At 40.9% G+C, this 144,179-nt stretch overlaps 1 protein-coding gene and 1 long non-coding RNA gene across 14 annotated transcripts; both read left to right on the top strand.

The window, feature by feature from the left end:
- Positions 1-54,848: 54,848 nt before the first annotated feature.
- MYSM1 (Myb like, SWIRM and MPN domains 1) lies at positions 54,849-96,661 on the top strand. Of its 12 annotated transcripts, XM_086390228.1 has the most exons (21): positions 54,849-55,006; positions 59,084-59,159; positions 60,792-60,862; positions 62,821-62,898; positions 62,989-63,012; positions 64,118-64,196; positions 67,033-67,131; positions 69,441-70,207; positions 74,500-74,630; positions 75,748-75,851; positions 77,334-77,411; positions 79,022-79,110; positions 81,578-81,632; positions 81,969-82,019; positions 82,749-82,823; positions 83,622-83,810; positions 84,451-84,583; positions 90,385-90,490; positions 90,668-90,725; positions 91,736-91,899; positions 94,107-94,350. In XM_086390228.1, exons 1-21 carry the CDS (start codon positions 54,942-54,944, stop codon positions 94,216-94,218), a joined length of 2,604 nt encoding a protein of 867 aa, XP_086246354.1. In that variant the 5' UTR covers positions 54,849-54,941; the 3' UTR covers positions 94,219-94,350. The 12 variants fall into 12 exon arrangements, 9 of the variants coding, with proteins under 9 accessions (XP_086246354.1, XP_086246345.1, XP_086246346.1 ...); XR_015160112.1 differs by lacking the exon at positions 81,969-82,019 and adding an exon at positions 82,085-82,221 and having other exon boundaries at positions 91,736-96,661; XM_086390219.1 differs by having other exon boundaries at positions 91,736-96,661.
- Positions 96,662-102,188: 5,527 nt separating this feature from the next.
- Positions 102,189-105,284, top strand: LOC147375444 (uncharacterized). Of its 2 annotated transcripts, XR_015160110.1 has the most exons (3): positions 102,189-102,422; positions 102,640-103,250; positions 105,065-105,284. It is a non-coding gene; the product is annotated as an uncharacterized LOC147375444 (long non-coding RNA). The 2 variants fall into 2 exon arrangements; XR_015160111.1 differs by lacking the exon at positions 105,065-105,284 and having other exon boundaries at positions 102,640-104,713.
- The last annotated feature ends 38,895 nt before the right edge of the window (positions 105,285-144,179 follow it).

The raw sequence follows: 144,179 nt of genomic DNA, 5'->3' as shown, positions 1-144,179 counted from the left end.
CCAGGGAAGCCCAAGAATACTGGAGTGTGTAGCCTATCCCTTCTTCAGCAGATCTTCCTGACCCAGGAATCAAATAGGGGTCTCCTGCATTGCAGGTGAATTCTTTACCAACTGAGCTATCAGGAAAGATCTTGAGCAAGTTGCAAATAACCTGCCACCACTCTCGGGTATCCTGTGAAGCACAGGGAACCACGGGGAGGGTGGAACCAGATCTTGACCTGACTCCATCAGCAACCAGAAGGGGGAAGGACATCCAGGGGGTCACCAGCCCCCTCTGGCCTCCAGTTATTCATTTGTAAAACAGTGGACTTATCCATAAGGACTCTTGCACCTCTGACATGGTTTTATGATTGAGAGGTTGAAATTAGATTATTGTAAAAATCTAATTTTTGTTGTAAGATCCCTATCATCTCAGATTTTTTTCATTGGTGTGGTGATAGACTAAAGATCTTACCTTTATATAAGAGATTGCCCCCTTAGCACGTAACACTTCACAGCTGGGCAGGATTGCCACCTCTCCCTCCTTTTCTGCTTTGTAATTTCATGAAGTCCTGGGTTGTGTCTCCTCCAACTGGGTTAACACACAAAGCAACTCTCACCTGGACCACTCTGATTGCTTCCATTTTTGAATCAAGGCCCATCTCTGATCTTTAAGGAATTACAGCAATATACGCAGGGAATTCTATGGGAATAAAGTCTTTGTCTGTTTGTTATCCAGCTCCTAGCCTGTGTGTAGCAAATGCTACTACTGCTGCTGCTGCTACTACTACTAATAGTAGTAGTAATACTACTATTACTGGCCCAGTGCACGGCAAAGCTGCTACTAATACTACTGCTGCTATACTCCTGTAACTGCTGCTGCTGCCGCCACTACTGGTACTACCCGTTCAGCACATGGCAAGGACTACTGCTATTAACTTCTACTGCTGTTACTACTGCTACTGTTGACCCAGTGTATGGCAAATACTGCTACTACTAGTAGTAATAATAATAACAATAACAACAGCATCAGCAACAGCAGATTTAGAGTTCAAAGCACATTTTAGGCTTCCCAGGTAGCGCTCGTGGTAAAGAACCCACCTCCTAATGCAGGAGACATAAGAAACACAAGTTCAATCCCTGGGTCGGGAAGATCCCCTGGAGGAGGCCATGGTAATCCACTCCAGTATTCTGCCTGGAGAATTCCATGGACAGAAAAGCCTGGAGGGTTATAGTCCATAAGATCACAAAGAGTCAGACACGACAGAAGCAACTTAGCATGCACGCGTGACCACTAGCATACAAGCACATACTAAACGCCAGCCTTTATGCTACTTGCTTTATACGCATCATCTCACATATTTTCCTTCAATAACTCTTGGAGGGAGGTACCATTATCATCCCTGCTTTACAGATGAAGGAATAGAGGTGTAAAAAGGTTAAAATACCTGCTCAGAGTTACACAGCATCAGGTGGCAGAGTTGAGATTCAAACCCAGAGAGCCTGACTCCCAAGCTTGTCCACCTAGCCTCCAAAGACACTGAGCTGCATTTTGAATAAACAAGTGAATGTGGGCAAGGATGGGGGAAGGGTAGGACACGGCTTAGAAGGCATGCAGTCCTGGGGTTTGAACGTCAGCCCTGTTACTTACTGCTGCTGCTGCTAAGTCACTTCAGTCGTGTCCAACTCTGTGCGACCCCATAGACGGCCTCCCACCAGGCTCCTCTGTCCCTGGGATTCTCCAGGCAAGAACACTGGAGTGGGTTGCCATTTCCTTCTCCAATGCATGAAAGTGAAAAGTGAAAGTGAAGTCGCTCAGTTGTGTCCGACTCTTCACGACCCCATGGACTGCAGCCTACCAGGCTCCTCCATCCATGGGATTTTCCAGGCATGAGTACTGGAGTGGGTGCCATCGCCTTCTCCGCTATTACTTACTATAGGACCAAAGTCCAAGCCTCTGTTGCAGCAAACCTTGGAAGCACTTCTCCTTTACCGCAGTTTTTGTTTGAAGTCTCTTTCCAAATCTGCCTCTTCTCAGCTAAAGGCAAGTCTACAAACACGTATGAAATGCCCACCAATGTTGAGTATGTCTCTGGGTCCTGGGGAGAGATGCACAAGTGAATGGAACAGAGTTCTTGCCCTCCAAGAACACAAGCATGCTCAGGTATGAACACGGAAAGAGCCATTCACCAGGCACATGGGACCCGCTGTGCAGGACATGGGTGCAGAGGAAGGGCTGATTAACTCGCAAGACTCCATCTTTGGATCACAGCTGCCTTCTGGAATTACATCTTGGGTCCTTTGGGCTTACATGACATTGTTGGGTGATTTATTATAGAATTTAGAGCAAGAGAATTTTGAGGCCATTCTAATCCAATCTTTCACTTCACAGATGAGAAAACTGAGGCCCAGAGAGGTGAAAGTCATAAGTAGGAAGGGACAGGATCTGGTTCCGACCCAGACCTCTCAACTTGCCTGTTTTGCTAAGTTTCAGCAGTTATGAGATGCCCCAATCTTCCTCTCGTTTATCCTTCCTCCTCCAGTCATACTCTCCAACCTCATTCAACTGGGTGTGATCATGCAGGACAGGGACTGAAATATATATAACATTTCTCAGTGGGATACTTGAAATTAAATAAACATTATTTTTTGGACTTATTTCCAGAAATCTCTCCAGCAAGGATCTTTATTTATCTAGCTGAAGTGCCAAAGACTCAGTTAACATTAAAATCTGCCTCAGATGAATCTTATTTGTAAAATGTAGTAGATGGAATAAGTCCTGATCCAGGATTTGGGAAGCCCAGATTCTAAGGTCAACTCTGCCAGGAGGTGGCCCAAGACCTTAGGCACATTACTCAGCTCCTGGAATCGCCAGCAGTTTAGGAGAAACCTAAACCAATTGGAAGCTCCATGAGGTTGGGGACTTTGTCCATTTTATTGTCTCTCCAGGGCCCAGAGCCATCCCTGGCATATGGTAGGGACTCAACACATACTTCTTTAACATGTGGACTATCTTCAAAGCCTCTAGCTTTCGGTAAATAGGAATCCATAAAATCACTTCCAAAATCTAAAGTTCATCTTTTTGTTTTTTGCTCTCCCACCCCAACCCAGTCTCTTAGCAACAACGGGAAAGAGTTGCTGGTTCTGAAGCAGTTCTCAAGTTGTGTGACCTGGCAGCTGGGAGTGATTCTGTGGACTCATATTATCATATTGGCATCACTCCCCCTCTGCTGTCACTCCCCAGGCTTCCTGCTCAAAACCACCCATTCAGTGCAGGGTGCAAATCCCAAATTTGAAACCGTAAGCATTTCCTTGCATCTTCCATGTGTCAGTTGATTGCACACCAGATTAAACATTTTTTAAAGCAACTAATCATCACAACCATTTACCTAGCACCTACTATGTGTCAAGCAAATTCACTTACTCCTTCCTGCTTAATCTTCTCAACAAGCCTGGAAGCACCCCCTCTTACAATGAGAGAATGGAGGCTCAGAAATGTCATGAACTTCTCAAGATCATACAGTGAGCAAAGGCTGTCACCAATATGGGACCTCAGTCTTCTGTCTGATTCCAACCTTCTAGGTTTTAAAATCTGGGTTAGAAGAATCTGGAAAGTGTTCTAAAAGGCCCACGAGAACAACCCAGTGGAAAAAGAACATAATGGCATTTACAGACCATCCAGTTCTTTCTCCACCCACTTTAGTTCCACTCCTAAAGCTGAAATAACTTGTTTTCTGTCACTCCAGTATCCAGAGCTGACACTAACAGTTGGGAGTTAGGCTCAAGAGAGTTCAACTTGGAATGAACCTTTTAGCCCATTCAGTCTAGCCCCAACATTTTGAACTGTAACCCAAAGAGCTTAAGAAGATCACCCATTTAATCAGGCAGAGTCAGCCTTGTTTCTACCAAATCCTAAGCTTTTTACCTGAAAGGGGGCAATAACACGTGTATATTAAACTGTGACTATGAAGACCAAGTGAGATAATGTCTTCAAAGTGCTCAGCCTGGTGGCTCAGCAGGAAAGAATCCACCTGCCAATCAGGAGACACGGGTTTGACCCCTGGGTCAGGAAGATCCTCTGGAAGAGGAAATGGCAACCCAGGAATATTGCCAACTCCAGTATTCTTGCCTGGGAAGTCCCATGGACAGTGGAACCTGGTGGGCTTCAGTCGATGGAGTCACAAAAGAGTCAGCCACATCTTAGTGACTAAAAACAAACTGCTTAGCGAGGTTGGGGCCTGGCCCTTGGTAAGTCTGGCAAATGGTAGATGCTACTGACCGTGATCCTCTCTGAACCTCAGACTCTTTGTCTGTAACTGGGTCTGGTGAGGGCCCCTAACTCACGTATTAGCTAAGGAAATCCAGAGCTCTTGGATGTGGCAGAACTTTGCTGTGTTTGCTTCACAAATGCTAGCTTCAATCTCCCAGTGCTGTCAGGTAAACGTTTCCTCGTGTTTCTAGATGACATCCCAGGTGGACAACATCAAAGTCAGGTTGGCAGCATCTGCCCCAGCCTCTGATGATTATGGATGATTATGAAACTGGAGAAAGGAAAGACAGGAAAAATCTTAACATTTGTATCCCCATATAAATTTTACCTTCTCACTCTTCTCTTCTTGGCATTGCTTAGATTTCAGCAAAACCCCAGTGGTTGCAATGAAGGCTCTGAACTGGAAAGGCACAGAGGGATTGGCGCTGTCTGGCTAGCACCAGATAGTTTGATAAAAGCTTGATAAAACTTTGATAAAAGCTCCAGATGGCTTGATAAAAGAAGTCAGGTGCTGCCACGTAAAGGGCTCATGATGCGGGAGGGAGCTGTGTGCAAGTGAGTCATGAGCCTAGAGAACTATGAGTTTTGCCCACCACATGAGCTTGGAAAGCAGTGAAGGACAGCAGGCGCCCGGCCACCATAGTATCTATCATCTCCTCCTCTTTCTATACCTTCTGTCTAAGCACTCTTTCAGGATCACCCCTGCCTACCCTTGTGTCTTTTACCTGGCTTCTTCCAGGTTCCCAATATTCATTCAACCTACTTTTTAAAGACTACACCATCAGGAGAAGTGAATGGGAAATGAAGAAGGAGTGATAGGTTGTGTAGACAAATACACTAAGGAGTTTGACTGTGGAAAGATGGAAAGAAAATGAATGGCTCTTGGGGACAGTTGGATTAAAGCTGTGTTCATTTTTAATGAAGTGGTGTTTTTTTCTCAGGTGAAAGAGACAGGAGCCCATTTAAATGTTTTTGGAGAGGAGCCAGTGGAGAGGAAAAGGCTGAAGGGACAGAGGCTACATCGATAGCACAAGGTTCCTGAAAAGAGGGAAAGGGGTTCAGAGCTTAGGGGCAGCCACCAAGGAGAGAGCTCTCTTCCGCGGCAATAGGAAGGGAGGAGGGCAATAGGGAGTAAAGGTGAGGCGCCCTCTCTCCAGACATGCACAGACACACACGGTCCAGGGTTCAGCACAGCCTTCCTTCTCCCTTTGCACAGCTGTGGCCTCCTGCCAGGTGCCACCTCAGGTGCTCTGAGTGCCTGAATTGCCCTCAGAACAATCTGCAAAGTAGGCACTCCTAACCCCCGTTGTATAAATGTGCACGTCAAGTCTCAGAGAGCACATGAAATTGCCTAAAGGCACACAACTAGTATTCTTAACGAAAGCAGTGCTGAGGGGCTTCCCTGGTGGCTCAGTGGTAAAGAATCTACCTGCCAATGCAGGAGACATGGGTTCGATCCCTGATCTGGGAAGATCCCACACGCCATGGAACAACTGAGCCCATGAGCCACAACTACCAAGCCTGTGTCCTAGAGCCCGGGAGACACAGCTACTGAAGACTGACTGCATGCCTAGAGCCCAGGCTCTGCAACAAGAGAAGCCACCACAGTGAGAAGCTCATGCGCCACGTCTAGAGCACAGCCCCACTCTCCCCAGCTAGAAGAAAAGCCCTGCAGCAGTGAAGACCCAGCACAGCCAAAAGTAAACACTTTTTTTTAAATACTGCTGACACCAATGCAGTCCTAGATATGTGTCACACTCTTTTCTAAGTCCTTTATATTCATTAACCTATTTAATCCTATGAAGTAGTTACTATTACTATCCTGATTTACAGATGAATAAATTAAGACACTGGAAGATGAGGGGGTTTTTTGCCCAAAGTCAAACAACTTTAAAAAGCACTGAAGTCCATCCGCCTTCCAGGTCAGTAGTCTGGACCATGTTGATTACGGGACACACAGAAATGGGGATTAAACTCAAACCCTCTTTTGTCTGGCTCCCAAGGCCATACTTTTTTCACTGTGTCAATACATGAGGCTAAGTAAGGGCAATCAGCTTTCTCCTTCTTCTTCTTCTTTTTTTTTTTTCAGTTTGGCCATGATGTGTGGCTTGCAAGGTCTTCGTTTCCTGACCAGGCATTGATTGAATCCATGCTCTTGGCATTGAAAGCACAGAGGCCTAACCACTGGATTGCCAGAAATCAGCCTTTAGAATTGAATGTTCTGTATCGAGAGCCAATTAGGACTCCTGAGGACAACTAAAAGACACATAAGTACCTCCATCAGACTTCCCCCAATTTCTCATTGGCCAAAACTGGGCGATAGGAATCTTTCAAATTCCTTCATAGCTGGGGCTGTCTCTGTGGTGGCAGCAGATGAGTGGGGAAGGTTGAAACTGGCATACCTTTAACCAAGCCAGTGTCTGCCAGAACCATGCAGGGAGATAGGTGTTTTACCTAAGGCTTCATTCATTCATTCAGTTAATCATTGATTAACCATAAATTCTGCACAGCACTGTGCCAGCACTGGGCATACAGAAGGGGGAGCTCCTGGTTCTTGCTTTTTAAGGATCTTAAAGACTCTAAAACTGATACTTAGAGTGGATACATGAGTAGACTCGTCCATCTCATTGTGTGGCAGCATCCTGTAGTGAGCTTTGTGCAAAGGGTCCTGGAAAGGGGCAATACTCTGTCTGTCCAGGGGAGGGAGTAAGAGACAGGCTTCACAAAGAAGACATCATTATTAAGAAAAAAGAAGTTTGCCGGATGAACAAAGGAAGTGAAGGCTTGTGACTCAGGCTGAGGGGACACGTGTGCACAGTCACGGACGCAGGGAGAAGGATGCAAATTCTAGAAGCTTGGAAGGGTGAAGTATGGCTTTGGCAGAGATACCAGCTTTGGGGGAAGGGAGGGTGTGAGGTATAGCTGAAGAGGTAGGCAGGAGCTAGACCATGTCACAATAGGTACTGTATACCACATATAGGAATTTAATCTCTAATTCTTACTACCATCCTGGGAAGCTTGTCTATTCCTACTTCCAACTTCAGATAAGAAAATGTCCTCTGTCCACAATTGATAAGAACCAGGGCCAGGGTTTGAATCAGGCCAGCCTGAAGCAAAGCCCACACTCTTTCCCCTACACCGTAAGGAAAGAGACTTCTAAAGCTATTGCACCCTATTATGTAACCAAAAATAAATAAATAAATAAAAGCCTTTTTTGCTACAGTGGCAGTGGCCATGTCATTCCAGAAACTAAAATTTGTTCTCTTTATAAATGAGGGGTTAGTGTATTTTTTTCCCCTGCTCATTATAAAGGCCTGCTTCCTACCAGAATGAATAATGAGGCTGTAGCTGTCTGCATTCAGCCAAAGGAAGACGCATAATTGTATTTCTTCCCTGATGGAAGAAGCAGCTGTGGCACTAATAAAAATGACTGCTTTTCAATTCTTTCAACAGAGTAAATAAAACTCCCTTGTGATTAACAGCAAATTGGTTTCCTACAGAGTTGTCAAACCTGAAGGGATGTGATAAGGGGGGAGGAAGAAGATGGGGGAACGCTTGGTTAGTGTGCTTTCTTTGAGTACACGTTCCAAAGGTGCTTTGAGTAGGAAAGATACTTTTAACTTCTTTCAGGAAATTCCCGAGCCTGGCAAAATAATGGCATGGGGACCAAAGGGGAAAAGGGGGTCTCAATTGTTAACAACTGCAGTCTCTAAGGTTTTCAAATGTGGGGAACCAACTCTTTCCCCATTCATTTATTCTATTGAATATTTATGAAGTGCTTCCTGGTATTTTATTCAATAACTGAATATTTACTGAGTGTCTACTATGCCCAGGCACAGTGCCGTGCTTCCAGGGAAGAAAGGTAAAGAAAATCCACTTCCTGCCCTCAAGGAGTTCACAGTCTAATGAAGAGAGAGATGTTCATTGATAGGATTCTAGTGATAAGATCTACATACTGGAAATAAAAATAGTGGATTTTTATGGTTTTTTCTGTGCCTTGACAAATAAGGTAAAGAAGCTGTTTTGCCCCCAGCTTCATGTGAAAGAGTTACAAACCAAGGCCAATGAAAGATCAATCAGAAATGAAGATAATATAGCTTTGAAATGGTAACAGAAGGAAATGTGATTCTGTGTGTAAAATACTGGTGGATGAGAACAGTATAATTTGAGGAAGTTAGGAATGAGTGGGATGTAGGAGCCCCATAAGGGCTGTGCAGGTACTACCAGGGCTAGCAGTTGGTATCACCCCAGCTCCTGGTACCACCCCAGGTCCAAAAGAATAAGGGAGGGAATTGACTACGGGGACCTGGAAAGGAAAGAGTTGTGTAGAGAAGATGACCTTGAGAGGAATAGTGACTGACAGTTGAATTTGACTGACAGTCAAATCTAGACTAAGGCAACCAAACCGGGAAAGTGTCAGGGAAATAGACACCTAATCTCATTCTCCTTCATCCCAAGACTTTTTTCAATCTTACAGGTCAGGGAAGGCTTCCTGCAGTGGAGACAGCACTTGAGCTGGATCTGGACAGATGAATGAGAATTCAGTATGTGATGAGCAGAGTGAAAAAAAAATCTCAAGTCAGAAAATATAGTCAGAGTAAAAGTAAAAAATTGGGAGGTAGACTAAAACCAGATCCTGAGAGAGACCTTTATTTTATGGGCAGAAGTTTGACTTTTGTACCCAGAGCATTGGAGAACAATTGAATAATTTCAAACCATGATCATATTTGCATTTATAAAAAAATTCCCTTGGCTGTAGCATGGAAGATGGATTGAAGAAGGGTAAATAGTGGAGAAGAGACAGGCTGGTACAGTAAACAGCAGATAAGAGATGAGAGACTTCGCTGGTGGCCTAGCGGTTAAGACTCTGAACATCCAATGCGGAGGATATGAGTTCGATCCCTGGTCGGGGGACTAAGACAGTAGTCACATATGGATGTGAGAGTTCGGTCATAAAGAAGACTGAGTGCCAAAGAATTGATCCTTTTGAACTGTGGTGTTGGAGAAGACTCTTGAGAGTCCCTTGGATAGCAAGGAGATCAAACCACTCAATCCTAAAGGAAATCTACCCTGAATATTCATCAGAAGGACTAATGCTGAAGCTAAAGCTCCAATACTCTGGCCTCCTAATGCGAAGAGCTGACTCATTGGAAAAGACCCTGATGCTGGGAGACATTGAGGCAGGAGGAGAAGAGGGTGACAGAGGATGAGATGGTTGGATGGCATCACCGGCTTGATGGACATGAGTTTTAGCAAGCTCCAGGAGGTGGTGAAAGACAGGGAAGCCTGGTATGCTGCAGTCCGCGGGGTTTCAAAGAGTCAGAGACAACTGAGCAACTGAGCAACAACAGCAACAAAGGGATGAGAGCCTGGACCAACATCAAACTCATGGAGACAGAGAGAAGGGGATAGTTTTGAAATAAATGAGGAAGTAGAAATGATGGTCGGTTGAATGGGAGAAGCCTATGCAGCAAAGAGAGGCATAAAGATTGACTCTCAGTGTGAGTGGATGGCATGTTTACTTGGGTTAGAAACAAAAGCAGAACAGGTTTGGGGGAGGCAAAAAAATGGCTTTGGTCTAAGACATACAGTTTCACATGCCTGCAGGACACCTAGGTGGAGAAGCCCAAGGTGACTCAAGTTCAGGAGAGGGAGGGAGCTGGGCCCAAGGAGAGACAGAGCCATGTGGGCACTGTGCTGATTAGGCCATAGACATACACAGGAAGAACCTGGAGAGCATGGAGAGACAGAGAGGAGAGGGCCCACAGGCTAGATGACCTCCCACTCTCATCTGTAGGAGGGAAATGAGCGTGCCTCCTTGGATGGGTTGTTGTGACATTGAGAGGGGAGATACATGTGAATGTGCCTTGGGCAGAGCAGAGACTAAATATATTTGCAAAAGCAGAAAAAAGGTACAAATGCTGAGAAATTAGATTTTATACTGTGTTCAGAGAACAAAGCAACAGCTGCTTTACGCTTAATGAACATCACAATATGCTCTCTGTTCTTACTTCCTGACGTTATCTGTCCCTCCTTGCCTCTTGGACAGTGAGGGAAGGGCAGTGAGATCCCAGAGGTGTTTGTATCTCACATTCACCTAAGTATTTGTAAAACAACTAGCACATCATAGGTATCCACTAAATACATAAGTATGGCTGATTGATTGTCTGGCAGGGAAAACAAACAGAAAAAAAGAAAAATGAGAGCGGCCCCAACCTGAATATAGTCCCAATTACCCCAGCACTTCTCCATAACTGATAAACCACTGGCTCTCTGGGTCCTGTCTCTCCCCCACTGGGGACACATGATTAATGTCCTTTCTCTGTTGGAGAGTGGTGGTCCGAAGATTAATGAAGTCAGAAATCCCTTAGAGATACTTGAGTAAGAAATGGAGCATATTGTTGTCGTGTTTTAATTAATTTGAAAATTATCCTATATTGTTCAAATGGCAACTGACTCATCAAAAGTGGGTGTTTGGAAGTGATAAATGGAAAGTCTGAGGATTTTCTCATTAATTAATTTGGCTGTGAAAGTAAGCACTGGCCCACATTCCCAGTGAAATAAAAACAGACCAAAAGGTAACCAAGAAGCCGGGCTAGTGTGGAATGGCATCAATTCTGCCCCGAGGCATAGACTCACACTTTAAGCAGCCAAGAAATAATTTTACATATGTAATATGTAATACATGATTGTTAGTATTTTCCAAATTTTTTGCAATGTGCATATGTCATTTTACAATACAAACTTAATTAAAAACATTGAAATAAAAATATTCATCATACATATATAGCATATAGAATACATATCTCATATGCAATAAGTAAAGTAATATAGAGTAAATTCTACATTTGCTTTTCTTTTTATATATGCTTTGAGACTTTTTTAAAGTTAACACTCCACAGTGTGATTTGGTCCTTTATTCTGTTTACTTTGTTTAGATAAACCAGGAGTCTTTACTCATATGCAACAGAAACTGCATTTGATGGATACATACCAAAAGGCCCTGGAGGGAAGAATGTGAGGGAACTCAACATTTCAAAAGGAAAACGAGGAACTAGGCTTAGAAAGACCGGAAGAGGAAGCAAGCAGTTCCGGGAGTTTGTCAGGATCTACGCACAGGCTCTTCCAGGAGCACCTGTGACAACCAGTTAGCTCAAAACCACTCATGTGACCAATTAGGAAGGGAAGGCCTGGTCAGCTCAGCAAAGACCATGCTTCTGCCTGTGGCTAGAAGAGAGCAGGGCACTTTACTAACTGTCCTAGCCAGCCTGTACTCAAAGGACTTTGATCATGCTCCAAAGTGAATCATAATCCTAGACCCAAATGAAATGGCATCCATATTGGACAAACAAAAACAGATGCCCATCACATTTGTAATAGTTCCCTCTCCCCGTCCCAATTTTTTAAGGTCTAATCTACATAAAAACAATGATAATTCAAATCGAGCACTGCCCCATTGCTGAATAGCTCTGATTGTTAGAAAATCCTTCTGAGGTGTTGACTCCACTGCTGTTTTCCCATATCAGAGAGGAGTCAGGATGGTGGTAAAACTGAAAACTGTCTTGTTTGAGGATCAGTCGAGAAAGCTGGGGGGAGAAGGGAGTTTGGAGGCAACAGAAAGACACGGGTGAAATGAGCTGTCATCACTATGCGGCCAAAGGGCTGGCTGCCATGAAGCAAAAGAGTGAGGGCTATTCTCTCTTTTCCTGAAGACCACAGTTAGAACCAAGAGGTAGAAGCTCAGGGGAGGCAGATGTCATCTCAACAAATGGTTTTAACTTCAGGAATTAGAACGGCCCCTCTCTGGAAGGTAGGAAGCCCATTATCTCAAGAAGTAGGCAAGTAGGAAGTCCAGCCCAGGCTGGGGTTGGGTTATATGATTTCTAAAGGATTCTTTGAACCCTAAGACTCTCTGATCCTTTGTTATTTGCAAACCTAGTGAGTCCTTCTGAAAGGCTTCCTCACCTTTCACAGCTGCTCAGTCATATCCATGCCCCGGGGGGGCCTTGCTTCTCCTTTTCAGTCAGTCTGCTTGCAAACCCGTTTGCGGACGAATTCCCCATGCACGACTCGCTGTGGGGAATGTTGGGATTCTCAACTGGGCATGGCAAGCGGGAGAGGAAAGGGAAAGCACAAATGGTAGATTAGAAGGAACCCTTAGGTTTCAATTTCAGCTCTGCCACTTATATATTATGCGATCTTGGGTAAATCACTGGGCTTTGTGACTCTCATTTTATTCATATGTAAAAAGTGGATGACGATACAACAACAATAATAATAGCCTGCCTTACAGAGCTGATTTTAAAAATAGGTTAACACTTGGTTTTCATAGTATCCTAATGTGCTAGATTATTTAGACACATTGTTCCATGTGTCTAAATAATCTTTAATCCTTCCAACAGTCCCATGATGTGTAGATTCCATTATTCTTACTTCCCAGATGAGAAAACTGAGGTTTAGAGTGTGTAAAGCCTTTCCTTAAATGTTGGAGCTAAAATGAAAATCAACAGGTCTAACTCCGTAGGCTGAGTACTTTGTAATGTCAGCCCACGTTGTCAGAATGACACGAAATAGCACATATCATACTGAACTTGTTAGAGGATCTGTTATCCTGATAAGAAAACCAAGGCTCAGAAGGGTTTAATTAATCTGTCCAGAGTTTGAGGACAGAGGTAGGGCGGTAGGAAGAAAAATGCAAATACAGGGTGGATTTCAAGAAAACAAAAGGCTCAGAACTGTGGCAGGGTGGGAGAAGATTCCAGACCATGGTTTTTCACCTGCGGTGCACGTTGGACTGCCGAAGGTCACTTTAAACAGCACTGATGACTGGATCCCACCCCTCAAATTTCTGTTCACTCAGTCTAGAAGGCAGTCTGGGCATCAGGATTCACAAAAGCACTCCAGGATATTTTAATGTGCAGCCAGTGTAAGAACAACTGATTTAGGACAAGAGCTATTGGAATGTGGAGGGATTGAGGCCACTCCAGGCATAGGTAGCAAAGACCCTATATGTCCTGTTTTCCCTCAATCACGCCATCATCTTTTCAGGATGCTTCATGTTCCAGGCATAACTGTGCCCTCAGCACTGACATCTAGTAGGCAGTCTCAGTGGAACGGGATGCTCTACTCAGAGAATAAATAACTTGCGTGCAACCCCCACCAGGTAATAGTACTTCCATTAGACAGATGGGGAAACAAAGGCCCAGGAATTTTCAGGAGCTAAATGTCTCTGGCTTTGTACTTTCAAGTTCTGTCTATCTGCCAAGATAATCGGGAGTCTGAGAAGTAAAACCGGGGCCTTTCCTCTCTCTCTTTCCTCCCTCCAGAGCATTGCCTTGCCTCTTATTGCTTCAGCCCTTCTGTGGCCCCTCCACCTACTGGCGAACATCAGCCTCCCAAGAGAGAGGAGAAAAGGGCTGAAGCTTCCTGACTGAAGTGTGGGCAGGAGTCAGGACTAATTGCCATTTTTGAGAAACCCTATAACCCTGTAAATTGGGATTCTAGCTTGGTCTCAGAGCCTCACTGTACTGTGAATTTGAGTAAATCACTTCTTATATCCAGGGCCTTTTCTTCTCTGCTGTAACATGAAGAAGGTGGAGCAGAATCTGCAGGTCAAAAACTAAAGTACTTTGGGGTCTAGGTAGATGATGTACACCCATGGGGCAGGCTGGATGGGGACCATGGGGAAGCAGCAAGCATGTGCCTTGTCCGAAGGGGTCAGGATTTATTGAACTCCAGCCAGTTGTCACCACACAGGCATGTAGGCTCAGAGGTGTGAGGTCTGATTTGTTACTAAAGAAATGCTAAGAAATCTTTATTTATGTGCAATCTCCTGCTTAATCTAATGTTAGTCTAATAGTAGTAGTAGTAATGCATAGGAAACAAAACATGAATGTGGATTGAATTTAGCCCACAGACTGCTTCTTTGTGACCTGAGGGTTAAATAGTCTGAAAGACTGTCACGTTCTGTGATCTCTAAACAAGGGGACCTGACCCAATATTACAGAACACAAAAATCGGCATTTCTGCACTAGTTGAAAGTTATGTTTAGGAAGTAAACCCAAATGGCATCCTCCTTATTATTAATTCCTAATACTTTGGCGTGCATTTATTTTTGTGACCCTTGGGAAATTGTTCTCCCTCCAAAATCTGACAACCGTGTTTGAAAGAGAAGGATCACCTGCTTTATAGAGAAACAGTGCCCTCTGCTGGAAGAGTAAAGCAGAAGGCTGTCTTTGGCTCTGAGGTCATCTGATACTTGAAAGATTTGTTTGTTTTCACTTGAGATAGATTTAATGAAGAATAATAAATAAAAATCTAAATGCATATTTATGGATGGTTTGATGTATGTTAGGGAGAAATTGAGCTTTCATGTATCCATTTGGGAGTAATTAGTCTTAATCTATTAAAAAAAAAAAAAAAGTCCAGGATTACAGAAAGGAAGAAAACATTTGTTACATCAACTGACAGCAATCTGGAATGCACAGACAAGGAGAGGAAATTGGAGTCTAGGTCTCCAGACTATGTTCTGGAAAATCAGAGCCTTTACAATAATGTATTGCAAATTTATGGGTTTTCATAGTTACTCTCACCGCAGCCATTTAATAAATCCTCCCAATAACTCTCTAAGGCCAGTATTATTGTCCTCATTCGACAGATAAGGAAAATGAAATACAGAGATTCTGAGTGACCAGCTGGAAACTTTTTATCAATTAAATGATAGAAACAAGCTTAGGTTAGTTGATTAGCCCCTCTAAGCCTCAATTGCCCTATTTGTAAAACACGGATAAAAATACCATCCATATTTGCAACAAAGATTAAATGCAAAACACGGCAAGGCACTGAACACAGTGCTTGTCCCAGAGTTAGCCTGGTGCCCAGCGCTGGCAACTCACTGCAATGATCAGAGGCAAGATCATTTATTTATTTGTTTTTGGCTGTGCTGGGTCTTCATTGCTGCCTGCTGTTGCTGCTAGGTTGCTTCAGTCGTGTCCGACTCTGTGCGACCCCATAGACAGCAGCCCACCAGGCTCCCCCGTCCCTGGGTTTCTCCAGGCAAGAACACTGGAGTGGGGTGCCATTTCCTTCTCCAATGATGAAAGTGAAAAGTGAAAGTGAAGTCGCTCAGTTGTGTCCGACTCCTAGCGACCCCATGGACTGCAGCCTTCCAGGCTCCTCCGTCCGTGGGATTTGCCAGGCAAGAGTGCTGGAGTGGAGTCCATCGCCTTCTCCGCACTGCTGCCTGCAGGCTTTCTCTAGTTGCAGCGAGCAGGGGCTCCTCTCTGGTTGTGGTGCCCAGACTTCTCATTGTAGTGGCTTCTCCTGTTGTGGAGCACCGGCTCCAGAGCCTAGGCTCGGCGGTTGTGGCACACAGGCTGAGTTGCTCTGTGGCATGTGGGATCTTCCCAGACCAGGGATCGAACCTATGTCCCCTACATTGACAGGCAGATTTTTTTTTGTTTTTAAGATAATTCAAATTGTCTTTTTTCCGCTTTTTTTGACTTTTTTTTTTTAATTGGAGGAAATTTGCTTTATAATGTTGTGTTATTTCTGCTGTACAGCAATGCAAAACAATCATAATTATATATATATAAATATATATATATATATCCCCTCCCTCCTTAGCCTCTCTCCCCTCCCCCTACCCCACCCTTCTCAATCATTACAGAGTACCAGGCTGGGTTCCCTGTGTTATATAGCAGTTTCCCAAGAGCTATCTATTTTACACAGTCATAAAGAATGGACTCGGAGAAGGAAATGCGTTGGAGAAGGAAATGGTAACCCACTTCAGTGTTCTTGCCTGGAGAATCCCAGGGACGGTGGAGCCTGATGGGCTGCCGTCTATGGGGTCACACACTTAGCAGCAGCAGCAGCAGAGAATGGACTTGTGGCAGGTGGATTCTTAATCACTGGATCACCGGGGAAGACCCAGAAGCCCAGATCTTTTAACTGCGAGTCCTGTGACTTTGCCACTGCGTTCCACACTGTCCTGTATGGTCAAAATAGTGACCACAGTGCTGCTGAGATCTATAACACTGGCCCCAAACCCTAAAAACATAGCCCAGATTTTTTTTTTTAACATAAATGACTTTGTCAACAGCTATGAAGATCTTTATTTGCATCATAAAGATAGAATATTCTAAGTGAGGGGCGTTATCTTTCCTGTGAATTGTTCTCCTGTGTCCAGTGACTAGTCTGGTAGATTCCTGAGCTCTACATTTGAATAGGAATATTATTATGTTGGACTTCCTAGGTGGTGCTAGTGATTAAGAACCAGCCTGCCAATGCAGGAGACATAAGAGATGCCGGTTTGATCCCTGGGTCAGGAAGATCCCCTGGAGGAGGGCATGGCAACCCACTCCAGTATTCTTGTCTGGAAAATCCCATGGACAGAGGAGCCTGGTGGGCTACAGTCCATGGGGTTGCAAAGACTCAGACACAATTGAAGCAACTGAGCACATTATTATGTTGAAGTTGATGAACATTGCTCAGTTGTGTCCGACTCTTTGTGACCCCATGGACTGTCCATGGAATTTTCCAGCTCAGAATGCTGGGGTGGGTAGCCTTTCCCTTCTCCAGGGGATCTTCCCAACCCAGGGATCGAACCCAGGTCTCCCGCATTGCAGGTGGATTCTTTGCCAGCTCAGCCAGAGGGGAAGGCCATTATCAGGTTGGATGATATCGTGGAGATGTCAACATTGACCAGTGTGTTCTGGAAGAGCTCCCAGGAGCTGCCTCCATAGTGGAGGAGAAAAACAAGGCCCTGAGTCCTTGGACTTTGGCTTTCTCTCCTGAACCTCCATCTTCTTGATGCTTCAGATCTTTCTCGGTCATAGAGAATTCTTCTGAAGTATGTCCCTCAGCAGAGCACAAGGGGTATGTGCTTGCTAAGTCACTTCTGTCGTGTCTAATTCTTTGCAACCCCATGAACTGCAGTCTACAAGGCTCCTCTGTCCATGGGATTGTCTAGGCAAGAACACTGGGGTGGGTTACCATTCCCTCCTCCAGGGGATCTTCCCAACCCATGGATCGAACCTGTGTTTCTGCATTGCAGGTAGATTCTTTTTACCACTGAGCCACTGGGAAAGCCCAAACACAAGGGAATTGGCAACAAAAATCCTTAGTGCAGGACAATGATGTTTCTCAAAAGCCCATAATGGGGCAAATTCATTTTCATTGTTTATTATGATGTAAAATGTAAGCAATAAGAGTGAGAGGGAAAAATCACCCAAAGATAACCATGACTAAGAGGACTTCTATTTTTTCCTTCTGTTTAGTATTCTATTTTTTTTAGATACATAAAAATCACACCAAATCCTGCTTTTTCACTTACCAATATTCAAAAGAACTATTTCTTTAACATTTTTGTAAGTTCTTTTTTATAATCATATATTGAATTGTGTAATTACTATTCTATTATTTTTATTAATATATAATATTATACAGAATAAATATGCCATTATTTACCTATTCATTCTCTTATCATTGGCCACTTCCAATTTTTGACACTATTCTTGTACTATGGTAGAAGTTCATACAGGACACAGATTTGGTGGAATAAAGGAAGAAATTGTATGCTCACTGGAGAGGAAGGAGGTTGGCGTCGGGTGGAGAGTAAGAGAGCCGATAAAAAGAAATGGAGGAAGTGACATAGACTTAAAGATCTGTAGCTGTTTCCCTGTGTAGATGTCCCAGTGAGGGAAGCGAATGTGCAGTCAGGCATACAATGATAAGACATGCTCCTTGGAGATCAGTCCCACACTAATGACCAGCTAGGGACCTCGGGAAAGTAACGCCTCTGAGCCTCACAGTATGGCTGTAAGAATCACAATGAACTGGTAGATACGAGGGTTATATAAAATGAGATAATGTGCAAAGGGCTCAGTGCCATGCCTCGTTCTCAGCATGTGCCCAACAGGGGCCAGTTATGCCAGAGAGTCTCTTGGAGACTCAGAGCCTCTAGTCCTTGTAAGTTCTCCCTTATAACATGGGGGCTGGAAGCCTGGCAACTATGCTTTTCTAAAGTACCTGATCCCCGAGTGTGTTAGTTTGCCAGGGCTGCCATAATAGAGAAGAGCAGACTTAACAACAGAAATGTATCTTCTCACAGTCCTGGAGGCTGGAAGCCTGAAATTAAGAGAGGCCTCTCTCAGAGTGTGAAGAAAAGGGATCCCCTCCCACACTTGGTGTGAATGTAAACTGGTGCAGTCACTATGGAGAACAGTATGGTGGTTCTTTTAAAAACTTAAAGTAGAATTGCCATGTGCTCTAGGAATCCCACTCCTCCTAGACATATATCCAGAAAAGATGAAGACTAATTTGAAAAGATATTTGTGCCCCAAAATTCATTGTACCGCTATTTATGATAGCCAAGACACGGCAGCAACACAAGTGTTCATAAATAGATGAATGGATAAGGAAAATATGACATAGAAATATATACACACACATAATGGAATATTACTCAGCCATAAAAAGAATGAAATAATGCCATTTGTGGAAATATGGGTGGACCTAGAGATGATTTTACCAAGTGAAGTAAATCAGAGAAAAACAAATATATGATATAACTTATATGTGGAATCTAAAAAACAGTACAAATGAACTTATTTGCAAAACAGAAACAGGCTCACAGAAATAGAAACCACACTTATGACTACCGAAGGGGAAGGGGTGGAGGAGGGATAAATTAGGAGTGCAGGATTAACAAGTACACATTACCATATATAACACAGATAAACAATGAGGATTTACTGTATAGCACAGGGAACTATATTCAATATCTTATAATAACCTATAATGGAAAAGAAATGAGAAAAAGAGTATATATACATACACATATGACTGAATCATTTTGCTGTACATCTGAAACTAACACAATATTTGCCTATTGTAAATCAACTATACTTCAGTAAAGAAAAGGGATAACCCCCTCTCCTTGGCTTGCAGTTGGCCACCTTCTCCCTGTGCCTTCACATGATCTTCCTTCAGTGTGTGTCTTCATTTTTTTCCTATAAAAAGACATCAGTCACATTGTTTAAGTTCCACCCATACCTTAAGTATCTCTTTAATGACCTTATCTGCTGTCACTCACATTCTACTGAGGGTTAGGACTGCAACGTATGAATTGGAGTCAGGGGATTCGCAGTTCAGCCTCTAACCCAGAATGTGGGTTAGAAACACAGGTAGTGTTTGAAAGACAGAAGAGAAGCAAATGACATTCTCTTGGTCTTTGGTTGGCATAAGGTTTCTCCAATGTCTGCAGCGTCCAAGAATCTTCTTGAAAATCACCCGTTTTCTGCTGCAGACAGCCCAGGTCATGAGCAGTAGGTTCCTACAGTTTCTGCACCACCGCTATCTTGAACACTGGCGGTGGTTTCTCTAACCTTTATTCCCTAATAGCTTTGCTGCTGCTGCTGCTAAGTCGCTTCAGTCGTGTCCGACTCTGTGTGACCCCATAGACGGCAGCCCACCAGGCTCCCCCATCCCTGAGATTCTCCAGGCAAGAACACTGGAGTGGGTTGCCATTTCCTTCTCCAATGCATGAAAGTGAAAAGTGAAAGTGAAGTCACTTCAGTCGTGTCCGACTCTTAGCGACCCCATGGACTGCAGCCCACCAGGCTCCTCCGTCCATGGGATTTGCCAGGCAAGAGTACTGGAGTGGGGTGCCATTGCCTTCTCTGCCCTAATAGCTTTGGAGGTATCTAATTTCCTATACAAATTCATTTTTATTTGAGATACCTACAGTGATCTTTGATTTATTGACTGAATCTTGAAGGCTACAGTAACTATTATTTTAAATGGGGTGGGATGGTTGGTGAGCAGAGTTTCAAGGAAACCATTAAAAAGAAGACAGTGGCAAGTCAGACATGAATAGATCCTGGAGAAATTGAAGACAGGATGTTTGGAATTCATTCTATGGTCTAGAACATTATAGATTTTTCTGACTATAGCATCCCTAATAGCAGAAAGCATAAGCCCCCATGGATTCTGACAGCAATTGCTACAAGTAAGAAAATTCTTTGAAATCTTTAAAACTCACCCCAATTTTTCATGTGTGTTATAATATGTTCATTTGTTTTAATGTAAAATAATATTTTTAATTATTAACCATCAAATAAAATGAACATTCTAGAGTGATGCTACATTTATTCTATGGTTTTGAATACTGTCCAAACCTGGTCACTAACCACACACAGCTTGAGAGCACAGCCCAAGGCAATATGGAATCACTGAGTGGTTCTAAGGAACAAAGTAAAATAAAGCAGTTGCTTTTGAATGATCTCTGTGCTGCTGTGCGGAGGGTGGCAGAAGGCAAGCAGGGGAGCAGGGAGATATATTAGAGGCTGTTGTAACAATCCAGGTGAATATGATAAGACACCAAAATAAGGCTATGGAGCCAAGGTACCTAAGAGAGCTTGTGCAGGACACCGTCACCTCTGACTTCAGCAGAAAATACAAGCAGGTCAAAACATGTGACAGCCAAGGTCCTTCCCAATCCAAAGGTATTGGGATTTCTTCCTGCTTCTCTTCACCTTGTGCTCACCTCTTAATCCATTATTAATCTGCATAGTTTATTTCATGCAAAGGTCAGCCTCACTGAAAGAGGACTTTTGCTGCTAGTTTGCTAATGAGATGAAAATTTGCAGACTTGTTTGTTTTAAAGCTGAAGAGGAAGTTCTAGACCTAAGAAAAATTGATCTTTTGATAGAGGTGTCTAGTTTCCAATTCTAATCCAACATATAGAATATGCCATACATACCTAGCATATAGGAGGTGCTCAATAAATACCTGTTGAATTACCAAGTGAATGAATAAATGACAAGTTCCAACGCATTCACATGCATCTTATAACAAGTCTTCCCTTATGCTAGTTGTGTACCTTACATTATCTTGGCACTTCATCCCACAGTTTAAGGCCTTGTTCATATATGTGCTGTTCCCTCTGCGTACAATGTCTTTCGCCTCTTAATCCATCTGGAAAATGTCTGCTCACTTGTCATAACTCAGCTTAAATATCACATTGTCAAAGAAGAGAATAGATATGTAAGTTGAACACACACATTTAGAGTCACACAGACCTTGGTTCAGATCCAGGCTTTAAGATATATATAGTGAGAGGGTGTCCCAGTAATCTTTTCTCATAAACTTTTGGTTTCTTAAATTATAAGTAAAATGAGAAAGAAAAATCATTTTGCCAGATCCAACCATCATTTTCCATGGCTGTGAACCATAGTTCTACAGGCAGCCCAACCTGGTAACAGTACCAAGCTTCATGTCTACTTTTGCTGAATGTCTCAAACTTCTACCCACATGGAAACATGGCCATAGGCTGGATAGCAAGCATATCTGATGACACTAAATCTCAGCCATATACTAAAAGCACCAGATCTTTAACTCCATCCTCAATTTCACTTGGGTCGAAAATGTTCCTGATGCTTGTGCACCACTATGCCTGGAGGATCACATGCTTTGGGTTGACCGAGGCTGGTCAGTGCTCCTCAGAAAACTTGAAAACTGCTGTTATTCATATGTGGTTATTCAGGGATTCATGTAGAATTCATGACAAGGAATCAATTGAAAATGTAGAACTCTGTTCTTCCACCAAATCCACACGTTCGCGTTACATCTGAGTCCACCTGGATGACCCACCAAACAGGGCTCATGGTGTGTTTTAACCACTGTCAATCTCTGGGTTTGGGGGCTCACAGGCATGCCTAGTTGCAACCTTTACTCTCAAGCTTGTTTTCCATAAGAAACCCTGAAGTACTTAAACTGTACTTTTGTCATTACCCATCCAGAGGCCTAAACAAAATGAAATGTATTTAGAAGGCAGGAAATCATGGGAAGCTTGAAATAAACTTCAGAGTGATACCAAACCCATTAATATACAACTTGACTTTCACATTGCAAACCTAGCGTCATTATCATCCTTCACAACAAAATAAGTTTTGAGGCTCGCTGGATTTCCACCCTTAGGCAAGTTTCCTAAACTCTCTTAGTTTCAGTTTTCTCACTGTAAATTGTGAGTAATAATTCCCATTGTGAGACCTCAGTACCGTATGTTAACAAGCCTGGCACATAGGAGATGTTTAGTCAACAGCGTCTGTAATTATGTCTCCAAAAACTCTTTCGTTCATGGGATGTGTTTCCTTTCTCAGTACCATGAATACAGAATTTCCTCACCTATTGACTGGGTAAAATAATACCAAAGTTAGGGCTTAAGTAGATAAGACACATAAGATTTACAATCTCATCACAATTCTAATTTGCATTATCCTAAAATTGAACATGCTTCCGCTAGAGTCTTTGAGTGTTTCATGTATGTCTTTGGGAAGGATGGGTGAATAACATGTGTTGGGTGCCTACCACAGGCCAGTTGTGTATAATGCGCTTTTGATACATTATCTCCTTGGATCTACCCCCAGACTCTATAAGGAGAAATTGAATCCCCATCACAAGATGAGAATATAGATGCTATGGAAAAGCTGAGGAACTCACCAGGTGTGATACCATGTTCTTTGCATCATTCTGCAGCATAACTGAGGCCAAAGCAGATGTTCCATAAGTGTCAAAGAATGCTCCCACAGATGATGAGACCCCTCCTCTGAGGCAAAATGTTCACTACAGTTCAGCACTTGAGAGCATCCTGGGGCCAAATTGCCTTAGCTCTTTTGCCTTCCAACACTCTAACTTTGTATACATTCTTAACCACTCTGTGCCTCAGTTTCAATCAATTGTAAAATGGAAATCACAATAGCATCTACCTTATATTAGTGTTTTTTTGAGAATAAATGCAGTAGTGTTTGTAGATTATTTTGCATAGTGCCCAGCGCATAGTAAGTTCTCATTTAATGCCTCTCCTAAATAGATAGGTCTCAGAGCCCTTTGAGGAGCACTGCTGGAATGACTCAAGAAGCCACCCATCAAGCTGTGGTAGGTCTGGGCCTTGGGAGCCTGCAGACACTTGGAAACTGTTGCTGGTAGGAAGCGGGGCCCATTTCCAGCTGTAACAGCCTCACAGTTGACAAAGGGATGGTGTTCATTTCCTTCAAAAGTTGTTTGGCTCTCTTTCCAAGGCTTTAGGGCAACTGCTGTTTCAATAGGAAGCTCTCTGAAGCTGTGAGTCAACAGTCGCTCATCCCGGGAGGTGATTCACACGCCAGAGTGTGCGGTCCGCAAATGGTGTGGGGGTGGTACCTCTGGGGGAGAGATTGACGTGCCCCCAAATGAGTTGTTTGTGATCACAGGCTGCTCATGAGCAGACATGAGAACAGATGCACCAATTAATTTCTTGTCATGTCCCCTCCACACTCCTTCAGGAGGGGCACAAATGTTGCTCAAAAAGATGTCGAACTTGGACATGAGAACAGTCACCCCCCCACCTCGCAGTCCTTTACAAAGTGAGGGCTGGTTAAAGAGTCATAGTGAGGAATGAGAGGTTTGGATGGTTCCAAGGTTTATGTTATTCATTTGGAGGTAAGACGGGTGAATTCCTGAGAAACTGACTGGAGAAGGACTTTGAAGCTGAAGGCAATTTCAGTGGGGTGAGAGTTTTGCCCCTAGTTTTTCACTTGATAATAAAAACTTTAAGATTAAAAAAAAAACAATTAACCCATTACTTATCTGTCAGTTTCTTCCAATAGACTGTGTGCACCCCAGGGGTCCTAATCTTAGATTCAGGACCGAGAGTCCTGTGTTGGCCATGTGCCAATAAACCTGGATCTGAATCTGAGACAAGTTCTAGACAAGTTACTTAACTTCTCAGGGCCTCAGTTTTCTTCTCTATAATATGGAGACTCAGCATAATACAAACCTGGTAGAGCTGTTAAGAACATTCATTGATCTAATACAGTTCTACTCAAAATGGGATCCACGGACCAGAGCTCGTCTATCAACTGTTACCAGTCCTTGGTCAGGTACATACAAAAAGTGAACATAATTGTTTGGGAACACTACAGCAATTGCACATTACAGCTATAGTTTTATTATATTCAGTGAAAGTATCAGCTCATAGTAGATAAAAGTTTAAAAAACAAACTGGCCCTTCATCACATGAGAGCTATTAATAGTTAAACAGTTAAATGTAGATATATTTAAGCATCTCTTTTTTAAAATACATATTGTTTTATTATAAGTATCTTCCTTTTATTTTTTCTTTGTGGTTGTTTTTGAGCTTTATGGGTGGGTGGGTAGTATGGTTTCCATTTCAGGATTTTTAAAGAGATATTTTAAATATTTATTATTAAAAGTGGGTGTCATAGACTTAAGAACACTAATTAAAGAACTTAGTAAGCATAAGGATTTTGGATTTGATTCTAAGATGGTGCAAGAGAGCTGGGGTTCTAAGTGGGAACCCTGAGAGCATAGTAAGGGAGGGGCTTCTGTGAAATCTCATTCTTCAATAGTGTGGTTCACGGTAGACTCTCCTCCTTGGTTCTGCTGTTGGAAAAGCCTTCTTGATGAGCTCTTGATTGACAGCAGTCCTTCCCACCTTCTAGTGAATTCCACAAGGTAGAGGATGAGTTTTGCTTAATATCAACTCATTTAATATTGGACAAGAACAAATATTGGGCCACTATAACATCATAAAAGTGATTCTTTTGAAATCTGCCAGTTCACAGGCATTTAAGGTGCTCTTGATGTTCTTCATAAAAAGAGAGATGAGTGATAGCATTGTTGTTGTTCAGTCACTAAGTCTTGTCTGACGCTCTGTGACCCCATGGACGGCAGCACACCAGGCTCCTCTGTCCTTCACTATTTCCCAGAGCTTGCTCAAATTCATGTCCATTGAGTCAGTTATGCTGTCTAACCATCTCATCCTCTGCCTTCCCCTTCTCTTTTTGCCTTCAGTCTTTCTCAGCATCAGGGTCTTTTCCAATGAGGGCATAATGTAGCAGAAAGAACACAAACTTTGAAATCAGGCATAACTGGGTTTGATTTTTAACTCTGCCACCTAGTGACCAGCAAGTTACCTAATCTCTGGACCTCAGCTGCCTCACTAGTAAAATGGGGATTATAGTCCTAACTATATAGGGTCTTTGTGAGAATCAGCAGTGGTATTTGCAGTATGCTCCTGACATAGAATATTTCAATAATTGTTAGCATGTATCACCCCCATTTTTCCATGAAAAAACTTCCGTGAATAAACTAATTTCAGTTCAGTCCAGTTGCTCAGTCATGTTCAACTCATGCACGTTTCCCTGTCCACCATCTCCCGAAGCTTGCTCAGACTCATGTCCATTGAGTCGGTGATGCCATCCAATCATCTTGTCCTCCATCGTCCCCTTCTCCTGCTGCCTTCAGTCTTTCTCAGCATCAGGGTCTTTTCTAATCAGTTGGCTCTTTGCATCAGGTGGCCAAAGTATTGGAGCTTCAGAGATGGCCACAAATTTTGTACTATTCCTCTCAATGAGAGGCAGAGTTTAATTTGCCTCCCCTCAATCAGAGCTGGGCTCATCTCTTACTTGACTATAGAATGTAACAGAGTCATGTTCTAGGACTTATAAAACTAGGTTGTAAGAAATCTTGCAGTTTTCACCTGGGCCTCTTAAAAAATTTTCAATGCCATCTGCTATGTAAAGTGAAAGTGAAAGTTGCTCAGTCATCTCTGACTCTTTGCAACCCCATGGACTATACAGTCCATGGAATTCTCCAGGCCAGAATACTGGAGTGGGTAAACTTTTCCTTGTCCAGGGGAACTTCCCAACCCAGGTCTCCTGCATTGCAGGTGGATTCTTTACCAGCTGAGCCACAAGGGAAGCCCAAGAATACTGAAATAGGTAGCCTATCCCTTCTCCAGAGGATCTTCCCAACCCAGGAATTGAACTGGGATCTCCTACATTGCAAGCAGATTCTTTATCAACTGAGCTATCAGGAAAGCCATCTGCTATGCCAGTATCTAACTACTCTATGTTCTCCATGCTGTGAGGAAGCCCAAGCCAGAAAAGCAGAGGAGGCAGTGGAGGAGAGGTGCCCCATCATTCTCCCACTGGACCACTCCTCCCAGCCCAGGTGAAGTGGAGAATGAGTGAAGAGGTCTTTAGATGACCCCAGCACCAACCACCATCTCTGATGATAACCACATGAAAGACTGTGTGAGAACCACCCAGCTAAGGCTATCAAATGCAGACTTCTAAGAGGAAATCCTGTATTATTGTTTTAGCCACTACACTTCCGGGTGGTGTGTTAAGCAGCAGTAGATAGCCAGAACATTCTGCTAGAGTATAATTTCTGGTCTTTCTGCACCTTACTAACTTATCAGTCAGTGATTGGTGGTTTGTCGATAGTTTAACCTCCATTCGGAGAAGGCAATGGCACCCCACTCAGTCTACAATCCTGTACTGGCCAAGGTTAAGGTATTCAAGGTTGCGGTTCACACATGGCCAGCCCTGTTTCCTTTAATAGCGACCTGTGAGCATTCTCCTCCTTCTCCTCTGTGAGGTGAGTGGCTGTTCCTTGGTGGGGAGGGCTGCTTGCCTTGCTGCTCTTACCTGTGATTTGGCTGGTAAGTAAAGAGGAGTCTATTTGGTTGGCCAAAAATTTCATTTGGGTTTTTTCCATACCATATTATGGAAAAATCTGAACAAACTTTTTTGGCCAACCTAATAATTGAGTCTATTTTCTCCAGTCCAAATCTGATATTTTCTTTGCCTTCTTTTTGACTCAACTGGTTCAGAACCAATAGTAGGGAGTGTTGGGCCTGGCATTGCAGAGGGGCCCCAAGCTCTCTAACAGTACTGACACTCAGAAGAGTAAATGATTAGGTACTAAGCAGGTTCCCTACTTGCCCTGTACTCTTACTGATGTGGAATTCTTGCTCATGTTGCTAATAATGTATTTAATACCCTCAAACTTAGAAACAAGCTAAAGCACTTATAATCACTGTTGGCAAGTTGCTGGTTTTCTCTTGACACATTTGATGGTTTGCTTACATTACTTCTCTCAAAAATCAAGACGACTTTCAGCCAAAGCCAAGCTAATAACAAAACCCTGGAGAATGCCATCATATCCTGTATATGACTCAAACATGACTTCTAATTTCCTTGACCCCTGGGAAGCTGACAGTGTGTATCTGCTTTTTTGAATTTTTGGGGCCTTTGAATTTTTTTTTTATTATTATTTTGGTTACTGTTGTGTTGATTTCAGTTATCCTTGCAGCTCAAGACATAGATTGAGGACATTCTGTTAAGGTGACAAATACAGTGTTTCCCACCTCTTCCCCATGATTATTTTAACTCATTTATACCTCATCCCTCAAGTCATTCATTAAGCATGTCTTTATTGGGAGCCTCTGAATCAGGATCTGTTCTATGTCCTGGACATACAACTATAAATAAAGCACTTTCAGACCCTTGCCTCATAAGCAGTGCATTGAGCGATGGAGCAAAGGAGCAGGCAACTGGAATGTATTGTAGGTGATCCAACGAAGAAATACATAGGGTTCTGAGGAAAGAAAGCAGAGGTTCCAAGGACATAATTTCCTGATAACTGTCTTCAATGAACATTCAAAGGCAAAATTTGAAAAAACTTTATGTCTTAGCTTATGGGTGAATTTTGCCATTGCATTTGGTATTCCTCCATTGCCTTATTAATAAGATCTTAAGCAAAAGAATTGCTGAAGATGGAAAATGAATCTCTAGTAACATGTGTTAATGTTGAATTGCCATATACGTTATCTTAGTTAAGCCCCACCACCTCCCTGTGAAGGGGCCTATCGTCTCTGTTTTACGGAGGAGGAGGCTGAGACTTCTACAGGTTAAATGACTTGCCTAATGTCACACAGCTGGTAAAAGGTAGAGACAAGGTATAAGGAGAGGTCTATGTAAGTCCAGTTTCATCCTCTGACTGCCATATTGCACAGTAGGAAAACATCTAGAGAAATCACACTCACCCTTAATATGTTTCTGTTAATTGCAGACATGTTCCTTTGACATTTGATCTGAATGTTTCTGAGAAATGAGGTTATATCTGTATATTAATTTGTAAATCAAGATTCTGTTCAGAAATCCTACTTGAAGTGGATTAAACCAAAAATCTAGGGGTGGGGATTATTGGCTAAACCACAGAAAGGAGAGGAATGAGTCTGACCACGGAAATGACTGCAGCCACAGATTTAAACCTCATCGGTGCCGTCTCTCTCTGTCCCTCACCCCCATGGGATGACATCGTGTTTTCTGATCAGCATTCTAGGCGGTGCATTCACATTCTAGCAGTTCCACGGCCAGAGGTTGAAAGGCTACTTCCCCAGAGCACATTTGAAAAAGCTCCAGATAAGGACTCTTACTGGTTCAGTTTGGATTGTTCTGACCAAGAGGATGGAATACATAGATTGGTTCTGCTTGTAACTGACATGGATAGTCATTGATGAGCTAGATCAAGAAAAAAAGTCCATTTATAGAGTGCAAATCACTTTTACAAGGAGCTCTAGGACCGGTCACCAGGAACCAAGACAATAGCAAGGAAGAAAAATAAAATGCTATTTGGTTATCAGCCTCAGGGACAAAGCAAGTGAAATGGAAACAATTATATTAATCATGAGAGCACCATAAATACAAACATAACCACAAGGACATAGCCATTAAAGTAGACTTCAGACTTTAAATATTTAGAATAGCAGGGGAAAAAAGCACTGAAAATGACCTAAAATGTCCAACAATATGAAAGCCATTAGGTAAACTCTAGTTTATATTGTCTGTTGATATTATGCAAAAATATGTTTACACAGAATTTTGAATAATAGAGACAAACCTGTACACAAATGTTGAGAGAGGCATCTTTTATAAGAACCAAAGAATGGAAACAATTCAAATGCCCATCACCTGAAGAATGAGTAAACAAACTGAGTAAAATGACTAAAAAATGGAATGTGCGTGTGGCTAGGCAAAAACCCTGGAGTGGGATGCCACGTCCTCTTCCAGGGGATCCTCCCAACCCAGAGATGGAACCCACTTCTCCTGTCTCTTGCATTGGCAGGAGGGTTCTTTACCACTAGCACCACCTAGGAAGCCCATGCAATGAAATACTATTTGACAATAAAAAATAATGAAGTACTGATTCATGCTACAACATGAATGAACCTAGAAAACATTATGCTAAATGAAAGAAGTCAGTTACAAAGGACCACATATTGTACCATTCCATATATGTGAATCCATATATATGAAACACCAAGAACAGACAAATCTGCAGAAACAGAAAGTAGGTTCATGGTAGTCTAGGGCTGCTTCCCAGGCAGTGCAGGAGTAAAGAATCCACCTGCAATGCAGGAGACACAGGAGACGTGGGTTCAATCCCTGGGTCAGGAAGATTCCCTAGAATAAGAAATGGCAACCCACTCCCAATGTTCTTGCTTGGAGAATCCCTTGGACAGAGGAGCCTTGTGGGCTACAATCCATAGGATTGCAAAGAGTTGGACACATCTGAGAACACACACATGCACACACACACACACACACACACATGCAGGTTTGGGAAGAGGAGGCAAATGGTAAGTGATTGCTGCTGGATGTGGGGTTTCTTTTTGAGATGAAGAAAATGTCCTAAAATTAGATAGTGGTATAACCACAAGCAAAAGAATGAAATTTGTCCCTTATTTTCCACCACTCACAAAAATTAACTCAAAATGGATTAAAGAGTTAAGCATAAGACCTCAAAGTGCAGAACTCCTAGAGGAAAACATAGAGAAAATTCCTGGCAGCAATTTCCTGACATGACACTGAAAGTGCAAATAACAAAGGCAAAAATAGATAAGCTGGACTATATCAAATGAAAAGTCTCTGCCCAATAAAAGAAATGATCAACAAAATAAAAATTTATAAGATTAACAAGTTCTGGGGACCTATGATTACAGCCAATAATACTATATTATATTTTTCTTACCACAAAAAAGAAATAGTAGCTTTTTGATGGGGTAGAAGGGTTACTGTGGTGATAATTATTTTGCCATAATGTACCAAAGCATCAAGTTACACACCTTGTATGATATTGTTTATCAATTACATCTCAATGAAGTGAAAAAGGAAAAAAGGAAGAATCCTTACTGGATCTTAAAGCTAAATATACATAAATAAAATCAGTGATGATGGTTACACATTCTATGACTTTGATAAAACACTTTAAAGAGTGAATTTTATTGTATACAAAATATGTCTCAGTGAGATTATCATTTAAATATAGTAAAACTCTTATTGGAGAAACAACGACAAAAAATAATGGGAAGAATGTTAATGGGCTAATAACACTGAGACAAAAGCAGGTGATATGGACCGAATGTTAGTGTCTCCCTTCCCATTTCTTGCTGAAGCCCTAGCTTTCAATGTAATGGCATTTGAGTGGAGCCTTTGAAAAGTGGTTAGGTTTATATTGGGTCCTGAGGGTGGAACCTTCATTATGGGATTGAAAACTGAAGTGAAAGTGAAGTCGCTCAGTCATGTCCAACTCTTCAGGAACCCATGGACTGTAGCCCACCAGGTTCCTCTGACCGTGGAATTCTCCAGGCAAGAATACTGGAGTGGGTTGCCATTTCCTTCTCCAGGGGATCTTCCTGACCCAGGGATCAAACCCAGGTCTCCTGCATTGCAGGCAGACTCTTTATCCTCTGAGCCATTAGGGAAGCCATCATGGGATTAGTGTCTTTATAAAAGGGGTTTCCCAAGTGGCCCTGGTGGTAAAGAATCCATCTGCTAATGCAGGAGATGGGGGTTTGGTCTCTGGTTCAGGAAGATCCCCTGGAGGAGGGCATGGCAACCCATTCCAGTATTCTTGTCTGGAGAATCCCACGGACAGAGGAGCCTCGCGGGCTAGCTTGCAAAGAGTCTGAAGCAACTTAGCACACATGCACACCTTTATAAGAAGAGGAAGAAGCTCCATCTCCCCCTCCAGGAGCAGGCACTGAGGAAAGGCCACATAAGGACACAGTGACAAAATAGCTATCTGCAAGCCAGATAGTGACCCTTACTAGGCACCTTGATCTTGGATTTCTCAGCCTCCAGAACTGTGAAAAATAAATTTCTGTTGTTTATCCAGTTTCTCGTATTTTGTTATAGCATCCCAAGCAGACTAAAACAGCAGAATACAAAATTCAATACAACCATAACTATATGAGACAAATGTACAGAACAGAAAATACATGGGAAAAATATGTTTGCTCTATTCTAAGTGATACTTTTTTCAAATTTTTCTATCTTTTCTAGGATGTTTTGTAAAAAAACTCATTTGAGCTCCAAGTGCTCACAGGCCAACGTTTATTGAGCATTTACTCCATGCCAGGATCCACGATTTTAGTCCGTCTTTATAACAATCTTATGAGGCAGGAACTAGAAATTCCTCCACAGTTGACCCTCTCTATCTATGTTTCACATCTGCAGATTCAACCAACCTCAAATAAAAAATAATTGAAAAAATTTTCAGAAATTTCTAAAATGAAAAACTTGAATTTGCTGCACTCACAACTATTTACATAACATTTACATTGTATTTGCAATTATTTACATTCTTTGTATTAGGCATTATAAGTCATCTAGAGATAATTTAAACCATACTGGAGGATATACATTAATTCTGGGCTTCCTGGGTGGCTCAGACTGTAAAGAATCTGCCTGTAGGGTGGGAGACCAGGTTCGATTCCTGTGTTGGGAAGATCCCCTGGAGGAGAGCAAGGCAACCCACTCCAGTATTCTTGCCTGGAGAATCCCATGGACAGAGGAGCCTAGCGGGTTACATTCCACAGTGTCGCAAAGAGTCAGACAAGACTGAAGCGACTTAACAAATACAGCAGAATGCTATCTTTCCTTTTCCCTCATGTAAAAGGAATTTTAAGGTGTTGCAATAAATGGATTGTTCAACTTATTCAAGAAGCATCTTGCATCAGGTTGCCTTTTACTGAGGGCTTCTTCCTCAACCTGCTCCAGCTCATCTTCACATCTCAGCAGCTAGCACCTGCATCCCTTGCATTGCTCAAGCAGAAAACTTAGGAGTTATTCTTGTTGCCTCCCTCTTCCTCACACCCACAGCCCATCTGTCACCAAATCCTGTTGATTATACTTCCAAAATATATCTCAGTTTCATCTGCTTCTCTCTGTTGCCACTGCTCGTGTCCAAAACAACTATTAGATCTCATCTGGATCCCTGATCTCCCCTACTTTCACAATACTCTCCCCAAAATACACACACACAATCCATTAACCACCCATTACCCAAAGTGGTCTTTTAGAAAAATATGCAAGATCATATCACTTTCCTGCTTAAAAAACCCATAAATGGTTTTTCTATTGTCCTCAGAATATTATTAAAAATCTTCCCTGATGCTGCCACAGCCCTCCTATGATCTGGCCTCTAGCCACCTCTTGGCTCCATCTCACTCCATTCTCCGTGTTATTCATCACATTTCAACCTCAACAGACAGCTTTCAATGTCTGACTATTCTAGGGCTTCCATCAGCTACTAGCCTAGAATGTTCTCCCTGCACTGCCCACCCTCTTTCCTGATCCTAGTTTGACCAGTTCCTATTCATCCTTCAAGTGCCAGCTCAAATGTCACGTTTTCAGGGAAGTCTTCCATGATTTCCTAATCTATATCAGCTCTCTCTGGAGGCCAAGGATGTTTTTTTGCAAAAAAAAAAAAAAAATCTAACTCTAATTGATTTAGTTAAATTTTCTCAGATAAAAATTTTAAATGAATCTGTTGACCTCTAGAACATAGAAGTCTAGCATTGGTCTTGTTTCAGGCACAGTGGATCCAGCACTCAAATACCAGAACTGGGTTCAATTCCATCTCTTCATTCAATCTTATATTCAACAAATATTTATTGCCTATTAAGTACCAGGCACTGTACTAGGTGCTGGAATGTGTCAATTATAAAAATCCTTGTGTTCATGGAGCTGTCTTTGTAGCAAAGCAAGATACACAAGAACAATAAAGATACTAAATAAGTAAAGTTTACCAAATATTAGAAAATGTAGCTAATATGAAAAATATACATAAGGCAAAGTAATAGTACAGAGGAAGGAAATGGGACTTGCAATTTTAAATAGGGTAGTCATGGTAAATCCCTGGGTTTCCCAGGTGGGGCCAGTGGTGAATAAACCTGCCTGCCAATGCAGGAGATGTAAAAAACATGGGTTCAATCCCTGGGTAGGAAAAGATCCCCTGGAGGAGGGCATGGAAATCCACTCCAGTATTCTTGCCTGGAGAATCCCATGGACAGAAGAGCCTGACAGGCTAGGGTCCATAGGGTCACAAAGAGTCAGACAAGACTGAGGCGGCTTAGCATGCATGCACAGTAAACCCTTATGAGAAAGTGACTTTTGAGCATAGTTTTAAAGGAAGTGAGGAAAGAAGCCACATAAATATCTGAGTTAGAGGAACCTCCAGGCTGAAGGAATGGCCAGTAAAAAAGCACCCTACAACAGTGTGTCTGCCAGCTAGAGGACAGCAAGGGAGCAAGGGAGCAAGTGAGGCTGGAGTGGGTGAGGGAAGAGGGGGAAGGTCACAGCTAACAGGAATCTTATCCTGGAGAGTTTCACCAGCCGCTGGAGAGTTTTGAGTAAAGAAGCTAAAAATCTTACTTCTAAAAGAATCATTCTGTGTTGAGTGTAGATTTCAAGGGGGAGGGCAAGAATAGAAGCAGGGAAGCTGGTTAGATGCTGTTGCAGTCATTCAAAGGAGAATGATGGTGGCTTGGTCCATGGTACAAGTAGGGAAAATGGTGAGAAGAGGCTGAATTCTGGACACATCCAACAGATCCGATATGAGGTGGGACAGAGGCCCAGGATAAAGACTTCATTTCCCAGCCTCCCTTGAAATTAGGCAAAGTCATTTTTTTTTTTTTTTTTTTTTAGGCAAAGTCATTTAATTCTAAATTTTGGCTCATGGAACATAAGCAGAAGGAGGTGGGCAACTTATCAAAGGGAAGAGGTGTGCTCTACAATTTGCCCCTTCCCTCTGCCTTGCTGGCTGACATTCGACTATAAGCTGGTAGCTTTCTTGGGTGCTACCATGTTGGATTACCCCAAGAAGGGAAATATCTTAGGAAGCCACTGAGTGACCCGAGGAGGAGGAGTGGCCACATCAGCAAGGTCTGCCACTGCATGGCTTGTTACATGAGAAAGAAAGATACTTCTGCAGTATTTAAGCCTTTTTATTTATGTCTCTGCAGGAGATGTCAAATGTCTATCATACCTAACAAAATGGCCATATGTTCTTTATCCCACAAGTTCCAATGTGATTTTATCCTGCAATCAGTCTAGGTCAACCCAAGGAGATATTTAAATGGCAGAAATTATGTCTTTTAAAAGTATCTAAAATGAAGTTCCAAGTGTTCATATCTGACTTTTCATCATGAACTATTCAGTTCATAAAATACTTAGCATTATTTTATTTAATTCTTGAGATAGCACTGAGTTGAGTATCATTCTCTAGTGTGATCACCAGGGGGTATGGATCGTATTTTAATCATCTTTGTATCCACATCCCCTGTATCTTCAGTTCAGGGCCTGGCATCCAAAGATATTTAGTAGATATCTGATTAAGTTAATTTATAAATGCTTGAATACACGAGAAATACAGTTCCTGTAATTTCAAGATACTTTAAAAAAGATTCAAAGCTGTTAAGTGATTTGCTCCAGGTCACACAGTTCATAACAAGTGAAGACAGAGAGCTATACCCTCTGAGTTGACACTTGGCTTCAGATTTTACTCAAAGAGGGAAAGCAGGAGAAAGATGGTGAAAAGAGGAAAGAAAGTGGAGAGAAAATAAAGAAAGAGGGAAGATAAAGGGTACTAAGCAGAGACCCTCTCCTTTACTGGGATATATTGTTTGAAGGGTAGAAGACAAATGTTCAAAGGAATTTCTTCATTTCCAGGTCCTCGGATGGAGCATTGCAATACAGTAAAATCACATTAAAAGCCCAGCCTCTCTCTGAGGCCAGCGTACAGAGCAGGCCTTTGAGCTCCCAGCCGTCTGAACTCCAGAGCATCTGCCAGTCACTTTCCCTCTGGCGCATTCCTGACCCAGATACTCTCTCTGGGCAACAGCTTCTTCTGTAAGTAAAGATCATTTAAGAAAACCAGACTAGCAAAGCATTAGCTGCTTGTGTTTGCCAAGAACAGAAACGAGTGCGTTTTCTCCCTTAAATCATTCTTGTGTAATTTTAAGCCTTCTTGCTTGCGCAATCTGAAGGGGAATCATCAGACCCCAGATTTTGTGTTTAAATCATTCGATAGCTTTAGAAACAGCTTTAGAGTCTGTCTGTCCTACTCATTTAGCCAGGAGGACGTGGACAGGGCCATATGATCTCAGATATAGTACAGATTGTGATAGTCATCTTAAGCTGCAGCTGATAGCAAAGGGCCGTGATGACCAGGAATCACACAGATCTCCTCCTCGGGCAGGCACCAAAGCCCTGGTCCCTGGTCACATTCTCAACTGCACCTCACAAGCAAGCTAGTATCCATGTGAAGGAGCAACTGTTTTGAACACAGACCTACAGCAGATGTTATGGTCAAAACCAGACACCGTGTGTTTGCAGCACAGCCATCGCCAAGAACAACCGTGGCCTGAGGCCGCATAACATTTGTTAAGTGTCATACCCTGGGCTAAGCCTTTCCTCTTCCATTATCTTTATTTCACTTTGTTGCGTATCATTTCATCCTTCCAATAGCCCTCCAAGGTAGGGATCCTTACCCACCATTACAGATGATGAAACAGACACCCAGAGAGGACAAGGACTTTTCAAATGCACTACACCAATAAATGCAAAGCCAGAATTCCCGCCTGTTCACTTTTCACTCCCTCATTCACTGTTCTTTCTGGCAAACATCACCTTTTCCATTCAGAGAATCCACCTAAGCTCTGAAGTTAGGACAAGCCGTGAGCAGGCAAAATAAAAATAAAGATGAAATCCCTGCAGCAGGAGTTTGAGAGCGGGTGTGTGTCTGTTTGTACTCTCCTGGGAAGCGCTTCAGATGACCGTGCTGTCTTCCCAGGGCATGCGCAGTCTACTCCCTGGGCCGGGAGGGAAGGTGCAGACCACAAGGGCAAGGGGGAAAAGGAGCCCCTGCTCTGGGACTAATGAGGTGTAACCATTGCACCCCAGGCATCAGAGCCTTCCAACATCCCTAGCTCCTTTTATGCCAGGTCCAAATTAAGGCTGAAAAATCCTAGTGGTCATAGTCTATTTTCAAAGGCTTAGTCAGATCAGTCAGAAGAATGCTCCAGAATCTTCACTAATGTGGTGAGGTCTGTTTCCAAGACATGGGGCTTAGATGCCAAGAATCTTACTAAATATCATCTGGGCTGCTTAACAGAGGAAAATCACAGCAAGTCCAAGGTGTCTGTGACTGTGATGGAAATGAGCTTCGGTGAGCATGAAATTAAATCAAATAAAAGCGTGGAAAACCCTTCCTGCCTCAAATGAAAACCACAGAAAGTGTATATGAATAACTCCTTGATGTCCAGTTTTTTTCTAAGTAAATCCTTTCAAAGGGTTAGAATAGTTAAGGACAGCATGTGGCCTTCTGAATCCATCCTCCCATATAAACAATTAACACAATATCTGTACTTTCAAATTAATTTTTACTATCACCTGGGTTGGGAGGATCCCCTGGAGAAGGAAATGGCAAACCACTCCAGTATTCTTGCCTGGAAAATCCCATGGATGGAGAAGCCTGGTAGGCTACAGTCCATGGTGTTGCAAAGAGTCAGACATGACTGAACAGCTTAAAAAAAATTATGTATAAACTGATTTTTTAAAAGAGGGCCTTGGTTTTCTTACAGACATGATAGAATATGATCTGTGACATGGAGACATACACAAAACACACTGTGGAAAATCTTCACACACTTTGACTTCTCAACTCAGTATAAATAAAAAGATGGTAGCATAATATTTTTGTTGATACTGACTAGTAGCAGGTCTATTTTATTACCTTATGCAGAGTTCTGAGATGGATAATGAAATTCTCATCCTAAGAAATGCCCTGGTCTGAGGCAGGACATTAAAAGCTATGTCAACCAGGGTAAATATAGATAGAGATCTGCTCAGATTAATTCAGAAAACATTTGTTGAACATATATCAACTATACACACACGAGGAATTGTACCAGTGAGACAAAATGTCAAAGTGGAACAAGTCGAATTCCCACCTCCCCCAGAGCTCAGTCAGGCAAAGGAAATGAAGTGGCAGGCATCTAATTCAAGTTGCCCATTTCCTCAAATCTCTGAAATCAGGTTGCATCTTACAATTGACAACATGTAATTTGGAGAAGGAAATGGCAGCCCACTCCAGTACTGTTGCCTGGAAAATCCCGTGGACGGAGGAGTCTGGTAGGCTACAGTTGATGGGGTCGCAGAGTAGTCGGACACGACTGAGTGACTCCACTCCACTCCACAATGTAATTGGCAATGCTTTTTCATTCTTAATGGCACATAAAATAAGGAAATAACTCACTATCTGTTATAATGAAGTTAAGATTTGATGAAATGTGGTCATTATTGTATAAATCAGAACATAACACTAAAATAAAGAGGTCCAAAATTCATTTTCAAATGTAAATGTACCACCCTTCCCTGAAGAGTATTTATAGTTGAGGAATTTAAATCCTAATGGGAACATAAAAATAAGTAAGGTAGGAATAATTACACAAAAGCACTTGTAAATCACTTTGTTAATAATAATAAAACAATGAAAATTCACTGCTATTTACCAATTAATAATAATGCATATACACAATTCATTTCCATTTACTTTACCTTCCTGATATTTGTCAGGATCCCCTCTTTTGGTCACAATAAGATGGTTGTAAATTGTTTTACACACCTGTAGATAATATTCACACTAAGAACAGTTTTATTTTCCAGAATTTGGTCTTCCATCCACATATTGAATTTTGTCTTCAACTTTCAGCATGGTTTCCCAGAGATGAAGAGCAATGTAGGTGCTTATGATAAAAAATGAACAACAAATAAAACTTTTCTGGGAGGGACATGCTTTCAGTATTCTCAGCTGAGTATATCTGATAAGTATATCTCAATCAACAAACCTTCCCACTGGTAATTTCTCCCTCATGTCCTGCATACACCCAGGGCTTCAGCCGCAGCTGCTGCTGCTGCTGCTAAATCGCTTCAGTCGTGTCCGACTCTGTGCAACCCCATAGACGGCAGCCCACCAGGCTCCCCAGTCCCTGGGATTCTCCAGGCAAGAACACTGGAGTGGTTGCCATTTCCTCCTCCAATGCATGAAAGTGAAAAGTGAAGGTGAAGTTGCTCAGTCGTATCCAACTCATAGCGATCCTTATGGACTGCAGCCTACCAGGCTCATCCGTCCACGGGATTTTCCAGGCAAGAGTACTGGAGTGGGGTGCCATTGCCTTCTCCGTCAGCCACAGTAGGTTATTGCAAATCCTCAGATGTGCCTTGCCCTGTTTGTGCCTTCTTGTCTTTGCTCCTGCTTTTTCCTTTTGCCTGCAACACACTCTCCCTGTCTCTATACTTGGAAAACTCATGCTTGACTTTCAAAACCCAGGTCTAACAGTGCTGTCTTAGCCTGGACTTCTCCAGGAAAAAAAGACATGAGACCAGAACTTGAAGAGGGTAATTTAACCAAGCACCAAAGGTTATAAATGAGGACTGGAAAGAGTTTAACGATGAAGAAGTCAAAGATAGTCGAAAAGTTTGTTATTGCTTTGTTCCTTTCTGTGGGCAAGTGGGGCTCCATCCTGCAGGGATCATTTGAGAATCTGCACAGGATGCACTTCAGAATTATTACCTGTGGGATGGAACAGAGGGGCATCAGATCCTGCTCCCCATTGGTTATTATTGCCTTATAGGATGTTAACATCCTTGCTTTCTCAGACTGTGCATGCATCAGACAATCCTGGTACAGAAAATGAGATACTAAATAATCTGAAGTGCTATCAGATTATACCTGAATGATGCTCGTTGCCTTGGCAACAGCTGGAGAAAAAGGTGGGCAAAGAGAATGAGGCCATGAAGAAGAGGTCTTGCTTTCCCAACATGTACAGAATTTGTCTTTCCCCATCAGACCTCCATAGTACCAGGCACAGGCCTCTGCCTCGTGGCATTTGTTCTGTTATTTTCTAATGAACAGTTTCTATAGTGGGTATGAACTTCTTATCAGTGCTGGCAAGATGAATACAGCACAGTAGCCAGCATAAACCATATAGACTTAGCCCTCTGCCCCTGATAGAGTCAAAGCACACATGTTATTTTGTTTTACTTACTTTTTTTCTCTTGGGTATTTTATCTTCTAGTTTTATTGAGATATAATTGACATACAACACTGTTAAAGATGTATAACTTCATCATTTGACTCATATACGTAGTTGCTCAGTCTTGTCTCTCTTTGCGTACCTATGGACTGTAGCCAGCCAGGCTCCTCTGTCCATGTGATCTTTCAGGCAAGAATATTGGACAGGGTTGTCATTTCCTACTCAAGATTTGACTCACATACATCATAAAATTACCAGAGTAAGTTTAGAGAACAACCATCATCTCATATAGATACAAAATTAGAAAAAGACATGAAAAATGTTTCCTTGTGATGAGAACTCACAGCATTTACTCTCTTAATTTTCATATATTAACATAACATTAACACAGCAGTGTTACTTATATGTGTCATGCTGTCCATTACATCCCTAGTACTATTCATCTTATAACTGCAAGTTTATACCTTTTCACTACCTTTATTCAAATCCCCCTCTCCCTCAGCACCTCCCTGCCTTCTGGTAACCATGAATCTGATCTCTTCTATGAGTTTAAAACACACAGTTTCTTTTATTTTTTAATTAGTTAACTTATTTTAATTGGAGGATAATTACTTTACAATATAGTGGTGGTTTTTGCCATACGTCAACATGAATCGGCCACAAGTATACGTGTGTCCCCCCCATCCTGAACCCCTCTCCCACCTCCCTCCCCACCCCATTCCTCTGGGTTGTCTGCTTCATGCATCGAACTTGCACCGTTCATCTATTTTACACATGGTAATGTACACGTTTCAATGCTATTCTCTTAAATCATAGCACCCTTACCTTCTCCCACTGAGTCCAAAAGTCTGTTCTTTACATCTGTATCTGCTGCCTTGCATGTAGGATCATCAGTATCATCTTTCTAAATTCCATATATATGCATTAATATACAGTATTTGTCTTTTTCTTTCTGACTTACTTCACCCTGTATAATAAATAAGCTTCAGTTTCACCCACCTCATTAGAACTGACCCACATGCATTCCTTTTTATAGCTGAGTAATAGTCCATTATATACATATACCACAACGCCCTTATCCATTCTTCTGCCAGTGAACATTTAGGTTGCGTCCATGACCTAGCTATTGAAAATAGTGCTGCAATGAAATTTGGGATATATGTGTCTCTTTCAGTTCTGGTTTCCTCAGGGAATATGCCCAACAGTGGGATTACTGGGTTGTGAGGTAATTTTATTCCGAGCTTTTTAAGGAATCTCCACACTGTTCTCCATAGTGCCTGTACCAATTTGCATTTCCACCAACAATGTAAGAGGGTTCCCTTTTCTGTACACCCTCTCCAGCAGTTATTGTTTGTCGACTTTTTATGGTGGCCATTCTGAACAGTGTGAGTTGATATCTCATTGTGGTTTTGATTTGCATTTCTCCAATAATGAGTGATGTAAAACACACATTTGAAATTAATGGGAAATTTTATTGTGGTTAGCCTCTCAAGCAGTTGACATAAGTGCTCAAAAAAGACGTTATGATGTAGTGGGGAAAAAAGTCAGGTGGGCTGAAAACAAAGTCAGCAGAGACAAAAATGTGATGACACATGATCCTGGGAAAAAGGAATCATTTTGACAGAAGTATCAGTTACATTTCATGGGATTTTTTTTCTGAAGAAATATGACATGTGTCATATGATTCTTAAGAAACAAAACATATTTTCAACCACTCAGTAAATAATCTTAAATAAATTTTGGTGAATTCATACTGCTGAAATCTAGCTTTAATCTCATTAGCACCCTGCAATGACTCCCAGATTCACTAAGCATAAGAACTAATGTTCTCCAGTCCAGTTTCGCTGCATGATACAGGATGCTCGGGGCTGGTGCACTGGGATGACCCAGAGGGAGGGTATGGGGAGGGAGGTGGGAGGGGGGTTCAGGATGGGGAACAAGTTCACACATGGCAGAGTCATGTTGATGTATGGCAAAACCAATACAATATTATAAAGTAATTAGCCTTCAATTAAAATACATAAATTTATATTAAAAATAAATTTAAAAAAAGAATTAATGCTCTTATAATGACACCTAAAACTCTACAAAATGTGGTCGTATTTCTAGTCTGGCTTCTTCTCCAAATACTCTCCTGTTTGCTCAGTTTCCTCCATGCTGGACTCTATGAGGCACACTCCCACCTGGAGTCTTTGCACTGGTTCTTTCTCTCACCTGAAGCCTTTCTCCTGACATCAGGGGGGCACCTCCCTCAGCTTTGCAAGACTCTGCTCAAATGCCACCTTTCTAATAAAGCCTACCCGCAGCCCCCTCTAATTCTGCCGCACTCCGCCACTCTGAAGTTTTGAGCCTTTTATCCTGCTCTCCAGTTTTCCTTCTTTCTTAGCATTCAATCACTTCTAACAAATATACAATTAAGTAGTTTGTTTTTTGTTTATTTTCTTTCCCCCTCTGCTAGGATGTGAGTTCCCCCAAGATAGGGAACTTTGTCTTTGTTACTCATTGTCATATCCCAAGCAGTCTAAACAGTGCCAGACTTATAATAGGTGCTCAATAAACACTTTATTGGATTGAACTGAATATCTTGAAGCTCTGGAGATAATATGCTTCCTCATGCAGAAAACATGTCATTGATGAAATTCTCCAAACTTTGACTGTACACTCACTAAGTGCTAGGCGTGGATAACCTAGACATGATCCCCATCCTAAAAAAGGTCCCAGGCTACTGTGGACACAGGTACAGTCACAGACAATTACAGGCCAGAGAGATGGCACCCTGACACAAGTATGCGCATTGGCTGTAGGGTTGCAGAGAAGGGGATGTCTGTATATGAGTGGTCAGGAAGATGTTAAGTGAGGAGACAACACTAAAGCTGACTTTTCACATAGAAATGGAGCTACCATGATGATTAAGGGAAGGACATTGGACTGGACTTTGTGCACATGAATTCTATCGCATGTGAGTTATAGAAATGAGAGTCAGGTGGATGTTGATCTTCAATAGTCCTTTAGGATCAACTCATGGTAAATTATTTTCCTCAGTTTATCTTCTGCCTCCCCTCATTTCCCCCTAAAAGTATAGACTATAAATAAATAGTCAGACTGTAGAACTTCGTGTATCTCTTCCTCAGTAATGAAAAGGGACTTTGGGAATCTGTTTAGGTTTTATAATTTTCCCCTTCTCTATTGGGTTTTGTACTTTTGGTCAGGATCATAATTCAACTGCTATATGTATTTCCCATTTAAAATATCCATTGATTATATATTTACAAAGCTTTTTGTTTCCAATTAAAACAAAACTCTGTCCTTATTCTTTCCACTTGATTCACCCATCTATTCAACAATTTTTAAGTGCCTGCTATGTACAGGCATTGTGCTTGATGTCAGGGAGGAGACCAGAAGCATTTTCCCTTCCCTTAAGAAGACTTTATTAATAGCAGGATAGGCAAATGTGAAGAAAAGAGAAAGAACACTGAAGCCTCACATGTTGTGTGAGAGAAGGATTTAGGGCAATGATCACAGACTGCAGGTCAGATGTAGCCCACCCAAGTGTTTGTTTGGTTCAACAGTGTTGTGGTTTTTTTTTTTTTCCTTCTTAAAACAAAACAAAACCTGAATTGCTTTTCACAAATTAATCTTGATTTCTGGCTGGTCTTAAAAGAAAAATCAGATCTGGCAATTCCAAGCCAGAGCTTCAAAAGGCAACAGAAGGCCAGAGTTCAGGCAGGGCCAGCTCCTTCAGAGGGAGTGGTGAAATGAGGGAGGGAGGGAGAGAAGCAGATTGCCCTTGAGAATGTGGTTGGGCTGGGAATGGGGGAAGAGATGCAGATTTTTAAAAATGGAGGTCATGTTTTGTCTGTGGTCCAGTGAACTATGTATAAACCTATATGAACTCTAACACTGCCATGACAATGTTTAATAAATGTCTGTGAGATGACTAAGAACATAATCAAAGAATTTTATCCTATAAGAGATTATTTCATAGGTCATTTTACAAATGAAGAAGCAGGAGTCTGGAGAGGCTGAGTCATTTACCTGTAGTGGTTCCCAGATTGTATCAAAGGCTGGAGGAAACAGAGGGGAAGTGCAGCATGGAATGGATGGAGGGCATCTGCTGTTTTACCTATCCAGCATCCACTTCTCCTCTCTCTGGATATGGGACCCTTATTTTGCTTGGGGAGCCACCATTTCTCCTATTCCATGTGATGCTGGTGGAACTGAGTCTACCTGGCTTCTGGAATGGCATGTGACTCAAGCCTGGCCAGCCACACTGGAGTTGCTGAGAAAAAGGTGCAGTTTTTCCACAGGGGACTGTTGAGAAGAAAAGATGCAGTTCTGAATGATGCTATGAGTACCCAACCTGAGATAGCTTCCTTGGTGGCTGAGATGATAAAGAATCTGCCTGCAATGCAGGAGACCTGGGTTCGATCCCTGAGTCAGAAAGATCCCCTGGAGGAGGAAAAGGCAACCCCCTCCAGTATCCTTGCCTGGAGAATCTCATGGATGGAGGAGCCTGATGGACTTCAGTCCATGGGGTCACAAAGCGTTTGTCACGACTGAGTAACTAACATTTTGAGATAGCATGATACAATGAAAAGATGATAAGCTATATTTCCTGGATAAATTGATTCACTATTCTAAACCTTAGTTACCACATCTGTAAATGGGAATAACCATTTCCTTACCTCAAAGGGCTGAGAAGAAAGAATGCATGTAAAATGTCTGGCACACAGTAGGAGCTCATTAGTGTTGGCATCTTTTCTTTTCCTTCCGAATAATGTCAGATGGATGTAACACTACTGTAATTAAAGTGGAAGAAGTGCATTGGCAGACTTTCCTTACAACATATTGGGAACAGCTTTTTCAGTAGCTACCTTATGTGATTTCAGGGAATTGGGGAGGGAAAATAAAATAAAATGCAGCCTGCTTTCCTGGAATAATTCAAGTCATATCTAATGCTTGCCAAGTGTAGCCTATAATTCTATGTCTGCATTCATCTATTATCTCACCTCTATTTAGATAAAGTGATTTTCCTCCCCACTAACTGCCCATTTTATTTTTTAAATGGGAGCTCTTTTGAATCCATGGCAATCATTTAGCTGACAGTTTGGATCATAATGTAATAATAACATTAGTGAGCAGTTGTATGACACTTCCCGCTTTTAAAGCACTTTACAAATCTGAGCTAATTAGCATGGATATTAACATGCCAGCTTTTTTTGTGGATTAATATTGCCATTATACTCTGCTTTTTCAATAAAAAATGCAGTGATCTTTTTTCACCAGAAATGAGGGAAAAGGAAATGAATAAGCTGCCTCTCCAATGGACTCAAACACAATGTAGCAGAGATATGAGACAGACACTTCATTGACTGAAAGTTCAGGAGGATTTACAGGTATGGTACCTCTTGCTAATTCTATTTTAGGATCAACAAAGGGAATAGAGTGTATTAATGGGCAACATAAAATTTGTAAACCCAAGACAGGTTTCCGGCCTTCAGAATACACTTTCTACTCATTTCTAGGCCTAAATACCTAAAAGAAGAACCTGATTGTGATTTATTCTTAAACCAAATGAGGAAAATATCAATTCACATAATACTGAAAAATACTCTATTCTTTCTGTTGTAAATGGGAATGTAACAAAGTAAGTGTAGAGTGAGAAAGACTTGGCCTGGAATCCCAGCTCTGGTACTCAGCTATGTAACTGTATCGGAATCTTGGTTTCCTCACCTCTAAAATGAAAGTGATCATACTTATTTTGCAGGATTCCTATGAGGTCTAAAAAAGATCCTGCCTTACACACTCTTAGGGGTATAATAGGTTGTCATGTTAGCTTTGGTTCACTCTCTGTCTGTAACTCATCTTCCTCCCTTGCCCCATTTAAAATTACTTTGACATTCATTCAGTTTATAAGAAAGCAGAGAGTCATGATAAATTAAAATGTTCTTTCCTATATTCATGTTACATATTTTTAAACAAGTAATTAAATTTTAAAGGGACCAGGAATAAATATGAGTTCATTTTAATTGGAAAAATCTAAACATGATTATTTGAAAGCTTGTCTTTTAACATACTATGAAAATGTAGAGATATCTCAGTTAAATTTGGTCATTTCATCCTATGCTCTTTTCTCTCTCTTTCTCCCTCTCTCTTTTTTTTTGGCCATGCTATGAGGCCTCTAGGACATTAATTCCCTGACCAGGGATCAAACCTAGACCCTCTGCAGTGGAAGAGCAGAGTCCTAACCACTGGACCACCAGGGTATTCCCCCAGAGTGTGTTCTTTGTATGAAATTAGTAAAAAGTGATGCAAAGAGGTGTGACAGTAGGAAGGTTGCTTGGGACAGTTTTACCTGTCAAGGCTTCCTTGAGCCAACTTCAATGTCTGACTTATCTTCTCAATGTGCAGAGTGGTCAGACCCGAGAAGCTGACTCACACTACTAGGAAGGCTTGCAAGATTGATGTGGCCACCAGTCTGGTAATTGTTCCTTCCATTGAGCAATTTATAGACTGCTGCTGCTGCTGCTGCTAAGTCACTTCAGTCGTGTCCAACTCTGTGAGACCCCATAGATGGCAGCCCACCAGGCTCCCTCGTCCCTGGGATTCTCCAGGCAAGAATGCTGGAGTGGGTTGCCATTGCCTTCTCCAATGCATCAAAGTGAAAAGTTAAAGTGAAGCCACTCAGTCATGCTCAACCCTCAGCGACCCCATGGACTGCAGCCTTCCAGGCTCCGTCCATGGGGTCTTCCAGGCAAGAGTACTGGAGTGGAGTGCCATTGCCTTCTCCTGCACGTCTATAAATCTCACATCAGCATAATCAATCCAATCTCTTGTTTCTGTGCGAAGATCATTCACAAAATCTGACGGTTGCTATCTGAGAGGAGAGTTAAGTATGTTTTCAATGTAATGGTTTTGTACTATTAGTCATGGCCTTGTGTGACCATTTACTCAACAGAAAATAAATGCCTGTACACCTTTTCTTATTTTAGGGTTTATGCTATACAACCTTAATATGCAACAATGATGAAATATTCAAGTGATATTATATCACTTTATATAATAACTTCACAATAATATACAGACAGATTTCATTCTATTGCACTTTGCAGGCATTTTGTATTTTTTACAAATTGAGGGTTTGTGTCAAGGCTGTGTCAAGCAAATGTATCTGTACCATTTTTCCAATAACATTTGCTCATTTCATTTCTCTCTGTCACATTTTGATAATTCTCACAATATTTCAAACTTTTCAGTATTATTATATATTTATTATAGTGATCTGTGATCAGTGATTTTTGATGTTACTATTGTAATAGGGTGTTTTTTTGTATTTTTAAAATTATGTATTTTTAGACATAAAGCTATTGCACACTTAATAGGCTACCATATGGTATAAACATAACTTACGTGCACTGGAAAACCAAAATATTTGTGTACTTGCTTCATGTAATATTCTCTTTATTGTGGTGGTCTGGTATAGAACATGCAGTATCTTTGAGGTATGCCTGCATTTGTATCGCTCCCTTTTGAGACTTTATATTATTGTTCTCATATATTTCACTCATATATATGCTATTAATCTTGCATAACATTGTAATTACTTTTGTTTAAACAGTCAATTCTCTTTTAAAGAGATATAAATACTGATAGGAACAGACTGAAGGGACAAAAGGGGCAATTAAATAGTTAATCCCACTAGGGGATTATAAGTAGAAAAATACAGGAGATCCCTGTAAGTTAATAATTACTCAAGAAAGCAGATTTGTTTAACCATAAAACCAAGCAGGCTTGCATAACAACAAAACCTTGCAACAGAAGCACAGGACATGCCCCCAAACTATAAAACAACGGTTGCATGAGACCCACATACTGTCCAGTGAGCTCAATACATTAATGATCCCTAGAACATGCTCTCCACACACATAAAAAACAGTAATTTGTGGACCTAGCTTGACCACAAAGGGACAAGAAAACTCCCCTTTTCAACCCGGAGGAGGAGCTGATGATGAAAACATTCAGTTCAGTTCAGTCACTCAGTCATGTCCAACTCTTTGTGACCCCATGGACTGCAGCACACCAGGCCTCACTGTCCATCACCAACTCCCGAAGTTTACTCATCTTATCCTCTGTCATCTCCTTCTCCTCCCGCCTTCAATCTTTCCTGCATCAGGGTCTTTTCAAATGAGTCAGTTCTTCACATCAGGTGGCCAAAGTATTGGAGTTTAAGCTTCAACATCAGTCCTTCCAATGAATGTTCTGGGTTGATATCCTTTAGCATGGACTAGTTGAATCTCCTTGCAGTCCAAGGGACTCTCAAGAGTCTTCTCCAATACCATAGTTCAAAAGCATCAATTCGATGCTCAGCTTTCTTTATAGTCCAACTCTCACCTCCATACATGACTACTGGAAAAACCATAGCCTTGACTAGATGGACCTTTGTTGACAAAGTAATGTCTCTGCTTTTTAATATGTTGTCTAAGTTGGTCATAACTTTTCTTCCAAGGAGTAAGCATCTTTTAATTTCATGGCTGCAGTCACCATCTGCAATGATTTTGGAGCACCCCAAAAAAGAAAGATAAAGAAAGTCGAGAAAGACAAAGAAGGTCCTCTGCCTCTCTTTACCTTTTCTTTGATGGCAAAACTGTAGCCCAGTAGGTTCTCAGAGTGTGGCATTTCTAGCCACCCGTGTGTAAGGTCACAAGCCTCCTGTTCTAGGAAATCATTTTTTATCTACCACTTTGCTCTCACTGAATTCTTCTCTGTGCTGAGACATGAAGACTATGGTATCAGAGCTCTTCAGAGACCCCTGAAATGACACTTAATGGTTTCATACTAAGAAAAAAAATCTTATGCATTTACCATGTCATTACCGTTCCCTGTACTCTTCCTTCTTTTACGTGGATTCAGATTTCCATCTATCATTTCTTTCTGCCATAGCATTTCATTTCTTTATATCATTTCTTTCTTTAACATTTTTTGTAGTAGATAGGTTGATGATATGTTCTCTCAGATTTTGTATCTCGAAAAGGCTTAACATTGCCTTCATTTTTGAAAGATATTTATACTAGATATACAGTTCTCTAAGTTGCCTTTCTCCTTTCAGTAATTTTAAAATGTTGGCTTACTGTCTTCCTGCTTTCATTGTTTCTGACAAGAAATTTATTGTCATTCTTATGTTTTTTCCTTTGTAGGGAATGTGCCTTTATTGTCTGAAAAGTTTGCTTTTCTATCACTGGTTTTGAGCAATTTGATTACAGTGGGCCTTAGTATAGTTTCTTTATGTTTTCTAACACCTAGAATTCTTTGATTTTCTTGGATATGTGAGTTTTATAGTTTTCCTGAAATTTGGAAAATTTTTCCTTTTTTTCCTTCAAATACTTTTCCTGATCCCTACCATCCATTTTTCAGAGCCCCCAACTGAGCATGACGTTATCCTATAGCTCATTGACTTTTCTGCTTATTTAAAAGTGTTTTCATTTCTCTGTATGTTTCATTTTGGATAGTTCTTTGATTATATGCTCAAGTTCACTAATCCTTTATTTTGCAATGTCAAATTGTTACCTGTTTGATATCTAGTAGACTGAAATTGAAGAAAATGGTATGACCTAAATCAAATCCCTTATGACTATACAGTGAACGTGAGAAATAGGTTTAAGGTACTAGATCTGATAGAGTACCTGATGAACTATGGATGGAGGTTCGTGACATTGTACAGGAGACAGGGATTAAGACCATCCCCAAGAAAAAGAAATGCAAAAAAGCAAAATGGCTGTCTGGGGAGGCCTTACAAATAGCTGTGGAAAGAAGAAAAGCAAAAAGCAAAGGAGAAAAGGAAAGATATAAGTATCTGAATGCAGAGTTCCAAAGAATAGCAAGGAGAGATAAGAAAGCCTTCCTCAGCAATCAATGCAAAGAAGTAGAGGAAAACAACAGAATGGGAAAGACTAGAGATCGCTTCAAGAAAATTAGAGATACCAAGGGAACATTTCATGCAAAGATGGGCTCAATAAAGGACAGAAATGCTATGGACCTAACAGAAGCAGAAGATATTAAGAAGAGGTGGCAAGAATACACAGAAGAACTGTACAAAAGAGATCTTCACAACCAAGATAATCACGATGGTGTGATCACTGACCTAGAGCCAGACATCCTGGAATATGAAGTCAAGTGGGCCCTAGAAAGCATCACTACGAACAAAGCTAGTGGAGGTGATAGAATTCCAGTTGAGCTATTTCAAATCCTGAAAGATGACGCTGTGAAAGTGCTGCACTCAATATGCCAGCAAATTGAAAAACTCAGCAGTGGCCACAGGACTGGAAAAGGTGAGTTTTCATTCCAATCCCAAAGAAAAGCAATGCCAAAGAATGCTCAAACTACCACACAATTGCACTCATCTCAACACTAGTAAAGTAATGCTCAAAATTCTCCAAGCCAGGCTTCAGCAATACGTGAACCATGAACTTCCAAATGTTCAAGCTGGTTTTAGAAAAGGCGAGGAACCAGAGATTAAATTGCTAACATCTGCTGGATCATGGAAAAAGCAAGAGAGTTCCAGAAAAACATCTATTTCTGCTTTATTGACTATGCCAAAGCCTTTGACTGTGTGGATCACAATAAACTGTGGAAAGTTCTGAAAGAGATGGGAATACCAGACCACTGGACCTGCCTCTTGAGAAACCTATAGGCAGGTCAGGAAGCAACAGTTAGAACTGGACATGGAACAACAGACTGGTTCCAAATTGGGAAAGGAGTACGTCAAGGCTGTATATTGTCACCCTGCTTATTTAACTTATATGCAGAGTACATTATGAGAAACACTGGGCTGAGGAAGCACACGCTGGAATCAAGATTGCTGGGAGAAATATCAATAACCTCAGATATGCAAATGACACCACCCTTATAGCAGAAAGTGAAGAACTACTAAAGAGCCTCTTGATGAAAGTGAAAGAGGAGAGTGAAAAAGTTGGCTTAAAGCTCAACATTCAGAAAATGAAGATCATGGCATCTGGTCCCATCACTTCATGGGAAATAGATGGGGAAACAGTGGAAACAGCGGCTGACTTTATTTTTCTGGGCTCCATAATCACTGCAGATGGTGATTGCAGCCATGAAATTAAAAGATGCTTAGTCCTTGGAAGGAAACTTATGACCAACCTAGACAGCATATTAAAAAGCAGAGACATTAATTTGCCAACAAAGGTCCATCTAGTCAAGGCTATGGTTTTTCCAGTAGTCATGTATGGAGGTGAGAGTTGGACTATAAAGAAAGCTGAGCGTCAAATTGATGCCTTTGAACTGTGGTGTCGGAGAAGACTCTTGAGAATCCCTTGGACTGCAAGGAGATTCAACCAGTCCATGCTAAAGGATAACAACCCAGAATATTCATTGGAAGGACTGATGTTGAAGCTGAAACTCCAATACTTTGGCCACCTGATGCAAAGAGCTGACTCATTTGAAAAGACCCTGATGCTGAGAAAGATTGAGGGCAGGAGGAGAAGGGGACCACAGAGGATGAGATGGTTGGAGGCCATCACCAACTTGATGACATGGGTTTGGGTGAGCTCCGGGAGTTGGTGATGGACAGGGAAGCCTGGCATGCTGCGATTCATGGGGTCACAAAGAGTCGGACACAACTGAGGGACTGAACTGAACTAAACTGAGTGTGTGTATGCCAACCTCCTAACTTATCCCTCCCCCACCACTCTGATTTGGTAACCATAGTTTGTTTTCTGAGTTTGTCTTTTTCTGTTTTTTAAATAGATTCATTTATATCTTTTTTAAAATTCCACATATAAGTGATATCATATGATATTTGTCTTTGTCTGTCTTATTTAGTTTTGTATTCTTATAAGTACTCTTGAGCTTTTTTGTCGGGGGGAAGGAAGATATAGTTAAATTTACCAGAAACAGTTTCATCCTTTCAGATCCTGTCTTTATGCTCTGTGTGAGTATCAATTTCTTCTAATTTTTTCCCATTGGTTCTTTCTCCACATTAGCACAGTGTCTTCTTTTTTGTACTTCCTAGACCCTAGAACAATACTTTCAAATTTTAACTAATCAATATCTTCAAAAATGTGGTATAGGAGAGTATTTATTCTGGGATAAGTGCCTCCCCCTGTGATCCTAGAAGGCTGGAGAATGTATTAATAGAACTTATCACATCATCTTGAAATTGCATGTTTGATAGATTTTATGAGAGCAATGAATGAGTCCAACTTGTTCAATGTCATTTCTCTGAGTACAGTAGGAATGTAACTATTTGTGAATTCTGAAGTTTTTATTCTAGTTTCAAATGGGTGAGAAAATGGGTCTTTAAACAAGTTGCAGAGTTTTGTTTAGTTTTGTTTTGTTTGCAGAACTCTAGAACAAAGAATTTTAAATAATAGACTGGGCCTCAGGAATCCACTGAGGTTATATGTGGGGTTATAGCTGTATCTTTGCAGGTGCATGCATGAGTGCTAAGTTGCTTCAATTGTGTCTGACTTTTTGCGACCCTATGGACTGTAGCCTGCCAGGCTCCTCCTCTTTAAATGGGATTCTCCAGGCAAGAATATTGGAGTGGGTTGCCATGCCCTTCTCCAGGGGATCTTCTGGTCACATGGACCAAAGTCATGTCTCCTGCAGCTCCTGACTTGCAGGTGGATTCTTTGGGGTTGGGCTAAAGCTTCACAGAGCCTGTTTCACATAAGTCAGCAAAGCAGGAGCATAGCATGGGTTATGTGCGGGGAGGCTTCAGGCTAGTCCCCCTATTTAGGAGGCCTTTACATCTAGAGGCCTTGGGGCATATTTGAGTTCTGTGCAGGACGTCCTTTCCTTCTTTCCACATATATTTTAATACCTACTGATGGTGGCACTGGGCCAGAAAGCCTTCAGTTCCTTGTTGCAAGAGATGCTGTTCTCATGGTGTTCTGTGTCATGGTCTAGTGTCATTTGATACCACAGGTATCCAAGGTTCCCATCTGGCCTGCTATGTAAAGATCAATAAAAGGCATCTATATTCTTTTGATTATCTGGGTATGACCATCTTTCTATCTTACTGCAAATCACATCCAACAAATACCTCAGAATGCCTACTCTGTTACAAGCATCCCAGCTACCACTAGAACTGGTCATTGGATAAGTCCTTTGGCAACAGGTAAAGCATCCTCACATGCAGATGACACAACCCTTATGGCAGAAAGCGAAGAGGAACTAAAGAACCTCTTGAGGAAGGTGGAAGAGGAGAGTGGAAAAAGCTGGCCTAAAACTCAACATTCAAAAAACGAAGATCATGGCATCCGGTTCCATCACTTCATAGCAAATAGAGGGGGACATAATGGAAACAGTGACAGACTTTATTTTCTTGGGCTCCAAAATCACTGCAGATGGTGATGGCAGCCATGAAGTTAAAAGACGCTTGCTCTTTGGAAGAAAAGCCATGACAAATCTAGACAGCACATTAAAAAGCAGAGACATTACTTTTCTGACAAAGGTCCATCTAGTCAAAGGTGTGGTTTTTCCAGTAGTCATGTATGGATGTGAGAGTTGGACATAGAAGGCTGAACACCGAAAAATTCATGCTTTTGAACTGTGGTATTGGAGAAGACTCTTGAGAGTCCCTTGGACTGCAAGGAGATCAGTCAATCCTAAAGGAAATCAACCCTGAATATTCATTGGAAGGACTGATGCTGAAGTTGAAGCTCCAATACTTTGGCCACCTGAGGTGAAGAGTCAGCTCATTAGAAAAGACCCTGACGATGGGAAAGATTGAAGGCAGGAGGAGAAGGGGACAACAGAGGATGAGATGGTTGGATGCATCACTGACTCAATGGACATGAGTTTGTGCAAGCTCCAGGATGTGGTGAAGGACAGGGAAGCCTGGCATGCAAAAGTCCATGAGGTCGCAAAGAGTTGGACATGTCTGAGCGACTGAACAACAACCACAAAGCATCTGCAGGTTGACCTAAGGATGGGGCACTATACAGTTTCTGAGCACTGGACACCGGATCTTCCTCTTTGATAAACTTTCCCTCCATCTTCTGCCATCACATTCATCATACAGCTCAGCTATGGCTTGAGCATAAGCAAAAATGAGATGGAAAAAACTCACAACAGTGTCGGAAGAGGACTCATTCCATGAATTGATTGACTCATTCATCAGTATAATATTTACCGAGCACCTACTGTGTGTCAGACACTTTGTTGAATGATGATAGTATAAGGGCTAGTGAAAAGACTAGCAGATACAGTGCTTGTCCTTAGTGAATTCATCAACCAACAGTGGAGGCAGACAAGTGAATGAACAGCTACAATGGAAGTGATAGACGCCAAGAGAGAATAGTACATAAGGCCAATATCTAATTTCTTGAGAAACCATACATTCTTTGAAAGAAATGGCATTTGTCTTTCACAGTTCCCAACTACATGATGTGTAGAGGGTAAGCACTCAGTAAAGAGTCAAAAGGCCTAGATTCTGGTGCCAGCTGTCTTTGACCAGCTATCTATCCTGTCCGTTAGTTATTTCAGTTTTTGGAGCCTCAGTTTCCTCATCTGTAGAACTGTGACTGATAATATCAGTCCTGATTAACTCACTGTGTAATTGTGAAGATCAATGGTCATGAGAATGATAATTAATTGTAAAGCTCTCTACAAAATAAAATGTAACCATGGTATACCCTTAATTTTTTTTGATAAAACAAGTGTTCAGCACTTCAGTAAGTACTGAATAATTCCTTAAAAAAGAAAAAAAGCAAAGGAAAGAAAACCAGCAGGTAAGGATCACTGTTGCCACCTTCACAGTTCAAAGTAGGTCTAATTTGATATTTTCAGCACTCTAAATAAAAATTTTAGCTCCTCCCTGGTGGCTCAGACGGTAAAGATCCCGTGGAGGAGGACATGGCAACCCACTCCAGTATTCTTGCCTGTGGCCCACCAGGCTCCTCTGTCCATGGGGTCGCAGAGTCGGACGTAACTGAGGGACTAAGCAGCAGCAGATTATTATTATTATCCCCATTTTACAAATCAGAGAAGTGAGGCGCCAAAGAATTTATGCAAGAGCACAATCTCTTCAAAACCCAAGCCTGGGCTGCTTGCCAAGGCTTTTGCTGAAGCTTAGTCTTTATGTTGTGCCTGAGTATTTCGGGTGACCCCATGGACTGCAGCCTGCCAGTTTCCTCTGTCTACGGGATTTCTCAGCAAGAATTCTGAAGTGGGTTGCCATTTCCTACTCCAGAGGATCCAATGTAGAGATCGAACTGGCCTATCGCAACCGGATTCTTTAGCACTGAGCTGCTCCTCAACAAAAGCCAAAATGATCGAACCCCAGAACTGCTTAACACCTTTTCTCTGAAACTCCGCTTCCCCAGCCTGGAAGGAGCTGGCCGAGGCGTCGACTCCACCCTATGACGTACATGGCCCCGCCTTCAGGCCCTCCACCTCTCGCGGGATCTCTCGGGAGGACGGCTGGGGTCAGGTCCCATCATGGCGGCTGAAGAGGCGGATGTGGATATCGAAGGGGACATAGTGCCAGCGGCGGCACAGTCTGGGTGAGCGATAGAGACTGGGCTTGCAGAGACGAGGAGGGACACGGCCGTGAGGAGGTACCTCTAAAGCCCGCGGTTCCGGCAAGGGCCGGGGGAGTGGAAAACCATCCGCTGGGCCAGGGTCTCCTGCCGGCCTGAGGCGCGCCTCGCCCATCCCGTCTGTTGGCTCCTCCTGAACCCAGAGGGCGGGTACCATAGACTAGCGTGGGACAGCCCTTTTACCGGGATCCTGTGAGGGCGCTGACCGCGCCTAGCACATTGCATACTCTTAAGCAATTAGATTGCTTCTTCCCTTACTGCCACCCCAGAACACGCCTCCTTGCCACCGCCCCAAAAATAATTAGAACAGGGGCGGTCCCTGGACAGAACCGAGCTTAGGAATTCTTGTTCCCTCGCTTGCAGGCCGTGTGACCTTGGGCATGTCGTTTTATCTCTACTAGCCTCTGGTTTCCTCTTCCACGTAGGGATAGTTGTGAAAAACTTCCCGACAGGCAGCGTGATCTAAAAGAAAGGGGTGGGACTTAAGAGTTTGACAGCAGTGTATTGACCCAGCTAGTTACTAGCAGTGTGACTTTGGACCTCAGACAACTCATGTGTAAGCTGACTACCACGTTATGTACCTCATAGGGTTATTGTGAAGATCAAATGAAATGATTTGGGGATGTGCTCTAGTATAAGAGAGGTGCTCTGGAAGTGTTGTGTTCTTTACCTTCCCACCACGGATAGTATTTTGAGGACCCAGAGAGAGGTCACCATTTGGTACCAGTTCCTGCAGAGCAGGCCAGTGTGACTTTTAAAAAGCAGCCTCCAGCTTGAGATATCTAGCTGTTTGACTCCTTGCTTGCAGAGAAAGAAATTGATAGATGAGGTTTTAAAGATGTGCTTTCAGAATTGTCTTTTAGTAATAGAAGAGGCTTAGACTCGTCAGGATCAGAAGACCTCAGTTCTCAACTCAGCCAGCTGTGTTGCTTATAACTATGAACAAATTCATTAGAAATCTCTACACTGAGCCAGGTAAAATTGTGAGGCTTAGACCATTTTTGACCTATAAAATAGCAATTTCACATGATCCAACCTAATAATAGCACCTTTGTAAATTGTGAAGAAGAGTACCAACCCTGCCCATGAGGGACTGAAACAGAGCCGTTTAAAGTTTTCCTGAACTTAAAACACTATAAAAATGAGAAGTAACTAAGTCTCCTTCAAATGTTTAGGCAAAACAGTACAAGTCTATACAAATGAACAGAAAGCCTTTGATAATCTTTCACATTTGTGTAGATCAAGTTAATCTTGACCGAGTGCTTTTGCATGCATGGTTTGATTTACTTTCCACAATAAGTGTATGAAATAAGTGTGAGGGATTCTTATCTGAAGTTCAAGAGAGATGAGCTGCCTTTGGAAACTCTAAAGATTATCTGAGAGCACTGACTCTTCCCCTTTTTCCATGGGTTTTTCTTTATTTTTATGATTGTGTTTTATTTCTCTTTTTCTTTCCTTTCTCTTATTATTCTGTTTGAGCCCAAAGTCTACTGGTGGCACTTATAGTCACATTAGTCTCATGAAACCAGTAACCGGTTGTTGGTTCCTGATGGTCATCGTCATTGTCTCACACAATTCTGTAGAGCATCATGAACATTACAGTCTAGTGACAGTTGTTCCCTAGTGTTGGTACTCTTATCAGGTGGAATTTGGTGTGAGTAAACACTTAGGTCCCCCTCTGAATTGTTCAGTTATAGCTGATCATGACATCTTGAGGATTAATTGAAAACACACTTTTAAGTCCTTGCTAAGTGCTGGTTACCAAGGTTAGAAGATGCATTGAAATGTTTTGTTTTCCTTCTACCATTCTTTATTATCCTCTGTTTCTTGTACTTGTTCTTTAAATCACAGTATTTCCAAGGAATTTTTGTCATAAGACTTCTTACTAACCATACAGTCCATCTCTCAAGGCTTAAATTTCTGTTAAGTTGGGCCATATGAAATTTTCCCAATGTTCCACCAATTTTGACCCACACAAATGACAGTTAATCTTAAATTCCATCTAATAACAGGCTGATATTGCCCAAATCTGTCACCAACTCAAATCTCTCTCATGATCTTCAGATCCATTTATCCATTTTCCTGAATCTATTTGCCCTTGGGTGAGCCACAAGCTCCTCAGTCTCACTTTATAGAAACTTTCCTTACCCAACCTGCCTCTTCAAGTTCCCTAGTTCAGTAAGTGGCACCATCCACCCACTCATGCAGGGAAGAGACCTAGATTTTAACCTTTTTCCTTTCCTCTCTCGTATCAGAGAGTCTGTTGATTCTGAGTATTCTCTCAGATGTGTTCACTTCTTCCTATTCACATTGCTTGTGCTTTAGGTCTAAGGTACTGTCACTTCTCTCTAGTATCTGTGTAATCACTCCCTCTTAACTGCTTCCTGTCTCTTTGACCCTCTTCTAGTCTTTTCTGAAGTTAGAGTAGTCTTTTCTTATATCCAGATCTGATGATGGTACTCCCAACTCCCTAGAGACCTGTCTGATCCATACCCCACCTACCTGTTCATTCAATCATTCAACAAATATTGATTATCATTTATATGCCTAGCTCTGGGTTTATAGCACTCATCCAAACTAAGTCCTTGCTCTTATGGAACTCATATTCTTATTGGATGAGACAGAAAATAAACTTTATATTATAGCAGTTTCTAAGAGGTATAGCAGTTTCTAAGAAGTATAGACTGGGAAAAGTCACTAACTAGGAAACTTTTATAACTTCAAAACATATATTTTTTGTTATATATATTAACATATATATTTGTTAAAAACAAATTTTAAATTATATCACAGATTGGGCCTCCTCATATGAAGTGAACAGTGTGACTTTCAGTTCAGTTCAGTCGCTCAGTCGAATCTGACTCTTTGTGACCCCATGGACTGTAGCACCCCAGGATTCCCTGTCACCAACTCCTGGAACTTACTCAAACTCATGTCCATCGAGTCAATAACGCCATCCAACCGTCTCATCCTCTGTCATCCCCTTCTCCTGCCTTCAATCTTTCCCAGCAACAGGGTCTTTTCCAATGAGTCAGCTCTTCGCATCAGGTGGCCAGAGTATTGGAGTTTTGGCTTCAGCATCCGTCCTTCCAATGAATATTCAGGACTGATTGCTTTAGGATGGACTGGTTGGATCTCCTTGCAGTGCAAGGGACTCTCAAGAGTTTTCTCCAATACCGCAGTTCAAAAGCATCAATTCTTCGGCGCTCCGCTTTCTTCATAGTCCAACTCTCACATCCATACATGACTACTGGAAAAATCATAGCTTTGACTAGATGGACCTTTGTTGGCAAAGTAATGTCTCTGCTTTTTAATATGCTGTCTAGGTTGGTCATAGCTTTTCTTCCAAGGAGCAAGCGTCTTTTAATTTCATGGCTGGAGTCACAATCTGCAGTGATTTTGGAGCCCCCCAAAATTAATCTCTCACTGTTCCCATTGTTTCCCCATTTAACAGTGGAAGTAACTATGACTCTCTTAAGTGTGACTTTAGAGAGTTCTAATTAGTTAAAAGGCTGAGAATTAACAAAGTTGAATCCCTCATGGACATAGAAAAGCCCCCAGATAACTCAAGTTAATTTTTGTTATGTGAGTTAAAACATCAGATTTCTTAGATCTCTTCACTGTACTGTCCTCCTTCAAGTATTTTCTTTTGTTTCTTCTATTTTGTCTTATGTTTTCTTCCATTTTGAGAGTGGTACTATTAATGGATGGCTTTTATGCTTTAGATATAACCAAAAGAGTCATAATGTTGAACTTCTGTATAAATGTGTGTATTCATCAAAAGAAATCTGAAGCGTTGGTTCATAGCCACAGAATATGTTGTGTGTGGTTGCTGTTTGGAGGTAGTTTTTTCCTCATGGAGTTGTTTATTCTTGGGAAACAGAGGAGTAAACAAACTTGATATTTGGCAGTTGAAATAGGATGGAGAAAGGAACTAAATATTTGTTTAACATATGAAACCTGTCAGTCACTGTGCTGTGTAAATTATATTCATTAAGTGGTATAATTTCACTTTCATACCTATTTTCTCAATTATTACAGAAGTGATGAAAATACAGCATCTGTTTTACAAGATCATTATCTTGATTCATCATGGAGAACTGAGAATGGTCTTATTGTAAGTATTTTATGGAAATATCAGGTATATTAAGCTATTACTCAGTGCCCAGAGTATCTCTCTTTTTTTTTTTTAACTTGGTGCTAGTTCTCAGTGGTCACAGACGTAATATAGTGAAACCTTTTTCTTAACTTAAAAATAGAAGGTATTCTTTTTTCTTTTGACTGAAAAAATGGACTTCTGGGAAACAACTTTGTTGCCAGCTAGATTTAGGTACAAATTGGTGCTCTACCACTTATCAGATTTAGGAACTGCAGTTTCTTCATCTAAAATATGGGGATTGTTACGTGGTTCACTTCTTCATTTAACAGTTATTTATCGAGTACTTGGGCTTCCCTGGTGACTCAGTAAAGAACCCCCTGCCATTGTAGAAGATGTGGGTTCGATCCCTCAGCAGGAAGATCCCCTGGAGGAGGAAATGGTGACCCACTCCAGTATTCTTGCTTGGGAAAGCCTATGGACAGAGGAGCCCGGTGGGCTGCAGTCCATGGGTTCACAAAAGAGTCACATACAACTTAGTGACTGAACAACAGCTATTGAGTACTTACTATGTGCCACACACCAGGCCAGATTTTGGGGAATACAACCATAATCAAGACAGATATGGTGAGGGAAACTGAGAAGGTGACATTTAAGTTAAAAATAGGAGTAGGAGTGTGAAGAGTAGAGGAAAAATACTATATGCAGAAAGAACAGCAGCACGAAGGCTGTTGTTGAAATCCAGTATCTAGAATATAGTAGGGAAAGGGGAGAGGTGACAGCTGTGACAGGTTGGGGAGGCAAATGATGGCCCTGCCACACCAGCAGGAGGCAGGGAGAAAATGAGAAAGACTAGTTAGGAAACGTTTCTAGGGACCTAAGCACGATTTGGTGATGGCTTGGCCTCAGGTTGTGGCAGAATTTGACAGATTTGAATTATGTTTTGGTGGTAGAAATGCTTGTTACATTGGGTTTGGGGATTGGGGGAAAAGGAAAGAATCCAGGATGATTCCTGGGTTTCAGGTTGGAACAGCTTGGTGACTAGTAATGCTGCTTAGAAAATTGGGAGGGCAGGAGAGAAACTGGTGAAGGTTATGCTTTGGTAAATTTTGTTTTGAATATGTAAAGTTTAAGAAGCCAATTAGGTATCCAAGTGGAAATTTTGAGCGGGTAGTTAGTTATAACAGTCTAAATAGAGCTTGGAAAAGAGACTTGGCTGCAAATGTTTACGTTTTAAGAGTTAAAAAGAAGTATGCAGAGATTGTGGCTTAAAAGGAAAAAAGGAATTGTGGTGAGTTTTGGAAATATTAATAGGTGAGGTATCTAGCAAAATCTTAATAGTATCTTAATAGATGCTCATACAGGATAACCATTATTACTTTATCATGACTAGGAGCCAGAGCCTAGGAATCTTAAGGCTCAAGTCTCTTCTTTCCCGCTTGAAGCGTTAGTGAGTGCTTCTATGAATGCATCTGTGAAGTAGTGATGCCTGTCTCAGCATTATCATGGGAGTCCAGAGATATGTCTGTGTGCTCAGTAAATGGTAGCTTTATTATTTGTAATCATATTATTGTGTATTTTCATTTAACAAAACAGTAGTTGGTTTCAAAAAGCAGTAAATAAAAAAAATTATTCTTCCTTTTTTTTTAATAGCCTTGGACTCTGGATAGCACCATCAGTGAAGAGAACAGAGCTGTCATTGAGAAAATGTTGTTGGAAGAAGAGTATCCTTTATTGACTATGAGGAAAGTAAAGATTTCAGGGTTAAAAATCCATTAATGCAAAACTTACAAAAGAGACCACCGTTAGTTGCTGGATATAATGCTAGTATATAATGTTACCTACCTATTCTGTTTTACCACTAAGTCTGAGATCTGACCCAATACTTCTGAGTTTCTGTTGTCAACCAACTCTTTTAATTACCTTAATATGGAACAGAAATTATAGAGTTTTTGTTGTTGTTGTTGTTTTGTTTTTATTTTATTATCTTTTTGCCATGCCACATGGCATGTGGGATCTTAGTTCCCAGACCAGGGATTGAACCTATTCCCCCTTTAGGGGAAGTGTGAAGTCCTAACCATGGACCAGCAGGGAGTTCCCTATAGAGTGTTTTAAATCAGCTAGAATCCTTAGTTTAAGTCCAAATTTTCTAGTCCAGACCTCCATTTTCAGTTGTATGAGATATTAATTCGTCCAAAGACACAGAATTAGAATATGTAAAAGTTCTCACTTCTTATTCTACCAATTTATAGGTGTTATTGGGAGCAATCTAAGTAAAAAGCACAAAACTATAGAATGAAGATTTTTTCCTCCCAGAAGTTGTAGGTCCTTATTCACAGTTCAGCCACTGGCTTCTTGCCCTGTTTCTTTCATCCATTTGTGATATTTGCAACTTAAATTTTGGGGAACTCATATATTTTTTTACATGTAAAATAAAAGGATTGAATAAAAAGTTTTCTGATTTGTAAAGATTATTAATGTAACTAATTAAAGTAGTGAGTGGTTTGTTTTCAACTCATCTGTGTTTCATGGATTTTTATCTCCTTTTTAAGACAGAATTTCTGTTCCTTTTACTCCCAGTTATTGCTGTGTTGTTTTCGGGGTGTCTGTGTACCTTTAATTCTCATAGGTAAACCCCTTTTAGGCTTTCTTACTCTCCAGCTGTCCCCAAACGTTACAGCTATAGCCTGGATCATCGCTTTTCAGTAGAAAATAGTGCAAGTCACATATGTCCTTTACAGTTTTCTAATAGCCATGTTTAAAACGGAAAATTAATTATAATAACATTTTATTTGACCCAGTATATTTAAAATATATTTCAATATTTAATATGTAAACATTGAGATGTTTTGCATTCTTTGGTTTATACTCTTTGAAACCCAGTGTGCATTTTATATACTTACAGTACATCTCAGTTTGTGCTAACCACATTTCAGGTATTCACTAGCTACACATGTGGCTATTGGCCAATGTCTCATTCTAGATTAATGAATATTTAGGTAGTCAGTGGTTCACTTCCAGACTTGGGAACAAAATAATGATAGTAAAAGCTATGTGAGCTCTTGGATAAACGAGGATAATGTTTTCTTCCATCCTTGTCTTCAGCACCTCATATCTGCCATGATGCCTCATGTACATGATACATAGTCAATATCTGTTAAGTGAAGAATCTAAAAGTATAACAGTATAGGCTAGGTTTAATCAGTCTGAGAGGTAGATTTGACCCAAGCGTTCGTTATATTTGTTAGGGTAGAGAGCAACCCTAAACTCTTCTCTGTTACCTTCAGAAACATGAAAGCAGATACTCCTGAATTATCCTGGATGACCAATCAGATTCATCTGTTAGTTCTCCATATGTGTTAGGAAAAAAAGATTTAAATAAAACATTGAGGATATATCTTTTCTTAGCCACTTCTAATAAGGAAGAAAGAGAAACTAGCATTTAGGTAGTTTGTGCAGATACTGTGTATGTGTGACTTCACATGTAATATTTAATCCAGACAGAAACCCTGTAAGATACAAACATTTTTGTTATTATACACCTGGAAAATTTTTTGAGAAGAATTGGTTTCACTTGAATTTAAGTGTGACTTTCAGGATATGTGAGTGCCTACTTTATACAAATTGCATAAGAATTTATAGGACTTTATTATTGTTAAAAGTTTCTTTAATAATTATACAGGTATTACTTATCCAATAAGTCACTTCCAGGAAAATTCTGGCTTGATCAAAAGGAAGATGATAAAAAATACTTGAAGAGGTAAAATCAATTTATAATACTTTTAAAAGCCTGAATTGTATTTTTAAAAACTTCACAAACTTCCTTATTTTCTTTTTTCATGTGGTGCAGTCTGCAGAAAACAGCAAAAATCATGTATGTACTTATGTTTATACTTTAAACTGTTTTTGATTAGTTAAAAATTATGGGAAAATTAAACAAGTTATAATTGGCCTATGGAAAAATCCTCTTGACCTTTGGTTTACACAAATATAAAATCAAAATTTCTTGTACAAATGTTGGAATGTTACAAGATAATTTTATTATATTATTTATTTGTCAGAATCTTTATGGCCCTACATAGGCAATTTTATTAAACTATGGAAAAGGTGGTTTTCTAGGGGTTTGTGGGGAAATTTTTTTAAGCTGCCCTGTAATATATTATGAAATGACTTGATTTCTGTTGCCCTGTCAGTTAATTTTCAGTTGTTTCAAATAAAACTTTAATATAAATTTGTAGTTTTTAAAAGTTATCTAGAGAAGTTAAGTATTAACTGTTTTATAAACATCCTTTCCCTGTAATTGAAGAAGGTTTGATGTTATTCAGTGTTTCTAAGCTTGCATGTTTATAATCCCTTAGAGGGTAGACTTGTAATTACCAAGAGTTTGAGCACTGAACAGACTTTGGCTTTTGCATTTTGCTGAACAAGCAACAACAACTAAAAAATGAAGTTAAAGGAAAGATTAATGGTTCACGTCAATCAAATTAGCTGGCTTCATCTCAATTTTATTTTTAATTTCTTAATGTCCTGCATTTCAAAAGCAATAATTACAATGTCATAGTACTTTTACCTCTTTTCCAGCTTGATATTTACATAGAAGAATCAGATGATATTTCTAGAGCCAGTTTTATCTCTGACAAGCCTCTCAGGTTTTGGAGACGTGTTAACATTTGCTACTTTGTGTCCAATCTAAGGAAGCCTATTTGTTATTTCCTTTAATGTCTTTCAGTGTTATCTTCACTCAGACCCAAGGATTATTATGTCTTTGGGGGCTCCTGTCCTGAGCTAGAGAAGTATATAAGACAGGGTAAATCTGGTCCCCCAGGTGGAGGCTGCGGCCTGCTTTTTCTTCTCTTCTTTTTAATTCTTAGACTCAAAAAGTATTAAGTTTAGCCCATGGCTATCTATAACCTTTAGCTGCATAAATATGGAATGTTCCATTTCAGAAATTTTTTTGCAATTCCTCTTTTTCCCTTCAGGGTACACACTCCTACAAAACCAGCCAGTTACTCAGTAAAGTGGACGATAGAAGAAAAAGAGCTGTTTGAACAAGGGCTGGTAAATAGAGCAATTTTTAATTTATAGTGAAATAATTCTAGAAGCAAATATTGATAGAATTATAAGCTTAAATTAATTTATAGAGACCGAAAATTTCATTTTAATTATAGTAATCACATTTATAGTTTTTCTGTAGTTAAATGATGTAGTTAGTTAGAATGATTATGTTTGTAGTGTAGTATGAGAGAATTCCTTTTAACTCGTACTTAAGTTACTAAAATATTAAAATATTGATAGATTTGACTCAATATTTTAGGTAGTTTTTCACCCCTTTTTTGGTACTAATAAAACCCAAGAAATTGTATTGTATCTTTATACGTTTTACCAACCACCTGTATTGAAAGGCAAACTTATTTTATTACCTGATCTTTTCTCTTGGGGAAAAACTTATGTATTTGGAACAGTCAGGGTGATCAGCTGAGTTTTTTTTCAATTCCGATTTTGGCATTTGTGCACACAATCTAAATATTTTAGTGGATATAGTTAAAGACCAGAAACATTCCTTTTGCATGAATGTTTCACTGAGATCTATTTAAATGTCCATAGTTGCATAATGGAAAAAAAAAATGTACACAAGTTTCTAATTATGAGAAAGTGCCTTAATATAATGAAACTTAAAATATTTGCAGGAATTTTTTTTAATTGTCTATAGTAGATTATATTTTTTCCTTTAAGGTACATATTACTCAATATTAATTAATTTTGAAATTATATATATTTATGTATTATATATGTAGAATATTTATGTAATATTATGTAGGATTCATGAATGCAAATTGAAACATAGTTAACATAACTACAGAAACTATTTTGAGGGTTATATCTCCTCCTGAGATTTTTCTCCTTTACTTTTGATGCTTTTTATACTGATATTTTAGTCTGTCATGTGATTATCATTTATATAATCTAATTAACCAGTCGTATATTTAAGATTGCTGACAACTTTGGTGTTTTGTCCATTACCAAAGATCAGAATGTACACACAAATGGATTGTGAATTTTGGGGTTGTTATTGTTGCCATTGGTGGTAGTTATAGAGGCTCAGCTCCATGGTTCAGAACTCAGATGGCACCTAAAGTTGTAGAGTGTTAAGTCTCCTTCTGACTCCTTTCTCAACCTTTAGTTTTCTTTGCCTGTCACCTGTTCTTGTGAAACCTTCCAGAGATAATTTGTCCCTATAAAAGCAAGTGTCTTTATTTAGGTACATATGTAGATATCTATATCTATCTGTGTGTATATAAAGAGATATTTTCCCACAAAAATACATGGAACCATTGGTTGTATTCTCAGCCTGTATAACCCATTAGTATCATTTGCTTATAATCTGAATTCTCTCAGGCTTGAGAGTAGGAAATTACATGGTACTGAATAATGGAAGATTTTTTCCTTCTTGTCCCTTTGCTCTATTTTTAAATTGGTGAATGTTTTCTTTGCTTCTCTTGTTAGTGTCCCCTCTCCAATTTTCATAGAGCCCAAGCCCCTAGAATCTTAACTAGTCACATTTATCCAGATCTTCCCTGTTTCCAAAAGTGCTCCATGCTACCAGATTACATATTTGCCTTCATTACTCAGCTGTGTCCGACTCTTTGCCACCCTATGGACTGTAACCAGCCAAGCTTCTCTGTCCATGGGATTTTTCAGGCAACAGTACTGGAGCAGGTTGCCGTTTCCTACTCCAGGAGCTCTTCCTAACCCAGGGATCAAATCTTCTTCTCTTGTACCTCCTGCATTGGCAAGCAGATTGTTTACCGCTGCGCCACCTTGGGAAGCCCTTAGCACATAATGCAGATAATTAAATCTTCAGGAAGTTGATCTCAGGTATTAGTTAAGAACTATCATAAGTTATTAATTTATACTTACTGATTTTCTCAGAAGTACTTTCAGTTTTAATAAATTGTCCATATGTCAGATTTTCTATTGAAAACCAGAAATAAGTATGTAAGTTAAGATTTATCATTTAGGTCAGGATAATTTATTGTCATTAGTCATGACTCTCTGGCATGTAAATCTGGCCCTGAGATCAACTTCTCTGAGTTGTTGTATTTTGTTTTTTTTTACTTTAAATAGTTTTAGAAAATCTAAAAAAGGATTGTTGAGCTTCTTTGGGAAATGGAGAGTATCTTGTGTTAGAGATAATGTAGGAGATTTATGTATCAAATGATAGATTTGATAATTAAAAATACTGTTTAGCTTTAAAATTATACTGCATTCATGTCTGTACTTGAAAACACACCAGAGCTCCTTCAAGTTCTCAGTTTTTCCCTTCACAGCTTCGATGTTAGTAGGTACACGGCCTTTGACAATGAAGGGAGGTGTTGGTTGGAGGTCACTTTATTTGTGATTCAATCTTTTAAGTCAGTTTACTGTGATATCTGAACAGTGTAAAAGTTTGAATATGTAATGGATGTTTTAATATGGAATTTGAGTAAGAAAATTTTTTTGAAATTAGTGTTGGAACATAGTCAATTGATTCTATAATTGGAAAATAGAAAATACAACCCACCTCCCTTTCAATGCACTTTTTTGTTGAGTTATCCTTAATTTTGGAACATCATAATGTATAATACTAATACATACTGTAGGAGTACATAGAAGTGATGGATCTTCATTTAGGTAGCTATAAAAAGAAATTTCTAAATCATCTTGGTCTGCTTTCAGAAGTCAAGATTCAAAGAGAAGATTGTGGGCTTTGATTTTAAGAGTCTTAACTATATATGAGACTTGTGTGTTTTAGAAAACAAAAATAGATCATTTTAGTTTTTTTTTAATATGGCAGTAATTTGGAATGTTAATTAAGCTAATCAAAAACCATTTCTTTTCCATTTTGATAACACAGGCTAAATTTGGCCGAAGGTGGACCAAAATTGCAAAGCTAATTGAAAGTCGCACTGTTTTACAAGTGAAGAGTTATGCGAGACAGTACTTTAAAAATAAGGTAAGCAGGATATAAATATCCTAGTGATCGTATTTAAAATAAATAAAATTAATAAGCTTAAATAGTTCTTTAATTCAGGCATGCTTGCATACATGCTAAGTCTCTTCAGTCATGTCCAACTCTTTGTGACCCTATAAACTGTAGTCCGCCAGGCTCCTCTGTGGGGATTCTCCAGGCAAGAATACTGGAGTGGGTTCCTCCAGGGGATCTTCCCAACCCAGGGATTGAAGCCATGTTTCTTACATCTCCTGCGTTGGCAGGAGAGTTCTTTTCCACTGGTGCCACCTGGCATTAAAGTCTTAATGTTCAGAGTGTTTATAGTGAAAATATTTTATACCCATAAAGTACCCTATAAATGTTTGTCTTCAAAAATCTCAAAGCATATCTTCAATGTATTGAGTATTGCTGTTAAATTGGCATTATTATGTTACTCCACTTAATTTCATGCAGTTAAATAGGGCAAATTATTAGTTGCTCAAAAACATCCTATAAAGCAAATAGTATATCAAAGAGAAAACCTTAGAGGTCATTGCTTCCTGGAAAATTTTTTTCCTTTTTAAATATTTGCATTAAACTTTTAAGAATTATTAGAGCTTAGGGGCCAAAAATGCTAACATGATTCTAAAATCTTTTTAATAGCAATGAAATTTGTACAATTATTGTGAAGAACTGTCTGAAAACTCTAATAAATTGCAGTGTTCAAAAATGTACAGTTATGGTCTAGTTCCTTAGTCTTGAAAGTAATTTGTGTTGTATTCAACCATGTAGTTCTGATATTTAGAATTTTTCTAATATATTCTGCTTGAGTACTGGAAGCATAATTATATAGAATTTGAAAGTGTCTTAAGTGAAATTTGGTGCTTTCTTTTCATGTAAATTGGGTTGACCCTTGAACAAAACAGGCTTGAACTGAGCTGATCCACTTATATGGGGATTTTTTTCAATAGTCAGTAATACAGCACTGCACAATCCACTGAGGTGCAATTGCAGATGTGGAACTGCAGATGCTAAGGAACCGCATAAAGGGAAGGCCAGCTTTAAGTTATATGCAGATTTTCAACTGTATGGAGGGTTGGTGCTCCTAACCCCCTGTTGTTCAAGGGTTTACCCTGTGTACAAGACTTATCTAATTTAGTGTCATTTGGTCATAGGAAGTAAGTAATGGAATGAATTCATTGTAAATCAATCAGTCTGCTCCCTCTTTTAATCATCAAAAGCATTTTCCAGACAGCCTACTAAGGTCAAGGTATTACGAGGCAGAATAAGCCTCATTTAGTTATTCTTACCCATGCTTCTCAGGCTGGTGTGTGCAGGACTTCTTGCAATGTCAGTTTTACGCAGAGGCTTGAGATGAAAGGGTACATTTTAATATTAAAAAAAAATTAATATATAATGAAATACAGTGCAAAATTTTGTCAGAAATTTTAAGCTAAAAACGAGAGACTTCAAATAAATAGATTGTTAAAGGCCATTTCAAGCTAAATGTCCAAATTTCATTTTCCCTCCTGCTACCCTTTCCTTTTCCTCTACATAGTAAGCCGGTTAACTACAATGCAGTATTCTCGGAGTCTGTTGTGATAAAGGATCTATACATAATCTCTTTTCAGGAGCTGTTATGTCTTGGATATGTCAGTCATTTGCAAGATTTTTCAAAATTATATGTAACAAAGATTTTATTTCAAATCATATATACTCGTTAGCATTCATTTTCTTTTCCTATTGCATTACAACATATTTATGTTTATAACAGCAGATATGATAGTTTCATGTCTTAAATTATAGCTACATTAAATGAACGTGCAAAAGCCAGTTTGTTTCTCTTGTCTTTATATTTAAATGAAAGATGATTTTAATTTACTCAGTAAATATATGTGAGATAGACTCCTTTAACTAAAAGGAGTTTTTAGCATTATAAAAAATGATCTGCTGAGCTATCAGATATTCTGAGAAATAAGCCTTCACAATATCTTAAAAATACCTTGTATGATGGTTTTTGGTTAATTCTCTATGGTTGATCTGAGCCAGATTCCCATTTTAAGCTTCGTACTGAAAATTAAATAGTAGGTCATAATTATTTGATTAATAAAAGTCACCAGACCATGAATGAGTCAAATATACTTATGGAAATTTGAAGTGATGATCTTTTACATTTAAAATGTAGTTGTAAACCCTTCAGAAAAAGCACAGTAAAGAAATACCATTGACATGTACTCAGTTTAATAACTTTGTATCTTATTTTTGTGTGTGTGCCAATGATTGCATTTTTAAAATGTTAATATTATGGAGATTTTGTCTTGATTTTTAATAAGGTAAAATTAGATGGTCCAGAAAAGGAAACACCAAATCAGAAGAATAGCAGTGGCTTCCAGATGAAAAATGAAGATGAAGGGACAAAGGCATGGACACCATCAGGTTTAAGGGGACGTGCTGATCCTAACCTGAATGCTGTAAAAATTGAAAAGTTATCCGATGATGAAGAAGTAGACATCACAGATGAGACTGATGAGTTGACTTCTCAAGTTCCCCAAAAGGATCTTAGCAGTGTTCTCTTGTTAGACATCTCTAATAATAAAAGACCTGAAACCATTAAAGCAGTAGTTTCTGACAGCCAAGAAGATCCCATTTCTAAATCTTCCAAGGAGTATCTTCAGAATATAAAGCAAGGTGAGATGGAAGCACTTTCAAGCTCAGGAATTAGACTTTGGACTGAAAATTACAATACCAGTGACCAAAAATTAGTTGAATTAAATGATCAGAAATGTGATAAGCTGATGAAGAACTGTGATAAACATCATGGGAATGGAATAACAGATGATGCCAGACAGTTGCCTTCTCCAGAGCCTTGTGAAGTTCAGAAAGACTTGAGTGATAATGAATTGCTTTTTCATTCCTCCTGCCAAATGGAGGAGGAGAGCCAAGAGGAAGAAGAGCTTAAGCCACCAGAACAAGAAATAGAAGTTGATAGAAATATCATTCAAGAAGAAGAAAAACAAGCAATTCCTGAGTTTTTTGAGGGGCGCCAAGCTAAAACACCAGAACGCTATTTGAAAATTAGAAATTATATTTTGGATCAGTGGTAAGGAAAAATTGTATTTTAGATGCTATTTTAAAGCTTATGCTACTCTAAAGTATGTATGTGTGCCTATGCAGAATTTAGTGTTTTACAGTCCTAGTGTTCCAGAGAGCTTTAACATATTAATACATTTCAGTAGGCAAGACTTGGTTTCTCATAGTGAAACAGTTTGAAAGTTTTGGGAAGTGTTGTCATGTATAGCTGTCTTAACCCATCTGTCTGTTACTTTATTAGAGTTTGTGGTCCTAAAAGGAAAGGGATAAATCATTACCTCAAAAAGCAGTTTTGTAGGACAATGTTAGGAAGATATAGAAAACACTACTGAACTGGAAGAGGGGAAGAATGTCTATCTTAGTTTATGGTGTACTTTGAAGTACAAAGAGAAAACTTTGGTGACAAGGATAGTATCATTTAATGTGGCTTGATTTCAGAAGCTATTCTAAAAATCTGCCTTAAGTGCTTTTGACTTTGAACTTGTGACATAATGTGTTAATAATTCCTTTATCAGAATATAGGAATTTTTTTTATATATTCAGTTTATCCTCTAAGTTGTCAGTACCTTTTATTTGAATTACTTAGTGAGGGATGGGGAACAAGCCAAAAAACTTCCCACCTTATTAGCTTAAGTGCTGTGAAAGTGATTTGCATTTTCCGTAATAGTTTAATTAAGACATCATCAAATATTCATGATTGTTACTGCTTCAGGAGCTATAAAATTGTGTAGAGCCATTTTTACAGAGGGCTTCTGTTCTGACCTAGGAAGATTATCAAAGGAAAAAACCAGGCTTGTTAAATCAGTAACTTTCATTTTACCCACATAATATTAAGCATTTTGACATCTAAAGAAAGCCCTATTCAAAAAGAAAAAAAAATTTTTTTTTCTCGCTCTTAACTCTTGGTTATTTTGCAAATGATTGAGGTTGGGAAAATGCTAAGTGAGGGTGGTATCAAAGTAAAAGAATACCTATAAGGAACTACTTCTGACATTTACATAGTGTTTTATTGTTTACAGAGAGCTTTTCTCTATCTGATTGCTCCGAACAATCCTGTAACCTAGGCAGGTGGTATTTTCTCTCTTTGATAGAATGAGCTTGAGGTCACGAGAGGTTTAGGGAGCAGCCTTGGATTATACAGACCAGTTGTTGACAAATGAAGGACTTCAACACAAGTCTCAACTCTGTAAATCACTCTTGCCATTATTCTACATTGCCTAGTTCACACTTAAAACACAAATTAAATTAAATCTCCCTTGGTATCTAATTTTGTTTTTGGAAATAAGAGCATGAATGGCCAAATTGAAGTACTTCAAAATAATGACTAAATCAAAAGTGTCTATGTAAATTATCAAAGACAATTTAATGTTACTTTAATCAAATTTCATTTGTTACTTTGAATTTTAGATTTACAGGCAGAATAATTTATATGGGTAGCATAAATTATATGGCAATAGTTTCCTAATATCATAGCCTTAGTTCATAAAACCAGTTAAATATTGCTGTTTCAGTATGATGATTTAGCCGAACAGTATGAAAGCAAAAAGAAATGTTTTGAACAGGAACTCAAACCTATTCTCTTCAGAAATAGAACAGAGTATTTAGAGACTGGAGGCGGTGTTAAAAAAAAGGAAGAGTTCAAGTTTTAAAGATAAAAAAACCCTGCTAGATTTGTTTGTAGCTAGAAGATCCTTTCCATAAAAGCACATGCAGTTGACTCCCTGTTTAGGGGGCTATTTTATTAAAATAGTAACCAGTATCATTGAATATGTACTAAATGCCCCACATTGTATTTATCTCTAGTCCTCTTTGACAGCCTTGTCCTCATTTTACAGATGAGAGAAATGAGGTTGAGAGAGGGAACAGAGCTGGTTCCAGGTCACATTAGGTGGAGGCGATTCCAGAGAATGCAGTCTTGACCCGTTACTTTCACACTTACCACTCTGGGCCTTGACTGATTTTTCACACTGCCTTGAATGCTTTTCCCCACTGGATTTTGGTGAATCTTACTTCCTCTTCTTTTTCAGTTCTGCTCAAGGGAGATTAGACGCCTTCTTTCTCTACCCTGTCTACAATAGCTTACATATCTCCTCCCTCTCATTCTCTTACCCTGTATTTTATATATCTTATAGAACTTTTTACCACTGAAAATACTATATTTTATTTGTGTTTTGTCTCCCCTCTCCCCACCCCAATGATAAATATAGGCTCCATGTTCATTGTTAATTGTTTTGTCCCTCCTGCTTAGAACATTGCTTGGAATACAGAGACAGATTGAAAGAATGAGTCATCATTATATCATAAACAGATATTTCTAGAGGCCTTACCATTTGTTCAGTGCTATACTAATACTAAGCTCTTTGTTTAAAGCCTTCTGATTTGTGTAATCTTTAATTAGACCAATACAGTTTATAGTTTCATAGTTTTTTGGTAGCTGGGTATACCCTGCCCATTCCAGCTGTCCTGCCTTCATTTGTGTAGTGTGTGTACTTTCCACGCAAGCGACACTGAAATCCCACTGTTATAATGGAACTTCTGATATCCTCCCACATCCCAGATTATCAATACTTTTTACCCTCACTGACCTTCAGAATTTATGATTTTAAATTTGGTTTCTGGTTAGGTCTTCCCTGAACACCCTGTCTAAAATAGTCTGTGCCTCTCTGCCCTGCTGTATCCCCTTATCCTTCTTACTCTGTCTTCCTAATGCTATTGCTACCTGACAATACACTATTTATTCATTCATTTATTGACTTACTAGAATGTAAGGTCTGAAACTTCAGGAACTTCAGATTCATCTCTGTATCTGTGCCTAGAACAGTGCCTGATATGTAGGACACAAAATATATATTTGTAGTATAAAGATTAAGGAATTCCTATGTTATGTAATATATCTGAACACTCAGTTTATAAAGTCTATGTTTGAATCCTGTCACTTCCTTAACAAAGTGCTTTAATTTCTCTTACCTTGTTTCTTCATCTCAAAAGTAAGAATAATAAAATCCACTTTGTAAAATTGTATATAACCCTTAGTGTGGCATCTGTTATAAGTACTCAGTAATTGTTTGCTACTCTTACCAAGTTCCACTACTAAGACTTAATGTTATACCATCTAGCGTGGTATGTTAAGTATATTTAGTTGTCGTTGTTCAGTCGCTCAGTCATGTCCAACTCTTTGCAACCCCGTGGACTGCAGCATGCTAGGCTTCCCTGTCCTTCACCATCTCCCAGAGCTTGCTCAAACTCAATGTCCATTGAGTCGGTCATGCCATCCACCCATCTCGTCCTTTGTCCCCTTCTCCTGCCTTCAGTCTTTCCCAGCATCAGTGAGAAAAGTGAAAGTGAAAAATCACTCAGTCGAATCCAACTCTTTGTGACTCCATGGACTGTATACTGTATACAGGCCAGGATACTGGAGTGGGTAGCCTTTCTCTTCTCCAAGGGATCTTCCCAACCCAGGGATCGAACCCAGGTCTCCTGCATTGCAGGCAGATTCTTTACCAGCTGAGCCACAAGGGAAGCCCAAGAATACTGGAGTGGGTAGCCTAACCCTTCTCCAGTGGATCGTCCCAACCCAGAAATCAAACCAGGGTCTCATGCATTGCAGGCGGATTCTTTACCAACTGAGCTATCAGGGAAGCCCTCCCAGCATCAGGGTCTTTTCTAATAAGTCACCTCTTCATATCAGGTGACCAAAGTATTTAGTAATTGTTTTATTTTGTAAACCTCTTCTTTCTTTCAGTCTTTGGGTGTTTCTTGATTCTTTAGCATGTAATATAGTATCTGTTTTCCACTGAGAGCACTTAATGTTACTGGCATAATGATTAAAACTAATGTATAACTTTTAAGCATTTATAAGGTAGCTTGTAATTAAAAGATGCTGTCCAGCAAAGTTAAAGTAGATGAACCTAAGCAATGTATTAAAAATTGGAATGTCTGATACTAAGCATTTTCAACATATTATGAATGTGCCCTTTTTATTCAAAGACTGAGGCTTGCATTTGGGTCTGTAGATAAATATGCTTCTAACTTCAAAGTTCTGGGATCTATGGAGTTTAATGTTGGGAAAGAAATGATACTTATAAAAGTCACACTGTACTTGTTAATGAGTGTATCATTGAAAAATATTTCATTTCAGAAAAAAAGTACACTTGGGTATTATGTATTAGCATTGTATTTACTACACATTTACATATTGAGAAGGGGGTACATTTAAAAAATATTTCAAGTATTAAAAGTTTCCCCCAGAAGTCTTCTTTTATGTTTTTATTTATCCAAAATAATTGTACTTCCGTCTCTTAGGGAGATATGCAAACCGAAATACTTAAATAAGACCTCAGTACGTCCTGGCCTGAAGAACTGTGGGGATGTTAATTGTATTGGACGGATTCATACATACCTCGAGTTGATAGGAGCAATCAATTTTGGATGTGGTAAAAATAAAAACCCAACAACATCTTTTAACCAACGTTTTTTATCCTTACAGCACCCATTAATTTCTTTGATAGTCAGAATTCAAGGAGATTTAGTATTGATAGAGAAAGGTGATTGATACAGAAAGGTGCTCTAATGTTATAGAATAAATGTATTGATATTTTGTTTTAAAACAGATTTCTGTTGATAAACTATATTTCCTTTTAACCTGCAGTCAAAATTGGTGCTTTTAAAGGAAAAAATATTAAGTAGTAGAAATGATTTAAGGATGCAGTTCTTTATCAAGTAAACGTAAATTTTATGAAAAGTCCAGTCAAGGCCCATTTAATTTGGAAATACTGTATTAATGCTAGACATATTATCTAGCAGTATTTAAATAAAATAATTTATGAGCCTTTATACTTAAATGTAATAAAAGTGCCAAAATATTTTTTGTGGTAGAAAGTTTCTTTCACCCTGGTTTTTCTCAAATGTAAAGTCATGCATATTTTTAATGTATTCTGCCCTTTTATTGAATTAACATGACATAATTTTGAAGAAAGATAATAGTTATAATAGTTGGAAAGCGATAAGTTAATTAGAATGATGTAATCCATGGTTTGAGTGGAGTATATTCTGTGTTCTGTGTCTATGAAAAGATAACCAGAAAACTTCCTACCAGAGATTATTTCATTTCATGTAGAGATAGATAGAATTTAGTCTAACCTGGGATCTATCCTTCATTTTAGTGTCTTTTCTTGCCCAAAGCAAGGTACCAAGAATGGCTTTATAGGAAAACTAAGATGCCATAGCCACGCAAAGAAAAGTGAAATCATGTTTACTGTATTAGAATACCAAAATTAGCAAAGTGGGCTTAGCACTCATTTAATCAGAAATTAAACAAATGAGCCATTTCCTAAATGTTTCATTTTATTGAGATTTCCTTATGAAAACAGCATTACTTTCATGTGAGACCTACCAGGTAGCGCATCAGATGTGTATTGTGGAATAAGATAGAAACACTGATACATAAAAAAAAAACTTAGAAATTGGCTTATAATTGTAGATATGTCTTCCTATTGGACAAATAATTCTACAAAATAATAGATTGTTTTGTTTTTTTCTGGATTCCAATAGAACAGGCTGTATATAACAGGCCACAACCAGTTGACAAAGTACGAATCAGAGACAGAAAAGACACAGTAGAAGCATACCAGCTTGCCCAGCGCCTGCAGTCTATGGTAAGCTGCCCCGTGGCTCACTGAATGATGGGTGTTCTTTGCTCTGTTGAGTAGGCTGTGCCTACTTCTCTTCACCTGTTTAACAAATGGCTATCTAGTAGAAGAAGATGCTTTCTTTCACCCAAGCCATTCACTTTTCTCTTTCCATTCAGTTTAATGTTAATTTATAGGCAAAAAACAAACCCCCCGAATCTAAAAATCATTCACAAACTTTACACAGAAGCATGATGTTTTGCTTACAGTGGTCTTAGACTGCTTCATTTTGATATCCGTATCTAACATATCTTTTAAAAACCAAACATTTAAGCTCTTTTTTGTTTCCATTTTCTTTTTGTTTGTTTAAAAATTCTTGCCATAAGATTTAGCTTTTTTGAGAGCTGTTCAAAATATTTTAGTCTTTTTTAATTCTTGAGGTTAATGAGTTTTACAAGCTTCCATAGTTTTACATGGCTCAGTGGTAAAGAACTCGCCTGCCATTGCAGGAGCCGTGGATTCAATGCCTAGATCAGGAAGATCCCCTGGAGAAGGAAATGGCAACCCACTCCAGCATTCTTGCCTGGGAAATCCCATGGACAGAGAAGCCTGGTGGGCTGCAGTCTGTGAGGTTGCAGAAAAGTCAGACATGACTGAGCAACTAAATAGCAACGAGTTTTACAGTGTTTTACAATGCATGCATCTTATTTTAAAAATAGGTGATCCAGCAAGTCTCCCAAAAGGCAGAGTCATGCTGTGGTCTTGTTGGCTTTTACTAATTGTTGCTGTTGATTAGTTGGTAAGTCGTCTCTGAGTCTTCTGTGATCCAGTGGACTCTAACCCACCAGGCTTCTCTGTGGGATTTCCCAGGCAGGAATACTGGAGTGGGTTGCCATTTCCTTCTCCAGGGCTTTACTAATAAAATAGGTGAAATTGGTAATGGGTAAGGTAAATAGAAAAGAATAGAAAATGAAAGAGCAGGTTTTTTTCCTCGGAGTATTTAGGCTATAAAACATGTCTACCCTAGTTTTTTTGTTTTTCTTTTTAAGGAGAGAATGTTTTCATGTGCAGTTGCTGGAGTTGGTGCTAGTCATACATATTCATAAGTCTGAGATACAATTATTTTGCTTCTAGTTTTCCTTATTATACCTCTGGCTGTGTGCTGTTTCTAGTTTTCTACCATGAAGTCATTTTGGTGGTGGTTCTTCTTGGCCCTAAAAAATACTCTTTTCCTACAGTTGTAACTCCCATATGGTGAAAGGAAATGAAAATTAAAGGAGAAATCAGAATAAAATTTCAAAGATCATTACTTACTTATTTTTGAGCCAAATGCTAACTATTGAACATAAATTAATAAAATATAGTCAGGCATTGCCAATCAGGGATGACAGTAATTTAATGGAGAAATTGATGTTTAGGAAATTATCATTTTGGTTTTATATATTAATGTGCTGTGATTTCTCCAAGCTAATCTTGTTACCTTTTGCTTTATTTTTAATTTCATAACAGCGCACAAGGAGACGCAGAGTCCGAGACCCTTGGGGAAATTGGTGTGATGCAAGAGATTTGGAAGGGCAGACATTTGAGGTAACTTTGATCCTTTCAGATAACTCAGAAGTAACAATTGTTTTGTCAGTATACATTTGTGTATCTTTAATGTCACATATATTATACTTGTTTTATATGTCTGCATGTATAGATCTCTTTCCTGTGTTAATTTATTTGTCTAAAAGTCATCAATAAACAACAAAGAAAAAGATATTGAGGATGCAGTTAACTAGAAGTTCGACTGATTTTCAGAACTGTAATTATCTGTCCCAATATTCTGGTCTTTAGCCCCAGAATATCTGTCAACGTGCCAGGGAGTTGTGCCCTGTTCATTTCAGTAAACAGTTCTTGAATGATGTTCTGATATACCAATTAAAATGTTGTTCTGAGCATTAGACATAAATTGAATTACAAATATTGAAGTATTATTTCTACTAACAAAAATTACGGTTCTATAAAGAAACATAGGCAGTGAATTAAGTATACACATGCGTGCACACACACATACACCTTCTATGACTATATAATCTGTTTGTGAACAACCAGTGCTGTTAAATGGGAAGAATGTATGTGTACTACTGGCTTTGTTACATTGGGTAACTGTATCGAATCTCAGGGTTTTATTTATAATCCCCTCAAAGGTTGAATTAAATGAAATAAAATGTATGAAGGTCCTAATACTCGGTACTCAGTAAGTCTTGCATATACCAGATATTCAGTAAATGTTAGTTCTCTTCTTTCTCTCTTCCCCATTCCCTGCCCCCAGCCTCACACCTGAGCATTATTCTAGGCACAGCAATTAGTGACACATGGTCCCTGCCTTGAAGGAATTTACATTTCTAGTAGGAAAGATAACACCTTTGGTGAGTTCCATCAAATTGATTCCAAGAAATAAAAGACTGACCTAACAGGTATAATCAGGGTAGGTTTCACAGAAGATGTGATGTTTCATCTGTGACTTAAAGGATGAGCAAGAGAATCTCACAATGTGGAAATGTAGATGAGGGACTCTCGGCTGAGAGACATATAAATAAAGGTACAGACATGTACCAGACATGGGAAAATACCAGGTATAGTCTGGAAAAGGTGTGTAGTTCATATGGGCTGGAGTATAAGACTGATACGTGAGTGTGTGCTTAGTCGCTTCAGTCGTGTCTGACTTTGCGACCCCATGGACTGTAGCCTACCAGGCTCCTCTGTCCATGGGTTGCCATGACCTGCTCCAGGGATCTTCCCAACCCAGGGATCAAACCCATGACTCTCATCTCCTGCATTGGTGGGCGGGTTCTGTACCACTAGTGCGACCTGGGAAACCCAATAAGACTGGTAGTAGAGTTATTTTATTTTATATTTATGTAGGATTTACTACGTTAGACACTACTGTCAGTATTTCACAAACATTAATTCATTTAGTCTTCACAGTAACATCGTAGCATTGTTATTATTATTGTTCCCATTTTAAAGATGAGGAAAACAAACACAGAAAGCTTCAGTGACTTGGCCAGAGTCACCCAGCTAGTCTGAGGCAGAGCCAGGCATTGTCTCTGTGGAATCTGTGCATGGTAGCTTTATGCTGTGATGTCTCTGTATTAATTCTCCCTTCAGTGGTTGATGGATGCTTTGATCAAATGGTGGGGTTTTTTTTTTAGCATCTCTCTGCTGAGGAGTTGGCAAGAAGAAGAGAAGAGGAAAAATGCAAACTTAGTAAACCTTCAAAAGTACCAAGACCAACAAAAAGGTATAATGTGACATTATGCAAGTGTGATTTTGTTAATAATCATAAATGATTAGAAAATGTATAGAAGGAATATCTGATGTTGTAGCATTGTTGTTCACTTATTAAGTTTAAAAATACTGCTGAAAGTTAAATTTTTTTTTATTTCACTGATTGTTAATTTGGGAGACCGTAAGCAAAAGTTTTAATTTGTTCATGTTCAATAAACATAGGATCCAATATATGTTGTGAGGGCCTTGTTTATGACAGGTGGTTATTTAACTCCTTAGACATTACAAACCAGTAACCTCATGAAATGACTAGTTCCCTCTTTGCTTGGTGGTGAATGTTAGTGAGGCTCTCTCTTTTTTTTTTTTTAATAATATAAAATATTTAGCTTGTAACATTAAGGGTCACTGTATAAATTAAATGCCTTGATTTTCTAGACCCTCACTTCCTGCAGATGACCCATGAAATAGACTGTAGTTTTGTCAAGTGTCCCTTTTAAAACAAGATATCCAGGAACACCTCTTGGTTATTTTCAGTGGAAAGAGCCCTAACACTAAGCAGTTAGATGTTCCTGGGTAAGTTACATAATGCTTTTATAAGCCTTAGGTCCTCATTTATAAAATAATAACTTTAACAGCACTGTTAGCTGTTTTAAGCATATCATATATATTAACTCATTTAATCCTCATAACAACCCTATGAAGTAGTTAATATAATCATTCCCATTTTATAAATGAGGAGACTGAGAGGCACAAAGAGGTTATATAACTTGGCCATGCTTGTTAATGGTGGTGGTGTCATTTAACCCAGGCATTAAGGCTTAAGAATCCGTGCTCCTAATCATTACATTATATATCACCTCTCTAAAAATTAAAGTCAAACTTTAGAATTGTTGTGAGAATAAATTAAATGAGATAAGCTACAGTCATCCATAAACTAGGACTCCTCATCTCATGTCCAGACATTTGATTTTCTGAATCTAAGTGTGAAACATACTGTAATTTTCCAGTCATTCTTCCAGGTAGAATCTTTTTGAATCCAGATCCACTTTTTTCATATTAGTCCTCGTAGCTTTGAATCATCAACATTTCAATAAGCTTGCCTTTTCCACCATTGGTCACTGATTAAAATGTTAAACTGAAATAATGTGAACCTCAGACATCATTGTTGAATCAGCTATGTATTACCACAATTAACCCAGTTAACCCACTCTTCATCTTATGCAGAAGAATAATCATAGCAGATGTCTTGCTTACATTTAATAACTATATTTGAGTCTTTATGAGTCTGCTAGTTTCTAGCATATCTGCTATCAAAAGTGAAATTTAGGTGTATCTATCATGACTTATATTTTCATGAACCCATTATTCTTAGTCACCTCTTCACTTGCTAAAGGCTTGCAAAGCAGTTGTTAAATAACCCTTTCTAGAATTTTCCTCTGCTGCTTTTTTGGTGTTTTGAAAACAGGCCCAGTAATTGCCTATTCCTAGTCCTCCAGTAATTTTCCATTCTCTACAGTGCCTCAAAAAGTGTTGATGGTGGTTTCACATGATGGTTCTTCAAAGTGCTCTGGGATGTAAATGCTTTGTTTCTATTTCCTTAACTCTCTTGACTTTTTTTTTTTTTTTCCATTTTATTTGCATTGATTAAGCACTTTCTAATTTGAACATCTTCCTCACTCAGCAAACCCTTTTTAAATGCCTACTGTTCTCAGTGTTTGGAATACAGTATTCAGCAAAACAAAGTGTCTCATCTCCTAGCACTAAGTCTCTGGTAGAATAGGAACTAAATAGTTCTGCTCTTTCCCAGTTAACATGAACATATTCCTTGTTTATTTGCTTTCTCTGGATGTAGCCTAACAGTTTTTATTTTTCTCAAACCTCAATTCTTTATTGGTCAAAGCCTTTCTAATATTTCTCTCATATTTATACATGTTTTTGTGTCTAGCTTTGGTTAGGTGGCCCTCTTTCCGTCTTTTATACTTCATTTTAAAAGATGAGTCTACCATAGAACTTTGTATATACATTAATTTCTTTAACAGAATTGTTTGTCATTTATTCATTCAGCAAAGATTTACTGAGTGCTTCCTTTATCCTGAACACATTGTACTGACAGAGATGTTTCTGAGAAACGTCTATCTTGAACTTCCTTTCCTATCTTATGTCAGAGTTAGGTTTCCATTGAAACCTGCTTTCAGTGTAGGACACGTCTGGCCATTTATAATGTTCTCTTTGGGTGTTGAAAGAAATTAAGACAACAAAATTACTTTCTCAAAGGTCCTATTGTTTCTCAAATTTTTAGTCAAGTCCGAAAGAACTGTGCTTCTTTCCAAAGGGTTATATCATAAATTCTCCTAGTTTATTGTTTTTCCACTTGGACAGAATTTAGGTTTAGATTATTGATGTACATTTTCAAATTTGTGAATAAATTATGTTATTGAAATTATATTAGGAATGATTTTCTTTTCTTTTTCCTTTTCCAGCTCATTTGATCCCTTCCAACTGATACCTTGTAATTTTTTCAGTGAAGAAAAGCAGGTATTATTCATTCATCACAGAATGACCATAAATAATACCCTCCTCTCTGGCATGAAATATTCTTTTTCTATGTATGCAAGGCATGTGTATATGAAAGGTTGGATAAGGCAGGGTACACTAAGGGTCAGATGAGTGATACACACGGAAAATGAGAAAGAATTTCTCCATGCTAGGGCTTTGAATTATACATGTATTTCTTTAAAAGTCTGATTTGTGCTGAGCCTTGGTTGGTAGTGAGAACTTAGTGTGATAGATAAAGGAGAAAAGGGTGGACATTCCAGTTAGAATAAAATCTCTATTTTTATGCTCCCCCATTTTTTTTTTTTTATATTTCAGGAGCCATTTCAGGTGAAAGTAGCTTCAGAAGCACTTTTAATAATGGATTTGGTAAGGATATTATATTGTGTTTACTTAGTTATTCTGATTTCCATTCTTGTGTATTTTTATTGCAGGCATAAGAGAGAGTATGGAAGACGTGTATTTTGGATCTTAACTATCCTCTTTTACAAGGAATCTAAAAATAAGTCTTTTCTTTTGGAGAAAAGCCAAACAATTGCATGTTTCCATATTTTAGAGAAAATAAATTAATGTGAGTTTTTGCAGACTGTTTCTCATCATTAACCCTATTTTAATTTCCTAGTATCCTTGTCTGCTGCCTTCTAGATAACTGCAACAAAGCACAACTCTTAAAATTTGGAGGCTCCTTGTTTTGCACTAAACTACTGAGATCTCCAATAGTTGTGTGTGTGTTCATGGTATTTTTCTATAGGAGGACCCAGAGTGGTTTTGTGGTTTTACTTTGTATCCTTATGATACCTTTCCTGTGTAGGGAGAGCAAAACAGTATCTTCATTTTGCAAATGTAAAAAAATGGCATCTTGGAGTGTTTAAATGTTTGGTTCAGTTTCTTAGCCAGCAGTAAAGATAGGTCTTAAATCCTAAGTCTGTGTATGCTGAGCCTAGCATCTGGTTCCTCTCCTGTGTTAATTCGTTTTAGAAAAGTATAATTATCATACTTGTAAATGACTCTCCTATGATAAGTGAGATTTGTTCTGGTATTTTGGCAGATGGATTTGGTTTGTATGTTTGGACTAAATCTATCTTGTATTTCTTTTAGCATGCTCATGTTTCTATGGCAGAAGTGATTGGTCTGTTAGGAGGAAGATATTCAGAAGCTGATAAAATAGTTGAGGTAAGTTTTCTCTTAAAATCTTAAAAATTATTTAGTCTTGCTGCTATACCAAGTGTTTTTATAGATTTCAGTGGATATAATTAACATATAAACTTTATGATATAAATGAGAATATGCGAATGTAGAAAGTTATTTTTTCCCTGGGACTTCCCTGGTGATCCAGTGGTTAAGAATCTGACTTGCCATGCAGGGGATGCAGGTTTGATCCCTGGCCTGGAAACTGAGATCCCGCATGCTGCGGGGCAACTAAGCCTATGCTCTGCGTCATGCACAGCCATGAAAGAGCCTGTATGCCACAGCTAAGACCCGATGCAGCCAAATAAGTAAATATTTTTTTTAAAAGGAGAAACAAAGTTATGTGTTCCTGGAGGTTTCTGAACATTCCATGTATTGAACACCTGTTTTCCTTATCCACTGAGAAGGAGGGAACATTGCCAGGCCTTGGTTCCATATTGCCTTCACCAGTAAAAGCTTCAACTCCTAAAAGGTCACCTTATGATTGAAACTCGGTATGCATCATTTGCTAGAAATTACCATAAATAATAGGGGTCATTCAATGACTTTTTACAAACGTTAATATGGGCTGACCAACACTTCACTTGTCTGAATAGAAAAACAGATTTTGAGTTCCTAGCATACGGTCACACTTTTGGAGAGTACTTCATTTGCACATTAAAGGCTGCCTGTGATAGAGACAAATAAAAGACTTGGCTTTAAAAAGTTTCTGTTCCTGTGTATGAATTCTGTGTAGAATTAACAGGATTTCAGTATAATCATTTAAGGATTAATCCTTTATAGGTCTGTGCAGCAGAACCATGTAACAGTCTGAGTACAGGACTGCAGTGTGAGATGGATCCTGTCTCACAGACACAAGCCTCGGAAACCTTGGCTGTCAGGGGCTATAGTGTTATTGGATGGTATCATTCTCACCCTGCCTTTGACCCTAATCCATCCTTACGAGATATTGACACTCAAGCCAAATACCAGGTGTGTTTATAGGTCTTTGTGTATATAGTCTGTAAATAATTGCACATTCTCTCCCCTCTCATTGTTTTCTATTAATTAAATATGCTTAGAAATAACATTTCTAGCAAAGTCATTACAAGAGTAATATATGTATATTGTTTAATACAGGCAAGCCATTACAGTACGGTGATAATTCTTCCCAGAGCCTTTAAAAATGATGGGCTGACTAGGACAGAGACTGGGTACAACTGAAATAATTGGAAATATCATGTATTTTGCATCTCTGGAAAAAAGTTTTGTTTTATTCTGCAGTTTTATGTTTGATATCTGGATGTTTTCACTATTGGCAACTGATTGTAACTTATTACCATATTGGTAAAGATTACAGCTGAAGGGTAGTGAATAAAATTTGTAAATGTATTCATGGAAAATGTAGATTATGTAGGCCAGGTGATCTTTTCAGGTTGGGTTGGACATATTTTGGCCTGAAGAGTTTAGGGTATGGAATAAATTTAATCTAGTTGCTGTTTGGAAGTGAAGTTTCTAACACACCTTTGCATTCCCTTTTCCTCTATTAGGTGTATAAAATGTTGGTATGGTTAAATACTGACTTTTAAGTTTATGTAGTTGAACTAATTTTACTTTTTTTTTTTAATTGTAGAGTTACTTCTCCAGAGGCGGTGCAAAGTTCATTGGGATGATTGTTAGTCCTTATAATCGAAATAATCCTTTACCTTATTCTCAGATTACCTGCCTGGTTATAAGTGATGAAATTAGCCCAGATGGCTCTTATCGTAAGTTTTCAACAAAAACAGTTCTACTTTTACTTTCATTTTTTTGAATCTTACAAATCACAGAATTTATACCTAGGCAGAGCAATTTGATGGAAAAGTCTGTGTCCTCAACTATGGAGTCACTGTTCGCATACCATGTAGTACAGCCACCCTCTTTCCTTTTATGATTTCCTCCTACAGTGAAGCCCCCACTGTTACCACGGCCACTGGGCGAAAACATTACAATGCAGTGATAACTTACAGCCAGCTAGTGTGTACATGAGGTCCTGGAGACACTGCAGGAAGCAGAACAGGCAAAACCTCTTCTGTTTTCTTGAACATTTTTTGGTAAATGCAGTTTCACTTTCTCTGCAATGGCATTCAAATGAATAAAAAGATAAAAAGAACAGTGACCACCCTACCACATGCTCTCCATGACCTCCCAGCTTAGGCTCAACGGTGCTTATTTTTATATCTATCTCAAGAAAGAATTTGGGTTGGTTTAGCCCATCATGACTCAGTTCCTTTGGGACTTGTGTCCCCTGCTGTTCCAATCAGCTCTAGCTGGATAAGGAATTAGACTAAGAAAAGTAGGGATGTTTAAGATGGGAATGCAGATAGAAGTGAAAGATTAGAGGAAACAGCTAACATCTCTAGGATATTTTCTTTTCATCCTAATACCACTGCTCTATGGTATTAGGTATTAGGTATAGACTGACTCTACTGTCTCTGGATGCTGTCACTCTACATTATATTCTTTCCATTAGCTCATGAGCCCCTTGAACGTAGATACTATATTGTACTCATTTATTCTACTCTCAGTTTCTAGCCCAGCGCATGGTGTAATGTAGATTTAACAAATTAATTTCTTCATTCTTAATGATGTCACTCGGATGCCCTGTCTGTGGTGAAGACCCCAGCACCACTACCCTCCATCTCATTTACTGTTAGTTTCTGTTCTTTGTGCACCTGCAACATTTGTTTCCTGCCTTCATGGTTATTTTCATCTTTTAATATAATTTATTTAGCCTGTCTCACTAAACTGTGAGCCCCAAAGAGCAGGAACTACATCTTTGTATCTCCTGTAGCACCTAATCAGTTGCCTTACATGTAAGAAGTGGTCAGTGCTCTATATAGTTTTATTGAATGAGTAGTAGTGACATTAACTTTTCCAAAATGCCCATTTTGAGCATATCACACACACATACATACATATATGTGTGTGTGTGTATGTATCATTCTTTACCCCAGTATAATTTTACAAAAAGTTACAAAAGGAAGAGTCACAGTAAAATTGTTCTCAGTTTGAATCTGTCTTAATATCACATACTGCTAGATTTTGTGAGTGAACCTCTACTGTGCTGTTTATACATTCACCTGTGGCTACATATGATGGCTTAAATTAATTAGAATTAAATGAAATGTAAAATTTAGTTCGTAGAATCCTACTTCTGGTCAAAATGAAGTAACAAGGACCTGTCTGATACAACCGAAAAACTGGACAAAAGAAAACAATGGTATTTATAACATCAAGCAGTGAAGGATATGATTGTTTAGAGATGGGAAGCATAAAAGCGAGCCCAAGTTACCCTGGCTTATTAACTTTAAAAGAACTTCCAGGTATGGCACAAGGAGGAGAAACCCACCCAGAATCTAGCTGACTCTGAGTTGACATGATGGAGATAAGACCAAGGAGACCAGGGCAACTAAATTTGCAGGACACAGTACCAGAGAGCAGAATGCCACTTGGAGAAACTCCAGAGATGTATAGAAGGTGCAGATTTAGTGTTTAGCAAGATATAGACCAATGCTTGTGTGTGAAGAAACTACCCCAAATGAGAAGGAATCACCCAAAAGATGAGCAGGCCCAGTGCTGGAGGCTCACGTAAGCTGTCAGACAGCACACAAGTGTCCATGTGAACAGCACTGCAGAAAGTTCTCTTGAGTAGAGCTGCCTCTTCCATTGTTAACACTGCTTATTAGGTCTTAATCCTTGGTCCTTTGCTCCTCTTGGAAACCTTCTGGTTCAAGAATTAATTAAAATTTCTCACAAGCCATGTGATACCTTGTATTACAGTACTTTGAACTGGGTGCTTGACATATTTATTTGTGTGTTCATTTATTCATTAATTTATGTCTGATGGCTAATCATTTCTCTACTTGTAATAGGCAGGAAATATACTTAGTGATTAGTTTTATTCTGACACTTAAGTGGATAAAAATAATCAGTGCATATATGTGTAATTGAATCATTTTGCTGTATACTTGAAAATAGCATATTATCAATTAATTATACCTCAATTTTAAAAAATAATAAGCCTATCAAAAGTAATCAGTACAAAAGGAAATTTTTACTGGTTTAGTACCTTTTTTTAACTTATAAAATACTCATTACCAAATAGAGATGTATAATATGTGTGTGTGTGTGTGTGTGTATTTTCTTTTTTATGAGCACAGACTGCAAATGCATTTATTTATTTACTTCTATTTTGGTCTCATTTTTTACTTCCATTAAGAATAGGAGTTGCTTACCTGGACTCAGATCCCAGCTCTGACATGCTTTGTTATTTTACCTAGGGCAGGTTACTTAATATCGCTCATTCTTTGCCACATCTGTAAAATGAAAAAAAATGATTACCTTGCTTATGGGGCATTGTAGAGACTGTCAGTAATGCATATAAGTGCTTAGTAAATAATAGGTCTAAAGTAGGTAGTTACAATTATAGCTATAGCCTGTGCTTGGTAATCAAAACATATCAAGTAAATGATTGTTATCACAAAAGGAGTTTGTGTAGTAGCTTATGTATTATAATGTGTCACTCAAGTTCTTGGAGGGGGAAAACAAAATGGAAGAGAATTGAGAAATGAAAAAAATCAGCTATCATCATGCTGTTTGTTCCCTTCTCTCCTTCCATACACCTGAAAAAAAATGGGGAGAAAAAGCCTTTTTAGAGCATATTGACAAATTATGTTTGCATTGTATGGAAGTATAGTTATGATTCTTTTTTTTCCCCTAGTACCTTCTGATTTGCTGGCATTTTATTTACTTGAAAAGCTTTATGATGGCAAAAATGCAAGTTGAGAGGCAGTATGATGTAAAGGTTAAGAACATAATCTTGAGCCAAACTGCCTGACTTGAAATCCTGGCTCTCTCTCTTGCTAGTTATGTATGAATAAGTCCAAGAGCAGATTATTTAATATAGCCTTTCTGTGGCTCAGTGTCATAAAAAAAGAAAAGGGAATAATACTGGTTGCTAGTTCATGTGGTGTTAGCGTTAGTCGCTCAGTCATGCCCGACTCTTTGCAATCCCATTGACTGTAGCTCCTCTGTCCATGGATTCTCCAGACAAGAATACTGGAGTGGGTTGCCATTCCCTTCTCCAAGCTAGTTCATGTAAGTGGCCTTTATTGTTGTTATTCAGTCGCTAAGTCAAGTCTGGCTCTTTGTGACCCTGTGGACTGTAGCACACCAGGCTCCTCTGTCCTCCATTGTCTCTCAGAGTTTGCTCAGATTCCTGTCCATTGAGTCAGTAATGCTATCTAACCTTCTCATACTCTGCCACCCCCTTCTCCTATTGCCTTCAGTCCTTCCCAGCATCAGGGTCTTTTCCAGTGAGTCAGTTCTTCGCATCAGGTGGCCGAAGTATTGGAGCTTCAGCTTCAGCTCAGTCCTTCCAATGAATATTCAGGACTTCCTTTACTGGTTGGATTTCTTTAACTGGTTGGGTCTCCTTGCAGTCCAAGGGACTCTCAAGAGTCTCTTCCAACACCACAATTCGAAAGCGTCAGTTCTGTGGTGCTCAACCTTCTTTATGGTCCAGCTCTCATTTCCATACATGACTACTGGAAAAACCATAGCTTTGACTAGACGGACCTTTTTTGGCAAAGTGATGTCTCTATTTTTGAATACGCTGTCTAGGTTTGTCATAGCTTTCCTTGCAAGGAGCAGGCATCTTCTGATTTCATGGCTGCAGTCACCATCTGTAGTGATCTGGGAGCCCAAGAAAAGGAAATCTGTTACTGCTTTCACTTTTCCCTCTTCTACTTGCCATGATTTTCGTTTGAATGTCAAGTTTAAATCCAGGTTTTTCACTCTCCTCTTTCACCTTCATCAAGAGGCTCTTTAGTTCCTCTTCACTTTCTGCCATTAGTATGGTATCATCTGCATTTCTGAGGTTGTTGAAATTTCTCCCAGCAGTCTTGATTCCAGCTTGTGATTTATCCTGCCCAGCATTTCGCATGATGTACTCTGCATATAAGTAAAATAAGCAGGGTGACAGTATTCAGCCTTGTCATACTCCTTTTCCAGTTTGTAACCAGTCCATTGTTCCATGTCCAGTTTTAACTGTCCCTTCTTGACCCACGTAAAAGTGTCTCTGGAGTCAGGTACCGGTGGTCTGGTACTCCCATCTCTTTAAGAATTTTCCACAATTTGTTGTGATCCACACAGTCAAAGACTTTAGTGTAGTCATTGAAGCAGATGTTTTTCTGAAACTCCCTTGCTTTCTCCATGATCCAGTGCATGTTGGCAATTTGATCTCTTGTTCTCTGCCTCTTGAAACCCAGTTTATATATCTGGAAGTTCTCGGTTTCTGTACTGCTAAAGTCTAGCTTGAAGGATTTTGAGCATAACCTTGCTAGCATGTGAAATGGGCACAATTGTACAGTTGTTTAGACATTCTTTGGCATTGCCTTTCTTTGGGATTGGAATGAAAACTGACCTTTTCTAGTCCTGTAGCTACTGCTGTGTAAGTGGCCTTACATCCATACAAAGTCCATACAGAAGTCCCCTCTAGGGGCTTTTCTGGTGGTCCACTGGCTAGGACTCCATGCTCCCAATGGAGGGGGCTCAGTTCCAACCCCTTGTCAGGGAACTGTATCCTGGATGCCATAGCTAAGACCCCGTACAGCCAAATTAATTAATTAAAGAAAAATACTTTTATATAAAGCCTGGCACATAGTAAGCATTATACCAGTGTTACTATTATTGTATTGGCCTTTGGTAATGAATCACCTGAGCTTTTTAAATATACCACAAATATAACTACATGGGGATTTTGAAGGATATATGAGAAATTACTAAGTAGGCTCATCTTTTGGTATTTTTGCCTTTCTAACTTATGTAAGTGATATCTACCCTTTGGACTTGTTTCCTCCAGAGTTTATGTGACTCAAGTGATGTTACTGCCTCTCCAGAATTAAATCTAGTCCCTCCCTGCCTAGTCTTACGTCAGCACACAGAGGGAGGTGGAATGAATGTAGGCTTAGAAGTCAGACAAGACTGCTGGAGTGTGAAATCCAAGCTCTTCGCTTTACTAGTGGAAACAGCTTGTTCAACCCGTCTCAGCCTCAGTTTTATGTGTTAAATAGGAATAATGCTACCTATCTTATAGCACTGTGTTGATAATCTGTGTTTTAAAAAAAGTCATTGAGATGGAACATAGCTTGGTTTGCCTAAATCAATCCCTGTTTAAGCCTATGGTTCTGGCAAGTACATCTAAGTGCCCACTTTCACTCCAGAAGCCTCTTGCTTTGGATGATGATTTATATGATCATCTTACCTGTCACAGTTCTTTGCATAGAATTGTCATGCAAATGGCACTGTTCCTTTTCTTTATTAATTGCTTGGCATTAATAGGCTTAATGGACCAAGTTCAACCAGGCAATGCATAATTAATGAATGCCTCATATGTTTAAAGTGCTGCTTAGCTGGTCTGCCAAGTTGCAATTGTGAAAACAGTGATGGGAATTGTAAGTAATTAAAAGGAGATTGGAGATTCAAGAAATAGTTGGTAAAAATGTGCTTCTTTATGCTGTTCTAGGTTTACCTTATAAATTTGAAGTACAACAGATGTTAGAAGAACCTCGTTGGGAGTTAGTGTTTGAAAAGACAAGATGGATAATAGAAAAATACAGGCTATCCCGGAGGTATGTGCTGTGGTTTGAGAGGGTTGCACATCTGCAGTGTTCTCATTAAACTATGTTTTAGGGAAAACCCAAGTTAAATATAAAATTGTGATGTATGGCATCAGTGATAGTTTATTACAAAACTAATGTGTTTATAGTATTTGTTTCATTGGTTTGTTTTCATATTTCTTCCAACAGCAGTGTCCCCATGGATAAAATCTTTCGCCGAGATTCTGACCTGACTTGTTTGCAGAAAGTAAGCTTCCTTCAGTTTAATTGGTTTCATTGTTCATAGATTCTAAAGCTGTTCATCTTGATGTGTTTTCCCATGATGCCTGATGCTTTGTGGATACATTTTCTGTGTGTTTCTTTTATTGCTTTTTCCTTTCTAAATTTAATTTCTAGGAGATAATTAGTAATGTGTTTTGTTGCCCACGCTTGCATATAGAAATAATATTGTTTTAGAACAAAATTTGTCAATGTTGGCTGATTACTATTGTACACAATGGAGAGCATTTTTCTTATTTAATTAAATTCAAAAGCACCATGTTCCCATTTAACTTTAACAATTGATCATTTTTAAAAGTGATAGTATAAATCTGACAAATTTAAATGGTCATTTTACTTAACTTCTGGTAGAAAATAAGAGTCTTGAATTATTTTATTTCATTTCTAGTTTTGTTTCTATGAGTGTATTGAGAGATTGGCAAGATTGGTCTTTCTTTTTTTCTTTTAGTAACAGTTTGGAAATAGAAAATTTTAACTTACTAAGTTTCTTCTTTAATATTTTTTACCCCCTCCTATTGTAGTCACTTTCTCTTTGTTCTATTGGAAGATTAATATACACATTTCCCAGGAACTAGACTCTGGCATCCTATATTTGAAATGGTAGAATCTTGTATTTTAATGTACATAGATTTTTATCCCATAGGATTCTTTGCTTTGTAAATAAAACTACTTAAAGCAAATCCACAAGTTCGTAGAAAGCATGATACATACAGTCTCAAGATTATCTCTTTATATAAAATCAGAACTAACCTAAGCATTCCTCAACAATGGTTTCCTATACTTCAGCTGTATGATTATTAAACACAAATTTATCCTCAACCTCCTCAACCTCCTAAGAGAGTGTTTCTAATTTAAGCACTAGAATTTTTCTAAGTTAAGCACTATAAAATAGATTTGCAAAGGGATAAAATGATAGTAATGCAAACCCTCTTCTTGTACTTTTATGTATTTCAATATAAAACTTTTCTTTTCAACTAGCTTTTGGAGTGTCTGAGGAAAACTCTGAGCAAAGTGACCAATTGCTTCATTGCTGAAGAATTCTTGACTCAAATAGAAAATTTATTCCTTTCCAGTTACCAAAGCAATCCAGAGAATGGAGTGGCTGAAGAGAACTGTACTGTGGGGCAAAAGGAATTGTTAATGTAATTATCTTAAAGTAAGATATTTTAATCTTGACACGGTAGATCTTACTTTGAGAGTTATAACCTTGAAATTATTGTTTAACTGTGGTACAGCTTTGACTTTTTTTTGCTAGTTCATGAAATCCAAACTTCACCACATACACCATCTGGCAAGAAAGAGAGCTGGACTTGTTTTCATATGTGGTACTCAGAGTGTTGTGTGAAGTGGGGTCGGCCTGCAGGCGCAGTCTTCCACGGCCAGTCAGGGCGTGAACTGGAGGGTGGCCTCCCTGCTGTCTTCAGGTTGATGAATGGATTGTGTCTCGAATTTTTGCTTCCCCTGAACTAGTCATTCCAGTTTTGCTGTCTCGTGTCTCATTAGGAGCACCTCTGTTCTCTTCATGTGTTTTTTTGAGGCTTGTTTATGGTTGCAGATGAGATGCGGGTGGGTGGTCACTGAAATAATGAACATGGTTGAGAACTGCTGGTTTAATGAATCTAACAGCATGCTATGCGAGGCCAGGGGAGGCCTGGAGAAGAGACCTAAAGGAGAGAATCAAATGACCGGCTGTTTAATTACAGATATTTGCTTCCATTTTACTTTATAACTGCACTGCTATAGGATGTGCCATTTTATCAGCTGTAGCATTTTGTCAGGCTTTGAGATACATAATATAAGGAGCTTCAGCTATAGGTGCCACTTAACTAGTGTTTGTGATAAAACTCAGTTAACTAGAACACAGGTAATCATAACAAACTAGATTTTTTATTTTTCCTCCTCCTACCTGCTATGAGGAGAAAGAGGCAAATTACAATAAAGCTTAAATAAATCAGATTTGATTTTAAAAACAAAAAATCCTTCCAGGACATATTATGTATTGAGCCCAGTTCTGTATACTTGCTGAATCCAGAACAGGGGTCAGTGGACCTTTTATGTAAAGGGGAAGTTAATAACTTAGGCTTGGCAGACTGCATACCATCTCTGTTGATCATTCTTCTTTATATTTTTTAACAGCTCTTTCAAAATGTAAAACCATTTTTAATTCATGAGCCTCATAAAAGACAGGTTGCTGGCTGTTGTCTTCCAAACCCTGCTCCAGAGGATTGCAAATATTTAGAATTTATTTTCAAGTGCATGAGCCTGAGCCACTGAAAGGTCTTGCATCATCTTCATCAGTTCTATTGCATCTAATCTGTGTATGATCTGTAATTTTACCTTTTTTTGGTTTAATGAATATCCAAGGAAAATAAGTCAGTGTTGGAAGGAGCAGTGAGCCAGTTTTAGATGATCTGGGTCTTGACTCAGTCTTGTGAATTGGGGGAATATAGTCTACCTTCTCTGGGCCTAAATTCATGTTTAACTGAGGTCTACATTATCTTCCCTGTGTCCTACGAGGTCTAAAATCTTGTAATTCACTCTAATCGTTGGACTTATTCACCTGGAGGTTATATTTTGAGATGGTACAGTCCCAAAGTTAATTTTAAGTGTTTTTTAAGGAAAGTGGCAGTATTTTCCGTTTTTCTACATTCATTTAGGATAAACAGTGAAACATAACTTACAAAGCAGTTACTGTGGGGACCAGGGATATTAGAACTGTAGACCAAAAATAGGAAACCTGAGTTCTTACCCGAATTCTCTTACCAGCTTTGTTATGTGACAATCACATAACCTTCTGTATGTCAGGCTCCTCACCTGTAATTCAAGGGCAGAAAGTGTGCTTCTGTAAAAGGTAGTGGTTCATTCCTTTGTACTCTTCCTTCTGACATGTTTTCTTCATTATACCTCAGGAACAGACCCTAGAAAGTGGTATTAATTAGCTTTCTTAATTGACATTTCCCTGTTATATTGATGGATTGGGGTTGGAAGATAGTGAAAATTAAGAATTCTTTTCTCAGTCTGGGTCTTCTGCCTGCTTGTGGGTTACTACATTTAGTAACCTAAGCCATACTATGAGGAGCTCAAACATGGTACTGTTCAGAGTTTAGTGCTTTGGGAGCATAGTTTTTTTAAGTAATACTTCCTGACTTTTTTTTTTGATAATAGAGTACATTTATCCTTTTAGAAGATAATTTTTAAAAAACAGAAACCATATTTAACATTGTAGTATAAACCTTTCATTTTTTTTAACATCATGTAATTTTGAATACAGTCTGTGATATTTTCCTCCCCTCCTCCCTCATTCATTCCTTTATATTTTTCTTATGATAGTCTTAAAACATTTTTGCAGCTCTTGGTGCCCACATTCCTATCACTGCCAACCTTGGCCTGCCGAGGGCAGTAGGAATCAAGCCTTGAGAAGCACGGGAAGTCTCGGACTGAGTGGCAGTGTGGGAGTTTAAGAGGCAGGGTCTCAGAGGGAAGCCTACCTCTAGCAATGTTTACAGAGTGGAGATAGGACCTGAAAACATCAGAGTCTCTTCGTCCTGATTTGGTCCTTACTTTTGTGCAATGACAATAAAATAAGGAGCTTCGTTTTGTTTTATTTTTTTTCTTTTTCCAGCTTGCCTACTGGAAATGGACATTATGATTACTTCACTAGTATTAGCTCTCTTTTAGTCTCATCCCAAAGTAATATTCAAAAAAAGAAAAATCAGTGGAATAAGATCCACAAGACCAGAGGCTGCCCCTGGGTCATTTCAGCCTTGGCCCATCGGCCCTCAGTGCTGCACTGTAGCTTCCGTGGGCCTTAGACACTTTGGCCTTTTTGACCCTCTTCTTCCACAGAAAAACTACTGAAAATCAATGTTACAACTGCATTTGTATAAAATGAATTTAATATTGTGTATGCATACATCCTCCCATCTGAAAGTGTTTTTTGTGTTATAAATTTAAAAGAAATTAAAACATTTGGGAGGGCCTCTAAATGTATTATAAACATGAGACCTGGTGCCTAATAGCTCAGTTGGCCCTGCCTATATTCTGTTACCCCTCCCCTATAAACTGACCTCACAAACCCTAGCGGAGCTTTGCCACACAGCCAAAAACACTGCAGTTCCTGTGGCTTTAGATCCATAGACATGAGCTTTGGTCTTGACTGACTCCACCAGCATTCAGGACTTAGTTGGAACCATTCATCCCCCAAAGAAAGATGGGCTGAAGTGGCTAATTTTAGTTTTCAGGTGGGTATTTTGTTCTGACTCTTATTACGAGTCACGGCTCCTGCCACCCTTTCTTCCTGCATTTCCCTCAAGCTCTTTTTTCATCCCCACTCCCTCAGTTGTCACCTGTCGGTGTGTAGCTATGAGATCCGCCATTGTCACGTGTTGAAAGCAAGGCCTGGAGAATGGAGTTGAACAGAAGCATTCTTGTTTCCCAGAAGCTGACTAATGCTGCCCCAGCCTTCTCTCCGTAACTTTCCTCCCCCCCAGGAGTGGGGCAAGGGCTGTGACGCACAGGTTGTTTGGGCAGCGAGGAGACTGTGGGCTCGGCATGCCACCCTGAGTGGGCCTCCTGCTCTTCAGTTCACCTTCTTCCTGTTTATCTTGCTGGGTCCTCATGAGCTGAGCTGGAGAACCTGGAGAAGCCGGTACAGGCAGGAGGCCCTAGGACTGATGCTCTGTCGCGTCCCTACACCACCCGGAAGGTAGCTACCGTCTCAGGACACACCCAGCTGGTGTTACCTATACTCTTCTCTACCCAGAGCCAGAGGCTCAATCTAGAGTCACACATTATGACATTTAGGAAAACTTACTTCACACAAGCACAAAGATAAAAAGACATACATTTGTGTCATCATCTGTTCCATCAGAGGTAATACAGCATTTAACAAAGAAATGTGATCATTTCCAGTTTACAGTAGTTTAATAGCTTTCTTACAAATTAATATCATATTTTGCAATATTTCCAGAAAACCACTGTGGAGAATAATGTAATATGCTTTAGCATAATTCCTTACCTTTTCTTAAAGGTTTTTTCATTTAACCTGTAATTTGGGCTTTCTGGTATTTTCTAAATCTTTTCTTTTAAGCTTCCTTAAATCCTTTCTAGAGCAAGGCAAAGAGTAAGTATGTTATCCCAGCTAAGTCAGGAGAAAGTCAAATATCCCAGAGAAGCTGTGATTATGCCAGGGGCTCTATACCAAACTAAATTTGAGAAGGTAAAATTAATTCATGATATGTGGGTTGTTTTATTCCTTTGACTATATTTATTAATATATTCATAAGAACTCTTAATTTCTGCCAAAAAAAAAAAAAAGCCTGATCTGCCATCTTTGAGGTTTCCTGGAGTACTCTCTTAGGAATTAAGAAACATGTTAACTGTGATCTTACAGTTTGTATTCCTGTTTCATAGGTTACCACAGAACATTTGTTTCAGATGAATCATAAAATAATATTTAGATTCTAGCATGAATTAAATAGATGAGTCAAATATATCTTTAAATTTGTGGATCTGATGTGTGAATTGTGTATTATGTACAAGTTTACCATGATTATTGATAAGCCTGTTGCTGTTGTTTTCCCCAAATGTTATTAATATCAGTGTTTATGGAATTTCTTTTATTAGTTTGAATCTTGGAATGTTCTGTACTAAAATATAATTTAAACCATTTTGTACAATTAAATATGATGCCATGTTGTGTATATCTGTATTAAAGAATATTGTAAATATTAATGTTTGTACAATTATGAAAGCTTTTCCTCAAAATAAGTGAATTCTCCTCCTAGTACTTAAATTGTGACATAAAATAACTGGTTTTAAACTTTGGGGTTTTATCTTATAAGAATTTAAGGGAAACATTCTAAAGATTCTATATAAATAAAATTTTGAAAATAAAGTGGTGAATCATTTGGTCTCTGTCTAAATTATTAGCAGCATACACGCTGATTACAAACAATGCCCCCATTAATTCAGCAAATATTTGCTGAGCATTTTAGGCACACAAAGGTGAATAAGGTCTTGGTTCCTTTCCACAAGAATCCTACTCCTTAATCCTACTACCTGATAAATGAGAAGCATATAGAACTGACATGGGTAGGTAAGACACTAAGATAAAAACAGGAACTGATTATAAATGCCTGTAAGACTGCAAGGGTAAGAGGTGTGTAGATAGATAAATGAGAACTCTTTAGAATGTAAGCAGTGAGATTGATTGCCTGAAAGATCACCTTTAAACCTTAATGATATTTGGGGACGATGTTCCAGATAGAAGATATTTCAGAGATAAGTGACCTTGGAGCATAGACATGGAGGTATAGAACGAGCGAGTTAGAGAATGATGAGTCTTGGGTTTAAGAGAAAATTCTCATGCGGAATTAACTCATTAACTAGTCCTTAACTTCCCAGTTCTTACTTTCTGCAAAACCTATCAATTTGAAAAACTGAACAACAGGGTCAGGCTTGTGTATATTCAATACATATAGATCTTCACTGTCTGTCCTTTTATTGAGGACTTCTTTGCATTCAGCACATAAACATCTACTCATTCTTTGCAAACAGTGCGTAGCACTCTATAGTACAAATTTGCCATTGTCAGCTTTGAACTGATGAACTTCAGATGATCCATTTTTCTATGAAAAGTTATTTTTGTTTGCACACTTCTAAAACTTCTCTGAATAGGTTCCTAGATACTTATGCTAGATGAAGATCTGTGTATAAATATAAATAGATTTATATTTTGTTAGTAATAGAAAATTTTCCATTTCTACAAGTGAATTTTTCTCTCAGTAGTACAGTTCATTATCTTGTTTACAAAACCAATTTGAATTCAGGCTCCTAAATGAAAATAATTTAGGTGGCAAAGTATAATCTTAGGAGTTCTAATTCCATGAGGCATTTATTTCATCGGACGTTCATTCCTGTGTACAGCTGTTATGGATTCCTGCTAATCAAGCATTTGCTATAATTTTGATTGGCCGGCATCATAGTCTGTGTGTGGCTCCAGACCAGGATTGTCCACAGACCTATTTGTACTGTAATAATGGTTTTTCTCACTGTTGCTGATGTGTTTCTACATCACTGATTCCCAATTATCTTCCCATAGAATGCTAGGTTAAAAGAAAATAGTATTTGCAGCAGCTGCTGCTGCTAAGTCACTTCAGCTGTGTCAGACCATGCGACCCCATAGACGGCAGCCCACCAGGCTCCCCCATCCCTGGGATTCTCCAGGCAAGAACACTGGAGTGGGTTGTCATTTCCTCCTCCAATGCATGAAAACGAAAAGTGAAAGTGAAGTCGCTCAGTCGTGTCTGACTCTTAGCGACCCCATGGACTGCAGCCCACCAGGCTCCTCCGTCCATGGGATTTTCCAGGCAAGAGTACTGGAGTGGGGTGCTATTGCCTTCTAGTATTTGCAGAGTTATAGCTAAATTTAAAAACCTGCTTTTATCGTCTGTATTTTTTCTGCTATCAAAAACAAGCTTTACCAGTTAATAACTCTGATACTTGTTACCAGGTATAATCAAGGATTCCTTGCCCACCTTCCTCCATTAACAAGTTAACCTCAAAATGTGGAATTGGATAGTTCTGAAAGCAAGTTAACTGCTTAGATTATTTTACCCAGATTAGTGATTACTGAACTTTCTTGTGTTTCAAAACATCTGTTAGATAGAACTCAACAGTAATTATGGTATCTTTAACCGTCAATAGGCTTCCCTGGTGGCTCAGATGGTAAAGAATCTGCCTGCAATGTGGGAGACTGGGGTTCGATCCCTGGGTTGAGAAGATCCCCTAGAGAAGGAAATGGCAACCCACTCTAGTCCTCTTGCCTGGAAACGTCTATGGACAGAGGCTACAGTCCATGGGGTCGCAAAGACTGAGCTTGGAACCATCAGTAACTAGGAGATTATCCACATCAGGCTCCCTTTGTGTAGCAAAATACTTTAAAGGAAATCTTGAACAGAATTATCTTCCTAATCACAAAAAATGAGTGGACTAATCTTCCCTGCCTCTCCTCAAACACACACCCTCCCCTAGAGAGAGTTTCCTTTTGTGCAAAATCGAATTGGATTGTAACACCATAGAGTTGGAGGGTATGTTAGGAAAATTAAACTAGCTGTTGTAACACCCTCCCCCCTAGTTTTCAATGTCTTAACAGTAGGTTTATTTCTCACACTGCAGGTTCTCTGCCTGGCACCCCTGGGCAGCTCCCCTCCCATGGGTAATTCGGGTAACCAGATTCTTTCACATGTGGCTCTGTCCTGTGACTGTAAGTAGCCCAGGTGTCTTCCATTTGGGGACAAGTGGATAAGAAAGAGAATCAGACACGATAATTTACCTTGGCTTGGAGTATACACATCATTTTTGATTTCAGTTTTTTGATAAGAACTAGTCATATGGTCCCACCCTGACACCAAGAGGGGCTGCTCAGTAGAGTCCTGACTATGCAGCTGCTTCCCAAAATTCGACACTGTGGAAGGAGAACACAAAACTTTGTTAGTGACTAGCCATTTCTGTTACACATGGCTAGGGTTGGTTTTTTTAAAACATTATGAATCCATCTTCAAATGGGCTTTAAATTACTGTGCCAGAGCCCTAATATTAAAGTAGAGGGCATTACCTGGTGGTCCAATGGTTAGGGTTCTGGGCTTCCACTGCAAGGACCGTGGGTTTGATCCCCAGTCAGGCAACTATGATCCCACAAGCTGTGTGACATGGCCCAAAAATAGAGAGGGAGGAAGGAAGGAAGAAAAGAAATGGATGACTTTCCCCCCTCAAATCAAAGAGTCTTAAAAGTTAGAAAGGACCTTGGAAATGTTTGGGCTTAGATTCCTATCTTCTAATATGAATAAACCAAAGTTCACAGAAATGAAGCAACGTGTCCAGTCACATAGGTCAAGTTTGTAGCAAGGTTATTTCTAGAAAAACTCCAATTTTGCTATTGCACCATCCTTTTGAGTGATTCCAAATTATTTTTAACTTCACAGCAAAAAGTACTACTTTGAATATTTTACGTGCAATTCAAATGTCAAATATAATTTATGTTTTACTTTAAAATATAATTTTGTCTTTTAGAACTGCCAGGTCTAATAAACTCCCAGAATGTGAATTTTATGGAAAAGTTGACTGAAGAATTACTATTAGAAGTGATATAATTAATGGCACTTTATTGGCTTTATGTAAGATTAGCTTTATTAACTTTATCTAAGATTAAAGAACACCAAATTTTGTGCTTGCTTATTTGCTTATAAGCTATTTGCTTATAATCCACAAAGCTACATTTGTTCCATCATTTTAATGAAAATGTTAACATATAAAGCCACTAGAGGGCGCTCCATCACAGTCTATGAACTCGAAGATCTCGGTCCTGTAGTGTTGATTGGCTTTGCAAAGTCAGGGAAAGTTGCACATCTGGCTAAACTTAACAAACACTGTAAAACATTCACTTGTCTAGTACCTTGGGCCTGTGTGATCTTGGGGTGAGTGTCCTTGTTTCTTGGTATCTCTAGGTAGCCATTTTCATTTTTGAAGTTTTCATTTTGAAGGGATTACAGTAACAGCATGCATCCTTCTAAATGCTGTACATATAATATCACATTTATTCCCCACAACATCCCTGCAAGAAGTTTTATTATTCCCATTTTAAACTTTAGGGAATTCTCTGGTGGTCCAGTGGTTAGATGGAGAAGGAAATGGTGACCCACTCCAGTATTCTTGCCTGAAAAATCCCATGGACAGAGGAGCCTGGTGGGCTACTACAGTCTATGGGGTCACAAAGAGTCGGACATGACTGAGCACACATGCATGCCAGTGGTTACGACTTGGCGCTTTGACGGTCAAAGGCCTGGGTTCAATCCCTGGGCAGGGAGCTAAAATCCCACAAGCTGCATAGCACAGCCAAAAATAAACAAACAATAAACTTAGCTTTAGAATGTTTAAGTAACTTATGCAAGGTCTTGCAGTAAGAAGTAGCAAAAACAGAATTCAAACTGTTCAAAATCAGCTCACCAAACTATCATGTTACTGGTTTCCAAGCTGCAAGAAACCTAAAAAACAATTTGGTTCTTAATGAAGAACTGAATTTAGTTCTTTAGTTTTAGATGAGAGAAATAGTACCCGAAGATGAGGAGTGACTTGTTCAAGTCACAGATTCAGTCAAGGCCAGACTGAGAAATCAAGGTCTTCCCATTGTCAGGGTTCCTGGATCACATTGCATGGGAATCCCTACCTTCTCTAGGGCAGTCAAAGAAATCCTGTGCTCACAGACGCTGCACCATGCTGCACCCTAACATGGCAGATGAAGTCATTGGATTATACATAGAATTGTCTGTTGCCTAGACAATAGGGCTTCCCAGGTGGCTAATGAATCCGCCTGCAATGCAGGAGTCTCGAGTTTGATCCCTGGGTTGAGAAGCTCCCCTGGAGAAGGAAAAAGAAACCCCCTCCAGTATTCTTGCCTAGAGAATCCTATGGACAGAGGAGCCTGGCAGGCTATAGTCCATGGGGTCGCAAAAGACACGACTTAGCAGCTAAACAACAACCTAGACGAAAGAAATGGCCTCACAGATAGAAATCTGCTCAAGCGTGGTTCCCTGTCTTTCCTATTGCAGCCAAGTCTGGAAGAAGCAAATTCATAAAAATACCTTGCATTTTCAAAAGTAATTAATCTCTCTGCCTCCAATAGGTCCCCCTACCTCCTCCACACTCCAGAAGGATTTTCTTTTTTATGAAGCACGAATCTGAAGCATGTCCTTTCTCTGCTGAAAATTCCCCAATGGCTTACCAAGCTTTCTGCACCAAGTCCAGCTCAGAAGACCCTTATCCGTCTCACCTCTTAGCAGTCCTCCTGCCCTTCCAGTCCAACACACACACACACACACACACACACACACACACACACACACACACACTTGCACTCTTTGCTCTAGTCTCATGGAACTATTGGATAAATCCATACACGCGCCAGCTTCCCCTGCAGCCTGCCCATGCAGCTCCCCCTGCATGGGACACCTGCCCCTGGTCCCACTGTTGTCTTACTTCTGTGAAAACTTCAAACTCAGACACCACTCCTGCCTAGACTCCTGTTCTTCACTCTTCTACTCTTCCCTCCAGAGTGGGCTGATCCCACTCCCTGAGCCCCTCTGACATCCTGTTCTTACCCAGGCACGCTGAATCTCACTTGTCTCTCTACTTTTCTGCCACCTTCGCTGGCCTGTGAGCTTCTGAATAGCACGGACCTTAACTTTTAAAACATTTTATCTATCCCCAGTGCCTATTATGATGCCTAACACGGATTAACAAGGCACTGAGTGGCAGTCTGATGAATAAATGAGTGAATGAATAAAAGAAAACAGAAAGCAAAAGAGGAAGGCAGATCTCTTGGTCGGGGGTGGAGGGGGAATCAGTTCTTTTAACTCAGATACCAGCTGTTTTTGTTTCCCACTATAAGGAGGGGAAAGAACAGGCAGGGCTGTTTGTTCTGAAAAATGAGCCCCAGAATGGGGTTGGGGGTGGGGTGGGGGGAGGAGCTGAGGGCCCGGGAGAAGCAGCATGTCTTCATTAGCCTAAGTGGCTGAGAGCTTCTGGAGACAAGAATCAACTGATTAGCGAGGGCCGCTTGCTCCAGAAGACGTATCCTCCTGCAATTTCCTCAGAAACACAAAGACAGGTGAGATTATAATGCTATAAACATAATTGCATTTTCTAATCAAAAGTGCAACAGAACTCGGGTAATTATGAGCCTTCAGTAACTTAACCATTTTACATGCTGGGTATTTTCATCACTGAGAGCTGCTGGAGTGGGGTCGGGGGAGGTGGGATGGTGCTCGAGCATTTTGATCCATTGCTCTGTGTTCTTTTCTGCGGCATCTCCATGGAGGAAACAGCTCGCAGTGGAAGAGCAAGCAATGAGGTAGCAGCCATTTCAAGACGACAACAGCGCCTGGGTAACTTGAGGCCAGGCAGTGAAGTTGCTGCATGTTCTGGGGGCAACTGGTGTTTGGGCAAATGGGGACCATCAGGACGTCATCTCAGGCCGTCTGAGTGGAGCAGGAGGGGCAGCGCCAGCTAACAGCCACGCCCTTTCTCCGCCCTGACGCAAGCCCGTGAACTGCACTGTCTTCTCAGCCAGGGACTCAGCACAGCCCTGGCAACAAATGGAGGGTGGAGTGTGCTCTGGGCAGACCCAGAGCGGACTGATCTCTCCTCTGCTGGAGAGAGAAGAGCGACAACAAAACCCAGAAAAACAAAAACACAAACCAGGCCTTTGTGGAACTGGAGGGCTCTTTTTATGGCTGTAGAAGGAAAAGAAAAGCATCCTGCTGAACTTTGCTGGTGGTCCAGTGGTTACGACTCCATGCTGCCACTGCAGGGGGCATCGGTTCGATCCCTGGTCTGGCAACTAAGAGTCCATGTGCTGTGTGGTGTGGCCAAAAGATCTTTTAAAAAGAAGAAGGAAAGGATCCTGCCAAGCCCAACTCCTCTCCCCAAAGTTTAGGTATGCAACAGCACTTCTTCCTGGCCCTCAGACGCAGGACCCAGCTGTGAGTCTTGCAAGGTTCCGCATAGCAGGCATTTTTTTTGGTTTTGCAGATAGGCAGGGCCACATGGAGGGAGCCCTGTAATTCCAATGAGATTTCTCTGTAAAACAGAGCACAGTCAGAGAAAGCCAGAAGGTACTGGGGCAGCAGTGACGTGGTGATAAGAGAAGACAGTGCCATGTGGGGTGACGTGATGGCTCCACGCAGTTGGTACACACAGTATGTAGGGCCATGACCCAAGATATGGAAACGGGGTCATGCCTTGAGGTTGTCAGGTGCCGTCCTAGAGAGAGGTGTATCTGTGATCCTCATGAGAAAAGATTCAGGTCGTCAACAGTCACCATCTTCAAATCCCAAAATGAAAGGGTTCCACTAAATCAGTAGCGTTCAGGCTTTTTTTTTTAGGTGGAGATCTTAAAATTTTAAGGCTTTCCAGGTGACTCAGACCCCACTCCAGTACTCTTGCCTGGAAAATCCCATGGACGGAGGAGCCTGGTAGGCTGCAGTCCATGAGGTCGCCAAGAGTTGGACGCTACTGAGCGACTTCACTTTCACTTTTCACTTTCATGCATTGGAGAAGGAAATGGCAACCCACTCCAGTGTTCTTGCCTGGAGAATCCCAGGGACAGGGGAGCCTGGTGGGCTGCTGTCTATGGGGTCGCACAGAATCGGACATGACTGAAGTGACTTAGCAGCAGCAGCAGCAGCCAATGCAGGAGATACAGGTTCGATCCCCAAGTCAGGAAGATCCTCTGGAGAATGAAACAGCAACCCACTCCAGTATTCTTGCCTGAAGAATTCCATGGACAGAGGAGCCTGGCAGGCTACAGTCCATGGGGTCACAAAGGTGGACACGACTGAGGCAGTGAGCACACGCACATTGTAAAGCTTACATAAAAACCGAGCTCTTGTGACAGATGATAAAACAAGTATTATGCATAAAACAGATAACAGCTCAAAAGTAGAAATAATCAATTGGCCATCAACTGGAAAATGGATAAACAAAATGTGGTCAATCCATACAATGAAATGATATTCAGCCATAAAAAGGAACAAGATACCAATAGACAGTAAAACAGAGATAAGCCTTGAGAACATTGTGTTCAGTGGAAGAAGCCCGTCACATTCATGCATGTGAAGTGTCCAGAAAAGGTCAATAACAGAAAGAGAAAGTAGATTGATGGTTGCTAGGGGCTCCAGGGAGGAAGGAATGGGGAGTAGCTGTAATGGATACAGGGTTTCTTTCTGGAGTAATGAAAATGTTCTGGAATTAGGTGGTGATGATGATGATGATGGTTGAACAACCCTGTGAATTTACTAAGAACCACTGAATGTACTAAAACCGTTACTTTAAAATGGTGAATTGTATGGTATGTGAATTTTTGTCTCAAAACCAAAATAAAACAAAAACCAGATAAAACAGGACTTGATGTGGGAGGAGGAGGACAGCCTGTAGCCTTCACAGCTGCTTTGACCATTTTGTGTCTCTGCCCATCTTCCATCTAGAGCTTTCTAGCCTGGCTTTCAGCGCCCTGGGGAGCGAAGTAGCGGGGAAAGTGGAACTTGTAAAATTGAGAAAGTAAACTTTCACTTAATTTTCCTGTTTTCCCCCCAATCCAAAAAAGTTCTGCTTTCCTAGTCTGCTTTCTCCAGATGCCAAACAGGCAGTGACCTAGTAGGGTTGGGGAGGGTCAGTTGCCCACTGAGGAGGGAGCAGGAAAGCACCAAGGAGTAACTCTTCTTAAGTTGCTTGTTTTTTGTTTTTTTTAAGCTGGAGTGGATTGCCATTTCCTCCTCCAGGGGATCTTCCTGACCCAGGGAACGAATCCCTGTCTCCTGCATCTCCTGCGTCTCCTGCATCTTTACCACTGAGCCACCTGGGAAGCCCCCTTAAACTGCTTCTTGAACTTCTCTGGTACTACCTCCCTTCTCTGCTTACCAGTCCTCACCCTTTTAGCCCCAGCTCCATCCCCAATTCCAGCTGCCCTGAATGCTGCAGATTCCTGACCCTTGAGGGGTTAGAGAAGTTCTACAGGTAGATGGGTTACTTCTTGCCTTTCTCTGACTTTCCCTGGTCTGCTGAGTCAGGCCTGTCCTGTTTCTCTTCTACGTCACACCCGTCAGTACAAACCAACCACTGCCGCTTTGCTGTGTTTTTCTGATGTTCCAGGAGAGATCAGAGGTTAACTGTGCATAGTCAGTCTTTCATCTTTAACCCAGAGTTAAAGCCATGGCTTTCCATATTTCTTAAATTCCCTTCAATTAGCACACAATTTTATAGTTGAGAAAAGAGAGAGAAGGAGAAAGGTGAACATTTTGGAGGTCGATTTGAAAGCACTTGGAAACTGCAAACAGATTTGAAAGTGAGGCAGGAGTCCAGAGAGACGGGAGGGCAGAGGTGCCATTGGCAGAGATGTGGAGTCAGATTCCAGAAGCAGGTTCGATGTGATGAGTCAGTTATGTTTCTCTGTTCTTCAGGGAGGGATCCAATTTTGAGCTATGACCACAGGACACATGGGGAAAGACCAGCTTTCCAGAATGAGCACTTGGGTGCGCAGTGTCACCAGGGTCTGACCCAGTGCCCCAGCTGCCCTTGACCTTGGAAGTTGGAGCCATGTGACACCCTATAACCCTGAACCCAGGCTCATCCCTTCCCTATATTCTGGAACTATCTAGCTCTAGTGGGGGTGGGTGAGACACAGGCCATCCTGGGCTCTGGAGCGTTTAGCATCCAGGAAGCCCAACCACAAATTCCCCTCCAACTCATACCTCAACTCTAATAACCATCCAGTGGAAAAGGCTCCAGCTTACAGCCCAGTTCTAGCACCAGCCTACCCAAACATACTTCCAAATCCATATGATCTGGGCCTGCTATCAAGGCCTAAAATCAAAGCCAGAACACACACTCCGTAGCTAGATCCTTGTTAACCTGCAGTCAGTTGTGTTTGACACACCCTTTGATGATTCTCAAGACCTCCTACCCAGCTCCCATCCAGAACCAAATGCTGCTTCACCCAGGCACGTTCATGATCAGTAAGGCAGTTAAAGTAGCCAACATCATTTTCACCCCTGGAGCCTTGAGGTCAAGACTCAGGAGTAAGAGAAAGAAGCAAGTCTCATCTCAGTCAGCTGCTCCAGGCTTACCCTCAAGTGGATCTCAACCCCTGGGCTAAGTCCAGACCTGGCCTGTCTTTCCAGAGCTTTCTGGAGCACTTAAAAGCTTCATGATGAAAAGAAGCTCATTATTAGAGAAATGCAAATCAAAACAACAATGAAGTATCACCTCACACTGGTCAGAATGGTCATCAGCAAAAAATCTACAAACAATAAATGCTAGAGAGGGTGTGGAGAAAAGGGAACCCTCCTACACTGTTGATGAAAATGCAAATTGATACAACTCTGCAGAGCAGTGTGAAGTTTCCTTAAAACCTAAAAATAAAACTACCATAAGACACAGCAATCCCACTGCTGGTCACATACCCTGAGAAAACCATCACTGAAAAAGACACACGTATCCCCAATGTTCATTGCAGCACTATTTACAATAGCCAGGACATGGAAGCAACGTGGATGTTCACTGACTGATGAGTGAATGAATGAAGAAGTTGTGATACATATATAGAATGGAATATTACTCCATCATAAGAAAGAAAGAATTTGAGTCAGTTCTAGTGAGGTAGATGAAGCTAGAGCCTGTTATACACAGTGAAGTGAATCAGAAAGAGAAACAAATATCATGTATTAACGCATGTATATGGGATCTAGAAAACTGGTACTGATGAACCTATTTGCAGGGCAGGAAGAGAGGTGCAGACGTAGAGAGAAGGGACTTAGGGACACGAGGGGGAGTGGGAGGGTGGGACGAGTTGAGAGAGTGGCACTGACATGTATACACTACCATGTGAGAAGTAGATGGCCAGTGGGAAGCCGCCCCACAGCACACGAGGCTCAGCTCAGTGCTCCGTGAGGGCCTAGAGGGGTGGGCTGGGGCTGTATGAGGAAGGCTCAAGGGGGGGACTTGGGTACACGCAGCTGATTCATGATGCAGTACAGCAGCAACTGACACAACATAGCAAAGCAATTATATTGCAATTAAAAAAAAAAACAGATTCAATAGATAAAAAAAAAAAAAAAGAAAAAAAAGCCTCACAATTTCTTCCCGAAGACAATAGATACATTTTCCTGTTCCCCAGTTCAGACCTGGGAAGGTCCCATCTAGAGCCTGCTCAGCCAGTTTTGCAATGTAAATTCAGGGGAAGGACTACACGGGAACCATAATAATAAGATTGCATTTTCTATTGTAATCGGATCTTGCTGGTTCTCCACTCATAATTACAATAAGTGCTTTTTAAATGGTTAAAGCCAGTGAGGGGTCAGGGAGTCCTGGGATCAAGTGGAAGAAACAGACAAGATATATAAGAAAGACATCTTCCTGGCTGTTGTTATTTTTGTGGCAGTGTACAGGTTTAAATCCATGCCATCACTCACTAGGTGTGTGACCTTGGACAATTATTCTGCATCTCAGTCACCCATACTGCCTGACTCATATGGTTGTTGCAAGGAAGAAATGAATTAATACATGCAAAACACTTAGAACAATTCCTAGGATGAGGCAGGCAGGAGCTCCATAAATATTGGTGATCATCATTATTGATTTTATCATTCATATTATGATTATAAATGATGTTGGTATTATTTAAATACAATTATTTCTTTATTGTGTGTGCTAAGTCACTTCAGTCACGTCTGTCTCTGCAACCCCATGGACTGTAGCCCACCTGTCTCCTCTGTCCATAGGATTCTCCAGGCAAGAATACCGGAGTGAGTTGCCATGCCCTCCTCCAGGGCATCTTCTTGATCTAGGGATTAAACTTGCCTCTTTTATGTCTCCTGCAGTGGCAGGTGGCTTCTTGACCACTAGTGCCACCATTGTGAAAGTGAAATCACTCAGTCGTGTCCAACTCTCTGTGACCCCGTGGACTGTAGCCTACCAGGCTCCTCAATCCATGGAATTTTCCAGGCAAGAGTACTGAGGTGGGTTGCCATTTCCTTCTCCAGGGGATCTTCCCAACCCAGGGATTGAACCCAGGTCTCCTGCATTGCAGGCAGATGCCTTACTGTTTGAGCCACCAGGGAAGCCCACCATTACTATTATTTAAATCACTCAAGTTTCAGTGTGGGAAACAGAAACCACTGTAGGTGTTTTATGCAAGAGGGAATTTAACACAGGAAATTAGATGCTTACAAAACCACTGGAAAAGAGCTGAAGGTGTGGGCTACAGTCAAGGCCTCCCCTGGAGCCTGCTGGAATTAAAATCCCACCACCTCTGCTTCCATTGTCTCTGAGTGCTGGGAGGTCATGTCAGTCACCACCCAGAGGATAGGACCCTGGTGAAGGAGTCCGTCAGCAACCGACGGACAGATAGATGGTAGATGCACAGAAAACTCTCATCTCCACACTTGGAGCAAAAACATCCCAAAGACGCAGGAAGATGGCTTTCCCCTCACATCTGCCTGCCAGGTCTCCTGAAAGAACATCCAAACAACAGGACCCAATTAGCATGTGGAGCTCTAAGGGTCTGGAAGTGAGGTTGTTTGTTTTCCAATTGTTCTAATGAGAGGAAACAGGAACAGAGGTAGGGAGAGACATCCAGGCAGGCAGACAAATGAGAAGAACGTCCTAAGCCGAAGGCACCCCTCTGTCCAGAAAGTGGGCCTCACCTGAAGGGGGAGGCCATTCCTAGCATCCGTCCATCAAGCCAGATGGGGAGGGAGTCCTGCGGCAGTCCAGGGGTTAAGACTCCCCACTTCCACTGTAGCGGGGACGGGTTTGATCCCTGGTTGGGGCACTGAGATCCCACATGCCATGCAGCATGGCCAAAATTTAAAAAAAAAAAAGGGGAACCCTCTTACACTGTTGGTGGGAATGCAAACTAGTACAGCCACTATGGAGAACAGTGTGGAGATTCCTTAAAAAATTGGAGATAGAACTTCCATATGACCCAGCAATCCCACTGCTGGGCATACATACTGAGGAAATCAGAATTGAAAGAGATCTATGTACCCCAATGTTCATTTGAGCAGTGTTTACAATAGCTAGATGGCCATTGGCAGATAAATGGATAAGAAATATTCCATTGTGTACATATACACAATGGAATATTACTCAGCAATTAAAAAGAATGCATTTGAATCAGTTCTAATGAGGTGGATGAAACTGGAGCCTATTATACAGGGTGAAGTAAGTCAGAAAGAAAACCACCAATACAGTATATTAATGGATGAAAGTGAAAGTGAAGTCGCTCAGTTGTGTCCAACTCTTTGCAACCCCATGGACTGTAGCCCACCAGGCTCCTCCATCCATGGGATTCTCCAGGCAAGAGTACTGGAGTGGGGTGCCATTGCCTTCTCCAGGGGATCTGCCTGACCCAGGGATCAAACCCAGGTCCCCCACATTGTAAGCAGACATTTTACCATCTGAGCCACCAGGGAAGTCCTATTAATGCATATTTATGGAATTTAAAAAGATGGTAATGATGACCCTATATGTGAGACAGCAAAAGAGACACAGATGTAAAGAACAGATTTTGGACTCTTTGGGAGAAGACGAGGGTGCAATGATTTGAGAGAATAGCATTGAAACATGTACATTCAGTTCAGTTCAGTTCAGTTGCTCAGTTGTGTCCGACTCTTTGCGACCCCATGAATCGCAGCATGCCAGGCCTCCCTGTCCATCACCAACTCCCGGAGTTCACTCAGACTCACATCCATTGAGCCGGTGATGCCATCCAGCCATCTCATCCTCTGTCGTCCCCTTCTCCTCCTGACCCCAATCCCTCCCAGCATCAGAGTCTTTTCCAATGAGTCAACTCTTCACATGAGGTGGCCAAAGTACTGGAGTTTCAGCTTTAGCATCATTCCTTCCAAAGAAATCCCAGGGCTGATCTCCTTCAGAATGGACTGGTTGGATCTCCTTGCAGTCCAAGGGACTCTCAAGAGTCTTCTCCAACACCACAGTTCAAAAGCATCAATTCTTCGGCGCTCAGCTTTCTTCACAGTCCAACTCTCACATCCATACGTGATCACTGGAAAAACCATAGCCTTGACTAGATGGACTTTGTTGGCAAAGTAATGTCTCTGCTTTCCAATATACTATCTAGGTTGGTCATAACTTTCCTTCCAAGGAGTAAGCGTCTTTTAATTTCATGGCTGCAGTCACCATCTGCAGTGATTTTAGAGCCCCCCAAAATAATATGTTAAATAGATCACCAGTCCAGGTTTGATGCATAAAACAGGGTGCTCAGGGCTGGTGCACTGGGATGACCCTGAGGGATGGGATGGGGAGGGAGGTGGGAGGGGGGTTCAGGATGGGGAACACATGTACACCTGTGGCTGATTCATGTCAATGTATGGCAAAAACCACCACAATATTGTAAAGTAATTAGCCTCCAATTAAAATAAATAAATTAATTTTTAAAAAGACACATACATTAAAAAACAAAACAGATGAGGACAGAGAAAGCATGTAGGTATGAACAGAGAGGGTCTCAGTCTCCTGGCCTTTACCATGAAGTTGGGTCTGTCATGAGTAGAAATATTATCACCCAAGAAAACACAGGAGAATGTTCTTGGAACACTTGCCTTTCAGGCAAAGCACAAAATTCAGAAACCACAAGAAAAAAGACTGACCTATTCAACCAAAGAAAAAAACCTAAAATAGAAAGACAAGTGAAAGTTTTAGGGGAAATATTTACAATTCAAATAATCAGTTAATATCCACACTATATCAAGAGCTCCCATAAGACAATAGGATTCAAAAATTTGGCTGGAGCAGGTCACCGAAAAGCTTTTCATAGGCTGGTGGGTTGTGTAGGCTGTGTCCTCTGTCAAGAGTGTCTTTTCCCCTACCCACCTAGAAGAATCTCTATTAATATTCAGACACTAATAATACCCCCTCTCCTTGACTTATTACCTGACTTCCCCTCTGAGGTGGATACCATGGTGCACAGCCAGATTCCCTTCAGAATGGGGGCATCGTCATCCTCAGCTACAAGATAGCTGAGTCTTGTACAGGAATTGCTCTTGGCGAAAAGAAGTTGCCCTCCCAAGTCCACATCACTTGCCTGGGGGCAGCCTGTATCCAAGTTGGTGGATACAAGAGTACACATATCCAGAGCCCTTGGACAGCCAAGACAAGCGGTAGAGCCATGTGAGCTCCAGAGATGCCCACAGGGAAAGCTAAGGCTTCTGTTCCTATTTCTGTGTCCAACCAACTCTGCCTCACTCACCCCTCACAAGTATTGGCCCAGAGAGCACTTCCCAATAAATCTCTCGCACACAAATCTAAGAGTATTGGGATGTTTTCCTGGGAATCTGAACTATGACAATCTCCTATTGATGGCTTATGGATTTTTCCATAGTGATACGTGTTGATTTACTTTAATCCATCTTAATGGGATTTTATTTTACAAACATACCACGGTTTAGTTATTCTTCTCTTTTTATGGATATGTAGTTCATTTCCATTTTTTTGCTGTACATGCAGTGCTTTAATATCGTTTTACATATCTCCATGATCACTTGCAAGTGTCTCTGGGATGCACACCTGGAGAAGTGGAGCTGTAAAATCAGAGATATATGAAGTTCCAAGTTATCACCAAGTTCTCTGCAAAGTTGTAATATCCACTGACACTCCTACCAGCCTTGCATCAGAGCTCCTACGTCTCCACACCTACCCAGGTGTTGTCAGACTTTTACATGGTTGCCAGTCAAATGGGAGGGAAAGGGCATTTCATTGTTGCTTGAATTATAATTTCCTTGTGACTAGTGAGCTGGAACATCTTTCTGCGGAGGGTGGTGGCATATTCCTCTCTAGGAATTACTTGTTCATACCTTTGACCTGTTTTCATATGAAGTTGTTTGGTTTTCTTACTGATTCTTTAAGAGTTGTTGAATACTTAGGCTAAATAGGGACCATTTGTTGGTCAAATGCATGACAAAGTTACCTCCTTCTCTAGATTCTCCATTAATTTCTTAGGCCTTTTCACATATATAATTTTTTCCAATCCAAACTGCTCTTCTGCACTCCAGGCCCTGTTCCAGACATCTGGCATGACCCACAAGCCTTCCAAACATCCTGTCTCCAGAAAGGAACTCACTGATCTCCCATTCCCCATTGATCCAAATCAGGACCTGCTCATCCTCCAGAATTGCCCATCTCAGTTCATGGCACCACCACCTACCTAGTCAGCTAGGCAGAAACTTGCATGGCAGGCTGCACTCCTTTCCCTCCTTCCCACATACCTTCTGTCTATCTAGTTTCCTTTCAATGCCATATCTCTCAGATCCTCTTCTCCAAACCTCTTCTTGCTGTGTTAAGTCAGGCCCTCATCACATCTCCTGGGCTAATGTGTTAGCATGGGTGCTATTTCGACCTCCTGTCTTCTCAATCAGACTCCTACCCTGTCCCAGCTATAGTTCTCCTCCCTTCTAGACTACACACTGGTCTCTATACACACCAGTTTAATGGTATCCCTGTTCTCCTTTAAACCATTCAATGTCTCATTATTATAAGGACACATTCTAAATTCCTTTAGCTTATCTTGACTCCTATTTTCAACTCTGCTCTCGTAACTTGCAGGCTTGATCCCAATCTTACTCAGCTATTCGTGGCTCACTAATGTGCCCCATCTCTCAAGATTCCATTCTTATTGCTATTTTGTTCTTTATGCCTGAAATGTTGTTCCTGCTTTTTCTACCTGATTTAGCATCATCTTCTCCACCAAGTTTCACCTGTTTTCCCTGGTCCCAACACAGGACCAAGACCCATAGCACATTTGACTGAGTTCCAGTGTTTACTACTCAGATATGAATTGTGGTTTTGTCTCTTTTCCACTAGAGGGTTTGTTCCTTGGTGGTTGAAATTGCTCACCCCCATCTCTAGGGTCTAGTAGAGTGGTTGGGTAGATGGGTGGATGGAGGGATGGATGAATAGGTCCCCTGTTCAAGATGGCATAGTCAGCAGATAAAATAATAAAGCCCAAACCAAATCTTTTCATATTCTTACTTCTGTACTGCCTATCTTTAAAACCTGTTCATCAACTTCCCAGTTTTCCCAAATTACACCTTCCATTGCAGGCTGCTGCAAATGACGATGACATGCCCTGAGAGCTCCAGTTGTTCAGACGAAGCGCTCTGTGCCCAGTGAGTACAAGGTGATAATTTGTCCAATGGGCTTCTGATGTACTGGACTGAATGTTGAAGAACCAGCTAATGAAATCTACATTGTAATTAGGCAAAATATTCCTGCAGCAGGTTGGAGAGATAATTACTGCCTAATTGTATTTTCCCCCAGTATTTTAGCCCAATGGTCTAGAAAAAATAATTTAGAATCATGATTTTTATAATTGTCTTTTTTGAGAGGTCTGTCCAGAACTGTAATTAGCTTTCAACAGGTTTGAGAGCTAGCTATGGTTTAGGCACTAAAGGCCTGTCTAGTCAAAGCTATGGTTTTTCTAGTAGTCATGTATGGATGTGAGAGTTGGACTGTAAAGAAAGGTGAGTGCCAAAGAATTGATGTTTTTGAACTGTGGTGTTGGAGAAGACTCTAGAGACCCTTGGACGGCAAGGAGATAAAATCAGTCAACCCTAAAGGAAATCAGTCCTAAATGTTCATTGGAAGGACTGATGCTGAAGCTGAAACTCCAATACTTCGGCCACCTGATGCAAAGAACTGACTCACTGGAAAAGAACCTAATGCTGGGAAAGATTGAAGGCAGGGGGAGAAAGGGACGACAGAGGGTGAGATGGTTGGATGGCTGTCACTAACTTGGTAGACATGAGATTGAGCAAGCTCCAGGAGTTGGTGATGGACATGGAAGCCTGGTGTGCTGCAGTCCGTGGGGTTGCAAAGTGTCGGACATGACTGAGTGACTAAACTGACCTGAACTGAACTAAGGGTTTTATATGTATTGCCTCATTTGATTATCTCTAAATCTCCAATGGGTAGGTCCTATTTGCCTTATTTTATAGACGAGAAATTTGAGATTAATTGTTTGCTGCCAAAGAACATGATCTTATCCACTTCTCTCTGCTGCCTCCACAGTTCCCAAATAATGCCTTTATTGAATTAATTTAGAAATTGTTTATCATTAAACAGTGGCAGGTCCTGTTTTAGGTGCTAGAGATACAATAGGGAGCAAAACAAAGTCTGTAGTTACATGGAGCATATGCTCTAGGGACAGAGGAAGGCAAATAATGAATAAATAAATGTATGGTATATTATATATTGGTAAATGCTATGTAAAAAGGTAAAGAGAGAATGTGTAGGGAGAACCGTTTAAAGAATGGATGTCGGGCTTCCTGGTGGACCAGTGGTTAAGAATCTGCCTGCCAATGCAGGGGACAAGGGTTTGATCCCTGGTCCCAGAAGATCCTGCATGCCACAGGGCAACTAAGCCCATGCGCCACAACTACTGAAGCCCATGTTCCCTAAAGCCCATGTTCCACAGCAAGAAAAGTCACCAAAATAAGAAGCCTGCACATTGCAGCGAAGAGTAACCCCCACTTACCACAACTAGAGAAAGCCCATGCATAGCAAGGAAGACCCTGTGAAACACAAATAAAAACATAAAAAGTGGGGGAAAAGTGAGAAAAAGAAAAAGAATGCATGCATCTGAATTCCAAATAAGTAATGTTATCAGAACTTAGTCCAAGTTCCCTAGAGACACACTCCAAGCCTGAGCTGCCCTGCAAAAGATTGACTGGGACGTGCTCTCAGGAAATGTACCTATGAGGGAATGAGGACAGCCAGATTGGGTGGGGGGAGAAGCTGAGCCAAGATGTGATTGCATCTGAGCTCTCAGTAGATGCTACAGAAAACCTGACATTGTGGGAATTTTTCAGGGTTGTCTAAGTCAAGGCACAGGGAGCTGGGTCTTTGTGTCTCCACATCACCAGGCATTGACCCCTGTTATCGCTAGGGGGAAGTGAAGCCTCTCCCTGTGGCCAAGGGCAAAGCCCAGTGAGAGGCATTTTCTGGATTCCTGGGTGTTGTTCCTAGATAGTGTTTTTTTTCCATCAAGTCTTTCTTGTAGGGTTATTGGCTGGTGCCAGAGAATTTTTTGCCCGAGTCTTCATCCTTCATCTCTACAAGAAAGGATAATAATATCTCTATCAGAAAGGTGGCTGTAATGATTAGAATGATAAAATGATGATAAATGACCCTACAGAAATATAATAAAGATGAGATGAATTAAGGTCCTCTATACTGTAAAATGGGTGCTTCCCAGATGGCAATAGTGGTAAAGAACCTGCTTGCCAATGCAGGAGACATGTTAGACGCAGGATCCCTGGATTGAGAAGATCCCCTGGAGGAGGGCATGGCAATTCACTCCAGTATTCTTGCCTGGAGAATCCCATGAACAGAGGAGACTGGAGGGCTATGGTCCACAGCGTCACAAACAGTCAGACACGACTGAAGCAACTTAGCATGCTCTCACACACTGTGAAGTAGTAAAGATCACATGTAGGGGAAAAAAACCAACACAGTACCATGAGGATTCTAATGAAACACAGCAAGCCCTTGTCCATCCTTGGTTCCACGTTCCAAAGGTAACCTCATTTAACTCATTAAGCTATCCCACCAGTTACTTCTGTATTTCTAAACAGTATGGTTATTTTACTGTTTCCTGTTTTATCGAGTTTAGACAGTATCTGTTGTCTTTCTATTATGATCCAAACACTTAGCATTCTTGTACCACTCTCCTATCCCCCATCTGTCCCATAGCCTAAGTAAAGTTGAATATTAGGGTTTATATTATAACTGTGTAAATGGTTCTTTAGTTTTCTAAAAACTCTTCATCAGATCTCCCAGCTACCTACTCTTTGATTCTTGTTTTACAAACATTCTCATATTGAATACTCTATTTGCCATTTACCGTATCACCTCCTCTTTCTGTTTCCGCGTGGGGGCATCTCTCTGGGGGCTTCCGTCCTGCACTAGACAAGTCATTCTCAAGGTCCATCACACAGCAGCCATCTGGGGGAGCCTCCTGTTGCTCTCCTGGGTAGAATCCTCTATTGCCTGGATTTCCTATTTTTCTCCCCAGTTTTGCTGGAACACATCCTTTAAAAAAGGAACTTTGCAGGAAGGGGTTTAAGTTTCCTCTTTAATCATCCTCTGGATTTGCACTTGGCCAGAAGCAGGAAGGTGTTGTCCCTAGCAAGGTACTTCACACACCTGAGATTAAACAAGTATAAACACAGTGTCACACACTACTCCATTTATTTAACAAATATGGACTTGGATCCTGCCCAAGGATCTAAAATCAATAAGACAGGAACTCTGCTCTCAAGATGTTTTTTCATTGAGGAAAATAAATAAACAGGCAATGACTTAATGGGGTCAAAATTATAGTAGACACTTCATACGGTGCTAAAATAGCACTCCACCCTCACCCAAAATGGACTTAACTTAGGGAATTCTTAGAAGACTTCTTAGAATTGAAACTACCTAAATTGAGCCTAAAAAATGAGAATGTATTTTTATGTATTGAGTTTATGGCTAAAAATGTGTAAGATATTTTGCAAAATGTTTATAACTGCTCAGGTATACTTCAATGTAGGCTTCCCAGGTGGTACTAGTGGTTAAAGAACCCACCTCCCAATGCAGGAGACATAAGAGAAGTGGGTTGGACCCTTAGGTCAGGAAGATCTCCTAGAGGAGGGCATGGCAACCCACTAAAGTATTCTTGCCTGGAGTATCTCATGGACAGAGGAGCCTGGTGGGCTATGATCCAGGGGTTGCAAAGAGTAGGACATGATGGAAGTGACAGCATGCACGCACAGAGTGAAATTCTTCCAGGTACCACAACTGTGCTTCAATCTCCCTGGCCTGAGTTTCAACATTTTGCTCAGTGACTTGAATACTGCCTGGTACATGATATATAGTTATTGAATGAATGGATGTCCAATGTGACATTATAAATAAGTGGAAGAAGCAAGTTCTTTTAAAAAGAACCTTTAATAAATGGTTCTGGGACAGCTTACTATTAACTCACACAAGAAAATAATGAAATTAGTTCCTTGCTTTTCCTTATTTACAAAAACTTCAGATGGACTAAAGATAAAATTTTTTTCAATGTTTTGAGGACAGTACAAAATAATATCTATATGACAAAAGAGTAGGGAAAGATTAATTAAATAGGACACAAGGCATAAATCAGAACATTCAGATTGAAAAGATGGAACCAAAAGACACTTATCACAGACTAATGTCAAACTTGTCTCTTCCCCTGGACTTCAAAGTTCACATTTGTCAGTCCAATAGACTTTGACTCTAAATGTGACCTTGCTGTTTACTAGCTGTGTGAGCTTGCTCAAATAACTTAACTTCAGGTTGCCTCTCCTGAAAAGAGAGATATCATTTTGGAACATTAAGTGATAAGACAACTGTGAAGATCTTGGCAGAGTGCATGGTTCATTTTAGGTGTCCAGAGTGCTAGGTGTTGAGGTTTTCGGGATAACTAAGCTGTGATTGCATCCTTCATCCTCAAAGAATTTATAGTCAATTGGGCAATCTAGACAAACACTTAAAAAGTGTCATCACAGTTCTCTTTACGTTGGCCTCTTGTAGATCAAGAAGCCATGGGACCCTAGTCTGGGGTGAGGGGAGCCTCTCTTGGCCTCCTCTGCTGGTCCCATTCCTTAAGACTATTACAGCTCTTGTGTTCTCACCAGGCACTTCTTCCCACATGATCTCATCTACTTCTCTGGCTATGAATGCTTCTTCTGCATTGAAAATTTCAAAAATTGTCTCCAGTCAAGACCTGATACATCCACTTGAATTTCTAATACACATCTCACACTTAGTATGTCAGAAACTAAACTCTCAATCTATGTCTCTAAATAACCTCTATCTGTATACTGCCCAGCTCGACAAATGATCCTCAATCCACTTATTTACTCCCAATACTCATGACAAAAATCTGGGACCTGTCTTGATAACTGCCCCTTGCATATGGCCTAAACCATGTTCCTTCTCCCTTCTAAATACTTTTTAAACCCATCTACTTCCCTCCATCTCAAGTTAACCAACCTGCTCTAAACAATCATCATCTCTTACCTGGATTCCTGATGGAGTACCTAACAAACCTCCCTGAATCCCCTCTTATCCTTCTTCCCTTCCTCATTCGTCATGCAAATAGTTTGAAAATGCAAATTGTGTATTTCCCTACATGAAGTCCTCAGTTGGCTTCCCATCATATATGAATGTCTCAATCTCTTGCCAAGGTCCACAAAGCCATGAACTACCTGCCTTCCACCCACTGCTCCTGCCTTGTCTCACTCCCTTTGTTCATCAGTCTTCCCAGACACTGGTCTTCTTCCAATTTCTTCAACATGCTACACTCTTCCTGCTTCAGGCCATGGGCATGTATTTTCTTTCTGCCTTAAACAATCCCTACCTCCTCCTTGGCCTAGCTAACCCATATCATCTTTTTGGATCGCTTCTTGATTGCCATTTTCTTAAAGGAAATTTCCCTTTTGCCCCTATCAAAATCAGGTATTTTAACTCTAATCATCTCCTTTTATTCCTTCCCTATATTTATTCATTTTAAAATAGCTATTTATTTTTTATATTTATTGAATATGTTCATCTCACTTAAGAGACTAGAGTTTGATAGGGTACAAACTATGTCAGACTTGTTCCCTTACTATTTGCCCTTTGTTATAGCTTATATCCAGCATAGGTAATATACATGGTAGGGATTTGGCTATCATCCTGGCTGAACAGGAGATTTTATAGGGTGTTATTATAGGCTGAATATTTGTGTCTTCCCTCTAAATTTGTATGTTGAATTCTAATCCCCAATGTGATAGTATTTGAGGGTGGGACCCTTGGGAGGTAATTAGGTTTAGATGAGATCATAAGGGTGGGAGCCCCATGATGTGATAAGCATTCCAATCCCAAAGTAAGGCAATGCCAAAGAATGTTCAAATTACCATACAATTGCATTCATTTCATATGCTAGCAAGACTATGCTCAAAATCCTTCAAGCTAGTCTTTAGCAGTACCTGAATTGAGAACTTCCAGATGTACAAGCTGGTATTAGAAAAGGCAGAGGAACCAGAGATCAATTTGCCAACATACACCAGATCATAGAAAAAGCAAGGAAATTCCAAAAAAATTTTGCTTCTGCTTCACTGACTACATTAAAGCCTTGACTGTGTGGATCACAACAAGTTGTGGAATATTAAAGAGATAAGAATATTAGACCACATGCCTCCTGAGAAACCTCTATGCAGGACAAGAAGCAAGAGTTAGAACTGGAGATGGAACAACGAACTGATTAAAACTTGGGAAAGGAGTACGTCAAGGCTGTATATTGTCACCTTGCTTATTTAACTTATATATACAGTACATCATACAAAATGCTGGGCTGGATGACTCACAAGGTGGAATCAAGATTGCCAGGAGAAACATCAACATCATTGCCAATGAATATTCAGGACTGATTTCTTTCAGGACTGATTTTATCTCCTTGCAATCCAAGGGACTCTCAAGAGTCTTCTCCAACACCACAGTTCAAAAGCATCAGTTCTTCGGCACTCAGCTTTATTTATACTCCAACTCTCACATCCATACATGACTACTGGAAAAACCACAGATTTGACTAGATGGACCTTTGCTGGCAAAGTAATGTCTCTGCTTTTTAATAGGTTGGTCATAACTTTTCTTCCAAGGAGAAAGCATCTTTTAATTTTATGGCTGCAGTCACCATCTGCAGTGATTTTGGAGCCCCCTAAAAATAAAGTCTGTTACTGTTTCCACTGTTTCCCCATCTATTTCCCATGAATTGATGGGACCAGATGCCATGATCTTAGTTTTCTGAATGTTGAATTTCAAGCCAACCTTTTCACTCTACTCTTTCACTTTCATCAAGAGGCTCTTTAGTTCCTCTTCTCTTTTTGCCATAAGGGTGATGTCATCTGCATATCTGAGGTTATTGATATTTCTCCCAGCAATCTTGATTCTAGCTTGTGCTTCTTCCAGCCCAGTGTTTCTCATGATGTCCTCTGCATATAAGTTAAATAAGCAGGGTGACAATATACAGCCTTGACATACTCCTTTCCCAATTTGGAACCAGTCTGTTGTTCCATTTCGGGTTCTAACTGTTGCTTTTTGACCTGCATACAGATTTCTCAGGAGGCAGGTAAGGTGGTCTGGTATTCCCATCTCTTTAAGAATTTTCCACAGTCTGCTGGGATCCACGCAGTCAAAGGCTTTGGCATAGTCAATAAAGCAGAAGTTCTTCTGGAACTCTCTTGCTTTTTCTATGATCCAACTGATGTTGGCAATTTGATCTCTGGTCCCTTTGCCTTTTCTAAATCCAGCTTGAACATCTGAAGCTCAACGGTTCACTGTTGAAGCCTGACATGGAGAAGTTTGAGTATTACATTGCTAGTGTGTGAGATGAGTGCAATTGTGCAGTAGTTTGAACATTCTATGGCATTGCCCTTCTTTGGGATTGGAATAAAAACTGACCTTTTCCAGTCCTGTGGCCATTGCTAAGTTTACCAAATTTGCTGACATTTTGGTGCAGCACTTTCATAGCATCATCTTTTAGGATTTGAAATAGTTCAACTGGAATTCCATTCCTTCATTAGCTTTGTTTGTTGTGATACTTCCTAAGGCCCACTTACCTTCACATTCCAGGATGTCTGGCTCTAGGTGAGTGATCACACCATCGTGATTATCTGGGTCGTGATGATCTTTTTTGTATAGTTCTTCTGTATATTCTTGCCACATTTTCTTAGTATTCTCTGATTCTGTTGTTAGGTCCATACCATTTCTGTCCTTTATTGTGCCCATCCCATGTCCAAGGGCAAAGGAAAAGCCCCCAGAAAGATGGTGGGAGGGGCAAAATAGGATTTAGAATCAAACCCCATACTCGCCACAGATGCTCAGAGGGCTCAAGCAAACCTTGTGCACACCAGGACCCAGAGACCCCCCAGAGACTGAGACAGAACAGTGTTTGGGTATCTCCTGAGGAGGTCAGCAGTGGACTGTGGCAGGGACAGGGGCTCTGGGTGCAGCAGACCTGGGTATGGTAGAAGCCCTCTTGGAGGAGGTCATCATTAACCCACCATAGAGCCACCAGAACTTACACAGGACTGGGGAACTGACTCTTGGAGGACACAAACAGAACCTTGTGCACACCAGGACCCAGGAGAAAGGAGCAGGGACCCCACAAGAGACTGACCCAGACTTGCCTGTGAGTGTCCAGGAGTCTCTGGCAGATGCATGGGTCAATGGTGGCCTGCTGCAGGGTTGGGGGCACTGAGTGTGCATGGGACCTTTTGAAGGAGGTCGCCATTATCTTCATTACCTCCACCATAGTTTGACCTCAGGGAGGGAACACAGCCCCGCCCTTCAACAGAAAATTGGATTAAAGATTTTTTGAGCATGGCCCCATCAGAACAAGACTCAGTTTCCCCCTCAGTCAGTCTCTTCCATCAGGAAGCTTCCATAAGCCTCTTATCCTCTCTACCAGAGGTCAGACAGACTGAAAACCACAATCACAGAAAACTAACCAATCTGATCACATGGACCACAGCCTTGTCTAACTCAATGAAACTATGAGCCATGCCATGCAGGGCCCCCAAAGACAGATGGTTTATGGTGAAGGTGAAAGGGGAGAGTGAAAAACCTGGCTTAAAACTCAACATTCAAAAAACTAAGATCATGGCATCCAGTCCTATCACTTCATGTCAAATAGATGGGGAAAAAGTGGAAATAGTGTCAGATTTCATTTTCTTAGGTTGTAAAATCACTACGGACAGTGACTGCAGCCACGAAATTAAAAGACACTTGCTCCTTGGAAAAAAAGCTTTGACAAACCTAGATAGTGTATTAAAAAGCAGAGATATCACTTAGCTGACAAAGGTCTGTAGAGTCAAAGCTATGGTTTTTTCAGTAGTCAAGTATGGGTGTGAGAGTTGGACCATAAAGAAGGCTGAGTGCCGAAGAACTGATGCTTTTGAGCTGTGATGCTGGAGAAGACTCTTGAGACTCCTTTGGATGGTGAGGAGATCAAACCAGTCAATCCTAAAGAAAATCAACCCTGAATATTCATTCATTGGAAGGACCTGATGCAAAGAGTCAACTCATTGGAAAAGACCCTGTTGCTGGGAAAGAGTGAGGGCAGGAGGAGAAGGGGACGACAGAGGATGAGATGGCTGGATGGCATCACCGACTCGGTGGATGTGAGTTTGAACAAACTCAGGGAGATAGTGAAGGACAGGAAGCCTGGTGTGTTGCCGTTCACGGGGTTGCAAAGAGTTGTATACAACTTAGTGACTGAATAACAATAAGAAGAGAAAGACAGATACCTCTCTCACCACATACGTGCACAGAGAAAAGGCCATGTATACTAGGAAGCAGGCTCTCACTAGGAACCAAATCTGCCAGTACCTTGATCTTGGATTTCTCATCCCCAAGAACTATAAGAAATAAAGGTTGTTTAAGCCATGCATTCTATATTATTTTGTTATAGTAGCCCAAGCTAACTAAGATAGGTGTTTAATGAAGATATTTATTCATTGAACATGGCTTCAAAAACATGTTGAATCAAGACTTTTTAGGAAAGGAGCCCAGAAATCTGTATTTTAAACAAACCCCCAAAATGATTCCTACTTAGACAGCCCAGCTCTGATGTTTAGAACCTACCAGTCTAGAGAAAACTGACTAAGATTGGATATCAGAAAATGCAGGTTTGAATTCTGCTCTGTAAATTGTTGTGGGTGACACTTAGGGAAGTGATTTAATATATCTAATCTTCAGTTTCCTTTTCTGTAAATGTGGGATAATAACATCTGCTTCAAAGTGTAGCTGTGAGGCTTCAATGCATGATTTATTTTAAAACATTTTGTAAACTTCATAGTAAAGAAATAAACTTTCTACTTGCTAAGGATCCCTTCTGTGTTGTGCTTAACTTCATTATCTCTGACTACCTGGTGTAACCCACACTTCTCCAGTGAGATAGCATCCCTGTCTTCTTACTTCTGAAGGACTAATAACAGTGATTCACAGGACCTTTTGCTTTTCCAAAGTTTTGGGCCATCATTATTTAGATATACATCATCACACACCCACAGCCTCAATAGCCCATTTGCTTCTGGGGAGGAAGCTGAGATCAGGCAGCAGCAAAGCTGGGAAGAGAAAGCTTGGCCTCACCTATCTGGAGATGGTGAGTGTTGTCTATGGAAGATAACAAGGAAAAGCCACCACCTTTTCCCTTTTTCTTCCTTTTTTTGGGAGATCTCTGAGCAGTGTCTTTTTAAAAAATAATTTTAAAAATTAAGGTGTAAATGCTTTACAATGTTTTGTTAGCTTCTGCTGTACAACCATATGAATCAGCCCTTTGTATACATGTACCCCTGCCTTTTGTGCCTGCCTCCCACCCCCTCATCCCACCCCTGTAGGTCACTACAGGGCACCAAGCTGTGCTCTCCCTATGCTATACAGCAGCAGCCCACTATCTGAGCAGTTCCTTACCTGATATTCACACGCTGAATCCTTTGAAAGCTTATTTTTGGGGATTGATGGCAAATTCAAGAAAACTGGCAGAGGTATAATTTTTAAAAAATGAGCTGTCAACTTTAAGCAATTTGCTGTGTGAATCTAGGAAAATCCTCTCATCAACTTGGCTTTCAGGTATCTTACATGTGGAACAGGTGGTAGACCAGATACACATATAAACGAATGAATGAATCAGCTCCTTTGCCTGCAAGACAGCCTTTTGTTTTAATATGGCACCATGTAAACACTGCTATATTTTAAATGGATAACCAACAAGAACCTACTGTATAGCACAGGAAACTGCTTAATACTCTGTAACAACCTAATTGGGAAAACAATTTGAAAAAGGATAGATACATGTATAAGTACAACTGAATTACTTTGATGGACCCCTGAAGCTAACACAACATTGTTAATCAATTGTACTCCAATGTAAAATAAAAAGTCTTAAAAAAAAAAAAAAAAAAGAATGACTGAAAGAAAAAAGAATATGGCACCAACACCCAGTCATCCAAGTCAGACACGTTTATTTCCTGATTCCTCCCAATCATCTTAATTTCCCTCATCTTCCCTCCCTTCTCCATCCCTGCTACACTGACCTGATCCAGCCCCTAACAGGTTTGCCTTCTTTCATTCATCTCCTTTATTTACCAGTGCATTCATTCATCTGAGAAACACTGACTGAAGTATCTTCTCTGGGCCAGGCATTGCTCCAGGGACGGGGGATCTGATGGTGAACAAGACAAAGTTTCAGCCTTCATGAAGCTTACATTGTCATTAGGAGAAATGACTGGAAAACTAGTTAACAAATACACATGAAATACCATTTGAGGTTGTTCAGTTCACTTCCGTTGCTCAGTCACGTCCGACTCTTTGTGACCCCATGAACTGCAGCACACCAAGCTTCCCTGTCCACCACCAATTCCCAGAGCTTGCTCAAACTCATGTCCATTGAGTTGGTGATGCCATCCAACCATCTCATCCTCTATCGTCCCATCTCCTCCTGCCTTCAACCTTTCCTAACATCAGGGTCTTTTCCAGTGAGTCAGTTCTTCAGATCAGATGGCCAAAGCATTGGAATTTCAGCTTCAGCATCAGTCCTTCCAATGAATATTCAGGACTGATTGCTTTTAGGATTGACTGGTTTGATCTCCTTGCAGTCTACAATTTGAGGTTGTGGAAAGTGTTATTAAAAGAATGGGAAAGTTGGCCGAAGGAATAGAGAATAGCATGGGGGGAGAGATCTATATTTTTTTAGGGGAGTCAGGCAAGAATCCTCTAAGGAGGAAGTGGGGGAATGGGCCATGTGAGATCAGGTAGAATACCATTATAAGCAGGGGAGGAATATGCATAACGATCCTGAGGTATACACAAGCTTGGTGTGTTCTAGGAATTGTGAAAAGACCAGTGTGACTGGAATGGAGTGAGTAAGGTGAATAATCATAGGAGATTGGTTTAAGGGGTAGGCATGGACCAGAATCATGAGAAAAAGAGAGATACTAAAAATGACTACTTGACTTTGGGCTTGAGCAACTGAGAAAACGGTGGTGCCATCTACTGGGTCGGGAAGATGGAAAGAATGTGGACAGGTGCAAAATTTCAATATTCTATAATTTCCACTAGTCTTGATAGGCTTATTAGATAACTAAGTGCACATATCAAGTAAGATGGAAAAATAAGTCTGAAGCTCAAGGAAGAGGTATAAGCAGATGTGAATCTGGACTTATCAGATGTTATTTAAAGCCAGGGCACTACAAAGAGTATAGATTAGATAGAAGACATGGGAGGATTAGCCATGAGAAATTTCAATAATTCAAGAACTGGGGGAAAATATGCATCCAGAGAAGAAGAGTGAGAAGAAGCAGCCAGTGAGGTTGGGGCAACGCCAGGAGAGGGATGTGTGGGAGCCAAGAAAAGAAAGCATTTTAAGAGATAAAAATGGTCTCTGTGTCAAGTATGTCTTCTTTTCTTGGAGGATTTAAATCAATTGCATTTCTTTGAAGACTGAGTTATTTGGCCATCTTTCTTGCATCTTGTTTTTTATTTCTAGTTACCATGCTTTTTTCTTTGCTTCTTCTCTGCTGATAGAAATTCAGTTTGTAACAGGTTTAGAGGGAGTCTTGAATGTCTGGGTATACATATGAAATGAGTTTAGTTTTTCCAAGTGTTGCTTCCTAATGCTGCTATGATGATCCCCTTCTCTCACTGGGTAATGGCTCCCTTAAGGGCATCTTGGCTAGATTACTTCGTTTTCAGCTCAGTTAAGTTCAGTTCAGTCACTCAGTTATGTCCAACTCTTTGTGACTCCATGGAATGCAGCACGTCAGGCTTCCCTGTCCATCACCAACTCCTGGAGCTTGCTAAAATTCATGCCCACTGAGTTGATGATGCCATCCAACCATCTCATCCTCTGACATCCCCTTCTTACCCTGCCTTCAAGGAGGCAGTCTCCTTTGCAGTCCAAGGGACTCTCAAGAGTATTCTCCAACACCACAGTTAAAAAGCATCAATTCTTTGGTGCTCAGCTTTCTTTATATTCCAACTCTCACATCCATACATGACTACTGGAAAAATTATAGCTTTGACTAGACGGACCTTTGTCGGCAAAGTAATGTCTCTGCTTTTTAATATGCTGTCTAGGTTGGTCATAGCTTTTCTTCCAAGGAGGAAGCATCTTTTTATTTCATGGCTGCAGTCACCATCTGCAGTGATTTTGGAGCCCAAGGAAATAAAGTCTCCCACTGTTTCCATTATTTCCCATCTATTTGTCACGAAGTGATGGGACCGGATGCCATGATCTTAGTTTTCTGAATGTTGAGTTTTAAACCAGCTTTTTTACTCTCATTTTCATCAAGAGGCTCTTTAGTTCTTCTTGACTTTCTGCCATAAGGGTGGTGTCATCTGCATATCTGAGGTTATTGATATTTCTCCCGGCAATCTTGATTCCAGCTTGTGCTTCTTCCAGCCCGGCATTTCACATAATGTACTCTGTATATAAGTTAAATAAGCAGGGTGACAATATACAGCCTTGACATACACCTTTCCCAATTTGGAACCAGTCTGTTGTTTCAAGTCCAGTTCTAACTGTTACTTCTTGACCTGCATACAGATTTCTCAGGAGGCAGGTAAGGTGGTCTAGTATTCCCTTCTCTTGTAGAATTTCCCACAGTTTGTTGTGATCTACACAGTCAAAGGCTTTTCTGTAATCAATAAAACAGAAACAGATGTTTTTCTGGAATTCTCTTGCTTTTGCTATGATTCAACAGACATTGGCAATTTGATCTCTGCTTCCTCTGCCTTTTCTAAATCCAGTTTGGACATCCAAAAGTTCACAGTTCACGTACTGTTGAAGCCTGGCTTGGAGAATTTTGAGCATTACTTTACTAGCATGTGAGATGTGTGCATTGTGTGGTAGTTTGACCATTCTTTGGCATTGCCCTTCTTTGGGATTGGAATGAAAACTGAACTTTTCTAGTCCTGTGGCTACTGCTGAGTTTTCCAAATTTGCTGTCATATGAGTGCAGCACTTTCACAGCATCATCTTTCAGGATTTGAAATAGCTCAACTGGAATTCCATCATCTCCACTAGCTTTGTTTGTAGTGATACTTCCTAGAGCCCATTTGACCTTCACGTTCCAGGATGACTGACTCTAGTTGAGTGATCACACCATCATGGTTATCTGGGTCATAAACATCTTTTTTGTATAGTTCTTCTGTGTATTCTTGTCACCTCTTCTTAATATCTTCTGCTTCTGTTAGGTCCTTAATATCTTCTGGTTCTGTTAATTTTCAGTAAATTTTGACTAATAGCACAATCTAATTCTGTCTTTAAAAACACAATTCTGTTACTTAAAAATCAAGTTTTTTTCAATGGAGTACCTTTCATTTGTAAACATTTTAGTGGAAATGTTCAAAAATGTACAAAACCCAGGGAAATTCTATTCATTTAAAGACTCAACCTTCAGTTCAGTTCAGTTCAGTCACTTAGTCATGTCCGACTCTTTGCAACCACATGTATCGCAGCACACCAGGCCTCCCTGTCTATCACCAACTCCTGGAGTTCACTCAGACTCACGTCCATCGAGTCAATGATGCCATCCAGCCATCTCATCCTCTGTCATCCCCTTCTCCTCCTGCCCCCAATCCCTCCCAGCATCAGTCTTTTCCAATGAGTCAGCTTTTCGCATGAGGTGGCCAAAGTACTGGAGTTTCAGCTTTAGCATCATTCCTTCCAAAGAACACCCAGGACTGATCTCCTTCAGAATGGACTGGTTGGATCTCCTTGCAGTCCAAGGGACTCTCAAGAGTCTTCTCCAACACCACAGTTCAAAAGCATCAATTCTTCGGCACTCAGCCTTCTTCACAGTCCAACTCTCACATCCATACATGACCACAGGAAAAACCATAGCCTTGACTAGATGGACCTTTGTTGGCAAAGTAATGTCTCTGCTTTTGAATATGCTATCTAGGTTGGTCATAACTTTCCTTCCAAGGATAAAGCGTCTTTTAATTTCATGGCTGCAGTCACCATATGTAGTGATTTTGGAGCCCCAAAAAATAAAGTCTGACACTGTTTCCACTGTTTCCCCATCTATTTCCCATGAAGTGATGGGACCAGATACCATGATCTTAATTTTCTGAATGTTGAGTTTTAAGCCAACTTGTTCACTCTCCACTTTCACTTTCATCAAGAGGCTTTTTAGTTCCTCTTCACTTTCTGCCATAAAGGTGGCATCATCTGCATATCTGAGGTTATTGATATTTCTCCCAGCAATCTTGATTCCAGCTTGTGCTTCTTCCAGCCCAGCATTTCTCATGATGTACTCCGCATATAAGTTAAATAAGCAGGGTGACAATATACATCCTTGACGTACTCCTTTTCCTATTTGGAACCAGTCTGTTGTTCCATGTCCAGTTCTAACTGTTGCTTCCTGACCTGCATATAGGTTTCTCAAGAGGCAGGTCAGGTGGTCTGGTATTCTCATCTCTTTCAGAATTTTCCACAGTTTATTGTGATCCACACAGTCAAAGGCTTTGGCATAGTCAATAAAGCATAAATAGATGTTTTTCTGGAACTCTCTTGCTTTTTCGATGATCCAGCAGATGTTGGCAACTTGTTCTCTGGTTCCTTTTCCTTTTCTGAAACCAATTTGAACATCTGGAAGTTCATGGTTCATGTATTGCTGAAACCTGGCTTGGAGAATTTTGAGCATTACTTTACTAGTGTGTGAGATGAGTGCAATTGTGCGGTAGTTTGAGCATTCTTTGGCATTGCCTTTCTTTGGGATTGGAATGAAAACTGACCTTTTCCAGTCCTGTGGCCACTGCTGAGCATTCCAAATTTGCTGTCATATTGAGTGCAGCATTTTCACATCGTCATCTTTCAGGATTTGAAATAGCTCAACTGGAATTCCATCACCTCCACTAGCTTTGTTCATAGTGATGCTTTCTAGGGCCCACTTGACTTCACATTCCAGGATTTCTGGCTCATGATTATCTCAATCGTGAAGATCTTTTTTGTATAGTTCTTCTGTGTATTCTTGCCACCTCTTCTTAATATCTTCTGCTTCTGTTAGGTCCATACTATTTCTGTCCTTTATCAAGCCCATCTTTGCATGAAATGTTCCCTTGGTATCTCTAATTTTCTTGAAGAGATCTCTAGTCCTTCCTATTCTGTTGTTTTCCTCTATTTCTTTGCGTTGATAGATGAGGAAGGCTTTCTTATCTCTTCTTGCTATTCTTTGGAACTCTGCATTCAGATGCTTATATCTTTCCTTTTCTCCTTTGCTTTTCACTCTTCTTCTTTTCACAGCTATTTGTAAGGCCTCCCCAGACAGCCATTTCGCTTTTTTGCATTTCTTTCTCATGGGGATGGTCTTGATCCCTGTCAGGGGCAGCGGCCAAGAGGAGCTACCCCACTTCCGAGGAGCGGTGGCTATGCGGGTGCAGGAGGGCCGAGAGGAACTACTCCACATTCAAGGTCAGGAGGGGTGGTGGTGAGGAGATACCCCTTGTCCAAGGAAAGGAGCTTTGCTGGAGCAGCCATGAAGAGATACCCCACGTCCAGGGTAAGAGAAATCCAAGTAAGATGATAGGTGTTGTGAGAGGGCATCAGAGGGCAGACACACTGAAACCATAATCACAGAAAACTAGTCAATCTAATCACACCAGGACCACAGCCTTGTCTAACTCAATGAAACTAAGCCATGCCCTGTGGGGCCACCCAAGACGTGCGGGTCATGGTGGAGAGGTCTGCCAGAATGTGGTCCACTGGAGAAGGGAATGGCAAACCACTTAGTATTCTTGCCTTGAGAACCCCATGAACAGTATGAAAAGGCAAAATGATAGGATACTGAAAGAGGAACTCCCCAGGTCGGTAGGTACCCAATATGGTACTGGAGATCAGTGGAGAAATAACTCCAGAAAGAATGAAGGGATGGAGCCAAAGCAAAAACAATACCCAGGTGTGGATGTGACTGGTGATAGAAGCAAGGTCCGATGCTGTAAAGAGCAATATTGCATTGCTAAGTCACTTCAGTCGTGTCCAACTCTGTGCGACCCCATGGACGGCAGCCCATCAGGCTTCCCCGTCCCTGGGATTCTTCAGGCAAGAACACTGGAGTGGGTTGCCATTTCCTTCTCCAATGCATGAAAGTGAAAAGTGAAAGTGAAGTTGCTCAGTCGTGTCCGACCCTCAACGACCTCATGGACTGCAGCCTTCCAGGCTCCTCTGTCCATGGGATTTTCTAGGCAAGAGTACTAGAGTGGGGTGCCATTGAACCTGGAATGTTAGGTCCATGAATCAAGGCAAATTGGAAGTGGTCAAACAGGAGATGGCAAGACTCAACCTTACATCAATTTAAAAACTCTTCTCCTCTGGAGGCTGGGCAGGAACAAGTGGGGGACCTATAGTGCCCTGCTGTCAAAGAACTCATTCCTGAATTTCCTCCTTGGGGCATGTGGAGATTTGATCTACATCTTTTGGCTCCGCCCCCACCCCAGTGGTGATGTCAAGCATCCAGTTTATTGCCTGTGATTCTCCATCCCCCACTCTTTCTTGGCACTGGAAACACCACCCTTCCCATTCCTTGCCAAGATTATCTCTGAGCCCATCTCCCATACTTCTCAGGAACTCAGATCAAAGGTGGGGGCAGCACCCTATCCCCCAATTATGCTCCAGTTCTCTCTCCATGCTCCCTTTTCCCACTACCCCTCCAATTTAGAATTTCATATTTTATTTATTTATTGACTTAGTCCCTTATTTCTTCAACAGTGTTCACTGAGTACCTACTATGGGTCAGCATTGTTGTTGTTGTGCTAAGCCACTTCAGTTCTGTCTAACTCTTTGCTACTTATGGACTGTAGCCTGCCAGGCTCCTCTGTCCACAGGGGTTCTCCAGTCAAATATACTGGAGTGGGTTTCCATTTCCTCCTCCAGGGGATCTTCCCTGCCCTGGCATTGAACCCATGTCTCTTCAGTCTCCTGCCCTGGCAGGTGGGTTCTTTACCACTAGTGCCACCTACTATGAGTCAGGCTCTTGCTCAAGTGGTGAACAGGTAGATATGTTTCTACCTTGATGGAACTCACAGTCCAGCAGGGAAAACAGACATTAAGTAGGTAATGATAGTAACCTGTGATGCTCTATTACACATTTTACACACATAGATGTTCATCTTTTAAACTCAGTTTAGACACCACCTCCTCTGGCAGTCTCTCCAGATTCCCCTGGCTGGGTTAAGTACTCTCCTAGGTGCTCACTTGGTATCTTATAAGTATCTCTCCCATACACTTCACACACTGCCCATCATTGTGAACATGCCTGTCTTTCCCACAGTACATGGGCGGGGGGGGGGGGGGGGAGGGCATCTTAGGGGCAGGCATTGTCTCATTTATTTTATAATCTCTAGCTCAGTTTCAGAGAAGGCAATGGCACCCCACTCCTGTACTCTTGCCTGGAAAATCCCATGGACAGAGGAGCCTGGTGGGCTGTAGTCCATGGGGTCGCTAAGAGTCGGACACGACTGAACGACTTCACTTTCACTTTTCACTTTTCACTTTCATGCATTGGAGAAGGAAATGGCAACCCACTCTAGTGTTCTTGCCTGGAGAATCCCAGGGACAGGGGCGCCTGGTGGGCTGCCGTCTATGGGGTCGCACAGAGTCGGACACGACTGAAGTGACTTAGCAGCAGCAGCAGCAGCTCAGTTTCAGTACATAGTAGATTCCAATGAATGCTAAGTTAAAGACTGAGTGTATAAACATTTCCATCGGATCCTTCCGAGGAGAGTCCCAATAAATAACCCTCTGAACAATCTGAGAAATAAGTAGAATAAAAACATAAGCCAAATATCACCTTTAGTAATACTAGGTGCTCTGCTGGAGGATGTAACTTAGTTTGAGGGCCAAATGGGTCTGTCAGGGAACCATTGCATTAGGCAGATGCCTCCCCAGGTGAGGGGCTGTCAGGGGCCGGTAGGGAGGTGGGAGGGGGGATCACAGCAGAGGGGATGCTCCTGTGGGCAGGCTTGCCCCAGGAGGAAAAGGGCACAGCTGCACGGAGAGGCCCAGTTATTCTCGCAGACTTACTGTGTGAACAATCACCCACCTTCCCAGAGCCAGAGAGGGTGAAAAGAGGAAGAGAGGCCCAGAGAATAGAAGCTACACTAATTTGGCTCTTTCACAGGAAGGAAACACCAGATGTCAGCAAAGAATATTCCTCATAATTAACTATATCATATTGGTGAAATAAAATTCATATTTTATGGCAAGACAAGAAAACTTAAACATAAAAATCCCTCTAGTGTATACTGTGCATCTGCATTAACCAGACCTCCTTAGAAGAAAACCTTCCCTCTTAACTTGGTAAGGGGTCATGATGACCCATGATCACTTCTGACATGCTGATCTGGACTGTATAAACTGGCAATATGTCATCTGATGTATAATCCTTCGTCTCAAAAACTTACATAACTGTGCTTTGACCTCTAATGGGCAGAACAGTGCTCAAAGCTTTCTGAAAGACTGTCTCCTACATTATAATCCTCAAAAATAAAATTTTCCCTTTCTTAGATTGACTCATTGATGATTCTTTTTTTGTTGACAGTGTCGAGCACTTTTCTAGACCCTTTTGCTTATGTCAGATTATTCAATCTGTACAAAGGCAGAGAGAGGTAGGTATTATTCCCATTTTACAGAAGATGAACCCAAGGTCCATATTGGCCAAGTCACTTGCCTGAGATTGCAAGTCATGGAAGTGGTAGAGAGAACTTGGATTCAATTGTACTATTACTAATTATGGTTGAGATGTGTTTAGGCGCTTATTAAGTGCTAGGTCCTGGGACAAGTACATCAACATGTCTAATCCTCACAGCAACACTATGAGGTAGGTAATTTTTGTTTTTAACTCCACTTTGTAGAGGAGGTAGTTTAGGCCACGGTTACCAGCTCAGGGCTGAGATTCAAACCAGGATGTGTCCTCCAAAGCTTTGCTTTACCTCCAAACTCTCAGACTATTCCTGCCTCATAAAACACGTAAGCAAATCCACAAATCACCCAGACCCACAGGACAGACTGCATCTTTTAGTGGTCTCCAACCTTTTTTAGCACCAGGGACGTTTTATGAAGACAATTTTCCCGCGGATGGGGGAGGGTGGGCGGGGATGGTTTCTGGGTGATTCAAGCATGTTACATTTATCGCACACTTTATCGCTAATCTAATGCCTCCACTGATCTGACAGGTGGTACTGGTCTGCAACCCGGAGGTTGGGGACCCCTGCTCTAAGACAAAAAGCTTATTTCTAGGACAGAGATAAAACCTCCAGGGCCTGGGCTTGAATCTTGCCACTGCTCAGCTGTGGGTTTCTGGTCATAGCCTCTGTTTAGTCACCTACTAAAGGTGAAAATAACACCCCCATCACAGATCGGGGCAGACACAGGAGAGGGGGTGAGCTTCCCAGCCAGCACACAGGTCCCAGGTTATCTGGGGGGTCTGATGGCCATGCCTCAGGCAAGAAGCAGGTTGATGGTTTATTTCTACTCCTCAGGAGCCTGGTTCCACTCTTAGTGTTCTTTTGGTCCAGCCCAGTGTCTTGCCTGTGTCTGAGCCTGGAAAAAATGCCCAAAGATTCAGCTACTTCCTCCTTGTGGGATAGAAGACAGGACACCCTTGGTGTAGACAGGGACCCAAGTGGCTCTAGTGGCAAAGAACCCACCTGCCAGCCAATGCAGAAGACATAAGAGATTCAGATTTTATCCCTGGGTCAGAAAGATCCCCTGGAGGAGGGCATGGCAGCCACTCCAGTATTCTTGCTTAGAGAATCCCATGGACAGAGGAGCCTGGTGGGCTGCAGTCCATAGGGTCACAAAGAGTCAGACACGACTGAGGTAACTTAGCATGCAGTGCTTTGCCCTTCTTTGAGCCTGAAAGAAATGCCTAAGGGTGGGGGCATGCCCTCTTTGAGGGGGGTGACACTGGGGTCCTGTGATAGAGAGCAAAAGACAAACCCTAGACTGGGAGAGGACAGAGCACGATGAGGTGGTTGGGGCCGGGTGGAACTGCTTCCTAGAACACCAGAAATCGCCTTTAATCCTCCCAACAAACCTGAAAGGCAAGCATTATCTCTTTTCCAGAGAAGTGAAGGGAGGATACTGAAACCAAACCAAACCAAACCGGTGGCAGGAGAAACTGAGCGGGACCTGGGGCCGGTGGCGGAGGCGTATTGAGAAAAGGTGACAGAATCACTTACCCACACTGCTGGGCCCCGCTCCTCACCAGATGTGCTTGTCTTCTGTTCCACAAGGAGGAAGGAGGTGAATCCGGGTTTTTGGAGGACTGGGTGCAAAGCTGATAATGTTCACTCATTTACAAAGAGCCCTTGGCCCTGCCCAAGGCCCACAGCTGAGGCTGGTGGAGAAGCCGTGATTCAGGCTGCCCTGACCCTTGCACGCATGGGGTCTGTTTTCTCTGGTGGCTCAGACAGTAAGGAATCTGCCTGCAATGCAGGAGACCCAAGCTGGATCCCTCGGTTGGAAGATCCCCTGGAGAAGGGAGTGGCTACCCACTCCAGTGTTCTTGCCTGGGAAATCCCGTGGACAGAGGAGCCTGGTGGGCTACAGTCCATGGGGTTGCAAAGAATCAGACGTGACTGAGTGACTAACAGCCTCACCTGGCAGTTTGTTAAAAAGGAAGGATCTAGGGCCTTCCCTGGTGGCTGATGGTTGGGACCCCTTGCTTGCACTGTAGGGGCAAGGGTTCCATCACAGAGTTAGGATCCCCCACAAGCCGTGGGAGGGGCCAAGAAGTAGGGGGAAAAAAAATACTCTCAGGCCCTGTCCCCAGTTTCCTGGCCAGAGTCTACCTTTTAGTGAGATCCCCAGGTGATTCGAGTGCCTTTGCATTTGAGAGGTCCTGTCCTACGCTGTCTCTAAGCTATCCCAACCTTCCTTCACAGCTGCTGTTCGTGCAGCAAAAACAGCTGCATCCATATCGCTACTGCTGTCTGCAGATCCCAGCACATTCTGAGCTTCACAGCAACTCTTTAAAGTAGGTTTTATTATCAGAGTCAATAACTTGCCCAAGCTTTCAGGGCTAGTTCAGATCAAGAAAAGAAGTCCTTTCAAGATTCCCATCTGTGAAATGAAAATATTTCCTGCCGTGTCAATAAACAATAAATGTCATAGCCATCATCGATGTCTGGCCTCCAAATGTGAATGAGGGCTCCCCAAACTGTGACCCAGCAGATGCTGCCACCCCCAAAAGTGACTGCTGAGGAGCTCTGGGGAATGAAAGTAGCTGTCTGCCACTCCTTATGGTGAACAAGGAAACAGGATTTGACCCCCGATAGCTGAAGTGCTATCCAACCAGTCCATCCTAAAGGAAATCAGTCCTGACTATTCATTGGAAGGACTGATACTGAAGCTGAAACTCCAATATTTTGGCCACCTGATGCAAAGAACTGACTCATTTGAAAAGACCCTAATGCAGGAAAAGATTGAAGGTGGGAGGAGAAGGGGATGACAGAGGATGAGACGGTTGGATGGCATCACTGACTCAGTGGACATGAGTTTGAGTAGACTCCGGGTGTTGGTGATGGACAGGGAGGCCTGGTGTGCTGCAGTCCATGGACATGACTGAGTGACTGAACTGAACTGAGCTGAAGTGCCTATGAAAGAAATGAATTCAGTGAGCCCAGAGGCTTGGATCTTCCCATACATAGAATGCTAAATTCCTTAACTTGATACCTGATCTTTCATGTTCAGACTGCCTGCTCCCTTTGTTGTATAAACTTGTATAAAGCCTGACTTCCCCTCCTGTCTCCTTGGAGCAGTTTTCTTAGAGCTACTGAGATGCTGCTCCCAGGCTCAGAGTCCTAAACCTTCCCACCAAATAAGATAACTCTCTACTTTTCAGGTTGTGACTCTGTTTTCTAGTCGACATGTCTCTTTACCTCTCCCTCTAAAAGAAACCACAGTGGCAGTTTGGAGGTACTGAGACATGGATACAGGGTGTGTTTTTTTAAAAGAGGGAATGAGGTTATGTTAAGTATCAACCTTGTGGAATCCCTGCATGAACCCGGGTGCTCCCAGGAGATCAACCAGTCCTGACTAGGCAGGCTTTCCTCTGAGCACAGAAACCTCTCTTCACTACAGCTGAAGAGCCCAGAGCCTAAGACAAGCATCTTTGGCCTCCAGCCTCAGCTGTCACTCACTGGCAGACTTGGGTGAAGTGAGCTTAGAGTGTGAAGTACACACTTCAGGCCACACTCAGCGATAATTCCTATTGTTCCCTGGGTCTCAGTTTCTTCATCTGGAAAAGGAAGGTTTTCTACTGGAATCAGTTGTTTTCAAACTGTGGTCAGAGAGCTTTGGGGATGTCAGTCTGCATCTGCAACAGGATTTGAGCTGAGATGGAAAAGAGAAAGCACACAGATCTTAGTGCTGTCCCTGAGTTTATCCAGAGCACCATGGTTTTTAATCCATTTTACCTACAAGCTTCTGCATGAGACTTTCTCTAGATACACACACACACGAACACACTCTTTGGTCTAAAATAATTTTGAAAACCACTGTGATGAATATTATGAGGTCCTTTCCAACTAACATAGACTATGATTCCAGGCCTGATATTTATTGAGTGAATCACTAAAATTTTTGTTGAGGGTCATGATGTCATTCATTGGGTGACACGCCTTGATCTCTGCTCTATCATGTTCATTTTTGGCTGCTGTAGGGAAAACAGATCATAGGGGTATGTGTATGACAGAAATCCCAATATCTTCTCAATCTTTCTATAGCATCAAGCTCTGATTGCAACTGGACACCTGGCTGAGCAGAACAAATGTTTTCCCAGTTAGCTAGGTGTGGCTAGGTTTGACTAAACTCTGACGGATGCATTAATTCAAAGTGGGCACAGTGTGTGGGTCCCACAGATAAAGAAAAGAGGTGTGTCCTCCTCTTCTGCATTTTTTCCTCCCAGCCGGAGGGAATGTGAACAGGGTGGTGAGCTATGCTGGTCAAAGGAAATACCCTATGGAGGGTGGAGCCACAAAAACAAGGAGCCTGGCTGTCATACAAAGCCAGGACTGCATCCACCCAGGTAGCTACAGGAGTGACAAACAAAGCCTTGGCTTGTTTAAGCCACTGTTTATTTGGGTCTCTGTTAGAGTAACTAAATGTATATACATATACCAGCTCTGTACTATACGTGTGTATCTATATACTAGCCGTATACCATATATATAAACCGTGGAGGATGAAAAATTATTTTCTCTCTACCCTTTTAGGTTCTTATCTGAGATAACCCCTGTAATAAAACAACAGATCAACAGAAGAAAAAGAAAGTTTAGTAAAATGTACATTTCCTGTAAACATAGGAGAGACCCAGGAAAACTAAGTAAAAACTCACCAAAATGGCCCAAGCCATCACCTTAAATGCCATTTTCAGCTACAGACAGATGTTAGAGGAGGACTTCTCTGGTGGTCCAGTGGTTAAGAATCTGCCTGCCAATGCAGAGGACATGGGTTTGCTCTCTGGTCCAGGAAGACCCAGCCCAAGCCCATGTGCCACAGCTACTGAGCCCACGTGCTCCAACTGCTGAAGCCCGTGTGCCTAGAGCCCATGCTCCACAACAAGAGAAGCCCCCATGAGAAACCCAAGCACCCGCAAGGAAGAGTAGCCCCTCACCTCGCTGCAGCTAGAGAAAAGCCTACACACGGCAACGAAGACTCAGTGCAGACAAAAATTAAAACCACCTTACAAATGGAAAATTTCCTTGTAAATGTACATAGATGTCTTTTACAAAATGGCTAACTTTTACTTGGTTTTCAGAGTTTCTCGTAAGTCTGCAATTTCTTAAGAATAACCAGCCTAAAATAATCCATATGCCAAAGGGGCATATTTGGGGGTGACTAACTGCTCCCCTTTGATACTACCTAATGCAGTGGGCAAAAATGGGAACAGAGAGATGAGTTAGAAGATTTTGAAATAGTCCAGGCAAAGGTAATGGTGGTTTGGAGAAAGGTAGTAGAGTTGGAGGTGTTAACCTAAAACAATAAAGCAGTCAGCTATTTTACCAGCAAAACTGGTTTATTTGGGAGCATCAAAGAACTACAACTGAGGACATGCAACTATGGCAAACCACACGCAAATCCAGTAAAGCAAAGGAGAGGAAATTCTTTTCTTGAAGAAGAGGGGGAAATGGGAGGGGCTGTTATAAACAAAAAATCCCTTGTTTGGACTTTATGTCAAAGTATAATAGCTTTTCACTGGGTGAGTAACGATAGTCTCATTGGCTGAGCTACTGACAGGTAAGGAGAAAATCTTTTTTCTTCCTGCTGCCAGTTGTAAAGTAGTGTCACTTCCTGTTGGAGCTGCAAGATATGTCTCTCTCTCTTTTTTTTTTAAATAAATAGTTATTTGACTGTATTGGGTTTCAGTTGCCACCCATGGGATCTTTGTTGTGTCACTGGGACCTTCCATTGTGCAGACTCTCTAACTGTGGTATGTGGGCTTAGCTGCTCCACAGTATGTGGAATCTTCATTCCCCTACCAGGAATCGAATCCATGTGCCCTGCATTGCATGGTGGATTCTTAACCACAGAACAATGGGAGAAGTCCCAAGGTCTGTCTCTTCCTGTTGGGTTCTGTATTGATACCAAATGGTACATGTGTGAGAGTGCCTCCTTCTGGCCTCCTGACTCTGTTTTAGTGAGGTTGCCCTCTTATTTTCACAGAGGAGGTGAGAAGCTCAGGTGGTCCAGAAGATATTACAGAGATACAGGAGACGCAATTTGCTGGTCAAGTGAATGTGAGGGATGAGAGAAACAGTAGAGTCATGAATGATCCCAAGATTTGGAAGAATGTACTGCCAGATGGAGAAGGCTAGGAGAGAAAGTTCATTTTGGACATGTTAGTTTTTACATTCTAACCAGACATCCTATGTTGACTGAGTTTTTGAATTCAGGCATCAGGATTTCAGAGGAGAGGGAATTGAGTTAAGAATAAGAGCAGAACTTTGGGGCAAAAAGTGTAAAGAATAGAATTCCACAGTAAAAATCTGATCAAGCTGCTGCCTTGTCATTTTCTGTAATTGCAAGATGGCTTTTAATTAACTGGCTCTACAGACCACTGGGCACTGGGAGACCCACAGGACAAATTACAACTCAATGCACTTGGGATAGTGTATCCTTACATCTGAACAGCTCAGCATTCCCAAGACACATAATTATCTTCTGAGAAAGCTTTCCAGGGTAAATGGGATTTGGAAAAGTTGGGAAGTTAGGAAACTAGATTGTCAACCAAAAGGCAGAATGGAAAGAGTGGTCAGAAGATCTGGCTCAGAGTCCTCAACTCTCTCTGTGAAGACCTGAAGATATGGGACAAATCATCTAATATCCATCCATCATCTAAATAGACTATCTCCAGTGTCATTTCTTTTCTCTTGAATTGCCCACATTCCTTCCTACACCATACGGTTGGATGGTGGTGCTTATTGCCCAGGTTAAATGAAAGAGGAAAGCACTTGAAACATAAAAGGTTATAGAGTACAAAAAAAAAAAAGAGAGAGAGACTAGAAATAAAGGGAGGACTTCCCTGGTGGTACAGTGGGTAAGAATCTCCCTGTCAGTGCCGGGAACACAGGTTCAATCCCTGGTCTGGGAGGATTCCACATTCTGAGGAGAAACTAAGCTGTGTGTCACAACTACTGAGCCCTCGTGCTGCAACTACAGAAGCATGTGAGCCTAGAGCCTGTGCTTCGCAGCAAAAGCCGCCGCTACTGTGAGAAGCCTGCGCGCTGCAATCAGGAGTAGCCCCTGCTTGTCTCCACTAGAGAAAGCCCAGGAGCAGCAACAAAGACCCAGCGCAACCAAAAATAAATAACACATGATTTTAAAAAAAGAAATACAAGCATATTTTGCCAGAAACAAATGGGTAATGGAAAGTTCTTCCGGCATGAGAGTTTGGGGGCAATTGATACAGAGGGAAAAAAAGAAAACTCATTCTGAGGGCTGAACTCTAAAGTAAGGGTTTTGTGAGAGAGACTTAGGGACAATGGTGCAAAATAGTCCGTGCCTCGCTCCGCAGGGTCTAACTCTGGGACATGTCAAGTCTCAGGTTCAGCGTGGCACCGTGGCCCAGTAATACTCGTCCTTCAGGTTTGAGGTTAGACTTCACTTACTTAAGAAGGCATTCTCTGACCCCCATCTCATCTCTACTACTTGCTGATAATATCCATATTGCTTTGTAATTTTCCATCGTAAATTATACATTCACCATACTCCTCCAAGAACTTGTCTGTCTTTCCAGCTAAGCTCCATGATGGCTGACACTACATCTATCTGGCTGACCCTTGTACCCTCAATAGCCTGCTCTGTGCATGGCATAATTTAGTCTCTTTGTAGAAAACTAATGGAGGTACTGAAAAAATAAATAAATGAATGCACAAAGGACAGGTTGGGGATAAACACTGTGGAAGAGCTTGTAACAGGGCAAGTACAGATATCAACTGGAGGAGAGTTCCTCTGACATGGTAGGGAGTTTCAGACTCTTGTGATTTATTTTGCAAGAGTGAATACACTGATAAATATAAAATACGGCAGGCCTGAATAACATCTAGAAAAATCCATTACGCTCCAAATAATCTTCTTCAACAACCTTGAATGGAACCAGATTCTCCTAAGAGAATAGCATTTCCCATTAATTGGTTGTTGTTCAGTCACTCAGTCATGTCCAACTCTCTGCGACCCCATGTACTGCAGCACACCAGGCTTCCCTTCTCCATCACCGTCTTCTTCACCATCTTCTGGAGCTTGCTCTAATTCATGTCCATTTAGTCAGTGACGCCATTCAACCATCTTGTCCTCTGTTGCCTCCTTCTCCTCCTGCCTTCACTGTCTCCCAGCATCAGGGTCTTTTCAAATGAGTCAGCTCTTCACATCAGGTGGCCAAAGTATTGGAACTTCAGCTTCAGTATCAGTCCTTCCAATAAATATTCAGGATTGATTTCCTTTAGGATTGACTGGTTTGATCTCCTTGCTTTCCAAGGGACTCTGAAGAGTCTTCTCCAACACCACAATTCAAAAGAATCAATTCTTCAATGTTTAGCCTTCTTTATGGTCCAGCTCTCATATCCATACATGACTACTGGAAAAACCATAGCTTTGACTATATTGGTGACCTTTGTCACCAATGTAATGTCTCTGCTTTTTAATATGCTGTTTAGGTTTGTTGCAAAGAGTTGGACACGATTGAGCAACTGAACTGAACTGAGGTTTGTCTTAGCTCTTCTTCCAAGGAGCAAGCTGCTGAACAACCATTGACAGGAGAACGTTGGATCTCACAAAAAAAAAGATACCCTGCATCCAAGGACAAAGGAGAAGCCCCAATAAGATGGTAGGAGGGGTGCAGTCTCATTTAGAATCAAACCTCATACCCACCAGGTGTACTCAGAGGGTGCAAACAAAATACCTTGGGTACACCAGGACCCTGGGAAAGGATCAGTGACCTTCATAAGAGACTGAGACAGACCTGCTTGTGAGTGTTTGAGTGTCTCCAGTGGAGGTATGGGTCAGCAGTGGCCTGCCTTGGGGACAGGGGCTCTGGCTGCAACAGACCTGAGAGGCATGGTGTGTGGCAAAAGTCCTCTTAGAGGAGGTCACCATTAGCCCCACCATAAAGCTGCCAAGCAGACGACCCACAAACTGGAGAACAATTATACCAAAGAAGTTCTTGCATAGCTGCAAAAGTTCTAGGGCCCACAACAGATTTCCCAACCTGGGGATCTAGCAAAGGGACAGAGAAACTCCAGGGAATTTGATTTTGAAGCCCGGTGGGATTTGATTATAGAACTTCTACAGGACTGAGGAAACAGACCCTTGAGGGCACAACAAAACCTTGAGGGCACCAGGAGGAAGAAAGGAGCAGTGACCCCACAATAGACTCAGCCAGACTTGCCTGCGAGTGTCCAGGAGTCTCTAGTGGAGGCGTGGGTTGATAGTGGCCTACCACAGGGTCAGGGCACTGACTACAACAGTCTGGGGAGCCGTGGCATGCTGGCATAAGTCCTTTTGAAGGAGGTCCTCATTACTGCCATTACCCCTATCATAGTTTGACTTCAGGCCAAACTACAGGAAGGGAACACAGCCCCATCCATCAGCAGAATATTGGATTAAAGATTTACTGAGCATGGCCTTGCCCACCAGAGCAAGACCCAGTGTTCCCCACAGCCAGTCCCTCCCATCAGGAAGCTTGCACAAGTCTCTTATCCTTCTCCATCAGAGGGCAGACAGAATAAAAACCACAATCACAGAAAACTAACCGAATTGATCATGTGGATCATAGCCTTGTCTAACTCAATGAAACTATGACCCATGCCATGTAGGGCCACCCAAGATGGATGGGTCATGGTGGAGAGTTCTGACAAAACGTGGTCCACTCTAGAAGGGAATGCAAACCACTTCATTCTTGCCTTGAGAACGCTGTGAACAGTATGAAAAGGCATTCACAGGTATGTGTCTCCAATAAGGACATGGTCCCTGGAGTACTTGACTTTGAGGAGATTGGAGATAATCAGATACTTGGGAGTTTAAAAGATGCAAAATGGTCTTTTTCAGAGGTTGCTCACTGGTTCTCAGAACAAGCTGAATCTCAGAGAAGGAACATTTCCCATACAGCTCCTGGACAGGTCTGTTTGGAACACAGATTGACTTCTCAAAGGATTTGACTTGACAACATGTTCCCCCACAAGGATTGGGTCTGTAATACTGTAGCCATAGTGTAGCCATAATACTGCAAAGTCATACTTCTCTGAAGAAAGAGCCTGCCTAAGCTATGTCTTTTCCACAGTAAAGCCAAGGTTCTGGCACATCAGTGTGTGAGAAGCTCCTTTCCTTGCAGAGGGGAATCAATGACATTGGATGGACCAAAATCTTGTCTCAAATGAATGCAAAGCTCACTTCAGGACTTCCAGCTCTTCTGCCTCTTGCTCCAAAGAACTGACTTTACCACTAAAATTGTTGGCACAGTGAGTTCAGTGAAAGACCAGAGGGAGGAAAGAACAAGGGAGATTGGGCTAGTCAAGGGGGAGCCTTATGCTATGAAGCTTGGTTTTGACACCTGTTGTCTAGGTCACTCTTCCTCCAAAGATATGCTACCATAGTCAGAAGAACTAAAGTTTGCTAGATTGCAGTCATGTGGGAAAGAGGTATTAATAAGAAATCCATAGTGTGTGTGTGTCTATGTGAATATGTGAATACTTATAAAACATCAATGAACATGTAAGATGCTGAGAATTTACTTGTGCTTCTTCCTCTCCTGGTTTCATGACTGATCTTTTCACCTCGCCAATCCAGCCCACCTATGAATCCTCCTTCCTTACTAACAACTCTACAAAACCTTTTTTTTAAAAACAATTATTTTTTATTTTATTCCTATCGCTTGTGGTTCTGGGGTTTGACAGGGATCAGTGAGGTGTGAGGTGTTTCTTGCTCAGGGCTTCTGATCTCTGATTTCCTTGGTTCCAGCGAGATGCTGGTTGTAACTGGAGTCAGCTTTTATACTAACTGTTGGCTAACCTCCACTGGGCTTTCCACCAGAACACACCCCTCTGTGTAACCAGGCTTCCTCACCATATGACCTCTGGTTTCCAAGAGAGAGGCAAAGGCTCAAGCTCCGCTCAAGCTTCAGAAGGCATGGGGCGTGTCTCATCATATCCTATTAGTCAGGCAGTTTCAGAGACCAGAAGCAAGGAGAGGGGCCATGGAGCATCACTTTTGGATGGGAGGTGTGTCAAAGAACTTGGAGGCCAC

This window comes from Bos grunniens, chromosome 3, assembly GCF_055505025.1.
Source record: "Bos grunniens cultivar Pamir isolate PY7600 chromosome 3, Bosgru_T2T1.0, whole genome shotgun sequence".
Taxonomy (NCBI): domain Eukaryota; kingdom Metazoa; phylum Chordata; class Mammalia; order Artiodactyla; family Bovidae; genus Bos; species Bos grunniens.
This window is presented reverse-complemented; position numbering and strand designations above follow the sequence as displayed.

Excerpts from the sequence above, each read along its gene's own strand:
- MYSM1 (XM_086390228.1), top strand. The coding sequence starts at position 54,942 with ATGGCGGCTGAAGAGGCGGATGTGGATATCGAAGGGGACATAGTGCCA. Across the intron at positions 81,633-81,968 it reads TTTTCAGTGAAGAAAAGCAG|GAGCCATTTCAGGTGAAAGT; the intron begins GTATTATTCATT and ends TTTATATTTCAG. Across the intron at positions 82,020-82,748 it reads CACTTTTAATAATGGATTTG|CATGCTCATGTTTCTATGGC; the intron begins GTAAGGATATTA and ends TATTTCTTTTAG.